This window comes from Pogoniulus pusillus, chromosome Z (assembly GCF_015220805.1).
Source record: "Pogoniulus pusillus isolate bPogPus1 chromosome Z, bPogPus1.pri, whole genome shotgun sequence".
NCBI classification, from domain to species: domain Eukaryota; kingdom Metazoa; phylum Chordata; class Aves; order Piciformes; family Lybiidae; genus Pogoniulus; species Pogoniulus pusillus.
This window is the reverse complement of record NC_087309.1, coordinates 78,638,718-78,782,896: the sequence shown is the minus strand read 5'-3', so window position 1 is coordinate 78,782,896 and position 144,179 is coordinate 78,638,718.

Sequence of the window (144,179 nt, the reverse complement as noted above, 5' to 3'; positions counted from 1 at the left end):
AGCCAAAATGGCAGCAGGCGTGGCACCCGGCAGGGATTTAAACTTCCCGTGGCTGACGTCACGAGCCCTCATCACAGCCCCGCTCAATCCCATGAGACAACAGCCCTGCTGTCCCCCCTGCCTAGCTGAAGGTCCCCCGGAACCACGGAGCAGCAGAACAGAGCAGAAAATCTGAGCTCAGCAGCAGTGCCTGCAGTGCTCTCTCGATCGGCTCTGCAGCCAAAATGGCGGTGGGCAGGCACCCGGCGGGGATTTAAATTTCCCGCAGCTGATGTCACGAGCCCTCGTGACATAGAAATGGAAAAGTGGCCAAGAATCCTCAAAGGCATCTTTTGGAGGGTGACACAGACAGTAAGTTCTGAAGACATCATTAGAATCCCCTGCTGTGTTCATTTATTTATTTTTCAGGCTTAAGAGTTGTTTCTGGGATTTTTTGAGTTTCTGGGTTTTGGTGAGGGTTGGGGTTCTTTTTTGTTTTGTTTTGGGTTTGGTGGTGTTGTTGTTTTGTTTTTTCTCAGTTTTGCATCAAATTTGGTGATATTGTCCAACAACCAAGCAGTGAATATCTTTAGATTTCAAATTATGAGATACAGTGTTTAGGGAAAGTTATCAAGATGTTTGGGACAAGATAAATGCATGCATTCTAGCTACTAAGCAATCATTGCAATATTCTTTCAGAAATAAAATACATACCTGTTACAGAAAAACTCTGACTGTGTCACTAATGTGAAAGTCCTTAAAGCTGTTTCACAAAAAAAAAAAAAAAAAAAAAATTATATCTCATTATAACAGAAAATTATCATCTATCAAAGATAACTATAGCCAGTCTGACTCTCCACCAAATGGGCAGTAAGGATTTATTTTATCAGCACTGTTCTTGTTTCTTAGTCATTTCTTATCAAGAAGAAATTTTACCATAAGCAACTTGTGAAGGTAAGAATTTATTTCATCTTTCCTTAGGGAAGTTTCAATAGTTTAGCATGGCATAGAAACTTGTTAATGCAGCTTCTAAAGAAGCCAGCAGAACCCCAAGTACTGGATTCATTCATGTGTAAAGAGAAAACACCAGACCTCTTGTTTTTCACAAAGTAAACCAATGCACAATTGACCATGCAAATATTGCTCTCTAAACAGTTTTGCTAACATCTGTTTCACCAGGGACTGACACGGAACAGTGGTGATAGCTAGCCATTATATCTGAAAGAGACAGAGGCAGCTTAGAAATAAGTGTTCAATGTAAAAGCAACTTGTAAGGGAGTACAGGGAGACACAAACAGGTTTCTTATCCTCACTCATCAGGACTGCAGACTGTCAGTGTCCAGACAAGAAGAGTAAAACAGGTTTGGAGACATTAACCAGAGTCACTCATGAGTCCCACGCATGCAAGATGAAGCCATAGTGACAAAACACATCCAAGAATAAGATAGAGAGGTCTTATAGGTTAGTGAGTAGTTGTAAAACCATAGACAAAAAAACTCCTTCAAGAGAATAGAGAGTACCAGAGGGAAGGTACAGTATATCATAATTTGTTACCCTATCCCTCACTCTGTATTTTTCCTATTTAAGAAGCTGTCTTTCTGGTCAGGGCTCTTTCTCTTTTCCCTCACTTCTTGCTCTGCGCTCTTAACTTTGGGTTTGTTGTGTGAGAGGTATGCCTAGATGGTGAGAGAGGTAATTTTTGTTGCACAACACAGCTTGTCTGGGTTTTGGGCTGTGGGGGATTGGCCCTTTGCCAAGTTGTGTATATCCTTAGAATGTCCACAACTAGATGGAGGTGTAACTACAAGATAGCTTAATAACAACATAGTAAGGAGCAAGAGCAACCATCTTGATGAATATGGAGATCCCAAACCAAATGGAGACTTCATGTGTGGTTTTCCTAGCCCTTTCTCATTAAAGTCTTTTGTCATATAGCTCTTCTACAAGCAGTTTGACCCCAGGTTTCACAACTACACAGTAGCAGTGCTTGAGTGCAAGTGCTGACAGGTGGGCAGAAGTTGCTGGGATTCTCATTGTATTCTGCCATAAACAAAGGAAAACACACAATTTGTCCTAACTTACTAGCTTGTTTGTTGGGCTACAAAGCCTGTGGTAAATTCTTTTCAACAGAAATATTCCACAGGTTTGTGGGCAATTTCTTTGGTAAATTAATGATAATTATAATTTAGGAAGTACCGGTGGAGCACCTGGGTAAAATGAGTCTTTGTTCACCAATATGGTTAGATGGTCATAGTCTGCTTTATTTCTGTGATGCAGAGACTTATATGCTTTCTTGCAAGAGGTGTGCACAACTAAGATTGGTTACATATAGAGGGTACAGGGTTACATGTAAGGCATGGATAGGGTAATATACCATAACAATCTGAAGGTCAGCCTCTGGGGCTGGCTAACTCTGCCCACATGCAGCTGGCACTCCACCCCCTGTAGCTGCATATGGGGGGTGCTCCCCAGCGCCTGGTGTCTTAACTCCCAAGATGGACTCAAGGACACTTCCCAGCACAGGTTGCGCATGTTTATCATTTCATGTCCTGTTAGCAAGAAATTCTCCAACAAGGAAGCCTCCTGTTTCTTTTTTCATGACTTCCTGTGATAATAAGTCTGCCTCAGAACAAAACTCTCAGTTTCTTTTTCACTTTTACCAATACATTTATTCACTGAGTATTCAGAAGTTTAACATGTTTTCTAAAAAACAGATTGAACTATTGTAACATAAATGCTTCCATTCTGCATGTACTATAATGGCATTGTCCTGGAGGGGATTTCTCTTATTCCTCCTCTGTTAGGGGGAGGTGAGAAATTAATTTGAGGTGGTATTAAATTTTTATAAAATTATTTATTAAAATTACTATTTACAAATTTGTACCACCCCCAACCACTATGTAATTAATTTCTTTGTGCAAAGTTATGAAAACAGCTTGAGATATATTTACAGAGATTTGATTATTAAATGGAAATATCAAATTATCAACAACTACAGACAGAGAGAAAGATTCCCTTAGGCTTAATGCCTCTTAACAACTATACTGTTTGCCCAGTAAGGGCTGAAACTGTGTCTGCTCTTAAGACAGAGGTAACTTATTTTACAAAGGAATTAAAGCTTGCTTAAATGTGTTCCTCTTAAGTATTAATCATTAATCACCACCCCGGGATTGTGCCACAGCGTGTGCCCAGTATTCGGGTCTTGGTGAAGCTGGAATCTGTCCCAGCTTGCAGGAGAATGATAAGTGCTCCCAGTCTCTGGGGTAAACAGGATTTCTCTGACCTTCTCTCCTGGTGTGAAGTGGTCTCTGCCTTGGTGCTGCTGGTTCTGGATGCCGTGTGTCCAGGGATGATCAGCTGGCAGGATTTCCAGGTGCAGGAGGAGGATTTGTCCGTGCAGCTTCTGACATGGTCATCTATACAGCTAGCAGGCTGTGTTTGTAGGTTAGCAGACAGTCTGGAAGGGACTGCTGAGTCTGGATCTTTCCAGGCTTACAGGACAGCTGGCAAGTAGGATCTGCCAGGCTGCAGGGAGGCTTGAGCTCTGTAGATAAATGCAACACAGCAAGCCAGTATGTACGGCTGCTCTAGGCTTAGCAAGGGGCTCTCGGCTCCCCATACATGTATCAAATGCAGGCATGCATGCGCTCTGCTTCTCAAAGGGTTCGCAGACAGCTTAACTGTGCCTTGAGATCAATGCAAGAGGGCTGAGCCTCAGTAATGTTTGCAAGAGAGTAAGGGCCTGACTCTGTGTCTAGGCCATGCAAGCAAGTCAGGGCAGCAGGGTGCTGCTATATGGATCAGAGAGCTGATCTTGAACCTCTAAGTCTGGCCCTCTGAACGCTCTGAACACTCTGAACACGTGGTGCTCCTTTGCACTCCTCTTTATAGACTCTGAACCGAGATCCATGGCTCATTTGGCCATCTAAAGTGACCAATCAGGCTGGCAGTACACCAAAACCTTACCTTAATAGGCAGTAGCTGTTTGCCTGGATCCTCCCAATTAGGGGATCACCTGGGCAGACCCTAGGGGTACACGAACTGGGTGTGCATGTGTTACACAACCTGTTTACTGCCATGGGTCGAGGCAGAAAAAACATGTCCAGGCATGTAGAGGCATAGAGAGGCCTCTGTTTTGGGGCTGCGGCCCCTCCACCACAGGCATGTGACAAACACAGAACTTTTAATTTTAAAACTCTTTATACAAAATACTTGAGAAACAATAAAACCTACGCCAGTCCTTGTGCTAAGGAAAGCAATAAAATCTGGAGGTTGTCTAGTCTGTTTTTCAAAGCCAGCAAGTCAGATTAGTTTGTTCAGGGAGTCTTCTGGGCAGTTTCTGAAATTCTAAAAGGAGCATCATTCCAGAAGTGCATTGTACAAAGTTTTCCAATGCTCAACAACACATTATGAAAAATCTTGGTTTTCTCCTCTCCTTCTCCTTGTCTTCTACTTAGAACTGCCTTTTTTTTTTTTCCAGTTTGCGACAACTGCATCTTTTCCATTTGCTAAACACCTCCAAAAAGACTCTATCTTATCCACGCTTTTTTTCCATTGAAAATCAACATTGCAGAAAGTCTAGACAGCTTCCCACGGAAAGTCCACTTGGATGTGCTGCTGTGGAATCTTCATCAACTAATTCACATCTGTAAGTGTTGTCAGTTCTCCATTTCTGCATGTGTGATGGTTTGGGTGTTACCTGCCCTCCCACTCTTATGAAATCACCCAGACTAGATTCAGTCAGCTGGAAATTAAGAAATTAAGATTTATATTTACAGCTTAGCACAATATACAAGTAGATATTTACAATATATACAGCTATATACAGAAATATACAAGTGAAAGGTGATACAGAATCACAACAACTCTCTCAGAAAACAGAATCCCAGGAGGGGCTCCCAACCACCTTTCCACCTTCTTTCCACCCTTCTACCTTATCCCAGAGTTTGCCTTACATGCAAGGTGACCTTGGAGTGTCAGCAAGGGAGGGTTAGAAAGCAGAAGGATTAGTTACACAGAAAACAGCCCCAGGGAAAAAGCAGAGGCTAGCATAGAGACCCACACCAACTGTCTTATCTATGTTTTTGTTCTGTTTTTTATCCATCTCAGCCACTCCATGAGCAAACATCATTATTGTTTCCTGTTCAGAAACTATAATCTAATTTCTCTCACTAAAATGTTTCAATTTGTCTCAAACCAGCACAGGATGGTAAGCAATTGAAAATTGGTTCACAAAGCAAGAGAAATTTTGATTCACTGTCATTCTGGACTCTGGTTCTGTATTGTGCTTCCTAATCTGTTGGAGAATGCTTGTTAGCAGAGGACACAAAAATGATAAACATGAGCAACTGTGCTAGGAATGTCCTTGAGTCCATCCTGGGAGCTAGGTATCAGACACAGGGAGCTTCCCCCAACATGCAGCTGCAGGGGGTGGAGTGCAGCTGCAGGTGGGCAGAGTTTAGCCAGCCCCAGAGACTGACCCTCAGATTGTTATGGTATGCTGACCTATCTATGCCTTACAAGTAACCCTGGACCCTCTGACTGTAACCAATCTTGGTGGAGCAAGCCTCTTGCTAGAATGCATATAAGTCACTGTATCACGGAAATAAAGGGGATTTGACCATCTAACCATATTGGTGAACAAAGAGTCATTTTCCCATAGCGCTCCACCGACTTAAACTCCAACAATAAACCATCACAGTAGTCTTCATGGGAATGGAATTAACTACACAAAAATATGGTGATTTTCCATAAGCCCATAAGCTAATAACATGTGGGTGTTTTGGTTTTCTTTCCTTACTTCATCTACCCATTGTAAACTATTACTAAAACTGTACATTTATTTGTATATTTACCAATAGAATGATCTTCCTTTGGAACTGTATTTTAATTACAAATACTATCTTGTATTGCTATTAGTTCTTCTGCTACTTTTCTAAATTAATAGTCATCAGACAGCTTGTTTTTCATATTTGTTTAGTTTTTTTTTTTTTTTAAATAGGAACATCACTATTCTTTCTAACTATTTTTTCTATCCACTAAACCATAAAATTTTATTTAAATTGTGTCTCTCTCTGCTCCCTTGGCTATGATAATATAAATCAGATAAAGGGCTGTAGTGTCGAAAAACATGTGTTTACCGCATTTGTTTTGTATGTTTGCTTTTTCTCTCTAGCACACCTGTGCTGGTTTGAAGCTAGCTGGAATATTTTTGCAAGAAGAATTAGATTACAGGGTGTGACAAGGAAACAATGGTGACATCTACTTCACTCATAGACTTGCTGAGATGTATAAAAACAAGAACATAAACATAGATAACACAGTTGCTCTCTGGCCCTAGCTGCCTGCACTTTTCTCCCTAAACTGCTGTCTGTGTAACTAATCCTTCTGCTTTCTAACTCCCCTGGCCAACTCTCCAAACTCACTTTGAATGTAAGGCAAAGTCTGGGATAAGGTAGAGAGGTGGAAAGCAGGTGGAAGTGTGGTTGGGAGTCCCTCCTGGGGTCTCTGGTTTCAGGGAGGGGTGTTGTGTTTTTTTATTACTTTTTTAAACTTGTATATTTCTGTATATAGCTGTATAGATTGTAAATATCTGCTTGTGCTAAACTGTAAACATAAAGCTTCATCTTAATTTGCAGCTCGGTTGAGTCTAGTCTGGGTAATTTCATCAGAGTCGGGGGATGGTTGACATCCAAACCACCACACTACCTGTGTCAGATTATTCTTGACCAGCTAAAGATTCTTTCCTTGTTTAAATTTTTTTTTTTAATGTAAATAAAAAGTTCTATAAAATGCCAAAAACAGCTTTCAGATACACAACAGGATTAACTCAAGGACTAACCCACCTGCTCCCCAAACACAAAATTCAGTGGCAAAATAACACAAAAAAATCAGAGCTGAGATAAAGAGATAAGAGTTTAATATAACATAACATAATCACAATGCATAATTATATTGATTAATTATTGAATTATTCTAATAATACTATGTATGATTACCTTAGCTTAGCTTATTTGCAGAAGTGCAGTGAAATACTGGAGGAAACACAGCATAAAACAAAAAGCAAAAAACAGCAGTTTCCTGACTCCCACTCATTCCACTGCCATGCCTGCAGAAAGGAGCCCACACCAAAGACCCAGAATCCAGTAGCAACCAGAACGATAAGTCATATCACAATCTGAGCTTCAAGCCCCATAATACTTTGCCTTAGTTAGTACTTTTATTTTTTGAAGCTTGCATGACTGGATCTTGGTGTGAATAACAGTAGCAGATTCAACATATGACAGTGTGTTTGTTAATAATTGTTTAGTAAATATCAGTAACATTTATATACACCATGTGATCCAAGCTACTCAGTCAATATTATTGAAAGATTAGAATTTACTCAGATGAAGACAATTCTTATTTTCAGGAAGAGACCAATGTTTAATATTCTTATTTTCTTGAAGATTTATGAATTGTGTATGTGGAACACCTAACTCAATTAATGAAGCACTCCCTTCTATTTTTGGACACATGTTGGGAGAACTCTTAGTTGAACTATACTGCATATAAGGATGTGAATCTGATTTTGCTTTGGGTATGGGGAAGATTTAAAGGGGTTATTATGATGTGCTGTGCATTTTTTGTAATTTCTCTGTATTTTTTCCTTTCCAAATAGAATTCTGCTTTCTCTTCCAATTCATCTTCTCTTTAAAAACAACAACAACTCTGTATAACAAAATAAGACTCTTATGTGACTCACAAAAGCTCTGTATAAGGCTGAAGTCCCACTTATGGTAAGATTTTTGTCAATTAATTTGTATCTCTTTCAGAAAAACACAGTCCTGTCTCAGATTTTACACAATAGTTTAAAGCAGAATTAAAATTTTAAAAGCAATGAACTATGACAGGAAAGGGTAGATGCAGAAGGATTACTATATGAGAAATGTGCCTCCAAAGATTTCATTTGCAGCTGGATGATTTCCATCTTCAATATTTGGCATACAGCCATATTCAGATGGAAAGAGCCCATGAACTGCAGAAAGCTTCAAGACAACTTTTCTTTCAAGAGGCTAGATTGCAGAAATTACCAAATCCTTTTAATATATTCTTTTCCACCTTTAGTCATGAAAATAACCATCACTGTTGTTCATATATTCAAATATAACAGCATTAAGATTTGTACTGAGGTCAGCAACAATTCATTTACCACAGTTTCAGAGATAATTCCCTGCAATAAATGCAACACACAACAGGAAGCATCAAATATGGACAGAAGGCCTTACATTGCATTTATTAGAGTATTCTTCCAGAATGATCTTCTGACCCTGGTCACTCCAATGTACAACTCCTATATTTACATTTATAGAATTGTTTCAGACCTAAGAAAGTTTTCTCTCATTAAGGCAAGAAACATATAAAAACATGATTTCTAAATGCTGCTTAAACTTTGCATTAAGAAACCATCCACCTTGTAAGTGATCTTAGTGAATTGTAGTCTACAATAATGTTCCACTTAGACTCTGTAGCTGAGACAATCTTTCGTAGGTTGACTTTCTCTTTCCTTTTTCTCTATTTTCTTCATGATTAACTCCTGCAATTGTGAATTGGCATTACCCTAGAGTGACTGAGGACTTTAGGGATTGAATACAAATTCATTATAATACTGCTTTGGCTTGAGCCATGTCTGATTTATGGATAACAGAAAAAGAAATACATAAAATAAGTGAGCTTTTTGTATTCACTTGGTAAAAATATGATATTACAGTCATTAAAACAAGTTTGAGTAGAAATACATTTAAATGCATTAGAATATTAAATGAACCACTGCAAAATGGATTAAAATATTAAAATAATTAGTTCTGGATTTGTTTTTTTTTTTTTTTTGTATTATTGCACTGAGGCTTATAGTAAGGCTCAGTTTTGTCTCACCTTATAACTATGCTCACTTCGTGTTTAAGACTAATGTTGTAGATATGTCAGTGACTATAATGTATCTTGGAATAACTATTCAGCTAATACACAGCAGAAGACTGCCTTCTCAAGTATCTAATAATGATTTCCAAAGTTTGTATTAGAGTTTCTCAATGCTCTAGTATTCATCATCATTTTACACTAGACTTTAAAGTCCTGCCCTTGACTAATTTCACATAGTTTAAATTTTCAAAGCACAGAAGTAATGCAGTGATCTCATTTGGGATCCATTGAGTTGACACTTGATAAACTGAGATTTCAAAAGCAAGCTTAAAACCCAGTCCGCTTTCTGAGTACAAACTGTACTGACTATTTTTGCTACTAATACAGATACAAAGTCTTTAACAAGAAAAAAGTGCCCTGTGTTCCCTATCTGAAACACTTTATATGTAAATGCATTTTCCCTTCAAAAATCCTTGAATGTATCGTTATTCTTTCAATAAGAAGGCACAATGCAAAGTCTTACTTTTCCCTCATTATATTTCTTTCATTTCTTCTCCCTATCTTCATACTCTTCTACATTAAATTGCATTAAATGCATATTTTAAACCATCCTTTCTTTCATAGTAAGTTTACAGGTGTAATTACAATTAACCTCCTTAGATGTTGTCTCAGATAAGTTACAGAATACCAATCAAATTCTTGACTATCAGTATCCAATATAACCTAGGTATCATTTAAGCATCATTAATTTTTTTAAGTAATGCTAATGGTTGCGGAGTGCTCCTTTAACAGAAAACTTTCATTGATGCCTTAAGCACTGTATCTGACCACAAACTATCACAGAAGTTCTCCTAACATCAGCTCCATAATTTTGTTTTTAAGTTTTCCATCTCTCTTACTCATTGCCATTGACTATCACTTTCTCCAGCAAGTCTTGTGATGAAGGACAAAAGGAAAGGGGAAATGTAACAGAGTAAGTGCATAGCTTGATTTAGATGCCTTTTATAGTTTTAAAAAACACAGAGATGGTGCCAGTGCTTCTGCAATTGTAACCAGCTCATTTGCTAGGATTTTTAATATTTTTGCTCTCTGATAAATATATCAATATTGACAATTAGTGATCTGATAAACATTTCATATAGAAAGCCTTTAGTATCTTTGATTTCCTGAGCTCTATTTCATTGTAATTTTGAAGCAAAACATTCCTCATATCTGATTAGTCACATGCTTCTAATTGTCATGACTGGTCCATGTATTTTATGTACTATGCTGGAACCAGCACTATGTTTTATGTGGGTTTTTTTTCAAAATAATTAATTCTGTCAGATATGAGATTAAATGCCTTATTATGTCTCAGTGTAAGCTATGTTTTGAAAATAAATAATACAATATTCTTTGCTCCTATCCCAGCTAACACCAGTTTTTTTTCCTCATGCTTAAAATATCCCAAAAGGATTGGAATTCCTTATTCTCTGGCCAAAATTCTGCCTTCATCTTTGTACATCAATAATCCTTCCAGGTAGACTCCAATAAAACACAGCTGTTATGTTTATATTCCAATATTGGTACAACTTTGTGCTCTGAACTTGTACTGTGTTTTATTCAATGCACTATTAAGCAACTTTTGTGTTCTCTAATAAAGGAAGCTATATACCATTGAATGATTTAGCAAGCCACTCATAAATAGCATTAATATCAGCATTAGCTCTTTGACTGTGGCCTGTATTGACCTTGTATCTCTAGTTAATTTCCTCCTTTGCTTAACTGATTTATGTTTTTTGATAAATAGCAAGTTAAATCAAAACACTGACAAACTATACCCAGACAGAACTATGATGTTTCATAATTGTGATCAGAAGGTTGAAAAGTAGGGTCAACACTTGAGAAATTATACAGAAGCCAAATATTATTGTTTTCCTTTAGCAAACATTACATTTTATGCCTTTTGTCAAAACATATATACTTGTTTCCGGGCATAGCTTTCAAGCTTCCTAAATATGGAGATTTATTATTCTTTATGTTACAGGTCTGCCACTACTTTTCCTTCCTAATTGGACCAGTTCTTCTTCTATCAAATACATTAGTGCTTCCTGTGAGAAAATATGTGAATGTATTCATGGGATCTATCATAGTTGGCTTCACTGATATATTAAAGCAAGTTCTAAAAAGTTGAAATGTAATGACTTAACATGGAACAAGTAAGTCAAGAACACTGTCCATTACATTTCATTGCATGTGTTGTGTTTTGACACTGAGCACCACACTGTCACTCAATCAATCCCTCTAGCACTGGGATGGAAAAGAAAATCAGACAGAAAAAAGTAAGAAAACTTCTTAATTTAAACAAACATATTTCAATAGATAGAGCAAAAGCTTCACACACAATTAAGCAATTTCGTCACCACTCCCCATCAACTGGTAACTGGTCAGCCTTTTTTAGAAAGAAAAGCACTCCATGACACATAATTATTACCTGGGAGGGCAAATGTCACAGCTTTGAATATGCTCTTCTCTTCCCTCCTTCCTTCCAGTTGCTATTTTTGAATATGACATGGTAAGGTATGGAGTATTCCTTTGGCAAGTTGTGGTCCACTGTCCTGTGTTCCCTCCTACCCTATTGTCCACTCCCACCATATTTATTGGTAGACTGGTGGCCTTGATGCTGTACAAGTACTGTTCAGCAATAACTAAAACTTTCCTGTATTACCACCCTGTTTTGATCATGATTAAAAAACATAACACCATAGGACTACTATGAAGAAAATTAACTCTTTCCCAGACAAAACTATTATTCTGAGCATTACAAGAAATCAAAATCTGTTTCTGTGAAATAGAATGCATCTACTTATAATTTCTGCTGTTTGCCTATGTCAGATACAGAAATAAAATTTAAATCAGTCTGTGGATGCAGAAAAGATCTTCTATAGAGAGGTTTTCTATAGACATTATACAGAAATCAGATCTGTAAATATAACCATGTGATGGTTTGGGTGGTCTCCAGCCCCCCACACATTTTAGTAATCGCTCAGACTAGACTCAGACGGCTCTGGAAATATGAATGAAGCTATTTATTTACAGCTAGCACAATATACAAGCAGATATTTACAGTATATACAGTTATAGACAGAAATAGACAAGGTAAAAGGTAATACAGAAGCACAACTCCCCTCCCAGAAACTTAAGTTCCCAGGAGGGGCTCTCAACCACCCCTGCACCTTCCCCTTACCCCTCTCAACCTTACCCCAGTCCCAAGGAAGAATAGAGGTTCGGCCAGAGGTTAAGAAGCAAGGTGTGTTAGGTCAAATGGAGGGTGGTGTTACATGCAGTTCAGTTAGCAGCCCAAGTGAGAGACAGAAAAATGGCGAGAGTGTTATCTAATGTTTTCATTTCTTCTTCCCATACTTCTTAGGGAGACTGAGGGAAGTAGACATCACCATTGTTTTCCCTTCACAGCCTGTAATCTAGTTCTTCTCACCAAAACATTCTAGCCTGTTTCAAACTAGCACAAACCAGAAGTTGTATTATAATCAAAGATAATCAGTCAAGGTTTAATTTTTTCCTGTGCACACAGGCCTGAATAAGGCTAGACACTTTACATATGAATAAGGGCTCAGTGAACGACCCATAGGGCTTATAATTGAATCTTAGATCTTGAATTGTGAAGAGAATAGTAAACAGAATATAGAGAATGATAATAAACTTAAAGAGTTCTTTCCATTCATTAAACCAAAATCATTATGTTGATATTTCCTTCATCACCCACCTTTCTTTAGATGAGTATATTACATTCATTTGTGTATCTTTAACAAAGATCTAAAAAAAAAAAAAAGGAAAAAAACACACAAGACAAAAGAAAACACTTTTCATGAAGAATGTCTGTTATTGCTCCAGAAATTGCACTGTGTGATCAACAGACATAAAGTTGGGTGTTTTTAACTGAATTATTTTATTACAGAATTACAGAATCACCAAAATATCCAAGTTGGAAAAAACCCTCAGGATCACCAAGTCCAAATGAGAACCCTACTCTACAAGATTCACCTTAAGCCATATCCCTAAGCACCACATCCAGATGACCCTTAAACACATCCAGGGCCAATGACTCAACCACCTCCTTGGGCAGCTCATTCCAGTGCCTGACCACTCTCTTCAAAAAAAGCTTCATCCTAATGTCCCATCAAAACCTACCCAGTCTCAGCTTGAGGCCATTCCCCCTTGTTCTGTCTCCAATTACCTGTGAGAAAAGACCATTGGCAGCCTCTCCACAGCATCCCTTCAGGTAGTTGTAGATAGCAGTGAAGTTCCCCTCAGCCTGCTCTTCCTCAAACTAAACAACCTCAGCTCCTTCAGTCACTTCTCATAGGATTTATTCTCTAGGACCTTCAACAGCTTTGTTCTCCTCCTTTGGACTCCTTCCATCATCTCCACAATTGTCATGTATTTCAGTACCCAAAAGTGAACACAATACTCAAGGTGTGGCCTCAACAAAGCTGAGTACAAGGGGACAATCACCTCCCTACTCCCACTGGCCAGAGCATTTGTAACACAAGCCAGGATGCCAATGGCCTTCTTGGCCACCTGGGCACACTCCTGGCTCATATTCAGCTGCCTATTACAATCTCGAGATCCCTTTCTGCCAGGCAGCTCTCCAGCCACACTGCCCCAAGCCTGTAACATTGCTGGGGGTTGTTTTGAACAAAGTGCAGGTCCTGGCATTTGGCCTTGTTGAAACTCATCTCATTAATGTTGGCTCACTGATCTAGCCTATCCAGGTATCTCTGAAGAGCCTCTCTACCCTCATTCAAATCAACACTGCCACCTAACTTGGTGTCATCTGGAAACTTATTGATGACACTCTCTATGTTTAAACCAAGGTCATCAATCAAGATGTTAAAAATAAGCGGTCCCAACACAGATCCCTAAGGAACACCACCAGTAATCCTCCGCCAACTGGATATAACTCCACTGACCACCACTCTCTGGGCCCTCCTGTCCAGCCAGTGCTTTACCCAGGAGACAGTGTGATCATCCCAGCCATAAGTAATCAATTCATCTACAAGAATTTTGTAGGGAATAGTATCAAAGACTTTTTAAAAATCTAGGAATATACCATCTACAGTCTTTCCCTCATCCAGCAGTCATGATATCTTGCCATAGAAGGAGATCAGTTTGGGCAGGCAGGACCTGCCCTTCATAAACCCATGCTGACTTGGCTTGATCCCCTGGTTGTTGTCTACATGACCTATGATGGCATTTGAGATGACCTGGCTCAAGACCTTCCCTGTTATCAAGGTCAGACTGACAGATGTAGTTTCCCAGATCTTTCTTTCCTTTAATGTAATTCCAGGATAAGGTTTTCAAATTAAAAGACATTCAGATTAGAACAGTCTCTTCTTCATTGTAAAATCTCTTCACAGAGAAGACTCTCAATCAAAATGTCCTCTGATCATAATCTGTCTGGAGACATTTGATGACTCAGAGAAAACAGACACACTTGAATGGTACCCTGCTCATTAATCATGTTTGGAACATGCTATAACCAGAAGTAATGAATTTAAATTATTCCATCATTGACCATTTGTCAGTATTGTTAATTCCAGTGTGTACTGTAGACCCATGCAAAGGTGACAAAAACAGATGGAAATATTTATCATTATTTTTTCTTTATTATTTTCTAGATTCTAACACAGCTTCTTTTTACTGAGTAATCAGCAATCAGCTATAATTCAAAGCATGTAGAAGGATGTCTAAGTGACTGCAGTGTCATTTCAGAAAGAAGCTTCCTCTGTTATGCATCCAGAAAGTTATTTTTTGTCTCAGTAGAGTTACTCTGTTCTCAATGACACCACAATAATAATCCCCATCCTATTTTATGAAGCATTTATTCAAAATGAGCAGAAGTCTGCAATAAGTAAATGAAGTAATTACTCATGAAGGTAAGTACTACTTAAGCCTATTCCAAGTAATACAAGCATAAAAGTAAAAGGAAAAGTCATGCTATCTTGTGTATTACATAGCTTTCTGCTAGTCAGAATTGCTGAGTATGTCTAGGAACGGTTGGTTGCCTAGAGCAACAAAACAGCAAGGCTGTCAAATATTTGCCAGCTGCTTGCATGTTTATTTAGACACCAGCCTGCAGAGATATTTTCCTGTTTGCCTAGAGAATTAGGGCTGTACTAGGCAATAAATAAACCTGCTTTTATTTGCAATTAATTCCTCTTTAAGGATCATAATCAGCACCTCTTTCAATGTCCTTTCTCTACTCAACTACACTCATTGTCTGTGACATACGTGTTCTTGGATGATGATAATGTGTAACTCATCAACATGCCTATGATTAGTGATGCCATATGTGAAAACATCACTTTCAAAAGCACTCAGGTGGAGTTGCAGCAAATACCATGGACCTCAGACAATACTGGGCCATCACTAGTTCAAACTTGTGTAGCAGTTGACTCCACACAGAGACAATCTGCAATATTTCTACCTGTGATGCCATCTATCTCAGAGGAAAAATAGGGTCAGAACCTGCATTAAGTGCACATTTAAATTAAAATGCAAATACAGATAAAGGTGTTCTCACTTATCAAATCTAAAAAAATCAAAGTTTTGGTCTCTATAAATGATTACATCTATATAAGCAGCAAGTTTTCAGTATTACGGACCAGCAAAATGTCCTCATTGTGTGAAAAATAACTTTCCTGCACACACTCAGGTATGTTCATCTGCACGCTCATTTACTGATCTCATGGACAATTCATTTTTAGCCTGTATAAGTATGTTGGATCAGTTTTGATTGGTAAATGCCAATTTTTCCAGAATGCTGAGGGCAGTTCCTTTCAGAACTGTCATGTTTAAAGAATACTCATTGCATCATTCTCATTTTGTTAAAAATGTCTTACTTAAAGTGTGCAAAAGGATGGTTCTGCTTGCAGATATTTTCATATCATATACCAGTTCTGATCTGGATATTTCAATTTTAAAAAGTTTACTTATATACACATACACTTTGGCAAAAGAAAGAGAAGAGTGAAATCTAAATAAAAGAATCATGAACAATCCATTCCATACTTTAGAAAGATGACACTTTAACATGAAGACAAAATTTTGGACATAGTCACTTGCTGCAAATGCTTAGCTGCAAATATATGTACATGAATGTTTAACATGTATGTTTACAATGTAAGATTCTGTTTTTAATTAATAGTACCAAATAACAGAGACTACAATTTTATCCAAACGACTAAAACATGGAGAATATTCATCCATTTTCGCTAGTAAATTGCTGCTTCCAAAATATAGCTACCCTTTTGCTGAATCACTCAGTGCAGTATTATGAAGAGTCAGTAATTACCAAACTTTATATTTCAATTTTTCTTAAAGGAAAAATAGCAGTAAAAGAAAGCAAATATATCATCTGTTTGAAATCAAAGCTTTCTCAAAATAGCCTAAGGCTATACTTTGCTTCCAATTAATGTTTGCCTTCTTGCAGTCACATATAAATGGATTTTATGTTCTGCATGCATAGCAAATCTGTCTAATGACTTTTTGTTACCATGTTCTAGTCCAGATAAAAGTACTTAATTGCTGTAACAACATTAACTCCACAAGTTTATCATTCATGACTAATAGGTTGCTGTTTCTTAAATGGTACTATCAAAGAGGAAAATGCACGCAATCTAGTAAAAATGACATTGCTAAGAAAATGTTCCCTTTTAAGCTCTTTATTATATTCTATTGAAATTTGTAGAGGAAAAAAAATGCAATACAGCATGACCTGATTTTGCAAATATGACTTTTTATGAAGGATTTTTGTTTTTAATACATGTATATCAAATGTAACTAAGCATAACAGAATCCCAAAATCACAGATTGTTAGAGGTTGGAAGGGACTTTCAAAGATCATCTAGTCCAACCCCACTGCCAGAAGATGATCATCTAGGGCAGGCCTCACAGGAAAACATCCAGGTGCGTTTTGAGTATCTTCAAAGAAAGAGACTCCACAGTGTCTCTGGGCAGCCTGTTGTCACCTTCACAGTGAAAAAGGTTTTCTTTATGTTTACTTTAGTTATGTGTATTAGCAGCTACATAATTCCTTATTGTTCTCTTTTCAGAATTGTGTAAAAATTCACACATAAAGCATATGTAAAGATTAATCAGAACAAACATCCTGCATCGATGATCCCTATTCTTACAGCAAAAACTCTGGAACTACATCACCTATAGAAACCAGATCAGACTTTTAACTCATCCACAGGAAATATGATGAGGTTTCTGTCACTGAAATTAAACTTCATTAGATATTATGGCACTGGAAGCACATGGAATATTCACAAATACCAAGCAAGGAATAGAGAGATAAGTTTTATTTGCCTGGCAAATCTTCTAAAGTAGAAAAACCAAAGCAGATAGTTTCAGATGTTCATGTTATTTTAACTCCACCTACATATAAAACCAATGTATTTCACCTGCAGGAGAAAGAAACAGTAATGAAAGCTTTACAGAGTTTAAAAATAAGACATGAAAGTCATGACATCTCCGAAGTGTCTTATACTACTAATGCTTGAAGTCAGATGTCTTGTAGTCTCATTAATTGCTTTAAAGGAATGGCATTACTGAAGATTTCACAAAACAGTTTTAACACTGTTTACGTTAAGAATGAAAATGGGAGAGGGGAGTTAAAACTCTGCACACAATGTCGCACAGAAAAGCTATTCCAGCTCAACTTCATGTATCCCTAAGAGATGAACTGGTTTTCTATCAGCATTCTATTTAAGACTATATACTTTAGCATACCCCTTTTCTTCAGTTCGGTGGAAATAATTTAACTCTACTATTACTGAAGAATCTAAAATCTCGTTCTATACAAAGTACCTAATTAATACTCAGAATATACTGTTGTTACTTTCACTGTTTAGAATTTGCTCCATTCATCCCACCAACAAGCTGCAGTGTATACAGAAGTTTAAATGTATTCTCTGAAAATCTGATTGATTCCTTCTGTATATCAGATGTCACACTGTCAACTTTCTGAATTTAATGATTTGTTTGTTTTTCAAATTTAGCATTAGTATCTTCCTTTTATTATTCTGAACATCCACATTTAATTAGATAAAAGTTAATTTTAAATCACACATAGTGTAGCTTTCACAAAGGTCTTGTAAGCTACAGGTTATTTTAATAACATATAAGTTCGTCAGAGCCTATGTACGTGACCAAGTAGAGCAGAAAGAACTTCTTAAGTACAATATCTCCTGCAAGCCTTCCAATACAGAAGGTTCTCCAGATTTCAAAATAAAAGGCAACTCATCAGTTCTAAAATAGGAAAGCCATCAACAAATTCATCAGTTTAAATATCTGTTACTTGATGACTTTTGTTAAGGGACTGGGAGTCAGAACCTGTGTGAAAAGAATTTTAAATAATTTAAGTTGTCTTGGTTTTGTATTTCTTTTAATTCTGTATAGCTCCAGAAACATTACCAGATGCTGACATTTCATTTTCTTAGGTAGAAGTATACAGATAAAAAATACGCTAAATCAGAATTAATTATACCATGTGTATCATCATATTCTAAAATCATACAATCCTTCTCAAAAATTCCATACTTACTACAGAAAGGATGCCAGTATTTTAACATGAGTAATACTGATTTTGTTCACAAAGTTAGCCTCTGAAATCTCTTTGAGGAAAAAAATAGATGTAATCCAGTTCTAAATTCTTTTTTTTTTTTTTTTAATAAAATCTTGTTTCTGGGCAAACATGAGAAGAAGTTGTATTTTTTACTCATTTGATAATCTGCATTTTATATTTGTCCTGCAGCTGAAATCAGGGGAAAGCAGAGAAAAAGAAAAGGGGCATAAACAAAGTGTAATAAGATTGTAAAGTTGTCTGATTTTTTTCTTTCATATTTAAAAGGGAAAAAAAGCTAAACAATCTTAAACACAGGCTATCATCAATACTAAAGTAGATCAGAATTATTCCTCAGATAAATTATGTTTGTTCAAAATTTGTAATGCTGAAAGTTAGTGAACTGCAACCAAGCAGTGAGAATCAGAAAATTTTAGAATACTATTGTTTAGAAGAGTCATGGTCAAATATTTCATCTCATCATGGGTTAAAATTATAAACATATTCAAGATCAATAATGTCTAATAGCATTGTTCAGCTCCTGCTTTTGAAATATTTCCCAGTTTTAAAAATATAATTGTATATGTTATTGTCTCAGTAAAGAAATCTATGCTAGTATAACTCATTGAAATACAAAAAAAGAAGACATTATTACACAGAGCTGAAGTTCAGAAAACAGGGTTATGTCGAGAATCCTACATTGCTGAAAGAAATTAAAGCAGAAGTAATGGAAGACACTCTCAAGCCTGTTCTAGGGAGTCATCACCCTTGGGTGCCTAGAGCAGGTTGCAGAGGAGGGCATCCAGTTGGGCTTCGAATGAATCCAGAGGTGAATATTTTACCACCTCTCTGGGCAGCCCGTTCCAATGCTCCACTATCCTAAATGTAGAGAAGTTCCTACTTGTGTTCATATTGAACTTTCTATGTTCAAGTTTGTGTCCATTGCCTCTCATCCTGTCTCTGGACACCAATGGAAAAAGACTGGTACGACCCTCCTGACACACACTCGTCAAGTATTTATAAGCATTTGTAAGACCTCTTCTCAGTTTATTCTTCTGCAAGTTAAAATGACCCAAATCCCTCAGCCTTTCTTCATAAGAGAGATGTTCTAGTCAATCTTCATAGCCCTTTGCTGTGTCCCCTTAAGCAGTTTCCTGTCATTCTTTAACTGGGGAGCTGTGGTGGTTTGGCTTCTATCCCACCCCCCCACACTTTTTAGAAACACCCAGCTAACTCAGACGGGCTCTGGGAATATAAACGAAGCTGTTTATTTACAGCTAGCACAATATACAAGCAGCTATTTACAATATATACAGTTATATACAGAAATATACAAAGTAAAAATAATACAGAAGCCCAACTCCCCTCCCAGAAACCTGAGTCCTCAACAGGGGCTCTCAACCACCCCTGCACCTCCCCCCTGCCCCTCTCAACCTTACCCCAGTTCTCAGGAAGAGAAGAAGTACAGCCAAGAGGTTAAGAAGCAAGGTTAGTGGCAGCAAGGTTAAGGAGATGTGGCTCGGTCTGAAGCCAAAAGCAGAGAAAAATGGTGAATGTTATCTAATGTTTACCCTTCTTGTTCCCATAGCTCTCAGCGAGACTGTGAGGGAAGGAGACACAACCATTGTTTTCCTTTTTCAGCCAATTATCTAGTTCTTTTCACCAAAACATTCTAGCCTGCTTCAAACTAGCACAGGAGCCCAGAACTGGGCACAGTACTCCAGACAAACCTTCACCGGGGCAGTGTAGGTGGGGAGGAAAACTTCACTCAACATGCTTTTCACATTCTTTCTGATTCATCTCAGTACATTACTGTCTCATTTACCCACAAGGACATGTTGCTGCCTCATGTCATCCTATTGTCCATTAGGACTCCTAAGTCTTTCTCAACAGCACTGCTTTCCAGAAGGTCAGCAAGCAGCCAGGCACAGTACCCTACACTTGCCTTTGTTGAAATTCATAAAATTACCTTCTGCACAACTCTCATGCCTATACAGGCCACTGCTACTGGATGGCAACACAGCCTTCTGGCGTGTCTTAGCCCTCCAAGTTTTGTGTCATAGGTGACTTTGTTGATTATATACTCTATCCCTTCATCCAGGTCATTGATGAAGATATTGTACAGAGCTGAAATCATTACTGACCACTAGTGTCCCCACTTGTTACAGAGTTCCAACTAGACTTTGTACCACTGACCACAACCTTCAGAACTGTATGTTTCATGCAATTTTCTATCCACCTCACTGTCTATTCATCTAACCCACGCTTCCTAATCTTGCCTATGAGGATACTGTAGGAGATGGTACCAAAAGCCTTTTTGAAACCAGAGTAGATAAAGTCCCTCTCATCTATCCATCCTGTCATGCCCTCATAGAGCACTATCAAATTGGTCAGACACAAGTTCCCCTTACTGAGTCCATGTTGACTACTGATTTTTTTTTTCTTCCACATGCTTTGACATGATGCCCGAAAGCTGTTTGTAATGGCTTTAAAGAGTGGACAGCTATAATTTTACTCTCCCATGAGAGTGAAATAAAATGCTCTCAATTAATTGGAAAGAAATACATAATTATATTTCAAAAAGATACAGAGAAATAGAGAGCATATAAATCTTTAATGTCTAATACATATACCAGATACATGAAAATCCCATTAAACCTTCCCCCAGCCTGACTAAACTACATTCCCCAATGATCTTCTCTCCACCAGTGCCTCTGCCACCCTTAGGCCTAAACAGGCATCTACAAGCCATAAGCAGGCCTACTTCCCAACATTACCAGATAAGGAGCTCCTGTTGGAGAGAAAAGGCAGGAGGGAGAAAAGGAGGACAAGTTGGCCTTGCTGCCAACTTATAAAGAGACAACAGAATTATGGGATTGAATAATATTACAATTTCCTGGGTCCACCTCCTGGACTATCTAGTCCCTGAAGGATTTTTCAACTCTAATGGTTCTTAAACCTATAATGCTGTCCAGTCATCTTTTCAGAGCTGGAGTTGGGGCTTACTGGGCTGTAGTTTCCTGGGTCTTCCTTCTTGCCCATTTTGAATACTGGAGTGACATCTTCCAGTGTCCAGGCACCTGCACTGTTCTCTGTGTTTTTTCAGAGATGATGGGGAGCTGCTCATCAATGACTTCTGGCACCTCTCTCAACACCCACAGGTATATACCATCAGGACACATGGACTTGCAGATACTTAATTGATTTAGCTGATTTCTAACTTGATCCTCCTCAACCAAGGAAGTCTTCTTTCTTCCAGATTTTTTCTGTTATCTCCAAGGTTAGGGAGTCCTGAGGGCTCATATGAGCAGCAATGACTGAAGCAGAGAAGGCATTCAGTAACTTCCCTTCTTTGCATTCTCATCACCTTGGCACCACTCAGCAGTGGATCATATTTTCTCTAGTTTTCTTTTTGCCTCTGATATACTTGAAGAAACTCTTCCTGTTGACCTTGAAGTCTATAGCCAAGTTCAGTTCCAAGGAGGCCTTGGCTTCTTTCATTTCAATACCTGTGCATACTTTGACAGTATTCACAACAACATATGATGGTTCTGAAATGTACCAATAGCAACTTCCTGACACAGGTTAACAAGAAGACAACAATGAAAAGTTGAACTTATAAACAATGGAAAACTGTCTGTGTGTATGAAAGTTGTAAGCAGCCTTGGCTGTAGTGATCACGTAGTGGTGGAGTCCAGGAGCCTGAGAGAAGACAGCAGCAGAAAATTTTTAATCACATCCTTGATTTCAGACAAGAAGACACTAATTTCTTCAGAAATCTGCTTGGAATAATCCAATGGGTTATGATACTAGAGAGAAAAGTCCAGAAATACTGATTAACCTACTCCAAGATCAATGAAAGTCTATCTCAACAAGCGGGAAATCAAGCAGAGGTAGCAGGAGGCCTATATGAAGGGTCAAGGAAATCCTGATAGAGCTCCTATATAAAAAGAAGTATACAAGAAGTAGAAGGAGGGACAGATGACCCAAGACAAGCATAGGGATGCTTTTTAATCTTGCAGACATGGGGTTAGGAAGGCCAAAGCCCACCTGCAATTGAATCTGACAAGGGATACGAAAGGCAATAAGAAAGCATACCACAAGCACAAAAGCAGGAAAGAAGACTAGAAAAAACATGTCTCTGTTTCTGAATGAAGCTGGAGACCATGTGACAAGGGACATGAAGAGGTACAACACAAATTGGAAAGAGTTGCAAATACACCAGAGGGCTGTGGTCTTCAAAGGAAATTGGACAGGCTAGAGAACTGGGCAGAGAGTAATCTAGCAAAATCTTACACCTGGAAGGAATAATCTTAGGTAATAGTGTATGCTGTGGACCAATCAGTTGGAAAGCAGCTTTGCTTTACTTTCTTTGCAGAGACAGACCTAGGTGTCCGAGTGAGAAAAAAAGTTGATCCTGAGCCAACCATGCACTCTCACAATTAAAGCAGCCAACAGCCTCCTGTGATGCATTAGAAAGAGAGCCATTAGCAGGTCATGTGAAGTGATCATTACCATTTTTCAGTACTGGTGAGGCCACAGTACTGTGTCCATTTTTAAGTTGTCATTCACATGGATGTGTTGTTGAAACTCCAATGAAGGGCCATGAAAATCATTAAAGAATTGGAGCATTTGCTGTACAGTAACAGATTGAGAGAGCTAAGGCTGTTCATCCTGAACAACATCTTGACTAAGAGGATATCATCACTGTGCATGAATACTTGATAAAAAGCAATGAAGAAGAGATAGCTAGACTCTTCTCACTGGGGCCCACTGACAGGATAAGATGACACTTTCAGAAAGTCAACTCCACCTAAACACAAGAAAATACTTTTATACAGTAATGGTGGTCTATCAGTGGAATAGTCTTCTGAAACAGGTTGGAAATTCTCAATCTGGGGAGATATTCACAACTTAGCTGGACATACAGACCTGTGAGCCTGACCTCAGTGCCAGGCAAGGTCATGGAACAGGTAATCTTGGGTGCCATCACAAAGCACCTACAGGATGGCCAAGGGATCAGGCCCAGCCAGCATGGGTTTAGGAAGGGCAGGTCCTGCCTCACCAAACTGATCTCCTTTTATGATCAGGTTACCCACTTGGTGAATGTGGGGAAGGCTGTGGATGTAGTCTACTTGGACTTCAGCAAAGCCTTTGACACTGTCTGCCACAAGAAGCTCCTAGCCAAGCTGGCAGCTCATGTCTTGGACAGATTCACTCTGTGCTGGGTCAAGAACTGGCTGGATGGCAGAGCCCAGAAAGTGGTGGTGAATGGTGCCTCATCCAGTTGGCAGCCAGTCACTAGTGGTGTTCCCCAAGAATCAGTACTGGGCCCAGTCCTGTTCAATATCTTTATTGATGACCTGGATGAGGGGATTGAGTCCAGCATCAGCAAGTTTGCAGATGACACCAAGCTAGGAGCAGGTGTTGATCTGTTGGAAGGTAGGAGAGCCCTGCAGAGGGACCTGGACAGGCTGGATGGGTGGGCAGAGGCCAATGGGATGAGATTGAACAAGGCCAAGTGCAAGTTTCTACACTTCGGCCACAACAACCCCAAGCAGCGCTATAGGCTGGGGACTGAGTGGCTGGAAAGCAGCCAGGAGGAAAGGGACCTGGGGGTACTGATAGATAGTAAGCTGAAGATGAGCCAGCAGCGTGCCCAGGTGGCCAAGAGAGCCAATGGCATCCTGGCCTGCATCAGGAACAGTGTGGCCAGTAGGACAAGGGAGGTTATTCTTCCCCTATACTCAGCACTGGTCAGGCCACACCTTGAGTGCTGTGTCCAGTTCTGGGCCCCTCAATTCAAGAGAGAGGTTGAGGTGCTGGAACGTGTCCAGAGAAGGGCAACAAAGCTGGTGAGGGGCCTGGAGCACAAATCCTATGAGGAGAGGTTGAGGGAGCTGGGCCTGTTTAGCCTGGAGAAGAGGAGGCTCAGAGGTGATCTTATTACTGTCTACAACTACCTGAAGGGGCATTGTAGCCAGGTGGGGGGGTGGCCTCTTCTCCCAGGCAACCAGCAATAGAACAAGGGGACACAGTCTCAAGTTGTGCCAGGGTAGGTATAGGCTGGATATTAGGAAGAAGTTCTTCCCAGAGAGAGTGATTTCCCATTGGAATGGGCTGCCCAGGGAGGTGGTGGAGGCACCGTCCCTGGGGGTCTTCAAGAAAAGACTGGATGAGGCACTTAGTGCCGTGGTCTAGTTTACTGGCTAGGGCTGGGTGCTAGGTTGGACTGGATGACCTTGGAGGTCTCTTCCAACCTGGTTGATTCTATGATTCTATGATAATCCTATGAAACCTGTTCCAATTCATTCTACTTGAGCAAGAGCACTAGAATAAAGGATCTCAATTTCAGTTCTTCTAAAAGCAAATCTTTGTTCTCACTTATCTTTTGGGGTGTTATTATCTTACAAAAAGAACGTAACTTCCAGGTTTATTTTTTCAGTGGTTTCAACTGACATATATAAGAAACAATAGACTAAGGAGTGGATTTTCACATTGCTAAGAACGCAGTAATAATATGAAATAATGTAATGCATATATTCTCAAATCAAATGCAAGCTTTACTGCCTGAGGAAAACTATGTAGTAATAAGACCATTCTATGCGAAGTGGCTTATTAAGAAAACTGGTTATTATTCAGTCCAATAAAACTAATTACAATTAATTTACTTTCTGTGCCCATCAACATAACAAGTACTGGATTTTTGCACAAGTTAATAAATATGTAAATTAGAAGTTAACAAAGCACACACACAAAAAAAAAATAAAAAAGGATGTTAACAGCACTCCATCTCCTTTGTTATTTTGCTACTTTTGTGTTTTGGAAACTTCATCACCTTCCTGTTCCATAATGACTTGTCCTTGTTTGCTGGTCTCATTAGCATGTCCAGACATACATACGCAGGGATTGTAGACCAAATCAATACATCTATATTACAAGAAACAGAAAAATCTTAAAGAACACTTTCATTGTCCTCCCTGTGTGAGTTACAGAAATACCTTAACTTGGAGAACTGATCTGTCATAATAAACCAAAAATGCCACAAGATCTCTGGTTACATAAATATAACTATTCTTACAAATATTGAAAGACTAACTTCAGTGTTGGACTTAAAGCTTGATAAATTACAGACACAGTATTCTAGAAAAATACTGGTTATATTTCAAAGATAAGGAAAAAATATTGGTACTTTTAAACAGGATTTTTATCATCCAGAGAACCTGTCATGTAAAAGGAAGTAAGAGAATAGAGATATTTACCATCTCAGAGCAGGAAGTTTGAAGAAATTAATAGTAATTGAAAGGAGGTTAGTAGTAATTTAAAGACTTGCACAAGTGCATTGTGTAAAGTGAATTCTGAAAACAAAAGCATAGAAAACATTCCAATGTGATAGTGATTTCAGAAAACTCAAAAATTACACAGAAAAGCTACTCTAGGAAAAAAGTTCACTCAAATCTGTGGCATAGTCAAAAGTCATGAAATTAAAGGAATTTGTCCAACATTTTCTTTGATTGCAAGTATACATCCACAATAGCACATCGTGAGATATTAAGAATCCCATTTCTGTTTTTACAAAATTTCTTTTCTATTAATTTTTATTTGTTTTGTTTGGCAGAATATAATTAGTGGAAAACATTCTTCCTCTTTCATGTTGGTTATAAAATCTATCACTTGTGCCAAATATAAATAGCAATGTAGTAGAATCACTTTTACAAACCGTACTTTTCATATTGATCTTCCTCTTGTGAGCTTTTGATCTCAATTCAAATGTATGTCTTGAAAGAATTTCATCCACCCTTAAAGTTATCCATTTTGAACTCCTCCTAATAATTACCTCAGCTTCCTCTCATAGCTATAAATTTCTCAGAGCCTTCTAAGACTGTATGCAACAAACTAGCTCTAATTTTGTTTTTGTTTTTTTTTTTTTTAATCTAACACAGATATAATACAAAGGTATTTGATTTGATACACAACATTGAAATATTAGGCATTGCTCACAGCTTGGAAATGTTGGGAACTCTAACACAGGAGATGTAGAGCAATGCTTTATAGCAGGAAGAGAGAAAGAGAGAGAAAGAGGGAAAGAGAGAGAGAAAGAGAGAGGGAAAGAGAGAGAGAGAGAGAGAGAGAGAAAGACAGAGAAAGAGAGAAAGAGAGAGAGAAAGAGAGAAAGAGAGGAAGAGAGGAAGAGAGGAAGAGAGGAAGGAAGAAAAGAAGAAAAGGAAGAAAGGAAGAAAGGAAGAAAGGAAGAAGGGAAGAAAGGAAGAAAGGAAGAAAGAAAGAAACTATTTTAGTTATGTGATTTCCATTAGGCTAAGTCAAATTCCAGAACCTCAAGAATTACAAACAATGGATTTGTTGATAGAGATTTTAAGAAGAGAAAAATTGTTTTTTCTTTGAATTGTCTGGAGGTTAATCAATGAAACAAATTAAGATTCTGAAAAGGAAGGATCTCACCTTCATTAATTAAATATAATGCTGGACTGTTGTCAATATCCTATCCCTTGATTGCTTAGTCAAGTCAGATTTCAGACAGACCCTTTATAACATGAAGTGTGTTAAAAAGGAGTTACCAGAGTTACATGTGTCCAGTATCTCTAAGGAAATCAATTTGCTTTCTCTTAACTTGTCAATCTGACTTTTCTTCATCATAGGAAAATAATTCTAGTAATAAACATATACAACACACGCAGAGGAATTTTCTAACAGTTAATAATTTTAAAATTATGAAGTCAGAAAAATAAGACACACTAGACACTTTCTTATATATTTCCAAACAGATTTGAGAAGAAATTACAGAATTACAGAATTACAGATAAGGGAGGGGAGAAAAAAAAAAACACAGTGGTCTGTTTCTTTCTGGAGTAGTTCTGCTCTTTAAAATACTAAATATTAAGATTGCCTGACCGACCAAGTCTATCTTGGATATAATCACAAGGCCACTTAAGAAATGTTTGAGAAGTTTCATTAAACATCTGAATGAGACACATTTACTAAGTGATTGGTTCGTAATTTAGTATGGACTTCCCTTGAACCAAATTCCTCCTCATATGAAATTTTATTCTATGAAGAACTTTACTGTGCAAATATTTTCATAATATTTGGTATAGCATTAAAAAAAACAAAACAAACCACTCACAAATAAACAAACAAATTAAAGAAATAAAACACATGCACACACATAAAACAAAACAAAACAAACAAACACAACAATCAAAAAGCACATACAATTTTCAAAATATCTAGTGTAGTACTAACAAAAAACAAAATAAAACACCCAAAAATAAACAAACAAAAAAATCAAAATACATGCACACACACACGTGAAACAAAAAAAAACACCAAAACAAACTAAACAAACAAACAACAACAAAAAAAAAAACCCAACCAAAAAGCACTTAATTCAGGTAAGTGGCATTTTCCTACTAAAATAAAAAGTGATGAAAATTTACAAATTACCAAAAGGACTACTTGAAACAATAGACATTAAAAGTAAGCTACAACGCACATGGAAATTTGCCACTATCACTGTGTTACAGAGGGGAGTCGTCAGTACCTATGCCTATCTTGGAGGAGGGGAGAAATTAATTGGGGTGAGATGATTTTATATAAAAATATTTATTTATTAATCTCAATATTCTGAACTCTCACCATCCCCAACCACTGTATATTAATATTGAATTTCGATACACGGTTATGAAAACAATCTAGGATAAAATATGTACAGAAACTGGTTAATTAACTAGCAAACATTCAAACTATAAACAGAGAGAGTTTTCCCCACAGCTTAATGCTGTTTGGGATCTCTATGCTATTTGCCCAGCAGAGAGGGCTTAAACTGATTCTGCTCTATGGCAGGTACTAAAGCTTTTACTCATAATTCTTATTAATTATCAATCACCGTCCGGGGCTGCATCACAGCCTATGTCCAATGTCCAGACTTCAGGGGATCTCTGCCCATGGACATTGAGGCTGGAATCCTCCTGGCTTGAGGGGAGAGGATGAATCTTCCCATGTTCTGGGGAAATAGGTTTTCTGACCTTTTCTCCTGGTGAAGAGGCAATCTCTGTCTTTGGTGCTGCTGGCTCCTTTGGATGCTGTGTCCAGGAACTCTCAGCTGGCAGGATCTCAGGAGTAGGAGAATATCGTGCTGTCTCTGACACGATTGTTCACAGCTAGCAGGCCATGTGTGTGTACAGACAATCCAGAATCCACTTCCTGGTTATCTCAGCAGCAACGGTGCTTACCAGGCAATGATAGGGAGCGGGCATGCAAAGCGTGCGGCTGCTGGGATTCTGAGCTCTGTAGGTAAATGCAGTAATGCAGGATCTGGTCCTGATAATGCAATAGTGTGCAGATGTGCACAACTGGCTTAGGAGACTATAAGCTACTCATATATATATATATATATATATATATATGTGCAGGCTTAAATGAGCTCTGCATCTAAGGTACACAGGCAGGTGAGCTGTGAATGAATCAGAGCATGAGGTCTGGGCCTCTGAGCATCATAGCTATGCAATGACATCCGAGCATGGGGGTCTGAGTGGCTGAGTGCTGCAAGTGAGAGTTAGAGTGGATGAGCTATACAGAGTCTGTGCCTGAGGGTCTGAGCTGAGCTACGCAGGGGTCTGAGCTGAGCACTTAGTTTACCTGTGCACCCCTATTTATTGAATGTGGGCTGAGATTAATGGTCCCTTTGGCCACTAGAATGACCAATCAGGTTGGCAGTCAGCCAAACCTTACCGTAATAGACAAAAGCTGCTTGCCTGGACTATCCCAAATATGGGGATCACATGGGCTTACCCCAGGGAAACATGAGCTGGGTGTGTGGGGGCTTACACAACCTGTTTACAACAAGAAAAACATGTCCAGGCAACACAAGGCATAAGCAAACCTCTTTTCAGGCCTACAGGCCCTCCACGACACACTATTCATCACTAAAATGATTAAGGACACCTACATGAGTTCAGACTGTGCTAATACAGCACTACATGACTAGACTGCATCACTGAAGTTCTTCCTAAGCAGAATTTTAGGCAAAATCAAGGCTACACCAGGAAGCAAATGATGTTTTTATCATTACTCAGAGTTCACTTATACAAGATAAATATACAGATTGATTATTTGACAAGCAGAGGCACTGGAAATTTAGAGAAAGGCAGTGGCATTTGGACCAGATCTGGCACCAAAATCAGCTCCAGTGCTTAATGGTATTGCTTTCAGGCAAACAGGGGGCTTTCCGATGTGGAGGGACATGCAGAAAGGGGAGAAGGATCAGCATGATCAACCCTCTCACGCAACTGCACAAAGGGACTGATGAAGCTGGGGATGTCACTGTGGTTACACATGAGATACAAATGCAGGCAAGCCAGCAGCAGAGTGTCACTCAGAGAGAGTCATAGAATCATAGAATCAACCAGGTTGAAACAGACCTCCAAGATCATCCAGTCCAACCTAGCACCCAGCCCTACCCAGTCATCTGGACCATGGCACTAAGTGCCTCATCGAGTCTTTTCTTGAACATCCCCAGGGATGGCGACTCCACCACCTCCCTGGGCAGCCCATTCTGATGGCAAATCATTCTCTCTGCAAAGAACTTCCTCCTGACATCCAGCCTAGACTTCCTGTTGTGGAACAGAGTTTAGGGGAATTCCGGGGAATAACATACAAGGCCAATTTATATAAAAAAGTTTAAATGATTTATTACTAAAACACTAAAAATCCCCTTCCCCAAACTTATTTTTAACTGTCCCATGCAAGTTCTTGGTTCGCGGTTGCAAATTAAAATACAGAATGGCTAAAATAAAAGTGTGATTTTAAGAGAGTTCATTGGAGTCTTGAGAGATTATTCAGTCTTTAGATTAAGATTTTTGTCAGTTACTCACTGTCCAAATGCAGTTCAAAGAAGTCTTAGCGTATTGTGAATTTAAGGCGTATTGCCTGAGCCTCCATGGTTCCAGGCTGAGCTGAATGCTGGCTTCCAAGGATGATGAGGATCGGGGCGCTACCAAGTTCTGTGCCGTCCTGAGCTGGCTGTAATTTCGATGCTGCGGTGCGAATGCCGAGCGAGTGCCGATGCGTGTGTGTGAGCAGGGAATCAAGGGGGTATAAGGGCTACTCAATTAAGGCAAATGCAGCATTTTTATAGTGTCCAAAAGAGGTGTGTTTCAGGCAATTCAGGTGGTTTTACATGAACTTTACAGATTGGTACAAAGTTATAATTAATTCGTACAATTGGATAATTCTTACCAAAACCAACTTGTAGAACCACCCAGGGGTCAGCCCCAACAGGTGTTCATGGGGTGATGAGAACCAAGGTCCTTATTCCAAAACATAGCCTATGTTTATGCCTCTGCCCCCCTGGGGGAGAGATCTTCTCAGAGGGTGTACAGCTGCTGAGACAACGGCTGTTGCCATGCAGGCAGATAGAAAGCAATGTTTTGATTTTTCGATGAGAGGCCTATGTGAACCATGACCCTGAGTACAAATGGGCCTTCTGCAAAAGGGCTATGCTACCTTCCATGACACTTCCTCTGGCACAACTTGAGACTGTGTCCCCTTGTTCTATTGCTGGTTGTCTGGGAGAAGAGACCAAGCCCCACCTGGCTACAACCTCCCTTCAGGTAGTTGTAGACAGCAATGAGGTCACCCCTGAGCCTCCTCTTCTCCAGGTTGCACATCGCCAGCTCCCTCAGCCTCTCCTCATAGGGTTTGTGTTCCAGGCCCCTCACCAGCTTCGTTGCCCTTCTCTGGACATGTTCCAGCACCTCAACCTCTTTCTTGAATTGAGGGGCCCAGAACTGGACACAGCACTCAAGAGGTGGTTTGAGCAGTGTTGAGTACAGGGGCAGAATAACCTCCCTTGTCCTACTGGCCACACTGTTCCTGATGCAGGCCAGGGTGCCATTGGCTCTCTTGGCTACCTGGGCACACTGCTGGCTCATCTTCAGCTTACTATCTATCAGTACCCCCAGGTCCCTTTCCTCCTGGCTGCTCTCCAGCCACTCTGTCCCCAGCCTGTAGCGCTGCTTGGGGCTGTTGTGGCCAAAGTGCAGAACCCTGCACTTGGCCTTGTTCAATCTCATCCCATTGGCCTCTGCCCACCCATCCAGCCTGTCCAGGTCCCTCTGCAGGGCTCTCCTACCTTCCAACAGATCAACACCTGCTCCTAGCTTGGTGTCATCTGCAAACTTGCTGATGCTGGACTCAATCCCCTCATCCAGATCATCAATAAAGATGTTGAACAGGACTGGGCCCAGCACTGATCCTTGGGGAACACTGCTAATGACTGGCTGCCAACTGGATGAGACAACATTCACCATCACTCTCTGGGCTCTGCCTTCCAGCCAGTTCTTGACCCAGCACAGAGTGAATCTGTCCCAGTCACAGGCTGCCAGCTTGGCCAGGAGCTTGTTGTGGCAGATGGTGTCAAAGGCTTTGCTAAGTCCAGGTAGACTACATCCACAGCCTTCCTCACATTCACCAGGTGGGTAACCTGATCGTAAAAGGAGATCTGATTGGTGAGACGGGACCTGCCCTTCCTAACCCCATGCTGGCTAGGCCTGATCCCTTGGCCATCCTGTAGGTGCTTTGTGATGGCACTCAAGATGACCTGTTCCATGACCTTGCCTGGCACTGAGGTCAGGCTGACAGGTCTGTAGTTTTCCGATTCCTCCTTTCGATCCTTTTGTGGATGGGCATCACATTGGCCAGCTTCCAGTCTTCGGAGACCTCTCCAGTGAGCCAGGACTGTTGATAAATGATGGAGAGTGGCTTGGCCAGCTCATCTGCTAGCCCTCTCAGCACCCTAGGATGGATTTCATAAAGCTAACCAGCATCAAATGAGACAACACTACCAGGTTTTCCAGAAGCTGAATGCTGCAATAAAATGTACTAAGAATACATACCAAGTTGCCTTCTCACAAACTTGAGATACTGGGTTGAAAAATCTTCCTTATTAAGGCAGTACAGAGTTGAGTGTTTAGTCTTGACATGTTCGTTTTCATCAGTATTACATAAAGAATACTAAATAAGATGAGAAAAATCTCTCTTCATGACAAAAAATCCAAGCAAGTTAAGTAGAATTCAGAAGCTCGTCAGAAAAACATCCAAACCTGTGTCTTCTATGAGTGATTTCAATATACATCAAGAAAAACAAATTAGCAGGTTAGGGCAAAATAATAAACCTATTTTAATTACTTTTAAATCATACACACTTTTTAAGCCAAATGTTGACCACAAGAATCATTGAGCATAATAAGGAGAACTATAAACCAGGTATCTCCCATCATTCCAACAGTATTATTTATTCAGTAATATATTCAGGTAGAAATTGAATATTCAAAAACACCCAAGAGATTTAGGAGTACAAGCGTAATTTACTTTCAGTTCAATTGCTTCTCCTGCTTACTTTAGTGATTTTGAAAATCTTCCCAGTAGATAATTAATCACTTTATGTTTGCATTCAACAATATTCTGTACTGATGGGTTTTTTAAATCTGTTTTCATGAATGTGTCAGGTGTATATCATCAGAAGAAATATTTGTCCAGTTTAGTTCTTACTTCAGCATGCAAGTAATTTACCATTGAAGCATAATGGGAAACTTTTTTTTTTTCCACTCAAAATACCTCATAAATACTGTATGGTGAAAAAAAAAAACAGCTACCACACTTCTTTTTCTCATGTGAGTCTCTTCACCATGTCAAGTAAATATTTTGCCATGAAAATAACAGAATTATTTAAAAAAAAATAAAAAACTGTACAGGATAACATGAGGTTAGCCACTCTCTTAATAACCCAAAGACAAAGTTATTGTTATGAATACAGTTGAAAGAACTATTCCAAACATGTATGCTTTTGTTTATTTCAATGAAATGACTTTGTTTTGCATATTGCATAAATACTTTGCTGAAAATGGTAGAGCTTTATAACATTTTTTTCACACCAATATCATATCTAAGCACAAAAGCTGTTATCTACTAAAGACATGAAACAGTAACTCAAATTATAGTTACAGAAAAAATGGAAGATACAGGTAATTGATATGTGGTGGTAAACACAGTTATTCTTGGTATAGCCTTCAGGGCAAAAGCACAACTATTACTACAGCATGTTCAGTTATAAGAATCAGAGTTGTCTTTTATCTTATTCTTAATTTTAATTTCCTTTCACCCACTACAGTTACCCAATTTTGTTCAGGTTTTGTCTATTTAGCACTGAAATAATGAACTGTTTGAACCCAGACACATTTCTCATTTTTATTCCTTTGGAGGAATCACAGACTACTTTTCTCTTCCATATTTTGTAACATCATCTCTATGACACTGAAGAGCGAAAGACAGAATGGATTGATAAAAAGTGTGCATTGCTCTGAGAACCTTACTGGACTATAACTGTACCTGCAAAATAAAGATTGTACTGTGAAAATAGTTCTGCTTTCTACCAATCAAACTTCCCAAGAACCTTTCTAAATTATCTGAAAGATAAGGTGTTACAATGAAAGCAAAATGACTATTTAGAGATACAAAACAATGAAGATTAGTACCATGGCCTAGTTGATTGGCTAGGGCTGGGTGATTGATAGGTTAGACTGCATGATCTTGGAGGTCTCTTCCAACCTGGTTGATTCTGTGATTCTATGATTCTATGAAAAGAGACAGTTCTTGTGACTGTGCCTATTTAAAAAATAAGGGGTGTAGAGAGAGGAGGTGGTTGCCAGGGTTTTTTCCAGTTGTTTCAAAACAGATATTTTTGGGGTTTAAACTTCTGCACAATCAGGAAAATTGTATTCACACTTACAAGAACTGCAATCACTTTAGGTTTTCTGAATAAAGAACTTTTTAGAGTGCATGTTTAACTATGGCATATGAAAGAATTAAGAAAATGAATTTTGACAACTGTCCAAAAATTTTATTTATGTTCTGCTCTTTTTGTTCTGATAAATAGTCCCAGATGATACTTGATTGACAATAGTAAACAAACACATCTGGGTTTCTCCCATTTGCTGTTGCATTTTGAATTAAAAATTAAGTTAGCAGTGACAAGATTGGATGATTCTATAATTCTCAAAATTGAATCATGATTTGCAATCTTAGATAATGTACTGGTGCTGAGTTACAGTTGTTGCATAGACTCAACACTATGCAGCTGCTTCTGGGTTGCATCCAGCCAGACTTCTGTAGATATGCACACTTAAATAACACTTTTTTTTGTTTCTCTAGGGAGGTTTGGGTCTTGTTCATTTGTTTGTGGGTTTGTTTTGTCTTGTTGAGTTTTGGAGGAAGGGTATTAATCACTTGCTTCCATGTTGAAAAACAAAGACATTTTCAGAAAACCCATGAATAACATAGCCATAAAATATTCTAAATGAAGCAACTTGCCACTGTTAAAGCGATAGTAGAGACAAGTCTTTATTTTGGATATAACAACTTTGATGTTAATTTTAGAGGTTGCAGTGTCTTAGCTTCCACATTGTGATAGTTTGAGTGTTATCCACACCCCTCCCCCCACACATACTTTGGAAAATAAACCAGACTAGGCTTGGCAGCTCTGGAAATTGAATAAAGTTTTCTATTTGCAGCTTAGCACAGTATACAAGCAGGTATTTACAATGTATACAGAAATATGCAAGTTAAAAGTAATACAGAAACAAAATGGCCCTCCCAGAAACCTGAGTCCCCAGAAGGGGCTCTCAACCACCCTTCCACTTTACTCCCACACCTCTACCTTACCCAAGACTTGCCTTATATTCAAGGAAAATTTAGAGGGTTGGCCAGAGGGGTTAGGAAGCAATGGATTAGCCACACAGACAGCAAGTTAGGTTAGAGAGAGTTCAACCCAAAGCCCAGAGACTCTGTTATCTTATAAATCTCAGCAAGCCTATGAGTGAACTAGACATCACCATTGTTTTCTTTTCACAGCTTGTAATCTAGTTCTTCTCACCAAAACATACTAGCTAGGCTGAAACTAGCACAATCCACCCCTGTCTATTTCACTCAGAGTATTGTTGAGAACTATCATGTCTAATCTCAAACAATATTTACAATAATTAATATCACAAGTTCAGTTAACACTTCATTCCAGCTATCTCAGATGTAGGTGTTTCAAAAGCTCAGAAAACAGCAAACAATTTGTCTCCTCACAGATGAAATGAGAACAGGGACTTCCAGGTGACATTGGGTTCGTGCTCATGTACTGTAGATTCTCTCATAGATTCTTTCAGTGTTGGACGCCGATGTACCTACAACAAAAAACTCCTAACAGCTTGTATTACACACTCTGAATTTAAACTCTCTCAGCTAAGGTTAGATTTCTCTGTGGAATACACTGGATTTCACCATTCTCCTGCATTACCCAATATGTATGACCAGGACTTTCAGCAGACACCACCCCTCGGACAGGTTTCCCTTCGCCTGAAGGAGAAAATGCCCAAACAGTTTTCCCTAACAGATTCTTTTCACGTACAACAGGAACTTTATCACCGTCTACTGTTTGGACCAAATCTGATTGTGCAGGTCCCGCTCTATTTACTGAACCTCTACTATTTACCAACCAGGTAGCTTGTGCTAAATGTTTGTCCCAGTTTTTCAGAGTTCCACCCCCCATGGCTTTTAGGGTTGTTTTCAGCAAACCATTGTAGCGTTCAATGTTCCCTGAAGCTGGTGTATAGTAGGGTACGTGGTAGATCCACTCAATACAGTGCTCTTTGGCCCAGTTTGTCACAACATTGTTCTTGAAATGAGTACCACTGTCTGACTCGATTCTCTCTGGAGTTCCATGTCTCCACGTGATTTGTCTTTGCAATCCAAGAATGGTGTTATGTGCAGTAGCATGTGGAAATGGGTAGGTTTCCAGCCTTTCAGTGTTTATCTTTACCATCATTAGTACACACTACTTGCCAGAATGAGATAGAGGTACAGTGATGTAGTCAATCTGCTAGGCTTCACCACACTTGTACTTTGACCATCGCTCACCATACCATAAGGGCTTGATTTGCTTAGCCTGATTAATAGCAGCACAAATGTCACAGTCATGGATGTCTTGGGTGATAGCGTTTATGCATAAGTCAATTGACCTGTCATGTGCCCATCAGTCTGTTGCATCTCTGCCTTGAAGTCCAGATGAATCATGGTCCCACCAAGCAAAGAATAGTTTACCTCAGTGTTTCCAGCCAAGGAAATTTTAGCAGCTTGGTGTGCCTGCTGGTTGTGTTGGTGTTCCTCGGTGGCTCTGCTCTTAGGCATGTGTGTGTCTACATGCCACACCTTCACTGGAAAAAAACCTGTGCTGAAGAAGCTCCTCCCTATGGTGATCTCTCTGATCTTGAAAATAACTACTCGTGGTTCACAGGTGGTTCCTGGTGTCTGGTTGGGAACAAACAAAGATGGAAGTCAGCAGTCTGAAGTGCTACCAGGAGAATTGCTGAAGCAAGAGATGGAGAAGGAGAATCCAGTCAGCTGTCCAACTTTCTCTTGGTGCAGCTGAACATGAAAATTAGCCTATCCTTTACCTCTACACTGACTCATGGATAGTAGCCAATGCTCTATTGCGTTGGCTAAAGGACTTGAAAAGGAATGGTTGGCAGAGGAAAGGAAAGCCCTCCATGCAGAGGTTTGACAATTTGAGTGAAACCAGGAATGTGCAGTGTCCAAAATCCCACTGCACCCAAGAAAGATAGAGTGTCCTTCTTATTGGTGGGAACGGCCATGGTAGAGACTTTGTTGATCACATCCTGAGGAATGTGACAGCAACCAGCCTGCCACCACACTGAATTTCTCTGGCAGATCCCTTGAATTTCTCTCTCTTAATGGCAAAACCTGCTTGCAACAGAATGTCAATGATTTTGTTACTTTCTCATCTGTTTGGCCCTACACAATGATGTTGTCAATGAACTGTATGTGCTCTGGAGTTTTACCTTTCTCCAGTGCATTGTGGATGACTGAGTGACAGATTGTTGAGTTGTGTTTCCACCCCTGAGGCAAACGATTGAACTGGTACTGGATTACTCTCCAGGTGAATGCAAACTGAGGCCTGCACTGCTTTGTTATGAGAATAGAGAAGAAAGCATTAGCAATGTCTATGGTTGCATACTATTTAGCCTCCTTCGATTCCAGCTCGTACTGGAGTTCCAGAATATCCGACACAGCTGCGCTCATGGGTGGTGTCACCTCGTTGAGGGCACCAAAATCTACTGTCAGCCTCCAGTCTCCGTTAGGTTTACACACAGGCCAGATGGGACTGTTGAAAGGTGAATTAGCTTTCTCAATGACAGCCTGACTCTCCAGCTGATGAATCAGCTGATGAATGGGCAACAAAGAGTCACGGTTAGTTCTGTACTGCCTGTGATGAACAGTTTGAGTTGCAATTGGCACTTCCAGGTCCTCTATGTCATGATGTCCCACAACTGCAGATTCATCTGAAAGTTCAGGTCTAATAGACAATTTCAATTTACCATCCTCAGTCTCTACAGATGCTATTCCAAAAGCCCATTTGTGACCCTTAGGATCTTTGAAACAACCTTGTCTCAAAAAGTCAATTCCCAGAATGTAAGGTGCATCAGGACCAGTTACAACAGTATGTGTCTTCCACTCTTTACCAGTTAAACTGATCTCAGCCTGCAACTTAGTCAACTCCTGAGATCCACCACTGATTCCAAAAATAGACATGGACTCTGTCCCTTTGGAATTGGATGGCAACAAAGTACACTGAGCACCTGTGTCAACTAAAGCCCTGTATTTCCAAACTTTTGAACTGCCAGGCCACCTAATGAATGCATTCCAATAGATTTGGTTCTCTCTACTATCCCTTTCCTCCTGCTGGCTGGAGGCAGGGCATCCCTGTTTCTGAGATCTTCCTTCAGTTCTTTCATGCCATTTCTAATGCCATTCTCAATGCTATCTTTGATACCTTCCTTGATGCTATCTTTAATGTCATCTTTCATCCCCTTAATCTCTGTTGTCATAGTTTGTATGGCACAGATTATGCCAGAATGTGACAAGCTGTCCTCTATCTGCCTGAGCTGGTCAGTGAATTCACCAACAGTGAAAGACCTTCCATTATCACTCCTTGATACAAACTTGCTAGCCAAGATGTTAGCATAGAATGAATGATTAAGCTTAATAAGCTTCTTCATGAGGCCTGTTCCAAGAGGAATATCATCAGGCTCATGGGTGCCATGATCTCCATAAAGCACTTCCTTCACAGCAAACTCCTTCAGAAGCTTAATTCCCTGCTCAATGGTGTTCCACTTCTTGGCAGCCCATGGCAGATCATCTTAGGAAGAATATCTCATAGCCACAGCCAAAAAAGAAGGCGTGTCCACAAGCTAATCTTACCAAGAGGCCTTGCTAGGGATTTATCTACTCCACTTTCCTTGGTGAGTGGTCCTAGCTGCTTGGCAGACTTGTCTCCTACCTGCAGGGCATTAGCATCTATGCTACAGCATCTCACTAGCCAGATTAGGATTAGCTCTCCTGAATCCCTTGAGTACTCCTTCCTAACTTCCCTGACCTCTCTGAGGGGATCATTGGAGTCCCGGATGTCATTCTACTCCTCTTTCTCTTGTTGGTCTGGATGTCCCTGTCCTAGAAACAGAACCTTCCTCATAGCACTCTTAAACTCATTGGAACCATCCTCTTTCTTGGCAGCCAACCTCACAGCGCTCCTCTCATCAGAATACTGGGATCTGAGCATGTTCGCCAAATCACGAAGACTATATGTCTCCTCTTCCTCCTCTTGCTCACCAGAGGTCCCCTCTATTACACCCTCTTTTGAATCACACTTTGTCAAATGTGTTGTCTTAGTTTTCACCTTAGCAGGTGCCACAAAGGCTTGCTGCGCAGTGACAGACTTTGACGTGTCTGCTGGAGGGTTTGAATCACTGGGGGTCTGGCCTGAGGCCTGTGAGTTCAGATCTGCCTTAGAGCTAGGAGGGTTCTGGTTGTCTGCTGACTGGGGATTCAAACTGGCTGAGTTAGTGTTACTAGTGTTATTAATAGAGGGAACATCCTGGCTTTGAGTAGTCACCTGTGTTCCTGGGAATCCTGCCAATCCTGCTGTGTTATCATTCCCACTAGGAACATTGGTAGCTTTCCCAGCATCTGGAGAGGGAGGTGTAATATTGGCTGTCCCCTGCTGTGCCCTGAGTTATCTTTGTTTTGGTTTCCACTGATACATTTTTTATCTTTCATTTTGGACACAGAGGCCGTCCTAGTTCTTACAGGCATTGCACTCGAATTTTTCTTACATAATACCAGAATTAATTTGAAAATCAAAATTACAACACCTGAAATCACACTCAACAGAAATGCCACAATCTGACATGCACAAAATCCTGAACAAGAGTCTGACATCTCAGTTTGGGTCTGAATAACTCTCATGAGAACAGTGGATAAAGCAGTGTTTTGATTGCCTGTAATATTATTGGTAAATAACCCTGTAACATTACTACTAAAATTTTCAGTTGCATTAAAACCATCATACCCAAGAATGAAATCATCCCAGGTCCAGAAAAGGGTTGTGAGTTTAGCTTTGACCTTCTTAAAAACTACATTAAGCAAGAAATAAGCAATGTGGGCTTTGATCCAATTATACACAAGAAAACAGAAAATAGGCCACACAGAAGCCCCCACTAAGTAAAATAGCTGCTTCATTAGCTTCATTCTGATTCCCAGAGTTCATTAACTATCACTCAAAATTGAATTGCCCCATGTTGGTGTGCCAAATAAAAATATGTGATGGCTTGGGTGTTTCCTGCCCCCCTCACACACTTTAGAAATCACTCAGACTAGACTCAGCCAGCTCTGGAAATATGAATGAAGCTATTTGTTTACAGCTAGCACAATACACAAGCAGATATTTACAGTATATACAGTTATAGACAGAAATATACAAGGTAAAAAGGTAATACAGAAACACAACTCCCCTCCCAGAAACCTGAATCCCCAGGAGGGGCTCTCAACCACCCCTTCACCTTCCCCCTGCCCCTCTCAACCTTACCCCAGTCCCAAGGAAGAATACAGGTTCAGGCAAGAGGTTAAGAAGCAAAGTGGGTTAGGCCAAATGGAAGGTGAGGTTAGGGAGTAAGATGTTGCTCAGCCAGCAGCCCAAGCGAGAGTGAGAGAAAATGGCAAGAGTATTATCTAATGTTTTCATTTCACCTTCCCAAACTCCTCAGCAAGACTCTGAGGGAAGTGGACATCACCATTGTTTTCCTTTCACAGCCTATGATCTAGTTCTCACCAAAACATTCTAGCTTGCTTCAAACTAGCACAAGGATGAAGGAGCAAGCTTAATAAGCTTCTTCATGAGACTGATTCTTAGAGGAATGTCATCAGGCTCATGTGTGCCATGATCTCCATAAAGTACTTCCTTCACAGCAAACTCCTTCAGAAGCTCAATGCCCTGCCCAGTTGTGTTCCACTTCTTAGCCACCCATGGCAGATCATCTTAGGAAGGGTATCTCATAGCCACAGCCAACAGGAGGTGTGTTCACAAGCTAAACTTACCAAGAGGACTTGCTAGGTATTTATCCACTCCACTCTCCCTTGTGAGTGCCCCTAGCTTCTTTGCAGACTTGTCTCCTACCTGCAGGGCATTTGCACCAGTAGTACAGCATCTCACCAGCCAGCTTAGGATTGATTCTCCTGACTCCCTTGAGTATTCCTTCCTAACTTCCCTGACCTCTCTGAGTGGATCATTGGAATCCTGGATGTCATCTTTCTTGTCTTCCTCTTGTTGACCTGGACGTCCCTGGCCTGGAAACAGAACTTTCTTAAGAGCACTCTTAAGCTCCTCAGAACCATCCTCTTTCTTGGCAGCCAATCCCACAAAGCTCTTTTCATCAGAATACTGAGATCAAAGTATGTTGGCCAAATCTTGAAGACTGTACTTATCCTCTTCCTCCTCTTGCTCACCAGAGGTCCCCTTCCCTAAATCCTCTTTTGAATCACTCTTTCTCAAATGTTTTGCTTTAGTCTGGGCTTTAGATGGGGCCAAAAACATTGAACTAAAGTGCCTTCTAGCAGATATGAGTTATTGGCAAGTCTGACCTGAGGCCTGTGAGTTTGAATCTGGCTTAGGGTTAGGGATTTCTGCTGCCTGGGGATTTGAACTAGGTGAGAGAACATCAGAAGCTTGAGCAGATATATTTTTTCCTTGGCTGCCTGCCATGTTAGTGTCATCAATAGGGACTTCAGAACTCATCTCAGAATTCGCAGGAGGAGGTGTAACAGTGCCCTGCCCCTTGCTCTCCCTCCTAGCCAACATTGTTTATATTCTCTGTACTGCTTATTTTGGACTCTCTAGGCAAGGACACTCACCTTTTATTTTCTGCTTAGAAATCATATTTGATTTTTTTGTACATAATGCCAGAATCAGAGCTAAAATCAAAATTATAAGAGCTATATTCATACACAACAAAAACATGACTGTATCACATGTAAAATATTCAGCACAAGGACTGGATAATTGTGTTTTAGGCAAAATTACTCATATTAAAACTGTTGAATAAATTCCAGCAGATGTATTATTTGCTGACTTAATAACACATTTTGTAATAAAATTTGTGATGTTGAACCTGATGCATCCAAGAATGTAGTCCCCAAAATCAAAGAACATTCCTTTAATCTTTCTCCAGCTTAGATTAAACAAAAGATAACCAATTCGGGCTTTCAGCCAACGGTAAAAGAAAAAGCCCCAAATTTGCCACTCAACAGCCCACTAAGTAAAATAGCTTCATTCTGATTCCCAGAGTTAATTTACGATCAATCAAATTTAACTTGCCCCACGTTGGGTGTTAAAATAATGGATGTGATGGTTTGGGTGTTACCTGACCCACACACTTTGGAAAATCATCCAGACTAGACTCATCATCTCTGGAAATTGAATTAAGCTTTGCTTTTTATTTACATCTTAACACAATATACAAGCAGATACTTACAACATATACAGAAATATAGAAGTTAAAAAGTAAGACAGAAACACAACACTCCTCCCAGAAACCTGAGTCCCCAGGAGGGGCTCTCAACCATCCTTCCACCTTCCTCCCACCCCTATACCTTACCCAAGACTTGCCTTATAGTCAAGGAAAGTTTGGAGGATCAGCCAGGGAGGTTAGAAAGCAGATGGATTAGTTACACAAATGGCAGGTTAGTTTAGATAGAGAAGTTCAGCCCAAAGCCCAGAGAGACAGAGAGCAACCCTTATCTATGTTTGTGTTCTTGTTCTTATATATCCACTAGACATCTCCATTGTTTTCTTTTCACAGCCTGTAATCTAGTTCTTCTCACAAAAACATTCCAGATAGGCTCCAACTAGCACACACATAGACATCACTGAATTGCCTAACAGTCATCAGTGGTTAAATGCCTTTTCTGAAAGCGCTTCATCACATGAAGATGGCACATGTTTAGGACAAAGGTAACCATTTCAAAGGCAAAGTTTCAAAAATAGCAATACCAAAAAGATGGTATAATATCACAACCTCCAGTCCTTATTAGATAGAGAGGGGAACATAGTGACAAAGGATGAGGAAAAGGCAGAGGTGCTTAACACCTTCTTTGCCTCAATCTTCAATAGTGGGACAGGTTGTCTCCAGGACAGATGGACTCTTGAAGTGGTGGATGGAGTTAGGGACCAGTATAGTCCCCCTCTAATCCATGAGGGAGCAGTAAGGGACCTGCTGCATCATTTGGATCCTCACAAGTCCATGGGACCAGATGGGATCCACCCTAGGGTGCTGAGAGAGCTGGCAGATGAGCTGGCCAAGCCACTCTCCATCATTTATCAGCAGCAGTCCTGGCTCACTGCAGAGGTCCCTGAAGACTGGAAGCTGGCCAATGTGATGTCCATTCACAAGAAGGGTCGTAAGGAGGAGCCAGAAAACTACAGACCTGTGAGCCTGACCTCAGTGCCAGGCAAGGTGATGGAACAGGTCATCCTGAGTGCCATCACAAAGCACCTACAGGATGGCCAAGAGATCAGGCCCAGCCAGCATGGGGTTAGGAAGGGCAGGTCCTGCCTCACCAAACTGATCTCCTTTTATGATCAGGTTACCCACCTGATGAATGTGGGGAAGGCTGTGGATGTAGTCTACCTGGAGTTCAGCAAAGCCTTTGACACTGTCTGCCACAAGAAGCTCCTAGCCAAGCTGGCAGCTCATGGTTTGGACAGATGCACTCTGTGCTGGATCAAGAACTGGCTGGATGGCAGAGCCCAGAGAGTGCTGGTGAATGGTGCCACATCCGGTTGGCACACAGTCACAAGTGGTGTTCCCCAAGGATCAGTGCTGGGCCCAGTCCTGTTCAATATCTTTATTGATGACCTGGATGAGGGGATTGAGTCCAGCATCAGCAAGTTTGCAGATGACACCAAGCTAGGAGCAGGTGTTGATCTGTTGGAAGGTAGGAGAGCCCTGCAGAGGGACCTGGACAGGCTGGATGGGTGGGCAGAGGCCAGTGGGATGAGATTGAACAAGGCCAAGTGCAGGTTTCTACACTTTGGCCACAACAGCCCCAAGCAGTGCTACAGGCTGGGGACTGAGTGGCTGGAGAGCAGCCAGGAGGAAAGGGACTTGGGGGTACTGATAGACAGTAGACTAAAGATGAGCCAGCAGTGTGCCCAGGTGGCCAAGAGAGCCAATGGCATCCTGGCCTGCATCAGGAACAGTGTGGCCAGTAGGATAAGGGAGGTTATTCTTCCCCTATACTCAGCACTGGTCAGGCCACACCTGTGGCTGTGTCCAGTTCTGGGCCCCTCAATTCAAGAGAGAGGTTGAGGTGCTGGAACATGTCCAGAGAAGGGCAATAAAGCTGGTGAAGGGCCTGGAACACAAACCCTATGAGGAGAGGCTGAGGGAGCTGGGCCTGTTTAGCCTGGAGAAGAGGAGGCTCAGAGGTGATCTTATTACTGTCTACAACCACCTGAAGGGGCATTGTAGCCAGGTGGGGGGTGGCCTCTTCTCCCAGGCAACCAGCAATAGAACAAGGGGACACAGTCTCACGTTGTGCCAGGGTAGGTATAGGCTGGATATTAGGAGGAAGTTCTTGACAGAGAGAGTGATTTGCCATTGGAATGGGCTGCCCAGGGAGGTGATGGAGGCACCGTCCCTGGGGGTCTTCAAGAAAAGACTGGATGAGGCACTTAGTGCCATGGTCTAGTTTACTGGATAGGGCTGGGGGATAGGTTGGACTGGATGCTCTTGGAGGTCTCTTTCAACCTGGTTGATTCTGTGATTCTATGATGAATTGAAAGGTGGTGGAGGAACCTCATTGTAAGCCCACAAGTTTTCTTATTCATCTCCTTAGTGTTAAGAGGTGATGAAGAAGGTAAAAAAATATAGCTCTCCATTTGTAATTGATTTTTAAAAGGAGACATACTAATATTTTGGAAATATCCCTTTGACCTCACTGAAAATTTATTCAATGTTAGTAACCAATACTTGGTGGTTTTTTCCACATTATTTAAGATTAGTGCTGTGAAAATTAGCTTTTTTGTTTCATTCCAAATACTTCCCTGTTAAAGCCATAAAAACATTTTCAGGTTTCCTGTTTATAGTTTAGCAGACATAGGCAGTTGTGTTATATAATTCTATTCATTCAACAACAGTGACTAATTCCACTAATAAGGCAGTTTTATTTAGCTTCTTTCTTTTCTTCTGAAGAACAGGCATACACATTACATACGCTCATGTACCAAGGTCATCAGTGTAAATGCTGCCTTATATGTGTTCACAGTCACAAAGATAGGAGATATATGTTAGGTTTAATGCTTATTGATTTTACTGATGCAAAAAGTCTGAGGTCTTCCTTTAATATGTGTGCTATGGCAGCTTAAGTCATCGAGTATTTAAAATAAACTTTTCATGAAGTATTTCTAGCTTGATGAAATCTCTGAAGTTGGAAAATTTTCTCCTCCATAATCGCCAAACCTTTCCCATTCAATCCTAAATGATATTTGGTTTTCAGAAATTTTCTCCTGTCCCCCAACCATGAAATCTATAGTGTTTTTCACAAAAGAGCCTGTCAAGTTCTAATTTGTTTACCTACTTATTCTTCCAATACATTGTAGTGGTGGTTTAAAACTAACCCTCTAACATGATTCTAAATTATAAACAAGAATCAGGAAAATTCCAAAGACTTCTAATAGAATAAAACAGTTAAAAGTAAATAAAATAGGAGACTGGATGCAAAAGAAAATTAATAGATATATTTATATCATGCCACTCACTTGATGGTCTAGTATGTAGCCTACTGCACAAACTATTTTCCCTTCCTTTTCTCTTCTGCTCTGGCTGCTGGCTACTTCCTATGCACTGACCTTGTTTGAGATTCTTGTTATGACTAATTAGATAGCAGCAGAGGAGCCTGATTTTACTCATGGGGGAGAGGTATTCTCTTATTCCCTTATCCAGAGAGGTGGAATAAAAATTAGAGTGTTTTCTATTATTATCATTTCTGAATTGTAAATAATTGTAAATCTATGTCATACACATTGCATTTTATGCTTTTAGATTTCAGCTTGCTTGCAAATATATAGCTTAATTTTGCAAGCCTTCTGAGATAGTCTGGTGATTTTATTTTGAGGGTAATTTCAACTCACCAGGATTATTTTCAACTATGGCATAATAAACTGGAAATGTTACATTACCTAAGAAAAAAACAATCAGGTAGATGTCTTTCTGTTAGGTAATCTGCTGATTTGCTTCCATAAAGCTGATATGCTGTAGGTGAGAGTAAAGGTGGTATCACTCACATGGACAGGAAGGAGAGACAATCAGGGGTTGTTGCCACCTGTGTCAGTTATCAACTAGAGTGCATGGAACCCCATCTGGTAAGTGATGAAGACCAAGTGCCTGTGGTTCAAGATGAAAGGAAGGGTAGAGGCCACTACAGTGCAAGTACGCTACAAACCATGTGACCAGGAAGACCAAATGGACACGACCATTCATAGGCAGGAGTCACTGACCTTCAAGCCCTGGTCTTCATAGGATACCCCATCTGTGTTCAGTTCTGGTATCTTCATCATAAGAATGGCACAGAACTGTTGGAATAAGGCCAGAGAAGGGTGACAAGGATTACTGAAGGACTGGAGCAACTCCGCTATGAGGATAGACCGAGGACCCTATGGTTGTTCAGCCTGAAGAAAAGACTTCAGGAAAACCTTATAGCTGCCCTCCACTACGTGAAGGGAAGCTACAGAAAGGCTACAAAGTGACTTTTCATATGTATGTCATGCAATAGGACAAGGGGTAATGATTTAGCCTGAGGAAGAGCAGGTTTAGACTACATCTTAGGATGAAATGCTTCAGTACCAGAATGGTGACACTCTGGAACAGGTTGCCTGGAAAGACTGTGGATGCATCCTCCCTGGAAGTGTTAAAGGTCAGGTTAGATGAGGCCTTGAGCAGCCAAGTCTAGATGAGAGGAGTCCCTGGTCATAGCAAGGATGTTGGAGTAAATGATCTCTGAGGTCCTTTCCAACCCAAGCCATTCTATGATTTATGATTCGTGTCTACATGAACAGTTTATATTGCATTATTGCAGATGAATTTGTACATGTGTTGTATATATGATGGTGTTTTACAGGTGACTAAATGTAACAAAAATTTCCTTTAAGTTCTCTAAGGTGTTTAAAATTTTTGAAGGAGACCATTTAGTGTTGTACAACAGATGTAGATCTATACTCATTGCTTTCATCTAACCTGTGTTTACTTTCGACATATAGAAAAGAAAAAAGCCCAAAAAATTTTAAAAAATCTCCCAAGTTCCCAAAATCTCCCAGCAAAACAAAGAAAGAATCAATCAAAGAAATCAATAAAACAAGCAAAATCAAAATAGAACAAAAACACACACACATACACAACCCCAAAAAGCCCACACACACAAAAAAGAAACAAACAAAAGAATCATGAAGCACAAACTGCCAAAATGTTAAACCTTAAAAAACATATTTTAAAGTAAATTAGAAATTTACATTCTAATATATACACATGTTAAAGAGACACATATACTTAAACCAGCTGAAATATTTGATTTTGCAATTAAACAGCAGAAGAGTCCTCAATTGCAAATTGAATGAATACGATGAATTTAAATTGAAGGAGAATAGGTTTAGACTGGGTCTTAGGAAGAAGTTCTTCACTACATGGATGGAAAGATTCTGGAATAGTTTGTCCAGAGAGGCTGTGGATGCCCCCTTCCTGCAGATGTTGAAGACCAGTCTGAATGGGGCCATAAGTAATTTAATCTAGTTGAGAGGTGTCCCTGCCCATGGCAAGGATGTTGGATTAGATGATCTCTAAGGTCTCTGTGCTAGTTTGAAGCAAGCTAGAATGTTTTGGTAAAAGAACTAGATAATGGGCAGTGAAATGAAAAACAATTGTGTCTCTTCGCTCACAGTCACGCTGAGACCTCTGGGAAGAAGAAGGAAACATTCTCCATTTTGTTTTTTCATTCTGCCTTTGCCTTCAGACCTAGTCACATCTCATTAACCCTGCTCCTACTAACCTTGCTCCCTAACCTCTTGGCTGCACCTCTCTCCTTTCTGAGAACTGGGGTAAGGTTGAGAGGGCAAGAGGAGGTGTTGGGGTGGTTTGAGAGCCCCTCCTGGGGACTCAGGTTTCTGGGAGGGGAGTTGTGCTTCTGTATTGTTTATCCTTTGTATATTTCTGTATATAACTGTATATACTGTAAATAGCTGCCTGTATATTTGCTGCTGTAAAATATATAGCTTAATTTATATTCCCAGAGGCCGTCTGAGTTAGCTGGGGCAATTCCAAAAGTGGGGGGGGGGGGGCCGATAAGGGCCCAAACCATCACAATCTCTTTCAGCCTAAGCTGTTCTATGATTCTCTGAAGTATTTTAAAATATTTTGTAGTCAAAAGATCACCTGGATATATGGCTTCCCATGTGATATGCTTGAGGTATGATCAAGTTGTACTTGAATTTTCTGAATTGGTGTAATTGAAAATTACATATTCAAAAATTGATTTTGCAGGTCATAAAACAAAACCAAATATTTATTGTAAAAGGTAAAAATGGTAGAAATTCCTACCACCCAGCAATAATGCACAGGTTTGTTTAATTAAACTCTACAGGACTCAAGAATATTTAGAAAAGATTCAGTTCTCAAGAGGAATTTAAGCATCTTTTTGTATCATCACACAGGTCCTTTTCTTCTTTATTAGACTATATATTCATGTGACAAGCTAAGTAGCATTTCTTTTATAGCAAAAAAATCTGTTTCATTTGCATATAAATAAGTAAGGACAGTGTAGTTAATTTCCTTAATTCCAGTGGCACTTGCATTCAAGTGCATACTGAGCAGAGAAGAACAACTTCAATCTGCTAAAAAATAGTAAACAGGGCTTCAGTGATTGATAGCACAAAAGTGTTGAATGTCAGATATTATACAAATGATCTCACTATATATGGTGTAATTTCAGTTCAGGGTTATTTTACAGGACATTTTCTTGGGGTGTTTTGATACTTGGATAAGACAACCAATATTACTAATACTAACAGTGCATACTGAATATTCTAAAGCTGTTGGAATTACTTTTTTCCGAGTTCCATTTTTTTCCAAGTTCCATTTTTTTCCCACTTATATAAGCACATTAAATGCAGCTAATGTAAATTACTGTGACTCTAAGGAGGTTAGTAAATATGCTGGAGTTTAAGACAATAGTCTCTGGAATACTTCATAATCCTAGTGATTTAGTATTCAGAAATGCACACATACACAAATCCAAAACACTACCCAGTTTCACAATGTCAGGTGGAATACTCCAAACATTATTATGAAAAAAAAAATAAAGAACAATTATCTGATTTTCTCAAGTGAAGAATTTTTTTTTTCATTTGCTTTTTAAGTTCCATGTGTGCTCCATGGAGTCCGTAACTCAGAAATTCTCTTTACTTGTAACAACCAGAAATGACACATTTAGTGACTCAAATTATTCATACAGATGGTTTCATGTTTTGTTAGCATAACTCATATTAATTTCTACAGCCATATTGCTCATAGATGAAGCACATAGTGAAGTGTAGATGTGTTAGTTTGAAACTAATTGGATTATTTTGGTGAGAAGAATTAGATTATAGGCTGTGAAAAGGAAACAATGGTGATGTCTACTTCACTCATAGTCTTACTGAGATGTATAAAAACAACATAAACATAGATAACACAGTTGGTCTCTGGCTCTGGCTGCCTGCGCTTTTCTCCCTAACCTGCTCTCTGTATAACTATCCTTCTGTTTCCTAACACCCATTTTCTAACACCCGTGGCCAATCCTCCAAACTCACTTTGAACATAAGGCCTGGGGTAAAATAGAGGGGTGGAAGGGTGGTTGGGCATCCTTCCTGGGGACTCTGGTTATTGGGAGGGGTGTTGTGTTTCTGTATTACTTTTTTAACTTGTATGTTTCTGTATATAGCTGTATATATTGTACATATCTGCTTGTATTTTGTGTTAAGCTATAAATATAAAGCTTAATTCTTAATTTCCTGCTCATCTGAGTCTAGTCTGGGTGATTTCATTAAGAGTGAGGGGGTGGGTAATATCCAAACCATCACATCCTTATTTTGGTGCTTCCAAGTGGGGCTAATTAAATCTGATTGATTGTTAATTAAGTCTGAAAATTAAGATTAAGCTATTGAAGCTATTTTATGCCTTTTCCACAGTTGCATGGCAAATTTTTCTATGGTGGTTGCATCGGTATATTGTTGCCAAGCTAGCTTCTCTTCTATGTAATTTACTGTGGAGAAAGATTAAAGGAGTGTTTGTTTTTTTGTTTGTTTGTTTGTTTGTTTTGGAGAGTATCTTCTTGGCTATGTTGGCTTTAGTATTACTGATACTGTTACCAAAACTGTTTTTAACAAGTCAGGAAATGTTACAACAGCTGAAAAATATTCTCTGGTGTGAATAATTTTGCCTAAAACTGACCTTAGAAATCCCTTTAGTGAATTTCACACATAACGTATTTATCATGTATGAATGTAGCCCTAATAATTCTGGGTTTAGCCTTATTGATGGCATTGTGGAACAGAAATTCAAATGTGGCTCCTTTAACAAAACAGAAAGAGACAAGTATCCTTTCAAAGAGAGTTAGAGATAAGCCATACAGAAAATGAAAACAATGTCAGTTTGAGGGGAGAGCAAGGCGGGGGCACCACGTCCACTGCAGCACCTCCTCCTGCAGGTTCTGGGAGAACTGCCAAAGTCTTAGTTGTTGACAATAACATGACAGGCAACCAAAGAACATATCCACCTGTTCAAGTCTCTGCTGTTTCCTCACCTAGTTCAAATCCTCAGGCAGCAGAAACCTCTAGCCCTAACCCAGATTTAAACTCACAGGCCTCAGACCACATGCTCAATAATTCAGACCTGCTAGGGCACTTCCAAATGCTGGTTTTTGCTCCAATTTTCCTTGCTCCCATGAAAGGTAAGTCTAAGATGAAATATTTGACAGAGAGTGATTCAAGAGAGGATTTAGGACAGTGTGTTCCTCCAGTACACAAGAGGAGGAAGAGGAGAAATACAGCCTTAGAAATTTAGCCAATATACTCAAGTCACAATACTCTGACAAGAGGTGCTTTGTGAGATTGGCTGCCAAGAAAGAGGATGGTTCTGAGGAGCTTAAGAGTGCTCTTAGGAAAGTTCTGTTTCCAGGCCAGGGACAACCAGTACAACAAGAGGAAGACAAGAAAGATGACATCCAGGATTACAATAATCCCCTCAAAGAGGTCAGAGAAGTTAGAAAGGAATACTCAAGGGAATCAGGAGAGCAAATCCTAAACTGGCTGGTGAGATGCTGTAATACTGGTGCAAATGCCCTGCAGGTAGGAGACAAGTCTGCAAAGAAGCTAGGGGCACTCACAAAGGAGAGTGGAGTGGACAAATACCTAGCAAGTCCTCTTGGTAAGTTTAGCTTGTGGACACACCTCCTGTTGGCTGTGGCGATGAGATATCCCTCCTAAGATGAACTGCCATGGGTGGCTAAGAAGTGGAACACAACTGGGCAGGGCATTGAGCTTCTGAAGGAGTTTGCTGTGAAGGAAGTGCTTTATGGAGATCATGGCACACATGAGCCTGATGACTTTCCTCTTGGAATTGGTCTCACAAAGGTTATTAAACTCTGCAGCTGTGTCTCCTTATCAGAATGACCTAAGTCTGTTCAATTACTCAGCCCTGCTCAAACTCCAGCATCTTCCCCTTTCTTTTAAATATTGCAGGTATACTGCTGATCATAGCTCGTACACGTTGTGGTACATATGGTAAAAATGCAATGATATATACAATCATATCAACCAGGCTTTTAAGCCACCCTGTTAGGCCCCAGACTCTAAAGATCTTGTCCAGCCAATTCAGTCTACTTTCTCGAGTCTTGATACACCATCTTTCAGGCACTAGATGCTGGCGTGAGTGAATTCTGGGTACTCAGACAGGTTCCTCAAAATCTTCACACCTGTGGCCTTGTGCTAGAGGCATAAGGTCAATGGTAGCCCTGTTTTGCAAAGTAGCATGTCTAATAATAAACCAAATAAAGCTCCACTAGTAGCATTAGTTTGTTAAACAAGCCAACAACCCAAGCTTATCTAACAACCCCAAAACTTTTCTCACTGCTACCCTGGTGCTAAGAAAACAGCAGTGAATTGCTATTCAAAAAACTAAAAATCTAGACGATCATCACAATCACAGGAGAATGCATGTGCACTACATTTTTGAACAGGCTCTGTGTGGTAATCTACGCTGTAGGATCATTAGATATAATTTGGAGTTAACAGAGAAAGATGTCCTAAATTACATAGTCTTCCCTTTATATGTGAAGGAATAGCAGGCCAAGCTCTATCCCCACAGATGAAAAAATGAGAGCCCTGATGCATCCTTGCTTTCCATTATGCTCACCTAGTTGCTCAATATTCTTTCTCAGACTCCCATTGTTCTGGATTCCAGCAATATTGATGTTTTTACTGCACTCCCTTGATATTACCTGCGTCTGCTGTCTATTATGCTTAAGAGCTACTAATTTCTGAGTGTGATAAAAAAGATGTGCTCTATATCTACTTCTAGATTTTCTAGGAAGCTTAGGTCATTTGTGAAATGCTGTTGTGCTGCATATAGCCTTAAAACCTTAGGATTATTTACTGTTCCTGGCAGTTCTGATAAAAGTCTTACCAGGAACGCCTCAAAATGCTGTCCCACTGTCCAACTTCAAAGATCCTAAGGGTAACAAATGGGTTCTTGGAATAGCATCTGTAAAGATTGAGGGTGGTAAATTGAAACTGTCTATTAGACCTGAACTTTCAGATGAATCTGCAATTGTGGGACTATAGTGGAGGGCCACATAGGCCCAAATAGGCTTACATATGCCGTGCCTTGCCTGGACATGTGTTTCTGCCCAAACATGTTTTTCTGCCCAAACCAGTGTTGTGGAGGGCCTGTAGGCATACTCACTTGCAGAGCTCACTTAAGCCTGCCTATATATATGTGGAGCCCATAGTCTCCCAGCCAGCTGTGCACATTTGCACGCCACTGCAGTGAGTTATCAGGACCAGATCCTGTATTGCCTGTCTTTACCTACAGAGTGAAGACTCCTGAGCAGCCTTGCACCCTATTGTATGCCCACTGCCTTATCATTGCCTGGTAAGCACCATTGCCACTGAGATACCAGGAAGCATTCTCTGAACTGTCTGCACACATGGCCTGAGTAGCCAGCATTACACCGTGCTGAGACAGCATAGCATCCTGCCTTTGCACCTGAGATCCTGCCTAAGAATCCCTGGACAGAGCATCCAGAAGAAGCCAGCAGCACAAGGTCAGAGACACTCATTTCCCCAGAAGCCAGGAAGAATCTCCTTCCCCTCAAGCTGGGAGGATTCCAGCCTCAAAATCCACGGGCAAAGACTCCTCTGAAGTTTGGACACTAGTAATAGGCGGTGATGTAGCCCCGGAGGGTGATTGATAATTATTGATAATTGATCTGAATTGTAAGTAAATGCTTTAATGCCTCTGTAATATTTGTTGCCTCTGCCATAGAGCAGAAATAGTTTTCAGCCCACTCTGCTGGGCGAATAGCATACAGACCCCAAGCAGCATTAAGCCGCGAGGAAAAACTCTCTCTCTTTATAGTTTGAACTGTTTGCTAGTTATTAGTAAGTTACTGTAGATATTAATCCTAGAATGTTTTCATGACAGTGTAGAATCATTTTAATATTAAATACAGTGGTTGTGGGGGGCTAGAGTTCAGAATATTGAGTTTAATATATATATATTTTTATAAACCATTATCTCGCACCAATAAATTTCTCCCCTTCGCCAAAATCGGCGTAGCTGGCAGAATACCCCTCCACGACAACCAGAGGCATTAAACAGACAAAAGGGACACAATAGGCCTTGTGACACAAAGTCTGGCCTACCCAGGACCCAGGTTGTATAACACGGTTGCATGAACCCACACACTTAGCGTACAGCCCACTGGGTGTAGGGCCCATGCTCTTCCCATATTTGGGGGTACCAGACTTGTGGACCCTTCCTAATTTGGTGTGTTTTTGCTGACTGCCAGAAGCTTATTGGATGATATTGTGTCCAAAGGACCTTCACATATGATAAATAGAGCAATCCAAGTAAACAAGGTGCCCTTGCCACTGTCTCCGCTCACCTCTCCCAGCCTGCCCACTGCTTGTGGCCACTACCTTTGTTCAATTTACATGATCCTTTGCTCCACGGCATTCTGCACCAATCCAGTGGATGATCAAATGAGGCATTCCAAGCCAGCCACCGCTCCAGCCCAACACATCAGCCCGATAGTATCCGTGGAATCTTCTCAGAATTGAACTTTTAGCTCCACATGAAATTAACCATGGGGCTGTCAATATATATATTTTGGGCCCATAGATACTGAGACTTCCAAGCAGTGAGTATTTGAATTCTCTTGATTAAAGTTGCTAAGGAATTTTATTAACGTTACCAGTGGCACTTTATGCCGCAAGACTCTCTGACCAGAACATTTCTAAAACCTCTACCAAGCTGTTTAATTCAACTGTAAATAGACATTCTGTAAAATAGTTTCACCAACCATATACAAAGGATTTGTGTGGGTTAGCTGTACATAAGTTTGGGGAAAATTCTCTTTGTATATATAAATAAATTATTCAATAACCTTCAAATTGGCCTCATATCTGACCCCAAACTCAGACTCAAAACCCTCAATAACCGGGACATCATAACATAGAGGATCTGGAGCTGCCAATTGCTATTCGAACTGTACACCACAGGCAGTACAGAACTAACCGTGACTCTTTGCTGCTCATTCATCAGCTGATTCATCAACTGGAAAGTCAGGCTGTCATCGACAAAGCTCATTCACCTTTCAACAGTCCCATCTGGCCTGTGTGCAGGCTTAAAGGATGAAGAGGCTGAGCTGAAGGACGAAGTATCCAGGCTAAGGTACATAAGGGAGAATGAAAGGGAGATGGATCTGTGGGAGCAGGCACTGCAGATCGCCCCTGCTAAGGGAACTGCCCCTGGAAACAGTGAGGGATGGGTACAGATCCCTGTCAGAGGTAGTAAGGGAAATCCACCCCAGCCCTCTCCTCCTCTTCCTCTGCCCTTGCACAACAAGTATGAGGCCCTGCATGCAGAGGGCACAGAGGATGAGAGCGCTGAGGAGCATCCAACTGTGATGATGCCTAGGGTGGGGAAGTCCCCACCAACTGTGGTGACTAGCTGCACAAAAAGCAAAAAAAAAGAGAAGGGTCATAGTTGTTGGGGACTCGGTCTTGAGGGGGACAGAGGGACCCATTTGTTGTCCCAACCTGTCTCACAGGGACGTCTGCTCCCTTCCTGGTGCCCGGGTTAGGGACATTGCCAGGAGACTCCCTAATGTAATCCAGCCCTCTGATTATCACCCTTTACTGGTAATACAGGCTGGCAGGGATGAGATTGAGAAGAAGGGCATCAGGGCAATTAACAAGGAATTTAAGGCCCTGAGGAAACTAATAGATGGGGTGGGAGCACAGGTGGTGTTCTGCTCAGTTACCTCTGTGGCAAGGGACTTCCAGAGAGGAACAACAGAACCCATGCCATCAACAAATGGCTCAAGGGATGGTGCCAGCGGCAACACTTTGGGTTCTTTGACCATGAGGGAACTTTTACTGATCCAGACCTGATGATCATGATGGGGTGCAGTCGTCTAGGAGGGACAGGAGAGTCCTGGCACTGGAGTTGGCAGGGCTCATTAGGCGGGCTTTAAACTAGATCTGAAGGGGATGGGTGAGGCAATTACTCTCTCTGAGAAGGAGAGAGTGGGAAGGAAACTAGAGTCAGTTGAGGAATCGAGAGCCCAGCTGAAGTGCATCTACACCAATGCACGCAGCTTGGGTAACAAGCAGGAGGAACTGGAAGTCCTGGTCCACCAGGGTGACTATGGTGTAGTCGCCATTTCAGAAACTTGGTGGGACGACAGGCATGACTGGAGTGCTATACTGGAGGGATACAGCCTCTTTAGGAGATAGGCAAGGGAGAAGAGGAGGAGGGGTGGCCCTGTATATTAGGGAGTCACTCCTTGCCACTGAGCTTGAGGTGAGGGATGAAGGGATTGGAAGTTTGTGGGTTAAAATCAGAGGGAGGACTAACAAATCTGACATCCTGGTTGGAGTCTGTTATAGACCACCCAAGCAGCATGAGGAAACAGATGAGGTATTTTACAAACAATTGAAGGCTGTCTCAAGATCATCACATCTTGTCCTTGTGGGTGACTTTAACCTGCCAGATATCTTCTGGGAACTTAATTCAGCAGAGAGGAGGCAGTCCAGGAGATTTCTAGAGCGCATGTAGGACAGCTTCATGACCCAGCTGTTAAGTGGTGGGAGATGTGACAGTGGGAGGCTGCCTGGGGTATAGTGATCATGAGATAGTGGAGCTTTCAATATGCAGGGAGGTAGGGAGGAACTATAACAGAACCCACATCTTGGACTTCCAGAGGGCAAAGTTCAGTTTGCTCAAGAAACTTATTTCCAAAGTCCCCTGGGCAGCAGTCCTTGAGAACAGAAGGGTCCAGGATGGCTGGACCTACTTTAAACAGGAGCTCTTGAAGGATCAGGAACTGGCAGTTCCCATGTGCCAAAAGATGAGCCAGCGGGGAAGGCGACCAGCCTGAATGGGCAAACAGCTCCTGAAGGAAGTGGGGGAAAAAAAGAGGGTGTATCACCTTTGGAAGGAGGGGAAGGCTTCTCCTGACGTGTTTAAGGAGGTAGCCAGATTATGTAGGAGAAAAATTAGAGAGGCTAAGGCTCAGCTAGAACTTAGGCTGGCCACTTCCGTGAAGGATAATAAAAAGCACTTTTATAAATTTATCAATGCTAAAAAGAAGGGCAAGAAGAGCCTCCACTCCTTACTGGACCAGGAGGGGAATACTATAACTGACGATGAGGAAAAGGCTGAGATCCTGAATGCCTTCTTCGTCTCAGTTTTCAACAGTAAGGAGGGAGGAGTTCAGGGCAAGTGGCCTCTTAAACTGGGGGATGGGGTCAGGGTGTGTTGCCCTGGAAATTCATGAGGAATTAGTTCAGGACCTGCTGAGCCATCTGGACACCCACAAGTCCATGGGACCAGATGGGATCCATCCCAGGGTGCTGAGAGAGCTGGCAGATGAGCTGGCCAAGTCACTCTCCATCATTTTCCACCAGTCCTGGCCTACTGGAAAAGTCCCAGGAGACTGGAAAATGGCCAACGTGATCCCCATCCACAAGAAGGGTCGGATGGAGGAACCTGGGAACTACAGACCTGTCAGCCTGACCTCAATGCCAGGGAAACTGATGGAGCAGGTTATCATGGGGGCAATAACTGTGCACATGAGGGATGGCAAAGAGCTTCAGGTCCAGCCAGCATGGGTTTAGGAAGGGCAGGTCCTGCCTCTCCAACCTGATCTTCTTCTTGGTGACCCACTTGGTGGATGTAGGGAGGATTGTGGGTGTGGTCTATCTGGACTTCAGCAAGGCCTTTGACACTGTCCCCCACAGCAAACTGTTGGCTAAGCTGTCAGCCCGCGGCTTGGATGGCAACACTCTGTGCTAGGTTAGGAACTGCCTGGAGGGCCGGACCCAGATAGTGGTGGTGAATGGTGCCACATCCAGCTGGCGGCCAGTCACTAGCGGTGTCCCTCAAGGATCAGCGCTGGGCCCCATCCTCTTTAACATCTTCATAGATGATCTGGATGAGGGCATTGAGTCAGTCATCAGCAAGTTTGCAGATAGAGAAGAGGAGGCTCAGGGGTGATCTTATTACTGTCTACAACCACCTGAAGGGGCATTGTAGCCAGGTGGGGGGTGGCCTCTTCTGCCAGGCAACCAGCAATAGAACATAGAACAAGGGGACACAGTCTCAAGTTGTGCCAGGGTAGGTATAGGCTGGATATTAGGAAGAAGTTCTTCCCAGAGAGAGTGATTTGCCATTGGAATGGGCTGCCCAGGGAGGTGGTGGAGTCACCATCCCTGGAGGTGTTCAAGAAAAGACTGGATGAGGCTCTTAGTGCCATGGTCTACTTGATTGGTTAGGGCTGGGTGATAGGTTGGACTAGATGATCTTGGAGGTCTCTTCCAACCTGGTTGATTCTATGATTTTATGATTCTATGACACCAAGCTGGGGGCAGATGTGGCTGGGTTGGAGGGCATAAGGGCTCTGCAGCGGGACCTTGACCGCCTGGACAGATGGGCAGAGTCCAAGGGGATGGCGTTCAATAGCTCCAAGTGCCGGGTGCTGCACTTTGGCCACAACAACCCCATGCAGAGATACAAGCTGGGGTCGGAGTGGCTGGAGAGTAGCCAAACAGAGAGGGATCTGGGGGTGCTGAACATGAGTCAGCAGTGTGCCCAGGTGGCCAAGAGAGCCAGGGGCATCCTGGCCTGCACCAGGAATGGTGTGGTCAGCAGGAGCAGGGAAGGCATTCTGCCCCTGTACTCTGCACTGGTTAGACCACACCTTGAGTACTGTGTTCAGTTCTGGGCCCCCCAGTTTAGGAGGGACATTGAGATGCTTGAGTGTGTCCAGAGAAGGGCAATGAGGCTGGTGAGAGGCCTTGAGCACAAGCCCTATGAGGAGAGGCTGAGGGAGCTGGGATTGTTTAGCCGGGAGAAGAGGAGGCTCAGGGGTGACCTTATTGTTGTCTACAACTACCTGAGGGGTGGTTGTGGCCAGGAGGAGGTTGCTCTCTTCTCTCAGGTGGCCAGCGCCAGAACAAGAGGACACAGCCTCAAACTACTACACCAGGGAAAATTTAGGCTCGAGGTGAGGAGAAAGTTCTTCACTGAGAGAGTCATTGGACACTGGAATGGGCTGCCCGGGGAGGTGGTGGAGTCCCCATCCCTGGAGCTGTTCAAGGCAAGATTGGACGTGGCACTTGATGCCATGGTCTAGCCTTGAGAATTGTGGTAAAGGATTGGACTTGATGATCTATGAGGTCCATTCCAACCTTGGTGATACTGTGATACTGTGACCTGACAGAGGAATTCAGTTTCTGGGAGTGCAGTGGCAGGATTGTCGCCATGACATTCCACAGAATGTGATAATTAGGACCCGTTTGTCAGGTCTGGACATTAAAAACATTCTGTACACAGCTGACAGTGACAATGGTCCAACTTGGAGTCTTTGGCAGAGAGCTCCATATGAGACACGTGGTCATCCACTTGGTTTCTGGGGTCATAGCCACAGAGGGTCAGAGGCAAATTACACCCCAACAGAGAAAAAGACAAAAGCAGCCTATGAAGGAGTGAAAGCAGCTTCTGAAGTGATTGGAACTGAGTGATTGGAACAATTGCTTTTGGCTCCCAGATTGCCAGTTCTAAGCTGGTTGTTCAAAGGCAAAGATTCATCACCGACCATGCCACAGATGCAACCTGGTCTATGTGAATGGCTTTGATAACCCAATGAGCATGAATGGGTAATCTCAATCAACCTGGTCTGGTGGAGGTGATCACCAACTGGCCGGAAGGCAGTCTGTGCCAAACCTCCAGAGGAGAGAAGAGAAAATAACTCATGCTGAAGAAGCTCCTCCCCATGGTGATCTCTCTGATCAGGAAAAGAACTGTGCTTTTTCACAGGTGGTTCCTGTCATCTGGTTGGGAACAAGCGAAGATGAAAGTCAGCAGTTTGGAGTTACTGAAGCAAGAGATGGAGAAGGAGAATCCAGTATATTTGCCAAGGTAAAAGCTGTTCAGCTTGCTCTTGATGTAGCTGAACATGAAAATTGGCCTATCCTTTACCTCTACACTGACTCAAGTATGGTAGCCAATGCTCTATGTGGTTGGAAAAAGCATGGTTGGCAGAGGAAAGGAAAGCCTATTTGGTGTGCTGATCTATGGCAGGACATTGATGCATGACTGGAGAGAATTCCAGTGAAGGTGCGGCACGTAGACACACACATGCCTAAGAACAGAGCCACTGAGGAACACCAACACAACCAGCAGGCAGACCAAGCTGCTAAGATTTCTCAGGTCAATACAAACTCTGGTCTTGACCTTGATTGGAAACACCGAGGTGAACTGTTCTTAGCTCGGTGGGCCCATGATTCATCTGGACATCAAGGCAGAGATGCAAGATACCAATAGGCAGGTGATAGGTCACTTGACTTGTCCATGGACGCTATCACCGAAGTCGTCCATGAGTGTGGCATTTGTGCTGCTATTAAGCAAGCTAAGCGAAATCAAGCCCTTATGGTATAGTGAGTGATGGTCAAAGTACAAGTGTGGTGAAGCCTAGCAGATTGACTACACTCTATGATTCTATGATTCTATGATCACTTTACCTTGTTCTTGTTCTGGCAAGCAGTATGTGCTAACTATGGTAGAGGCTAGCACCAGATGGCTGGAAACCTATCCAGTTCCACATGCTACTGCATGTAACACCATTCTTGTCTTGGAAAGACAAATCATGTGGAGACGTGGAACTCCAGAGAGAATCCAGTCAGAAAATGGCACTCATTCCAAGGACAAAATCTTGTGAAAAACTGGGCCAAAGAGCACGGTATTGATTGGATCTACCGTGTACCCTACTATGCTCCAGCTTCAGGGAAGATTGAGCGCACAACAGTTTGCTGTGTTTCTGTATTACCTATTACCTTGTGTATTTCTGAATATAAATGTATATATTTTAATTATCTGCTTGTGTATTTTGCTAAGCTGTAAACATAAGCTTCATTCAAAATTTCCAGAGCTGGCCAAGTCTAGTCTGGGTGCTTTCCAAAGTGTGGGGGAGTGGGTAACACCCAAACTATCACATCTTTTTATTTTGGAATACAGAAACACAACACCCCTCCCAGAAACCTGAGTCCCCAGGAGGGGCTCCCAACTGCCCTTCCACCTTCTCTCCCCATTCTCAACCTTACCCCATTCCCAAGGAAGAATGGAGGTTTGGCCAGAGGGTTAGGAAGCAAAATGGTTTAATCAGAGAGATGGCAGAGAGGCTAGAGAGAAAATAAAAAAGCAGCTCTGAGCTTCCCAACAGAAGAAGAATGAGTCCAGCATCAGTAAGTTTGCAGATGACACCAAGCTAGGAGCAGGTGTTGATCTGTTGGAGGGTAGGAGAGCCCTGCAGAGGGACCTGGACAGGCTGGATGGGTAGGCAAAGGCCAATGGGATGAGACTTAAGAAGGCCAAGTGCAGGGTTCCACACTTTAGCCACAACAACCCCAAGCAGCACTACAGGCTGGGATAGAGTGCCTGGAGAGCAGTCAAGAAGAAAACAACCTGGGGGTACTTGTGGATAGTAGGCTGAAGATGAGCCAGCAGTGTGCCCAGGTGGCCAAGAGAGCCAATGGCATCCTGGTCTATATCAGGACTAGTGTGGCCAGTAGGACAAGGGAGGTTATTCTTCCCCTGTACTCAGCACTGGTCAGGCCACACCTTTTTGGACACCTTTTGGTGTCCAGTTTTGGGGTTCTCAATTCAAGAGAGATGTTGAGGTGCTGGAATGTGTCCAGAGAAGGACGACAAGGCTCGTGAAAGGTCTGGAACACAAACTGTATGAGTAGAGGGTGAGGGAGCTGGGGGTGTTTAGCCTGGAGGAGGCTCAGGGTTGACCTCATTGCTGTCTACAACTACCTAAAAGGAGGTTGTAGACAGATAGAGGTCAGTCTCTTCTGCCAGGCAACCAGCAATAGAACAAGGGGACACAGTCTCAAGTTGTGCCAGGGAAAGTCTAGGCTGGATGTTAGGAGGAAGTTCTTCCCAGAGAGAGTGATTTGCCATTGGAATGGGCTGCCCAGGGAGGTGGTGGAGTCACCATCCCTGGAGGTGTTCAAGAAAAGACTGGATGTGGCTCTTAGTGCCATGGTTTAATTGATTGAGTAGGGCTGGCTGATAGGTTGGACTGGATGATCTTGGGATTCTCTCCCCATGTGCTTGATTTTATGATTCTATGATTATAGGTTGGACTGGGTGATCTTGGAGGTCTCTTCCAACCTGGTTGATTCTATGATTCTTTTATGCTTCCATATAACCAGTCAAATTTATCAGTGCAGTGCCAGTGGCTTGCAGAGTTTTGCATGAAGAATTACTTAGGGGCTCTCTGACATGTAATGTCATTAATAGCACTTCAACTATTGGTTGAGGTTAACTATTGGTTAAAATAAGAAGAAAACTACAGTCACTGTAGATGGTAACACAAATAATACTTAGAAATAACTATTACCAGTGCAATTGTCTACTGACCACAAAAATCATTCTTGAATAACTATTTCATGATTTCTAATGGAAAACAAAACTCCTCTTCCTTCATGTATTTTCCTCATTGTAGTAGTAGTCTTTTCAACTGAAAAGCAACATTATTTTTCCTTTTGCAGATAGTAGAGGAATACTTTTTTTGAATTCTTATTAGAATCTTGTTATGACTATCTGTTTGTGAATATTTATCCATTTTTAAAGATCATCTAATGAAAATTGCCTATCAGCTTGATTAAAAAGATCTTTCAGTATCTAAACTTACACTAATAAATATTAATCTGTGTCCCAACAGGAAATTAAAACTGTCTCTTGATGTTTAATATGTGTTTCCTTTTTTTTTCTCTAACTGTTATTTCTTAAGGTAATCTATAATTTATTTACTCTTTATCAGCAGAGTGATACCACAGCCATCAAGCAGACAACTAGACTTCTTCCTGGCAAAACTTTGTAAACAACTCAAATATCACTTATAACTTCTCAATTGATTCGATTTGTAGGCTGTAAATGTTGTTTGCATGTTGCTTCAAAAAAAGGAAAATGTAAACATAGTGACAGAAATACACTCAACACTTTGCCAGCCCAGTTCCTTCCTGCTTCCTAGATAGCTTTGCTTAAAAATCTGATTCTTTCCTGTGTTCTTTTGAAGTGCATATTCAATTTATAAGAAAATAAACACTTTTGCAGAGGGCCTAGAGGAAAGATTCAACATTGTGCAATGCTTCTCATGGAAGTAGTACCATACATATGCTAGATCTTCATGGAGAAGCTGCTCACTCAGTAATTATCACATATGATAGAACAGACTGAAAATCATTAAAATGTAATAAACCTTTTTTTTTTTCACATTTGCAATCTTCTTCCTCTTCTTCTAGGATGTAATTTAAAATACTTAGAAATTAAGAACAGACATTTAAATTATTAAAAACATTTAAAATGTAAATGACCATGTAGAGAAAAAAAATCTTAACTTTTCATAAGTACATAGAGACCAAAATGTAACAGTAGTGAATGGCAAGTAAGTCAGAAAAAAATAATCCATACTCAAGACAATAAAAGTAGCTAGAGAATTAAGGAGAGTTCAGGAAGAATAGAGCTCAAAACTCCATCCTCAGACTTTCAAAGGGTAGACTTTGACTTGTTTAGATTGGTTGATGGCATCCCCTGGAACGTAATCCTGAAGTATGAAGGATGGTTGGACACTTTCCAAGAAGGAAATCTTCAGGGCACAGGAACAAGCTGTCAGGGTGCACTGAAAAACAAACCATCAGACAGCCTTGGGCAGAACTCAGGAAGAAAAGGAAAGTCTAATGTCTATGGAAGGAAGCGCAGGCTACTCAGGGAGGGTACAAGGCTGCTGCAAGAATATGTAGGGAGAAAATTAGAAAGGCCAAGGTCCAACTAGAAATCACTCTGTGTCATTAGAGATAGTAAAAGGTACTTTCATGAGTTTGTTAACAGTAGAAGAGCTTAGGGGAATCTTTGCCTGATACTGGATGCAGGAAGGAACCTGGTAACCAATGACAAGGAAAAGACAGAACTGCTGTGTCATGGTTTCGGTGTTACCTTCCCCCCATGAACTTTGGAAATCACCCAGACTAGACTCAGACAGCTCTGAACATTGAATGAAGCTTATATTTACAGCTAGCACAATATACAAACAGATATTTACAATATTGTGATGGTTTGGGGGTTACCCCGCCCCCCCACACTTTTGTATTTGTCCCAGCTAACTCAGATGGACCCTGGGAATATAGATGAAGCAATTTATTTACAGCTAGCAAAATTTACAAGCAGCTATTTACAATATATACAGTTATATACAATTATATACAGAAATATACAAAAGCATAAACAATACAAAAGCACAACTTCCCTCCCAGAAACCTAAGTCCCCAGGAGGGGCTTTCAAATCACCCCTACACCTCCCCCGCCCCTCTCAACCTTACCCCAGTTCTCAGGAAGAAGAGAGGTGCAGCCAAGAGGTTAGGGAGCAGGGTTAGAAAGCAGTGATGTTAGAAAGATGTGTCTCGGTCTAAGGCAAAAGCAAGAGTGAAAAAAACAAAATGGAGAAAATTTACTTCTTCTTCCCAGAGTTCTCAGCGAGACTGTGAGAGAAGTTGACATCAATTGTTTTCATTCCATTGCCTGTTATCTAGTTCTTCTACCAAAACATTCTAGCTTGCCTCAAACTAGCACAAATATATACATTTATATACAGAACTATACAAGGCAAGAGGTAATACAGAAACACAACACTCATCCCTGAAACCTGAGTCCCCAGGAGGGGCTCCCAAACACCCTTCCACCTTCTCCCACACTTTTAAAACTTATCCCAGTCCCAAGGAAGAATGGAGGTTTGGCCAGGGGTTTAGGAAGCAAAGTGGATTAATCAGAGAAATGGCAGAGAGACTAGAAAGACATGTAGCTCAGAGCTCCCAAGCAGAAGAGCCTTCTCTATGTTTGGATTCTTGTACTTATGTATTTCAGCAAGCCTATGAGTAATCATCACCATTGTTTGTCTTTAGAAGCCTGTAATCTAATTCTTCGCACAAAACTGTTGTGCACTCAATCTTCCCTGAAGCTGGAGCATAGTAGGGTACATGGTACATCCAATCAATACCGTGCTCTTTGGCCCAGTTTTTCACAAGATTTTGTCCTTGGAATGAGTGCCATTTTCTGACTGGATTCTCTCTGGAGTTCCACGTCTCCACATGATTTGTCTTTCCAAGACAAGAATGGTGTTACATGCAGTAGCATGTGGAACTGGATAGGTTTCCAGCCATCTGGTGCTAGCCTCTACCATCGTTAGCACATACTGCTTGCCAGAACAAGAACAAGGTAAAGTGATGTAGTCAATCTGCCAGGCTTCACTACATTTGTAATTTGACCATCACTCACCATACCATAAGGGCTTGATTTCGCTTAGCCTGCTTAATAGCAGCACAAATGTCACACTCATGGATGACTTCGGTGATACCGTCCATGGACAAGTCAATTGACCTATCGTGTGCCCATCGGTATCTTGCATCTCTGCCTTGATGTCCAGATGAATCATGGGCCCACCAAGCTAAGAGCAGTTCACCTCGGTGTTTCCAATCAAGGTCAAGACCAGGGTTTGTATCGACCTGAGAAATCTTAGCAGCTTGGTCTGCCTGCTGGTTGTGTTGGTGTTCCTCAGTGGCTCTGTTCTTAGGCATATGTGTGTCTACGTGCCGCACCTTCACTGGAATTCTCTCCAGTCATGCATCAATGTCCTGCCATAGATCAGCACACCAAATAGGCTTTCCTTTCCTCTGCCAACCATGCTTTTTCCAGTACTTTAGCCAACCACATAGAGCATTGGCTACCATGCTTGAGTCAGTGTAGAGGTAAAGGATAGGCCAATTTTTATGTTCTGTATGTTCTGCAAATTGCAGTGGTGTTCTCTACCCCATCGTTCAGGTCATTAATAAACATACACAGCCTATACTGTATATATAGATTTGCAGTATGCATTGTTTTTTATTTTCATTCAGACAATCTTGGCCACATTAATACGTAATTAAAGGACAACAACTAAAGACATTAAGCATTGAAGGGGAAATCAGCATGTAAGTACAGCCAAGATACTCAGGTGGTGGCACAGCCATTAGAAAATCTTCCCTCTGAATGAGTCTTAAAGATCAAGAGAACACAATTTTTTAAGGCAGAGGCACCTCTAGCCATCTCCTGGTGAAGAGAACAGATAATAATTGATGTGTGACAGAGAGCATGTGCAAACAGACTGATTTATTAATGTTGTGGAGGCAGGGAATTAACATGGCCAAGTTGGGAAATATAAAAAATAGAATTATTTTATTTTCCTGGAACCCTGCCCCCAAAACTATATACAAAATTAGTTTAGTTTATTAACAGGCTCAGTTTGATCAGGAATATCTTATAAAAGGATATTATAGATAAATTTAGATATTTAGAAAGTCAGGAAATGGAAAAGGCTAAGCTATAAATACAGCTTTGCCCCACTATCAATCAGACTGAGCAGAAGATTAAGGGAAAAGCTACTCACGAAAGTGAGATAGGCATTCGGCAGTAATCTCTTACTGGATTTTTCTGCAGGAGCAGCCTTCTGATGTTGCCAGCAATATCCAGTAATAGAGATCCACACCACAGAAGTCTGAGATGAGTCACAAAGCCACCAAATTCAGAAATGTCTCGAGCACTTCCTCCCGAGTGGGATGGTCACAGGACAATGCTGCCCTCACAACAGCAGGGGAGAGCCAAACTGCTAGGGTCCCCAGTCCAGGGGGCAGCCATGAAGTTAGCTACTGATAGGGTCTGAGAGAGGTGGTCCAGATGCTGCTGGCTCTCTCTCTCTCTGTCTAGGGACCCAAGGTTCACCAAGCCTGCCGGCTTGCACACAAAGTGCAAAAAGTGGGGAGAACCATCCTGTGCTAGTTTGAAGCAAGCTGGAATGTTTTGGTAACAGAACTAGATAACGGGCAGTGAAATGAAAAACAATTGTGTCTACTTCTCTCACAGTCACGCTGAGAACTCTGGGAAGAAGAAGAAAACATTCTCCATTTTGTCTCTCACTCTTGCTTTTGCCTTAGACCGAGACACATCTCATTAACCCTGCTCCTACTAACCTTGCTCCCTAACCTCTTGGCTGCACCTCTTTTCTTCCTGAGAACTGGGGTAAGGTTGAGAGGGCCGGGGGGAGGTGTTGGGGTGGTTTGAGAGCCCCTCCTGGGGACTCAGGTTTCTGGGAGGGGAGTTGTGCTTTTGTATTGTTTATCCTTTGTATATTTCTGTATATAACTGTATATAACTGTATATAACTGTATATATTGTAAATAGCTGCTTGTAAATTCTGCTAGCTGTAAATAAATTGCTTCATCTATATTCCCAGGGTCCGTCTGAGTTAGCTGGGGCAAATTCAAAAGTGTGGGGGGGCGGGGTAACCCCCAAACCATCACACATCCAAAAGCAGGGATGAGATAAAACCATGAGCCATACAAAGGTAGGAGTCACCCAAAAGCAGGGATGGTCCAGTCATGGCAGGAACTTGTCTTTACTATCTTGAAAGAATGAAAGGCCATTTGATATTTTAGAAGTAAATTAAATTGCATTAATTTAGAAAGCAGCAGTTATACAACTGATCAGATGCTGATAATTTAAAGATTTACTTCTTTGCTGAATAACCCAGTTCATGATGGGACTTAAAATAACCCTTTCCCTAATTTACCAAAAAAAGTTGTAAAAGCAGTGACAGGCTTATAATGAAATCAATTAATATCCAAGCAACAGGAGGGTACTGAGAAAACTCAGTAGTCTTTACAAAGTAAAAATAAAAGCATAGTTTTTTCCAAAGGCAACCAAAACTTGAACATTTTGGGAGGGAAATGGAGTGTTTCAGGTGTACAATGTGAATGTATAAAGAGATAGTGTTATGGCAGACTTCCAACTCACTAAAATCATGGAACTGAACGAAATTTCTGCTCTTTGATTATACATACTTGGTTTCAACAATAGAAAGGACAATGAGATTATTACTTCAGCTATACCAAAAATCTGTTTTATCAGAAGTAGCCACTCTCTTTCCCACATCACCTTCTCCTTCTACTTTCCTATTTTGTACATCATCCTTCAAAATTCATTAAACACAACAAACTTCTGTTGAAACTGTATTTGTCTATTAGACCAAAGTGCAATTACAGTAAGTGTTGGTAGACAGCACTCTTCTGCTAAAGCATTTTTGCACATAGACCAACACAACAAAGCAGCTACAGAAGATTTTTCTGCAAATTCAAAATTTTACATAATTTCACACTGCTGAATTTATGTCTAGAGCTTCTGAACTCACTCTGACCAGTTAACTATTGATTGTTACTCCTCTGCTTGCCAATGCACTTTTCAATCATGTATTAAGTCTTCAGAAGCCTTCTTCTCACACCCAGCCAAGTATTGAACTGTCTGACAATATTCATATTCATGTTACTACTTGTTCATAGATTTTTCATGTATACATACTCTCTTTCCACTATGTCACAATGAGGATCTTTGCTGTAAATTCTGTCTTTCCTTAAGTTTGAATATTAGCCATATACTTCATGCAAGTGCATCTTGCCATATTGAACACTTCTTGAAAGGAGGCATGAAAGGTCACAGAAGAAAGAATTGCTCAATGCTGGCTCACTTCAAATGATTCTCATTTTGAGACATTTCTTGGCACTAGCAAAGGCCAAATGCAGCTAAGGTCTGGAGATTAATTTGATTCAGAATACAAGAACAAAAAACCCTGCATCAATTGCAATTGCTTCTAGGCAGATAATTTAACTTTTTTTTAAGATCTGTGGGATTTGTATACAGTAAATAGTAAAGTGGAATACAGCAGCCCCAGATATCAATTTCAAAGTGAAACAATAGGATTCCACATTTTATTTTCTTACAGATTTTTATGTGTTTCCTTTAGTGAGAGTTATACACCTTATTTAGCATAATCAATAACAAATGACTTTTTACATACTAATAAAATTTTGTGACTGCTGCACTTACTATACTGAACAGAAAGTGGAAAAATAAAATTTCAACCACTGGTACTCAACCAATGTTTCTCTTCAAGAGATACAAAGACTGTTATGAGAGTCATTAGTTACATCTAAGATCAAAGTTTGGATTCAGTTCTAAGATATCACAAATCTTTTAATCTGTATCTCCCCTTTTACTCTACTCTTGTGAAACTTCATGTAGAATATTGTGTCCAGCACCTCAGTACAGGAAAGACATAGACCCATTAGAACAGATCCAGAGGAGAGCCACAAAAATATTTAGAGGGCCAGAACTCTCTGTTCCTATGAACAAAGCTGGAGAGAGTTGTGGTTGTTCATCCCAGATAGGGTCCAAGACCTTATTACAACTTTTCAGTACTTAAACGGAGCCTGTTAGAAAGACAATAACAATCTTTTTAGCAGGGTCTGTTGCAACAGGACAAAAAGTAGTGCCTTTCATCTAAAGGAGGGTAGAGCTAGATGGGATATAAGGAATAAATTTTTTACAATTTGGTTGGCTAGACACTGGAACATGCTGCCCAGAGAGGTGGTTCAACTCCATCCCTGGAAACACTGAAGATCATTGTGGATAGGGTTCTAAACAACCTGATCTAGGTGAAGTGTTCCCGTTTGTTGCAGAGGGGTTGAACTATATGACCTTTAAAAGCTTCTTCCAGTCCAAAACATTCTGTGGTTCTATGAAATTCACAACACTGGTGAAATAAGAATTTAGTAAGTAAAACTAAGAATCAAGTCTAAGAATTAAAAAATATCTAAGATGCAAATTATAGGACACTTTGGAGCTCAAATTGTGTGTTTAATTTAAGTCTGCCTATTTAATGATAAATATGAGACTCACTGCCCCATAAGAGTGGCAAGTAGCTATTACCCAAATGCAGAAAATTTTTGTCTCAATTCATTGTGGTGGAGGTGCAGCAGCCCCATGTGATGGAGGAGCAGCAGCCCCAAAACTGAGGCTTCACCATGTCTCTACATGCCCAGACATGTTCTTCTGCCAGGACCCACGAGGCAGCAAACAAATTGTGTAACACACACACCCCTAGCCCGTGTGCCCCTGAGGTCCAGGCAGGTAATCCCCTATTGGGAGGTCCAGGCATATTTCTACTGCCTATTGGGGCAAGGTTTGGCTTATGGCCAGTCTGACTGGTCATTTTAGATGACCAACGAGCCACGAATCTCATCCCAGAACCTTTAAAGAGGGGTGCATAGCAGCACCACGTGTTCAGTCTGTTCAGATGGTCCAGACTGTTTACCAGTTCAGAAGTTTAGAGCATCTAGACTCAGCTCTGATCCACAGCAGCACCCTGCTGCCCTGACCCTGCTTGCATTGGCCTAGACAAAGGATCAGGCCTCACTCACCTGCAAGCATTACCGAGGCCCAGACCTCATGCATTGATCTCAAAGCGCAGTCATGCTACCTGCGAGCCCTTTGAGAAGCAGAGCACATTCATACCTGCACTGTACATATATGGGGAGCCGAGACCCCCTGCCTAAAGCCTAGAGCTATCTTGATTCATCTACGGAGTTAAATCTCCATGCAGCACAGCATAGACCCTGCTTGCCTGACATAAATACTACTTGCCAGCTATCCTGTAACTCTGGAAAGACCCAAAGCCCAGCAGACCCTCAGACTGTCGGCAAACCTGCAAACGCAGCCTGTTAGCTGCCAGACCGTGTCAGAGGCCACACGGACAAATCCTTCTCCTGCACCTGGAATTCCTGCCAGCTGATCATCCCTGGACATGGCATCCAGAAGAAGCAACAGCTCTGAGGCAGAGGTCACCCCAGAAGAGAAGGTTAGAGAAAACTCTATTTACCCCAGAAACTGGGAAGACTGGGAAAACCCTTATCATTCCCCTGCAAGCTGGGACAGACTCCAGCTTCAAGACCCCAATACTGGGCACACGCTGAGACAGATTCACAGGAGGGTGATTAATGATTAATACTCAAGAGCATCACACCTAAGTAAGCTTTAATACCTTTGTAATATAAGTTATCTCTATCTAAAGAACACACATAGTTTCAGCCCTTGCTGGGCAGACACTAGAGTTGTTAAGAGGTATTAAGCCTAAGAAATATTTCTCTCTGTCAATAATTGTTAATAATTTTATATTCCCAGTTAATAATCAATCTCTGTAAATATATCCCAAAGCTATTTTCATAACTTTGCAAACGAACTTGGATTTCATAGTGGTTGGGAGTGGTATAAGTTTGTAAATATTAATTTTAATAAATAATTTTATAAAAAATCAAAACCACCTCAAATTAATTTCTCACCTCCCCCCAAAAGAGGAGGAACAGAGAAATCCCCTCCACGACACCCCAAAACTGAGGCTTCTCTATGCTTCTACATGCCTGGACATGTTTTTCTGCCAGGGACCTATGGCAGTAAACAGGTTGTGTAACATACAAACGCCCAGTCCATGTACCCCTGGGGTCCGCCCAGGTAATCCCCTATTGGGAGGGTCCAGGCAAATAGCTACTGCCTATTAAGGTAAGGTTTGGGCTTACTGCCAGCCTGATTGGTCACTTTAGAAGGCCAAATGAGCCACAAATCTTGGCTCAGTCTATGAAGAGCAGTGCAAAGGAGCACCACGTGTTCAGAAAGTTCAGAGCGTTCAGAGGATCAAGCTCAGCTCTCTGATCCACATAGCAGCACAGACCTGCTTTCATGACCTAGACACGGAGTCAGGCCTTACTCACTTGCAAACATTACTGAGGCTCAGCCCTCTTGCATTGATCTCAAGGCGCATTTATCCTGTCTGCGAACCCTTTGAGAAGCAGAGCGCATGCATGCCTGCATTTCATACATATATGGGGAGCCGAGACCCCCCTGCCTAAGTCTAGAGCAGCCGTACATACGGTTTGCTATCTTGATTTATCTACGGAGCTCAAGTCTCCCTGCAGCCGGGCATAGACCCTGCTTGTCCAGCATATATTGCTTATCAGCTGTCCTGTAAGTCTGGAAAGATCCAGGCCCAGCAGACCTTCAGATAGTCTGCAAACCTACAAACACAGCCTGCTAGCTGTACAGATGACAAATCATCCTCCTGCATCTGGAAATCCTGCCAGTTGATCATCCCTGAACACACGGCATCCAGAAGCAGCAGCACCAAGGCAGAGACCACTTCACACCAGGAGAGAAGGTTAGAGAAATCCTGTTTACTCCAGAGACTGGGAATCCTTATCATCCTCTGCAAGCCAGGACAGATTCCAGCTTCACCAAGACCTGAATACTGGGCACACGCTGTGGCACAATCCCGGGAGGGTGATTAATAATTAATACTTAAGAGCAACACATCTAAGCAAGCTTTAATTCCTTTGTAATATAAGTTATCTCTGTCTTAAGAGCAGACACAGTTTCAGCCCCTACTGGGCAGACAACATAGTTGTTAAGAGGCATTAAGCCTAAGGGAATCTTTCTCTCTGCCAATAGTTGTTGATAATTTGATATTTCCATTTAATAATCAAATCCTTATAAATATATCCCAGCTGTTTTCATAAACTTGCACTACGAACCTAAATTACATAGTAGTTGGGGGTGGTACAAATTTTTAAATATTAATTTTAATAAATAATTTTATAAAGAATTAATACCACCTCAGATTAATTTCTCTCCTCCTCCTAACAGAGGAGGAATAGAGAAATCCCCTCCATGACATTCATGAATGAAGGCATCACATTATACATAGACAGTTTTTTTCAAATTTTTTTTTTCAACATCTTTCCTCTTGTTGGATGTACAGGGTTCCTCTGACCTGTAATTAATGGACAAAATTTTAATTAATAATTTTAGATGGTGCTACAGAGTGAAGTAAAGAGAACAACACAAACATGAATAGTAATCTTTACTCCAAGAAAAGTGAAACTAAAAAGGAAGCGAAAACCTTTTTTCTTATTTGAGAAGCGAAGAAAATGGTAAGAAAGCTTTCTTAAAATCCATAAAATACACTTATGTTACTAATATTCTTTTCCTTCTGAAAGTAATTTTCACCTAAATATTGTAAAAAATTAGGATTTTTCAAGTGACTTTTTATTAAATATTCCTGAACAATAATTTTGTAGTTTTTATCACAGAAAAATACATGAAATCTGTTAATAGACAGATTCATGCCACTCACACAAACCAGGAAGTTAAGGTCCTGATTAGCTAATTCACCATCTTGACTTCTGACATGAAAGTATATTTAAGTTATTTCCTTGTGTTCCTCTAATTATTAAATTCTTCACTTAAATAATTACAAAAGTACAGTTGGCCAAGTGATTTTTTTCCTAATTGAGAAATTTTATCCATTTACATGTTTCTATCAAGGTTTCCTCTCTGCTGAAGATCTTGTTCATACTTGTGTCTTATCCATTTAATTAATGGTTAGTTATGATTTATCCACGAGATTGTAAAAGACTCAGAAAATGCAATCAGAAGTTAGATTATGTATCAACCACAAGATTAAGATTATTCATCATCATGATTATACAAAAATACATAAATTTCTCATGAAATTAATACTGATGATTGAAATCCATTGTGATATAATTCAGCAATGGACATACATTCCTTTCAATGAAAGAGTTTCAAGCCACAAATTTATTGAATAAACACTGTGTAAAAGGCTATTGAATCTTTCCTATTCTTAAATCGTATCTAATGCAGATACAGTTTATACTCTCTTCTTAAAGTAGATGAAAATAGAATCACTTAAAAATTACTCTTGAAAAACAGATGGTTTCAATGAAAATGTGATGCTTTTTGCAATTTATGTAGTAGAAATTAAAAATTTGTTTTAAGGTTTCCTTATGTGGTTATGCTTACAATTTAAAATCAAGGGTAAAAAAATATAACCATGCTTATTGTCATGAAGATATTCTAGATTCTGAAGTCATTTCTTATATTTACAAGCTTCTTTAGCAACACTGTTAGCCGTATTTTGGTGCCCAGAATATTTTTCAGCATATTTTAATCTCCTCTGCCTATGTATCCATATGTGTACAAATTAAATAGATAGTATTGTACCTCAGAAGCATATATAGGAGGGCACCCATAAAACAGAGTAATACCAGGCCTCATATTACATTGGAGGATGCTAAATGGCTAATTTAAAATCCAGAGCTAAGAGTCGTTGCATTAAATTCAGAAATAAATTGAGATTACATGCGGTGGATGAGTTACAGTTTGGATTGAATCTGAAAGTGCAAACATGTGTTGTTCTGGTCTGAGAATCGAGTTGTCATACTTAGAAATTGGGCTTTCACATAAAAGGTTCAGCTGAGAGAGCTGACAAAAGTATGAGCACTTCAGGGACACAGAGGGATTAAGAATTAATCTAGAGGAGATCAGTAGTTAAAAGTCTACTAGATTTATAACTCTTGCCAAGATAAACCCCCAAGGTACACCCACAGGGTCATGTTGATGGGACAGAGAGGATGAGAGAAGCTCCAGGGTCAAAGTTATTAATCTAGGCACAAAATCTAACAGCTCACTGGGATCAACAATAAAACTGAATAAATGGAATGAGAGCACAGGAGTCATCAGCTACCTTCGCTCTGGAGACTAAGGAGTGTTGAATAGCAAGGCCATAGTTGGGGACAAAGTCGAAATTACAGTGGCACTGATAGAGAAATAAGATAGAGCAGGTACCAGGATATGTTTCAAACATTGCATAAATTCAGCCCATTCATATTTGTTGCTCAAATCTGATTTGCCACAGTATTAAAATAAACTGTAAATTTAGAAGAGAGAAGTTGACGCTATAGGAACAGATCCTAGGAATACTACCAAAATAGTCAGCTTGAGTGTTTGCTTGTAGAGTATAGAGTGAGATGAGTCCAGATGGATAGGATATAAAATAAAGGTAAACCTAGGCCTGACCAGTTATGTCGCAAAAAGCAGAAATACTGATTCAGATTTTCTAACAGTACTACAATGTCCCCTGACCCAAAAGCTTCACATCACAGCTGTTAAGTGAGCCTACTAGGGGTCAAGCTCAGCTTGACCTGCTGCTGTCCAACAGAGAAGGGCTGGTAGGAGATGTGGCAATGGGAGGCTGCCTGGGGTGTAGTGATCACGAGTTAGTGGAATTTTCAATATACAGGGAGGTAGGGAGTCACTGCAACAAAACCTACACCTTGGACTTTCGGAGGGCAAACTTCAATTTGCTTAGGAAACTTATTTCCAAAGTCCCCTGGGCAGCAGTCCTCGAGAACAAAAGGGTCCAGGATAGTTGGACCTACTTTAAACAGGAGCTCTTGAAGGCACAGGAGCTGGCAGTTCCCATGTGCCGAAAGATGAGCCGGCGGGGAAGGCGACCAGCCTGGATGAGCAAACAGCTCCTGAAGGAAGTGGGGAAAAAAAAGAGGGTGTATCACCTCTGGAAGGAGGGGAAGGCTTCTCCTGACGTGTTTAAGGAGGTAGCCAGATTATGCAGGAGAAAAATTAGAGAGGCTAAGGCCCAGCTAGAACTTAGGCTGGCCACTTTCGTGAAGGATAACAAAAAACACTTTTATAAATTTATCAGCGCTAAAACGAAGGGCAAGAAGAGCCTCCACTGCTTACTGGACCAGGAGGGGAATACTATAACTCATGACATAGAAAAGGCTGAGGTCTTCAATGCCTTCTTCGTCTCAGTTTTCAACAGTAAGGAAGGAGGAGGAGAAGAATGGCCTCTTGAACTGGGGGATGGGGTTGGGGAGCGGTGTGTTCCCCTGGAAATTCATGAGGAATTAGTTCAGGACCTGCTGAGCCATCTGGACACCCACAAGTCCATGGGACCAGATGGGATCCATCCCAGGGTGCTGAGAGAGCTGGCAGCTGAGCTGGCCAAGCCGCTCTCCATCATTTTCCAGCAGTCCTGGCTCACCGGAGAGGTCCCAGGAGACTGGAAAATGGCCAACGTGGTCCCCATCCACAAGAAGGGTCGGATGGAGGAACCTGGGAACTATAGACCCATCAGCCTGACCTCAGTGCCAGGGAAACTGATGGAGCAGGTTATCTTGGGGGTGAAAAGAGCGCACCTAAGGGATGGCAAAGGGCTCAGGTCCAGCCAGCATGGGTTTAGGAAGGGCAGATCCTGCCTTTCTAACCTGATCTCCTTCTATGATCAGGTGACCCGCTTGGTGGATGTGGGGAGGCCTGTGGATGTGGTCTATCTGGACTTCAGCAAGACCTTTGACACTGTCCCCCACAGCAAACTGTTGGCTAAGCTGCAGGCCATGGCTTGGATGGCAACACTTTGTGCTGGATTAGGAACTGGCTGGAGGGCCGGACCCAGAGAGTGGTGGTGAATGGTGCCACATCCAGCTGGCGGCCAGTCACTAGTGGTGTCCCTCAGGGATCTGTGCTGGGCCCCATCCTCTTTAACATCTTCATAGATGATCTGGATGAGGGCATCGAGTCAGTCATCAGCAAGTTTGCAGATGACACCAAGCTGGGGGCAGATGTGACTGAGTTGGAAGGCAGAAGGGCTCTGCAGTGGGACCTTGACTGCCTGGACAGATGGGCAGAGTCCAATGGGATGGCATTCAATAGCTCTAAGTACAGGGTGCTGCACTTTGGCTACAACAACCCCATGCAGAGATACAGGCTAGGGTCGGAGTGGCTGGAGAGCAGCCAGACAGAGAGGGATCTGGGGGTACTGATTGATACCCGCCTGAACATGAGCCAGCAGTGTGCCCATGTGGCCAAGAGAGCCAGTGGCATCTTGGCCTGCATCAAGAATGGTGTGGTCAGCAGGAGCAGGGAGGTCATTCTGCCCCTGTACTCTGCACTGGTTAGACCACACCTTGAGTATTGTGTTCAGTTCTGGGCTCCCCAGTTTAAAAGGGATGTTGAGATGCTTGAGCGTGTCCAGAGAAGGGCAATGAGGCTGGTGAGAGGCCTTGAGCACAAGCCCTATGAGGAGATGTTGGAAAACACGTTCGGTGGAGCGCTATGGGAAGATGACTCTTTGTTCACCAATATGGTTAGATGGTCAAATCCACTTTATTTCCGTGATACAGTGACTTATATGCATTCTAGCAAGAGGCGTGCTCAGCTTAAGATTGGTTACAGTCAGAGGGTCCAGAGTTACATGTAAGGTGTGCATAGGTTAACTTATCACAACATTCTAAGGGTCAGCCTTCCAGACCACCCACTCCAGCCCCCTTGGTTATCTAGTCTCTGCCCAGTGCAGCTGTGTGTGGGGTGCTCAGTTGTTTACATCTCGATTTCCTAGCCTCGCTGGGAACCAAGGATGTTCTCAGCGCCAGTTACCCATGTTTATGACTTTATGTCCTCGACTGGTGAGAAATTCTTCCACAATTCCCTCTTTTTCTTTTTGAGCAACCCACACCTGGCTAACTACCTTAGTTAAGCTCTTCTTAATGCAAGCAAAGACAATACAAGCGCATAGCAGAATTATTATGAAAATAACAAATAACCCTAAGCCTTCTCCTAATAAGCTGCTTAACCACCCCGGGATTGTCCCAAACAGGTTCTGCGACCAGTCATCAAAAGTCGATGTTTCCTTTTCGATCTTGTCAATATGACCTTTCAACCAGGTTATACTCTTGTGAATGGACTCACCATGATCTGATAAATTCAAACAACACATCCCTTCGAAGTCCTGGCAGCCGTGTCCTTGGGCTAGCAAATGAAAATCAACAGCTGCTCGATTTTGCAACAGGGCATGACGAAGGCTATTTTGATCAACCAATAGTTGTCCTAAAACCTTTGTGGTGACATTGGCTTGTTTTGCTGACCAACACGCAAGTCTCTCTAGCTGTACTAATGCTTTTCCAGCTGCTCCTCCTGGTAGAAATACAGCTAAGGCAACACGAGCAGCTGTAGATAATAGTTGAACGTTGTCATTGCAATTAGGACTCAATTTTAAAGATCGCTTAGGCCGGCGTCAGGCTAGGTTCCTAAGTTGACTAAGATGAGGGGCAAACATTGTCAATTTACCCAGATAACATGGACCTCCATAAACGTTCTTTGGTATGCCTTGCCAGGCTCTATCACCACAAATAAGGAACACACCAGTGGGAAGTGCCTTGGCGGTTCTGTTGTTTCACAACAGATGACCTCGGCCCTTTCTTGATGCTTTAACACCATAATGCCAATTGTTTGCTCCAAAAGCACCTAAGGGTCTAACATGGGCCTTGTCACTGTCATTAGAACCGCAGTGTCCACCCTCATTGCTAAGGAAGTTATTATAGGCTGTTTAACACAGGGGTGAATGGTGCAGCTACAAATCAACAGTGCTAAAATCAAAGGAATAAACCTGTTAGAGCTTTCATCAGTAGCATTAGTCTGGCAAGCTAACAACCCAAGCTTAGCTAACAATCCCAAAAGCTATTTGTGCAAGCGATAGTAAGAAACCCAAAAGTGCAGACGAACATCACAGTCACAGGAGAGTGCAGGTGTGCAACGTCTTCGCTGGCTCTGTGTGGCAGTCGACATTGCAGATTTGTAGGTCACTCAGCTGTCAAGTATTCTTCTCAGACTCCCATAATTCTGGGTTCACTTGATGTTCTCATTACACTCCTTAGCTATGAGCTGTGTCTGACTATTGTGCTTAAGAACTACTAACCTCTAAATACAATACAAAGATATGCCCTTGATGTTACTATGAGTCTATTCTACTTAGGCCTTTTCCCACAGTTCTTCATCTGCTTTCAGAATTTAGGGCAGTATTTTTTTATCTCTTGCAGGGCCCTTGCAAGAGAAAAAAGTCACATTGCCATCTTATGCCAATTTGAGTGGGCTTTGGCCTTTACAAAGCTGTTAAACCGAACCTATTCCATTAAACCACATCACTGAAAACTCATAAAAATACACAAATTCATTAGCCATGGTCCAAACCTTTAAGATCCATACAAATACAATCATCATGTCAGTGCTTCTTTCAAGTCCTTTCACAGTTCTGCCATCTGAGCAAGACTTCTGCTCACTTTAGGAAAAAACAAGTTGGTCATAATCAGGTTGGTCTTCATCAAGGCCTGTGAAGATAAATGGTCAAACACAAGCAGATACAAGAACAAATGCAGACATATCCATTGCCTAGGCTAGCAGATCCACTGGCCTAGTCTGTATGCTGTGATTGGAAAGATCTCGAGAAAAGAAAATATTTCTTCTGCTATCCTACTGTCCTCTAACCCATATTCCCCTTTTCAATAATGCCTAGATATACCCAAGAAAAGCGTCCCATAATATCCTTATGTCCTAAGTTCCCAAAACTACAAACCCTTAGTCTTATCTTACTCTAAGAATCTATCAGGTACAGGAAATTCAAGAAAAGCAAAGAAAATTCAAGAAGATAACAATTCCATGGTATTCTCAGAAAAAGGAAAAGTCAGAATTGTCACAAGGCTCATTTCATTGCAATTAGCAGCTGTTCCAGTAAGCTTCTATACTAGTCCTTTCTTTATCTGTTATTGGGGGAAGGAGCTGACTGGCATTAGCCTACAAGCTCTATCATTCCCTGTTCCTAGTCCAGAATCTGGTTAGTGACTTGCAATGTGGATCTCAGTGCCTACACCCTCGCTGTGAGAGGCAATGCATCTGAGTTCTAATCTGTCCTGCTTGGTGCCTTCCATGTCTGTATAAGTTTCCACCCATGGTCAGTGGCACTGGCATCTCTGCTATGGCCTAGCAATCTCCCTCTTTTTCTTTTTGCCACTGAGCAGGGGGTGCAAAAGTCACTGCTGCCTAATCTGTAGAAGGAATTAACCAGCAAGGCGATGGTGAATACCCCAGCCAGGAACTATCAGCCATCATCCGGAATGCAAACTGTTATCATCAGGTGACTAAAAAATACACCTGTGCGTGTCCATGCCTGTAACAGGGGCAAAAATGGTCCTAAGTCATCCTCGTCATTCTTGCTACCATTTCTATAAACTTTCTGACATCTGTCTGCAGTAGCACAGTATCACAGTACCATCAGGGTTGGAAGAGACCTCATAGGTCACCAAGTCCAACCCTTCACCACGGGGCTCAAGGTCAGACCATGGCACCAAGTGCCACGTCCAACCTTGCCTTGAACAGCTCCAGGGCTCCAGGGACGGCAACTCTACCACCTCCCCGGGGAGCCCATTCCAGTATCCAATCAGTCTCTCAGTGAAGAGCTCTCTCCTCACATCTGGCATTGTCTAAACAGCTTCGAGGCTTCGCTGTCTCCTAGCAAAGAAAAAAAAATCCGTAAAAGAAACAATGGGCAGGGGGGGAACGGGTCCCCGCGGGCCCTCCACAGGTGGCTAGAGGGGGGAGGGAGGAGGAGGGGGAGGAGGCCAGCAGCCGCAGCGCCGCTCTTGTCCTTGGCCCTCTATCTCGCCCAACCCCCAGCTGTTTCAGGTCAGCCACCACTTGGTGTTTCCGTCCGTCTCCCATCCCACTACCAATCCTTAGTACACAACATGAAATCTACCCTGAAAACTTCCAAACTGCCGTCTTCCCTCTCAGGCTCTTCAAGACAGAGAGAGGAAAAAAAAGGCAGAGGCTACTGTGTGAGCTATCGAACAGCTAATCTCCCTGTAGCCATACAAACGCAAATTGACGAAACTCTGAAACGACTCAAGGAAACCCACAGACTCTTCCCACCCCACCGACCCCCTCAGCATCCCCCTCAGTCCCCCAGCTGTTGAAGACTCGCGGGAGACCCCTCGGCTTTGTGATGCGGTCCGTTGGAGATGGGCGGGCGTGCGGCAGTGAAGGGGGCGGGTCTGAAGACTGTTCCGCTGAGCCACGGGAAAGGGAGGGTCCCAAGCCGTCCGGTGCGGTCGCGTCTGCCGTCGGTCCATTCTCTCTTTACCATCCGTTCCTCTGTACCTTCAGTAACATCTTTTACCGGCTGAAAACTAAAAGTCCGTGTCTCGTATCGCATGCAGTCATCCACGGGGACGCGCAGGCTACAGCGGCAGATTCGACACAGTACACACAGCGGCAGGCAGCCGCCCTCCGCGCGGCAGGTCCGAAAACTTTTCCAAGCTGAGAAGCGATTGTAACTGGCTGCCGGCGGGTCGCTACGGGCAGCCGCCATTATGGGTGTGTCAGTGAGTCGCTATGGGCAGCCGCCATTATGGGTGTGTCAGTGAGTCGCTACGGGCAGCAGCAACTCAGTCCCAAGCGCGTCTCTCCCAGCGCTCTGGCTAGACCGATCAAAAAGTCCTTAGCTTCCTACGCGCAGCCCACAGAGCTGAAACACGACGAGATGTCTCTCGGAGACTAAGACTCGTCAGCAGGGACAGAAAACAAAGTCATTCACATAGTGATAAACAATTGCACACGCCCAGTTCTTTTCGGGGGTCTTGCAATGCTTTGCAACGAACAATCAGCAGAGAGTTGGTGTGGTCTGCATGCCTCGCGGCAAAGTTGTGTACTCAGAGCGGCTCGCAGGCTCTGCTTCAGTCACAGATGGTACCATAAAGGCAAATCGCCGGCAACCTTGTTGCGAACCGCATATTGCTCCTGCGGTCAACGTGGCTACAATCGGGTTACCGGGTGCGGAGGCGGGGCGGGCGACATGGGTGCCCGCTGGGATCGTACGGCACGCTCATTTTCAACTCCGCCACAGAGCTGGCAACCTTCCCAGCCACGCCTTTAACGGAAGCAGCTCTGCTGAGACCGAAAAACCGAAGCACGGAGCTTTCTTTCTTCGGGACGCTCGGGGTGGGGGAGAAACCTGGTGCCGCGCACGCCTCAGAGCTGTTTGTAACGGCCGGCAGGGCAAGAAGTAACAGGAAAACCACCACCGCCGCCTTGCATTCGGCTTTCATCCTTAGTAACGCGCGGAGCACCTCCCGCCAGGCGGGACTTAGCTGTCGGGTCGACTCAGAGTCTGTTCCGTTGCTAAGAACCGCGTCCCACAGTGCGTCTCCGACCTCCCGCTGCACTTTCGATCTTAAAATCACGGGAGGCTCTTTACTCACATGACCCTGCGCATACGCCCGGGCCAGCAGCTCTCAGAGCTCAGTGTCCGGCGAACTTCTCTCACGAGATAAACACGCCAGCAAACGCAGTGCCCCAGCAAATCCACTGTGGGCCTTACCTGCCTTACACACAGGCTGTTCACTCCGGAAATGAACGTCCAGACTACTGCCACCTCGGGGCAGCGCTACCCAGCCCAGCGGCACCGAATGACGCTTACTCTCTCCGATACGGAGAACGTCCCACAAGTTGATCAGACCCCTCTGTCTTCGGGCCAACCCTCTGGCCCCCAACGCAGTCTCACCTGCGGCCGGCTTGTGTCCTGACTCCTCTGTTCGAGCGCCAGATGTTGGGAAACACGTTCGGTGGAGCGCTATGGGAAGATGACTCTTTGTTCACCAATATGGTTAGATGGTCAAATCCACTTTATTTCCGTGATACAGTGACTTATATGCATTCTAGCAAGAGGCGTGCTCAGCTTAAGATTGGTTACAGTCAGAGGGTCCAGAGTTACATGTAAGGTGTGCATAGGTTAACTTATCACAACATTCTAAGGGTCAGCCTTCCAGACCACCCACTCCAGCCCCCTTGGTTACCTAGTCTCTGCCCAGAGCAGCTGTGTGTGGGGTGCTCAGTTGTTTACATCTCGATTTCCTAGCCTCGCTGGGAACCAAGGACGTTCTCAGCGCCAGTTACCCATGTTTATGACTTTATGTCCTCAACTGGTGAGAAATTCTTCCACAAGGAGAGGCTGAGGGAGCTGGGACTGTTTAGCCTGGAGAAGAGGAGGCTCAGGGGTGACCTTATTGTTGTCTACAACTACCTGAGGGGTGGTTGTGGCCAGGAGGAGGTTGCTCTCTTCTCTCAGGTGGCCAGCACCAGAACAAGAGGACACAGCCTCAGGCTGCACCAGGGGAGGTTTAGGCTTGAGGTGAGGAGAAAGTTCTTCACTGAGAGAGTCATTGGACACTGGAATGGGCTGCCCGGGGAGGTGGTGGAGTCGCCATCCCTGGGGCTGTTCAAGGCAAGATTGGACGTGGCACTTGGTGCGATGGTCTAGCCTTGAGCTCTGTGGTAAAGGGTTGGACTTGATGATCTGTGAGGTCTCTTCCAACCCTGATGATACTATGATATGATACTATGATATGATACTAAAAATCTGTACCAGTCCCACACAGAGTAAGTTAGAATATTTAGACACTGTTGCCTCATCCTTTGCAAGCTATAATCCTAGTGTAAATATTTATTAAAGGTGCTCCAAAATTTGATCTGAAAATAGTATTCTGTCCTGGCCAATACCGATTCATCTTGATATCATTCTGCCCTGGAGTCATTACGGACAAAAACTTCCACAACTTCCTTTACGTGTGCTGTGACAATAACAACTCAAATGTGAAATGCAAAGATGAACAAAATAATCAAGAATAAAAATTCAATCTACTAACACTCCCACTGTAGCACCCACTCAGTTTCCTACACAGTATCATTGGCTATGTTATTCTCCGTTTCTGTGTAAGAATACAGGAAGCAAAATACTGGCAAATTTCTACTAAAATCTTGAAATTCATGTCTTCTAACCTACCATTAATTAAGTCTGTAGAAATAGTATTTCTTCCTTTCCTCCCTTCTTTTTCATGGCATAGATATGTGCATATGTCTGTGGCTTTGATTGATCTGCATTTGAATTTTCCTTCTAAGCACTTCCTGTCACTATCTATACTATTTTTGCACGCCACATTTATAATTGCTGACTGCAACATAATTCCATTAATATAACATACAAATTACTCTTCTTTAAGACATTTAAACATATTATTCTTTACACCTTAATAAAGGATAAGAGTATCATACCAATAAATAATAGTAGTGGAAAGAAATTAACAAAACTGTTATCATTTAAATGCAGGAAAACAAATCCCACTTTCTGTGATAGAGAAGTGGGGTGCAAAAGCAGTTTCAGCCTTCAGGATTGCAATGGGGATGGAGAAGAAAGCATTAGCAATGTCGATCGTGGCATACCATTTGGCCTCCTTCGTTTCCAGTTCATACTGCAGCTCCAACATATCAGGCACGGCTGCGCTGATTGGAGGAGTCACTTCGTTCAGGCCTCGTAAGTCCACAGTCAGTCTCCATTCCCCCTTCTCCTTCCGCACTGGCCATATTGGGCTGTTGAAGGGTGAGTGGCTCTTGCTGATAACAAGCTGCTGCTCCAGGCGGTGAATCAGCTGCTGTATGGGTAGCAGGGAGTCTCTGTTGGTGCGGTATTGCCTGCGATGAACTACATGAGAAGCAATAGGTAACTTAACATCTTCCACCTTGTGGGTACCAACCACGGAAGGGTCATCTGACAGGCCAGGCATGATAGACAGCTGCTCTTTGTCTGCAGTCTCTACAGCTGCTATGCCAAAAGCCCACTTGTTCCCCTTCGGATCTTTAAAGTACCCTTCCCAGAGAAAGTCGATTCCCAGGATGCAAGGTGCATCAGGGCCAGTTACTATGGAGTGCTTCTCCCACACATTCCCGGTGAGGCTTATCTCAGCCTGCAGCACAGTCAACTCCTGAGACCCCCCTGTGACTCCTGCAATTGTAATAGTTTCTGTCCCCCTGTGGCTGGAGGGGATCAGAGTGCATTGGGCACCGGTGTCTACCAACACTCTGTACTTCTCGGCTTCAGAAGTGCCAGGCCATTTCACAAACACGTCCCAATATACTCTGTTATCCCTGGCCTCCGCCTGGCTGGAGACAGGGCACCTCTAATGCTGAGCACTGTGACCGCATGAGGCACATGGACCTGAGTTACTGGCTTCACCACCCCTTGAGCGAGAGGGCTGCCTGCGGGACACTGGGGCAACCCCTCTTCTGGAGGAGTTATTCCCTGTGTTTGTCCCCTGCAGTTCCCTTACTCTGGCTGATAGAGCTGAGGTGGGCTGGCCATGCCATCTGTCCATGTTTTCCCCAAGCTCACACAGTGTTCTCCAAAGTGAACTTCTGTGTGTACCCTGTCTTCTCTGGGCTGGTCTCCTGCGGGGAGGAGGAGGAGTATGGCGGCATGTGTTCCGGACAGCTGAGACTTACACCCATTCTGAAGGTGAAGAGCAGTCGTCCTCTGCCTTCTGCATTTCAGAGAAAGAGGCTTTTAGCTCGTTCACTTCTTAGGTGAGGGTCTCTACAGTGGCAATTAAGGTTTTCCTCAACAAACTGTCTTCAAACTGTCTCAGGTCATTCACAAACTCCCTGATTGTGGGAAGGTTGTTGGGGTCTCTGCCCAGCAGCAGTGCTCCCAGTGTAGGGGCATATGTGGAAGGGGCACACTGGGTCAGTTTCTTTAAGAGGGCTGGCTTCATGCAGACATCATCAGAGTCCGAGGGCATCTGGCCATCTCCATAGATTATCTCCTGTACAGCCATTTGCCTCAGGTATGAGATACCCTGTTCCATATCTGTCCATTTAAGGGGATGGAAAATCATGTCATCCTTAGTCGGGTACCTGTACCTCACAGCTATCAGAAGCCTGGCCCAAAGTGAGTGGGTACCATCGAGCCTCCCCAGCTCTTTATCCACACCTCCATCCCTCGACAAGGATCCCAGCTGCTTTGCCTCCCTCTGATCTAGGTCCACGGTTTCTGCTCCTGCATCCCAACATTTCAAAAGCCAGGCTAAAAGGGACTGTCCGTTTGCCCTTGCATAGTCCTTCCTTGTGTGCCTGATTTCCTTTCTGGGTGTGGAGCTGATAAAGATAACTCCATTATCAGGTCCATTTCCAGCTGGTTGCTGTTTCTGGGGGATGCTGGTTCCCGATGAGGTACCTTGCCCTGGATCTGCGTCTGTGGGAGGGTTCGGGTTTGATCTCACTTGCCACGTGGTAATGGGGGCGAGGTGAATGGGGCTGGGCTGTGGTGGCAGGGTCTGGGGGGCTGCCCTGGGTGGGACCAGGGGCGGAGTTTGGGGCAGAGCCGTGCTAGGGGCGGTGCCTGTGCTCAGGGCTGCCTAACCGGTCAGACAGGTCTGACCTGTCGCCCACCCCCCTTAGCTGCAGCCAGGGCAGTGAGAGCCACCCCTTCCCCTAAGCATCCTAATGGCAGCGCCCACGCGAGGTCTCCACGTGTTCCAGCTCAGAGCTACATTGTAAATTCCCAAAACCACATTTAAACACAGGGAAATAACTGCTATCCAGTACCATTTCTCCCCCAAAATATCTGGAGCTTCTGTGTCCCAACACATATATTCAGATTGATTCCATGTTCCAGAAACATTTCTAAACACAGTTAGATTACTAACAGAATTCAGGAAATAGGCATAGACTCGGACAGGCAAATGCTTAGAATATTCCCAGACCATATCAATGACAATCCAGAAGACATGGTAACTTACAAACTTTAACAGCCAGCCCCAAAACAGCCATGCAAAAGCGTGAATGATTAAGACTCTCAGAATATCCATTTTTTAACTTCCAATTCCTCTCTGAAAGAATTCTTTCTACTTAGCCCCACGTTGAGACACCAAATAAGTTGTCTTGGGTTCAAATGCAAGTTCCCAGAGAATCTAATAAATTTAATAGACCCAATGACAATTTATAGAATTTATAGAGTGCCCTCCCCTCTTCCCCCTCCTTTTCCCAAAGATAGGGAGAGAGAGAGAGAGAGGTAAGCACACCCCAATAAATCAATCTCACTCGGTTTGGAAGTTAAAAAGGAAATGTTTAACAATAACTTAGAAAACGTATTGGAGGTAGGGAAGTTTACAAAGGATAAGGAAAGGGAAACAGCAAAGATACAAAAATGGATGGATACAACCCGAGCAATGTGATGGTGTCTCTGCCTCGTGGCTGCCACATGGTGTGCTGGTATGCAGTGTGTGTGTGTGTGTGTTGAGAGGGAGCAAAGAAAAGAGAGCTAGGAGCAGGAAGCTCCTCTGTTTTATAGGACAGTGTGATGGTTTGGGGGTTACCCCGCCCCCCACACACTTTTGAATTTGCCCCAGCTAACTCAGACGGACCCTGGGAATATAGATGAAGCAATTTATTTACAGCTAGCAGAATTTACAAGCAGCTATTTACAATATTTACAGTTATATACAGTTATATACAGAAATATACAAAGGATAAACAATACAAAAGCACAACTCCCCTCCCAGAAACCAAGGTCCCCAGGAGGTGCTCTCAAACCATCCCAACACCTCCCCCGGCCCTCTCAACCTTACCCCAGTTCTCAGGAAGAAAAGAGGTGCAGCCAAGAGGTTAGGGAGCAAGGTTAGTAGGAGTAGGGTTAATGAGATGTGACCAGGTCTAAGGCAAAAGCAAGAGTGAGAGACAAAATGGAGAAAAAAAGTCTTTCTTCTTCCCAGAGTTCTCAGCGAGACTGTGAGAGAAGTTGACATCAATTGTTTTCATTTCACTGCCCGTTATCTAGTTCTTGTACCAAAACATTCTAGCTTGCTTCAAACTAGCACAATCCACCCCTGTCTACTTCGCTCAAAGTATCGCTGAGAATTATCCAATCTAATCTAAACTAATATTTACACTAAAACAATATATACAAGTTCAGTTCACACTTCAATCAGATGTAGGTGATTCAAAAGCTCAGAACAGGGACTCCCAGATGATGTTGGGTTCGTGCTCACGTACTGTAGATTCTATCGTAGATTCTCTCAGTGTTGGGCGCCGATGTTACCTAGAACAGAAAACTCCTAACAGCTTGAATTTAAACTCTCTCAGCTAAGGTTAAATTTCTCTGTGGAATACACTGGATTTCACCATTCTCCTGCATTACCCAGTATGTATGACCAGGACCTTCAGCAGAAACCACCCCTCGGACAGGTTTCCCTTCGCCCGAAGGAGAAAATACCCAAACACTTTTACCTAACAGATTCTTTTCACGCACAACAGGAACTTTATCACCGTCTACTGTTTGGACCAAATCTGATTGTGCAGGTCCTGCTCTGTTTACTGAACCTCTACTATTTACCAACCAAGTAGCTTGTGCTAAATGTTTGTCCCAGTTTTTCAGAGTTCCACCCCCCCATGGCTTTTAGGGTTGTTTTCAGCAAACCATTGTAGCGTTCAATCTTCCCTGAAGCTGGTGCATAGTAGGGTATGTGATAGATCCATTCAATACCATGCTCTTTGGCCCAGTTTTTCACAAGATTGTTCTTGAAATGAGTACCATTGTCTGACTCAATTCTTTCTGGAGTTCCATGTCTCCACAAGATCTGTCTCTCCAAACCAACAATGGTGTTACGTGCAGTTGCATGTGGAACTGGATAGGTTTCCAACCATCCAGTGCTGGCTTCTACCATCGTTAGCACATACTGCTTGCCAGAACGAGATCGAGGTAAAGTGATGTAGTCAATCTGCCAGGCTTCACCATACTTGTAATTTGACCATCACTCACCATACCATAAGGGCTTGATTCGCTTAGCCTGCTTAATAGCAGCACAAATGTCACAGTCATAGATGACTTGGGTGATAGCGTCCATGGACAAGTCAATTGACCTATCGTGTGCCCATCGGTATGTTCCATCTCTGCCTTGATGTCCAGATGAGTCATGGGCCCACCGAGCTAAGAACAGTTCACCTCGGTGTTTCCAGTCAAGGTCAATGTCAAGATCAGAGTTGGTATCAACTTGAGCAATCTTAGCAGCTTGGTCTGCCTTCTGGTTATGTTGATGTTCCTCAGTGGCTCTGCTCTTAGGCATGTGTGCATCTACGTGCCGCACCTTCACTGGAGTTCTCTCCAGCCGTGCATCAATGTCCTGCCACAGATCAGCACACCAAATAGGCTTTCCTTTCCTCTGCCAACCATTCTTCTTCCTGTCCTTTAGCCAACCCCATAGAGCATTGGCTACCATCCACGAGTCGGTGTAGAGGTAAAGGATAGGCCAATTCTCATGTTCAGCCACATCAAGAGCAAGTTGAACAGCTTTTACCTCAGCAAACTGACTGGATTCTCCTTCGCCATTTTTCGTTTCGGTAACTCTCCTGGTTGGACTCCAAACTGCTGACTTCCATATTCGCTTGTTCCCAACAAGACGACAGGAACCGTCTGTGAACAAAGCATAGTTCTTTTCCTGATCAGAGAGATCACCATAGGGAGAAGCTTCCTCAGCACGAGTTATTTTCTCCTCTGGAGGTTTGGAACAGTCTGTGCCTTCCGGCCAGTTGGTGATCACCTCCACCAGACCAGGTCGGTCAAGATTACCCATTCGTGCTCATTGGGTTATCAAAGCCATCCATTTAGACCAGGTTGCATCTGTGGCATGATGTGGTGATGAACCTTTGCCTTTGAACATCCAGTTTAGAACTGGCAGTCTAGGAGCTAAAAGCAATTGTGACTCAGTTCCAATCACTTCAGAAGCTGCTTTCACTCCCTCATAGGCTGCTAGAATCTCTTTCTCAGTTGCAGTGTAATTTGTCTCTGAACCTCTGTAACAACGTCCCCAGAAACCAAGAGGACGACCACGTGTCTCATTTGGAGCTCTCTGCCAAAGACTCCAAGTTGGACCATTGTCACTGGCAGCCGTGTACAGAATATTCTTAATGTCCAGACCAGATCTCACAGGTCCCAAGCCCACTGCATGGACTACTTCTCACTTGATCTGATCAAAGGCTGCTTGTTGTTCAGGTCCCCACTCGAAATTGTTTCTCTTACGAGTCACATCATGCAGAGGTTTGACAATCTGACTGAAACCAGGAATGTGTAGTCTCCAAAATCCCACCACACCAAGAAAAGAAAGTTTGTCCTTCTTACTGGTGGGAACTGCCATGGTAGAGACTTTGTTGATCACATCCTGAGGAATGTAACGGCGACCATCCTGCCACCGCACTCCCAGAAACTGAATTTCTCAGGCAGGTCCTTTGACCTTGTCTCTCTTAATGGCAAAACCTGCTTGCAACAGAATGTCAATGATTTTGTTACCTTCTCGAAGACTTCCTCAGCAGTTTGGCCCCACACAGTGATGTTGTCGATGTACTGGATGTGCTCTGGAGCTTTACCTTTCTCCAGTGCATTGTGGATGACTGAGTGACAGATGGTTGAGCTGTGTTTCCACCCCTTAGGCAAACGATTGAACTGGTACTGGATTCCTCTCCAGGTGAATGCAAACTGAGGCCTGCACTCCTTTGCTATGAGAATAGAGAAGAAAGCATTAGCAATGTCTATGGTTGCATACCACTTAGCCTCCTTCGATTCCAGCTCGTACTGGAGCTCCAGCGTATCTGGCACAGCTGCACTCATGGGTGACGTCACCTCGTTGAGGGCACGGAAGTCAACTGTCAGTCTCCAGTCGCCCATAGGTTTATGCACAGGCCAGATGGGACTGTTGAAAGGTGAATGAGCTTTCTCGATGACAGCCTGACTCTCCAATTGACAAATCAGCTGATGAATGGGCAACAAAGAGTCACGGTTAGTTCTGTACTGCCTATGATGAACAGTTTGAGTTGCAATTGGCACTTCCAGGTCCTCTATGTCATGATGTCCCACAACTGCAGATTCATCTGAAAGTTCAGGTCTAATGGACAATTTCAGTTTATCATCCTCAATCTCTACAGATGCTATTCCAAAAGCCCATTTATGACCCTTAGGATCTTTGAAACAACCTTGTCTCAAAAAGTCAATTCCCAGAATGCAAGGCGCATCAGGACCAGTTACAATAGTATGTGTCTTCCACTCTTTACCAGTTAAACTGATCTCAGCCTGCACCTTAGTTAACTCTTGAGATCCACCAGTGATTCCAAAAATAGATATGGACTCTGTCCCTTTACAATTAGATGGCAATAAAGTACACTGAGCACCTGTATCAACTAAAGCCCTGTATTTCCGAACTCTTGAACTGCCAGGCCACCTAATGAATACATTCCAATAGATTCGGTTCTCTCCATTATCCCTTTCCTCCTCCTGGCTGGAGGCAGGGCACCCCTAATGCTGAACATGGCATGTAGGGTGTACACAATGATTGGTGGTGTTGTTGTGAGAGGAACTGCAACTGTTGGAACAATTGCAGTTGCCCTCAGGAGCTGAAGAAGTGACAGCTACTTTTCTGGCATTATTACCTCTGTTTCTGCCACTCTGCAGATCCCTGACCCTCTTTGAAAGAGCTGAAGTAGGTTTACCATCCCATTTGTTCATGTTCTCACCATATGTGTCACACAGCAGTATCCACAGTGACGCACGTGATTGCTGATGTCTGGGTGGAATTTGTCTCCTCCTGGGCTGGAATTGCCTTGCAGGAGGTGGGCGTCTGTTCCTGACTGCAGAAACATGTACCCATTCAGATGATGCAGGAATGGTATCCTTTACCAGATTTTTGAGATCCTCCTTCAGTTCTTTCATGCTCTCTTTAATGCCATCTCTAATACCATCTTTAAGCTCTGTAGTCATAGTCTTTATGGCACAGAATATACCAGAATGTGACAAGCTGTCCTCAATCTGCCTGAGCTGATCAGTGAATTCACCAACAGTGAAAGACCTTCCATTATCACTCCTTGCTAGAAACTTACTGGCCAAGATGTTAGCATAGGATGAAGGAGCAAGCTTAATAAGCTTCTTCATGAGACCTGTTCCCAAAGGAATATCGTCAGGCTCATGTGTGCCATGATCTCCATAAAGCACTTCCTTCACAGCAAACTCCTTCAGAAGCTTAATTCCCTGCTCAACGGTGTTCCACTTCTTGGCAGCCCATGGCAAATCATCTCGGGAAGGATATCTCATAGCCACAGCCAATAGAAGGCATGTCCACAAGCTAACCCTACCAAGAGGACTTGCCAGGTGTTTGTCCACTCCACTCTCCTTAGTGAGTGGTCCCAGCTGCTTGGCAGACTTGTCTCCTACCTGCAGAGCATTAGCACCAATGCCACACCATCTCACTAGCCAGGTTAGGATTGGCTCACCTGATTCCCTTGTGTATTCCTTTCTAACTTCCCTGACCTCTCTGAGTGGATCCTTGGAGCCCTGGATATCATCTTCCACCTCCTCTTCCTGTTGATCTGGTGGTACTGGGCCTAACAGAACCTTCCTCATAGCACTCCTAAACTCATTGGAACCATCCTCTCTCTTGGCAGCTAACCTCACAGCACTCCTCTCACTTGAGTATTGTTGTCTCAGCACATCTACAAGGTCTTGCAGACTAACTATCTCCTCCTCCTCTTGCTGCTGATCACCAGAGGTCCCCTCTCTTACATCCTCCTGTGAACCACTCTTTGTCTTAGCTTTTGCCTTAGCAGGTGCCAGAAGGGCCTGAGCAGCAACAGACTTGGATGTGTCTGCTGGAGGATTTGTATTATTGGGGGTCTGACCTGGAGGGTTTGAATTATTGGAGGTCTGACTTGGAGCATTTGAGTTCAGATCTGCCTTGCTTTTAACAGGAGGATTTTGGTTCTGGTCTGCTGGCTGGGGTTTCAAATTGGCTGAGCTGGTGTCATTAGGATTTGGACTGACTGGGCTAGCGTTACTAGCACTAGTAGTATTATTAACATTAGTGGGATTATTTGCCTGTCCTGTGGTTCCTGCCAATCCTGACGTGTTTTCATTTTTGCTAGGAACATTCTGATTTTGGGTACCTGGCTGTGCTCCTGAGGCTCCTGCCGAACTCTGCCCATTATTGTTTTTGTTTTTGCTATCATTGTTTGCGTTAGTGGCGGGAACACTGGCTGTGTTCCCAGCACTTGGAGAAGGAGGGGCAGAGGCTGGCAAGGGGGAAGCCGATAACTGTGTTCCCTTGTTTTGCTGTGAAAGAGACTGCTTCTGAGACACAGAATTTTTCCTAGCTCTTACGGAAGCTGGTTTAGAATTTTTCACCAATAATGCCAAAATTAATATGAATATTAAAATCATGAGGCAAATATTAAAAACTGTGAGAAGAAAAACAGTTTTACATGAGCATGTACCTATGCAAACAGTTGGAATTCCTGTCTTAGGCTGAATAACTCTCATTAGAGCCATATTTAAAGCAGAATTTCCATTGATTGTCACATTATTGACCAGAGCTCCTGTAATGTCCTTGGTAATATTCTCAGAGATATTAAAACCAGCATAACCAAGAATCAAATCATCCCAGCTCCAGAACATATCTGAAACCTTAGCTTTAGCCTTATTATAAGCCAGATCAATGAAATAAGCAACAATTTGACCTTTTAACCAACTAAATGCCAAGAAAACAAAACCAGACCAGAGCAATGCACCAACCAAATACAATAGCTGCTTGATTAGCTTCATCTTAATTCCCAGAGCTAATTTTCCAATCACTCAAAAATCTCTAGCCCCACGTTGGGCGCCAATTGAAAAATATGATGGTTTGGGGGTTACCCCGCCCCCCCACACTTTTGTATTTGCCCCAGCTAACTCAGACGGCCTCTGGGAATATAGATGAAGCAATTTATTTACAGCTAGCAGAATTTACAAGCAGCTATTTACAATATTTACAGTTATATACAGTTATATACAGAAATATACAAAGGATAAACAATACAAAAGCACAACTCCCCTCCCAGAAACCTGAGTCCCCAGGAGGGGCTCTCAAACCACCCCAACACCTCCCCCCGGCCCTCACAACCTTACCCCAGTTCTCAGGAAGAAAAGAGGTGCAGCCAAGAGGTTAGGGAGCAAGGTTAGTAGGAGTAGGGTTAATGAGATGTGACCAGGTCTAAGGCAAAAGCAAGAGTGAGAAACAAAATGGAGAAAAAGTCTTTCTTCTTCCCAGAGTTCTCAGTGAGACTGTGAGAGAAGTTGACATCAATTGTTTTCATTTCACTGCCTGTTATCTAGTTCTTGTACCAAAACATTCTAGCTTGCTTCAAACTAGCACAGACAGGAAGTGGGCAGAGTGGGCTAACCATCACCTGGAGTGTGGACCACCCCTGGGGAGGGGCCAAGACCCCTAGCGTCAGGTTCAGGGTTACGCCCCCCTGGAGTGTTAACCCTATACAAGGATATATTCCTGAATATTTATATGTTATTTGTATTTTGACTTATATTTGGAGATGACAGTGAATATCTGAGAAAAAAATCTGTCAAATTGCATAAGGAGATTTGATCCCACAAAATTTTGGAAGGAAAATTTATTAACTACTACAAAAAAATCATGTCCATTACTTCAAAAATTCAAAATTGTCAATCACTGCTGGTTAATTAACATTACAATTCCTTTTATAGTGTAATCCTTTCATCCTGTTTTGTATGTTACTACAGTACCTTTTTTTTACTGTTCTGTTACCATAGTGAAAAAAAAATCAAAGGACATTAACGTTAATTAACAGCAATAACTCTTAATATGACTTGCTTATGCAAGAACAATTTCAATCGGTTTTTATAAATCCATGTCTGATACATACAGATTTTCTTGGTTTTGCTTATCCTCCTGTGTGAAGACTCCTCAATCATTCATATTCATATATTCATGTGCACTGAGGAAATAAACCTTTACCAAAAAAGAAAAAGAAACCAAACAACTATGATAGTGCCTGAGCTAAAGAAATTAAATCAATTGTTTTTGCTTTTCAATTCTATTTCACTACTTCAGTCAAACAGAAATAAATGACAATCACTGTCCACTGAAGAGTGAAGCAGGCAAAAACACTGCTTTTGACAGCTACAATTATATTCAGTGTAAATCCCTTGCTATTTTTCCTGATGTGTGCTAGTTTGAGGCTAGCTGGAGTGTTTTGGTGAGAGGAACTAGATTGCAGGCTGTGAGGGGGAAACAGTGGTGATGTCTACTTCACTCATAGGCTTGCTGTCATGTATAAGAATAAGAATGTAAATACAGATGAGACAGTCATTGCCTGGGCTTTGAGCTACATTTCTCTCTCTGACCTAACCTGCTATTTCTTTGATTAATCCACTTGCTTCCTAACTCCCCTGGCCAACCCTTCAATCTTCCTTGGGTACAAGGCAACATCTGGGGTAAGGTAGAGAGGGGTGGGAGAAAGGTGGAAGGGTGATTGAGAGCCCTCCTGGGGACTCACGTTTCTGGAAGGGGTGCTTTGTTCCTGTATTATATTTTAACTTCTGTATTTCTGCATATAACTATATATATATTGTAAATATCTGCTTGTACATTGTGCTAAGCCGTAAATATAAAGCTGCATTCAATTTCCAGAGCCAGCTGAGTCTAGTCTGGATGATTTCTAAATTGGGGGGGAGGGCAGGTAACACCCAAACTATCACAGGATGTCTCAGGAGTTCTTTAACATACTGGTGGTTTACTTCTCTTGTTCACAGAGCCTGTCTTTAAATTAGGGCTTCTTTATTATCAGTGGGGACAGTAGTAGCAGCAGAAGCAGTAGTAGTGTGGCAAGATGGATGAATTACCAGGTGAAAATCTAAACTGACAAATTCAGAAATAATTGTTTTAAATAGAACTTTGTTATAATTAGAATTAATTTTAAAAGATCTAATCTACTTAGAAGGTGAGGCTTTTACAGCTTTTGAAAGACATTTATATGCTCAAAATGTAGTAACCTTTGCTATTAAAATTTCCTGCAACCAATCTTTTCACATTTTCCTGCCTCTGAGATTAATCTTGTTTTCCCCTTTGCTTTATTGTAATTTTATAGCATCATTCAACCTCTTCAGGACTTTTTCTTTGTATTTGCTACCTATCTCCTACAGACCATAGCTTTACTTATTTGGTTGCTGGGTTGGGGATTTTTGTTTGGTTGGTTTATTAGGTTGTGATTTTTTTCTTTTTTTAATTATTTTTAAGTATTATTAGAAAGAAACATTCAATCAATAAATCCAGATTTAAACTATTTTAATCTAGATATGTGAAGAAACACTTTAACAATAAGTAGGTATTTGGTCTTGAATAATTTTTTATATATCACCCATCATTTATTTGAAAAAACTAAACACTGCTCAGCCACTGTGATAGAGAGAAGAATGAGGACAAAACCATAAAAGAAACAGCCCTGAATACACCAGTGTCGGTGAAAGAGGGGAAGGAGGAGGTCCAGGCACATAGCAAACACCATAGTGTAGCAGATTTTCCTCCTACAGCCCTTGGAGGACCACAGTGCAGCACGTATCCACCGTGTGGCCTGTGGAGGATCCCCTACTGCAGCAAGCAAACAAAGCCTTAAAGAAAGATGCAGCCCATGGAGAGTCCACACTAGAGCAGATTTTATGGTAGGAAGTGTGGCCTCTACAAGACCCATGATGGAATAGGAGAGGAATGTAAGGAGGAAGGTGCAGTAGAGAGAAGCTGTTAAGGATTCTATTTGTCTTTCTTCCTTTATGCTCAGTGGTTGAGTTAGAGGAATGGAGAACGAAGAAACAAAGTTTAATACGTGAAAAAGAGTGAGACATGAGGGGAGGATGATTTAGTTTTTGTCTTTTTCTCTTGATGTCTGTGTCTATTTTTAAATGGCAGTAAATTATATTAATATGTTCAAGTTTAGACTATTTTTTATGGGACAGTAATTGATGAGCAACCTTCTTGTCTTCATCTAAACACAGAAGCTTTTTCTGCATTTTTTTTCTTCCCTTTCCTATGGAATGAGGGAGTGTCTGGTCAAAGTCTGGTACCCAGCCAAGCTCACCCCAAAACAGATAGCTACTAAACTAAGCTAAATGAGTCGTACTGAAAATTATCGCAGTAATGGAGTTATGAGCTTGCCCCATCAACCTTGTGACTTGTTAGTTCCTTGTGACATGCACCTATGATATTTGTAGATGATGAAAGTACACCCTCTGTTGAAGAGGTGGCTCTGCAACCTGGAGTTACAGAGTTGGATTGACATGTAGACATCAATGGTAAAGACCAATGACAAAGTATGCATCATTTGGTTCTGTTACCTTATTTTCTGCTATTTTCTTGATCTTCTCTCTGCATGCCTCTTTTCTTTCTCTGTGATTAATTTCCTTCTCCTATTCTACTTGGCAGAAAGATTCCTGCTAAAGGAAAGCACTTTGTTGGAAGTCTGAATTTCCATCACTGAATGGAAAATCTGGGCTTCTGAGTTATCCTAATAGCAGTTGCTATGGTGACAAGCCGTTCACAACAGTAGCTCTGATTCTCCTTCATGATTTCTAGCTCCATCATATTGCAGTTGTTACATTTATGAATGGTTTCTGATGAGCTTTCTATAGGGAAAACACTGTGAAGTCTTATGTCTTCTTTTTCACCTACCCAATTATATGGATAGGTTATGATAGTTCCCATGTTCAAACTAACAAGGCATGGGGCAGAAGAACTTAACTAATTCCTTTGAGGTGACTGCTATTGTTATTTTTGACTGCAGTAAAACCAAGGAAAGAAAATAAGTTCCAAAGTAAGTGTAAGTAGTCTCCAAACTAAGCTTTATTATAATTCTAAGATAATCATATGCTGTTTGCATTTTACTGAAGTTCTACCTTCAAGCAGTGGTAGCTTCTACACTTCCCAGCCTGGCACTGTGTATATGAAAAGGCATCTCAGCTTTCCAATATTCAAGACAGGGTAGTATCTTCCCTAGCTGGCTTTTAACTTAGATACTTAGGGAGATTCATTCAAGTCTTTCAAAACTCAACACAAAGGATATCTGTCTAACACCTATTAGAACAGAATAAACAGTTACATGAAATTACTTACTCTTGTTACTTACATATCCTTTAAAGACAGGTAGTAATTTATTTTGTCTGAAAACTGAAATATCCAGTCTATAATTCATAATCCTACTCTTCTTTTAAAACAGATGTTTACACTTGCCATTTTCTTAGTCTTTTGTTTTTGGTCTTATAGGTCTCATAGCTCCTACGTGTGTTTGCAAAGACAACATTTCTTAAAGATAAATGCTTCCAAATTATCTGAACCTGATGAATATAATTTTGGATTTTAAAGAATAAGTTTATACATATCTAAATACTTCCTAAATTGCATTTTCTAGACAAAACTAAAATCTTATTCCTGCCTTTCTTGTATGATTTGTGGTAGTGTGACTAGCTGACCTTTTCAGCGAAGATTCAAATGAACAGAAAATGGAATTATGTACTTCAACTTTCACTCAATCATCCTCTGATAGTCTTTTCATTCTTCTGATTTACAAACTACTACTTCCCTCAAAAAAGTTCAAAGAATCTATTAGTTAGTCATATTTGTATCATATTATGTTGACTAGTCCTTTAATGGCTTTGGCATTGTTCATATTTCTGCCTTTCTTCAGAGGTAAATATTTTTACTTGGTCTAGTTCTCCTTAGTCATTTGTACTGACTGTTGAAATCTTCCTTTCAAAAATTCATAATCTTCTTGTAAATTTTTTAAATAATTATTTTGTCTGTTGTTATTCCCAGTAATTATGTGAATCGGACCAAATAGAACCCTCCACCATACTCCTTATGCATCATTTTGTTTCTCCAGCTTATATACTAAACCGTCAGCATGGCACTCTAAATATGTTTTGGAAATTACCTGTCCTGCTGTACTCCTTTACAGGTTACAGGCTAGGAGGAAGTCCTGTCTCTGAGGTCTGAGTTATTTTGTCCATTTTCAAAAGTCTCTGTCTATCATGGATGCCCAAATCTTGACTGTGAATGGGAAAAGCAGGTGAGATCTTCATAAAGATCCTTGATATTTCTCTGACTGATATACCTCTTTATTTTTTACATGTCTATATATGTGCTGTCCTTTTGTCTATCTGCTTCCCTATACAGTTCTCCCAACAGCTTTCAGTAATTATAGAGATGAGTAGATCTCTAAAATTCAACTTTATTTAAAATAAGAACAAGACAATTCAAGTGAAAGGAAAAAGGGAAGAAGCTGTTTTCTTGCTAAAGCATTTATTTTTTATCACACACGCACACAGTATCATCAGGGTTGGAAGAGACCTCACAGATCATCAAGTCCAACCCTTTACCACAGAGCTCAAGGCTGTTGTTGCTCTTTTTGTTTTGCTGTGGTTGCACAACAAAAATAGAAAAGATCAAGTTATAAATCACAGAATCACAAACTTACAAAATGTTATGGGTTTTAAGGAACTTCAAAAGATCATCTAGTCCAACTCCCCTGCCAGAGCAGGATCACCTAGACTAGGTCACCCGGGAAGACATCTAGGAGGGTTTTTTAGTGTCTCCATTTTTCTAACTGTGTCTTGATACTACATGTTCCTCCTACACCTGCTGCTGAAATAAAATAACCACTCTGGGGGACATTGCTTAATTATAATCTCACTTTTTTTTTCCTAATTTCAGGTCATAGTTTTATGTTAATCTGAATATTCTTGAAAAGAGCTTGAAACTGGAAAACATATAATTACTATATCATTTTTTTTCCTCCACCCATGTACTTGCATAGTGTCTTGGGTTCAAATGCAAGTTCCCAGAGACTCTTATAAATTTGGTAGACCCAATGACAATTTATAGAATTTATAGAGTTTATAGAGTGCCCTCCCCTCCTCCCCCTCCTTTCCCCAAAAGACAGGGAGAGAGATAAAAGGTAGGGACACCCCAATAAATCAATCTCACTCGATTTGGAAGTTAAAAAGGAAAAGTTTAACAATAACTTAGAAAAAGGGATTGGAGGTAGGGGAGTTTACAAAGGATAAGGAAGGGAAAACAGCAAAATACAAAACAGGGATGGATACAACCCGAGTAGTGTGATGGTGTCTCTGCCTCGTGGCTGGTATGCAGTATCAGTGTGTGTGTGCGATCATGAACGCAGGTAAAAGGAGAAAAAGAGCAAGAGAGCGAGGAGCAGGAAGTGCTCCTCTTTTATACCGCAGGAAGTGGGGGGACTGGGCTAACCATCACCTGGAGTGTGGCCCACCCCTGAGGAGGGGCCAAGACCCCTAGGGTCAGGCTCAGGGTCACTCCCCCAGGAGTGTTAACCCTATACACATAGCCTCTAGAGTGTTGATATGACAGTGTTTTTTTCAGTTCTACAGAGTCATTAGAGAGGGACGTTCATCACAATCTCCTACAACTTCAGGCTACCATTGAATAGAAATGTGGTAGTGTGTATAACATGCCCTGGAACAAATTGGATGTGACAAGCAGGGAGGATCAGTAGATTGCAGTTTCAAAATTGTAAGAAGAATGGCTATACTATATTCATGCTCATTACAGATTTTGCCTGGGCAATAGATGAGTCAAGTGTCATTTCCTATTCTCCTCACTGTATCTGTCCAGTAAAGGAAGCATTAAAAAAAAAAAAAAAAAAATTCTAACAATACCATGTCAAGTGAAACAGAATGTAATAATAGGAATCTACCTTGGCCATTTCACTTCTCACCAGTTTGGCTGGCTGGTCTTATACTCCTTCCTTCAGCCTGGTTCAGCAAGAGAGAGCAGGACCAAGGCTAGCTCAGCTGAAACGCGCTTTCTCAAAGCCTTTTTCTCCTCCATTTTGAGGCTCTCTCGATCCGAGGAGCCCAGAAGGGGGCAGGGAGCAGCAGGCGCTAAGTGCTCACCGGAAGGTGAGGCAGGGGGTGGTGCCTGACGAGCGGGTGATTTAAACGAGGAGCTAGCTGCTGTCTCTGCTGAGCCCAGCTGCAGCGTGCGCCAGGGGAAAAAAAAAACCTCCATACTAACTTAACTATCATCGGACCTTCAGGAAAGCCAGACATAGTTCAAACTAGGTCCAAGCTGTACAATACTTGTAAAACTGTGGGCACCCAAACAGAGCCCACCTGTAGGAATGCAGGTGTCCAGATGTCTGGATGTGAGGAGTGCTGGAGCCTGGCACTCGAAGTCGAGGGAGACACACGCATTGGCTGCATTAGGTGTGCGCAGATTAATAGTCTGCTTAACCTGGTGGCTGAACTCAAGGGAGAGGTGGAACGCCTGAAGGCTGAAAGGGAATGTAAAAGAGAGCAACATACTCTGCAGTCCCCCTTGCCAGAGGGAGACTAGCTAAGCAACCAAGGAGAATGGATGCAGGTGCCTGCCAGAAGGGGCAAGGGAAAACCCTTCCAGCCATCTTCACATCCCCAGCTGCCCTTACACAACAGATATAGGGCACTAGAGGTTGAGGATGAGGTGATCTTGGAGCAGGCAGAAGCATCACTGGCTGGGAGGGCAACTGAAACAAATCAGTTGCCCCCTCACATCAGAACAAGTACCCAGAAGAAAAAGAGAAGGGTAATTGTTATTGGTGACTCCCTTCTGCAGGGAACAGAGGGCTCCATATGCCGGCCAGACCCCTTCCACAGGGAGCTCTGCTGCCTCCCTGGAGCCCGGGTCAGGGATGTTACCAGGAGGCTGCCTACTGTAGTGCAGCCCTCTGATTACTATCCCTTATTAGTTATACAGGCAGGCAATGACGAGATTAATAACAAAGGGCTAAAAGCTATCAAAAGGGACTTTAAGACACTGGGAAAAGTAGTTGAGGGAGCAGGGGCACAAGTAGTCTTTTCATCTATACCCTTAGTCACAGATTGGAATACAGAGAGGAATAGGAAAGTGTATTTGATGAACAAGTGGCTCAGAGGTTGGTGCCTCCGACATAACTTTGGATTCTTTGATCTTGGGGAATTTCATTTTGCCACAGGTCTGCAAGCAACAGATGGGATACAACTGACACAGAAGGGGAGAAGGACCCTGGCACATAAGCTGTCTGGGCTTGTTGAGAGGGCTTTAAACTAGAGTGGAAGGGGGAGGGAGTTAAACATGACAGCACCAGAGACAAATCAAAAGCAATTGAGGGCAGTAGGCTAGAGCTAGGGATAAAAGCAGCAGCCCAGCTGAAGTGCATGTACACTAACACACAAAGTATGGGTAACAAACAAGAGGAGCTGGAAGCTCTGGTGCTGGAGGAAAACTATGATATTGTCACCATCATTGAAATGTGGTGGGATGGCTCACATGATTGGAGTGCTGTAATCAATGACTACAGACTCTTCAGGAGAGACAGGTGAGGGAGAAAGGGTGGGGGAGTGGCTCTGTATATTAGGGAGGCTCTGGATGTCATGGAGGTAGAAATCAAGGATGATCAAATTGAGTCATTATGGGTGAGAAACAAGGGGAAGGCAAACAAGACTGATATCCTGGTTGGAGTCTGTTATAGACCACCCAACCCAGAAGAAGAGGTTGATTTATTACTCTTTAAACAACTTTAGGCTGCCTCAAGATCACCTGCCCTTGTTCTGGTGGGCGACTTTAACCTGCCAGACATCTGCTGGGACTTAAACACTGCAGAGAAGAAGCAGTCTAGAAAGTTTCTAGAGTGTGTGGAAGACAACTTCTTATCCCAGCTGTTACGTGAGCCTACCAGAGGGGCAGCCCTGCTTGACCGCCTGCTCACAAATAGAGAGGGGCTGGTAGGGGATGTGGTGGTTGGAGGCTGCCTGGAGTCCAGTGACCATGAAATTATAGAGTTTTCAATACATGGAGAAACCAGGAGGGGCATCAACAGAACCTCCACACTGGACTTCCGAAGGGCAGACTTCAGCCTATTTAAGGAACTAATTCAGAAAGTTCCTTGGGAAATAGCCCTTAGAAACAAAGGGGTCCAGGAAGGTTGAACCTACTTCAAGAAAGAACTCCTGAGGGCACAGGAGCAGGAAGTGCCACTGAGCTGGAAGATGAGCCAAAGAGTGAGGCAGCCAGACTGGATGGGCAGGGAGCAGCTGAAGGAATTAAAGATTAAAAAGGAGTGTATCACCTTTGGAAAAGAGGGGAGGTGTCCCAGGAAAATTTCAAGGATGTTGCTAGGTCTTGTAAAGCAAAAATTAGAGAGGCAAAAGCCCACTTGGAGGTTAGGCTGGCCACGGCTGTCAAGGAAAATAAAAAATGTTTCTTTAAATATATGAATGGCAAGAGAAGGGCCAAGGACAACCTCCAGTCCTTATTAGATAGAGAGGGGAACATAGTGACAAAGGATGAGGAAAAGGCAGAGGTGCTTAACACCTTCTTTGCCTCAATCTTCAAGAGTGGGACAGGTTGTCTCCAGGACAGATGGACTCCTGAAGTGGTGGATGGAGTCAGGGATCAGTATAGTCCCCCTCTAATCCATGAGTAGGAAGTAAGGGACCTGCTGCGTCATTTGGATCCTCACAAGTCCATGGGACCAGATGGGATCCACCCTGGGGTGCTGAGAGAGATGGCAGATGAGCTGGCCAAGCCACTCTCCGTCATTTATCAGCAGCAGTCCTGGCTCACTGCAGAGGTCCCTGAAGACTGGAAGCTGGCCAATGTGATGTCCATTCACAAGAATGGTCGTAAGGAGGAGCCAGAAAACTACAGACCTGTCAGCCTGACCTCAGTGCCAGGCAAGGTCATGGAACAGGTCATCTTGGGTGCCATCACAAAGCACCTACAGGATGGCCAAGAGATCAGGCCCAGCCAGCATGGGTTTAGGAAGGGCAGGTCCTATCCCACCAACCTGATCTCCTTTTATGATCAGGTTACCTGCTTGGTGAATGTGGGGAAGGCTGTGGATGTAGTCTACTTGGACTTCAGCAAAGCCTTTGACACTGTCTGCCACAAGAAGCTCCTAGCCAAGCTGGCAGCTCATGGTTTGGACAGATGCACTCTGTGCTGGATCAAGAACTGGCTGGATGGCAGAGCTCAGAGAGTGGTGGTGAATGGTGCCTCATTCAGTTGGCAGTCAGTCACTAGTGGTGTGCCCCAAGGATCAATGCTGGGCCCAGTACTCTTCAATATCTTTATTGATGATCTGGATGAGGGGATTGAGTCCAGCATCAGTAAGTTTGCAGATGACACCAAGCTAGGAGCAGGTGTTGATCTGTTGGAGGGTAGGAGAGCCCTGCAGAGGGACCTGGACAGGCTGGATGGGTGGGCAGAGGCCAATGGGATGAGATTGAACAAGGCCAAGTGCAGGATTCTGCTCTTTGGCCACAACAGCCCCAAGCAGCACTATAGGCTGTGGACAGAGTGGCTGGAGAGCAGCCAGGAGGAAAGGGACCTGGGAGTACTGATAGATAGTAAGCTGAAGATGAGCCAGCAGTGTGCCCAGGTGGCCAAGAGAGCCAATGGCATCCTGGCCTGCATCAGGAACAGTGTGGCCAGTAGGACGAGGGAGTTTATTCTACCCCTGTACTCAACACTGGTCAGGCCACACCTTGAGTGCTGTGTCCAGTTCTGGGCCCCTCAATTCAAGAGAGATGTTGAGGTGCTGGAGCATGTCCAGAGAAGGGCAACAAGGCTGGTGAGGGGCCTGGAACACAAACCCTATGAGGAGAGGCTGAGGGAGCTGGGGTTGTTTAGCCTGGAGAAGAGGAGGCTCAGGGGTGATCTTATTACTGTCTACAACTACCTGGAGAGACATTGTAGTCAGGTGGGGGGTGGCCTCTTCTCCCAGGCAACCAGCAATAGAACAAGGGGACACAGTCTCAAGTTGTGCCGGGGTAGGTATAGGCTGGATGTTAGGAGGAAGTTCTTCCCAGAGAGAGTGATTGGCATTGGAATGGGCTGCCCAGGGAGGTGGTGGAGGCACCATCCCTGGAGGTGTTCAAGAAAAGTCTGGATGAGGCACTTAGTGCCATGGTCTAGTTGACTGGCTAGGGCTGGGTGATAGGTTGGACTGGATGACCTTGGAGGTCTCTTCCAACCTGGTTGATTCCATGATTCTATGATTCTGTGATTCCTAATATTCCAGTGCAGATGTAAATAGGTAAAGAACTACAGTGCCATCTTACTGTGTTACTGAACAGCAAAATGCATCATGACACACTTACATCCTCTTCATCTGATTTCCTTGCAGTATGAATGCTGGAGAAGAAATTATGGAAGACAGGTATTTTTTTCTTTCTCTGTCCTTAAATACATCATAGGTAAAAATGTATTTTGGCTTTCCTTCTGGTTCAGAACAGTTGATCTGCAATTTCTTTGCACCACAGAAATAGAACCAATGCAGCAAAACAAAATATTAATTTATTACTTTTTGTGATCAGAAGACAAATACACTAAGTGTAGTTAATATTTCCATAGAAATCACAGAATTGCTCAAGTTGGAATAGACCCTTGAGGTCATCAGGTCTAACAATTAACCCAACTCTACCAAGTTCATAATTAAATTATATCACTAAGCACCACATCCGACCTTTAAACACATCCATGGATGGTGGCTTAACCACCTCCTGGGGTACCATGTTGCAATCCGTGACTACATTTTCAGTGAAATTTATTTTCCTAATGTCTAGCCTAAAGCTACCCTGGTTCAGCTTGAGTCCATTCCCTCTTCTTCTGTCACTAATTAGCTGTGAGAATAGACCAGCATCTTCCTTTCTATATTGCACTTTCAAATAATTGTAGAGGATGATAGTGTCTCCTCTCAGATTCTGCTTCCTCAGACTAAACAGTCCTATTTACCTCAGCTGCTCCTCATAACACTTATTCCACTGTACCTAATATAACAGAGTATGTTATTACCCAAGCAATCATAGCTGGCAAACACCAAATCACAGTATCACAGAATGTTAAGGGTTGAAGGAGACTTTGAAAGATCTAGTCCAACCCCCTGCCAGACCAAGATCATCTAATGTAGGTCACACAGCAATGCATCCATCTGGGTTTTGAATGTCTTCAGAGAAAGATACTCCACAGCCTTTCTGAGCAGGGTCTTCCAGTGTTCTGTCACCCTCACAATTAAAAAGTTCATATGGAACCTCCTATGCTCTCATTTGCACCTGTTGCCCTTGTTCTGACACCAGACATCACTGAGAAGAGCCTGTCATAAAAGACAAGATCTTCCTCCCTCTCTGTTCAAGGTAATTTCAAGGTGCTTGCTGACCAAAACCAAAACAGAAATCGACACAGAAAAAGGAACAAGCTACAACTGTCTGGAAATAACAGTCACCCTCTGTTGAGAATTTATTTTGCTGTCTTATACTCTAGATCTGGTGGATTAGTCAACCAAGCTTCCTACATGAATTGATACAGACTAACACACTTCTATGAAAAATAAATAAATCTAAGTAACCAATGGCATTGCTATGAATTTCTTTTTAAAATATCACTCCTAGGCATAGTGCCAGGCTTAAATCTAGAGCAATCTTTTACCTTCTGCTAAATTATAACATCAAACATGTTTTAAGCAGAATTACTGACAGTCTTGATCAAAGCATGCTGAAATGCATGGCTCTAATATGCTGTGCAAACACTACTATTAGCATAAATATCAAAAAAAAATCAAAAAAAAGGGCAAAGTGAGTTTCTTAGTACACCAAACACAGCAGAGTTTTGTGTGTTCTTATTGTCTGTGACATAAGGAAAAAAAAACAAACAAGCAAGCAAAACAACCAACAAATAAACAAAAAACAACAACCAGGCTTTCCAAAAGAAAGTAAATATTTTCTTTTAAATATTTTAAAATATTGAAACCTCAGCTCAAGATCAGATCAGTAACTCCTGTCATGGTTTCTAGTCACAGATTTGAAAACACATTTAAGTTTCCCATGGCTGGTGATAAAACTCCAGCTTTACTACTATTATCTGTTTCTGTGAATGAGTGAAGAAATTTTATTCAGTTAAGTAGGAGATATAGATAAAAAATATTATCATAGAATCATAGAATCAACCAGGTTGGAAGAGACCTCCAAGGTCATCCAGTCCATCCTAGCACCCAGCCCTAGCCAGTCAACTAGACCATGGCACTAAGTGCCTCATCCAGTCTTTTCTTGAAGACCTCCAGGGACAGTGACTCCACCACCTCCCTGGGCAGCCCATTCCAATGGCAAATCACTCTCTCTGGGAAGAGCTTTCTCCTAACATCCAGCCTATAACTTCCCCTGGCACAACTTGAGACTGTGTCCCCTTGTTCTATTGCTGGTTGCCTGGGAGAAGAGGCCAACCTCCACCTGTCCCTTCAGGTAGTTGTAGACAGCAATGAGGTCAGCCCTGAGCCTCCTCTTCTCCAGGCTAAACAACCCCAGCTCCCTCAGCCTCTCCTCATAGGGTTTGTGTTCCACGCCTTTCACCAGCCTTGTTGCCCTTCTCTGGACATGCTCAAGCACCTCAATATCTCTCTTGAATTGAGGGGCCCAGAACTGGACACAGGACTCAAGGTGTGGCCTGACCAGTGTTGAGTACAGGGGTAGAATAAACTCCCTCATCCTACTGGCCATACTGTTCCTGATCCAGGCCAGGATGCCATTGGCTCTCTTGGCCACCTGGGCACACTGCTGCCTCATCTTCAGCTACTACCTATCGGTACCCCCAGGTCCCTTTCCTCCTGGCTGCTTTCCAGCCACTCTGTCCACAGCCTGTGGTGCTGCTTGGGGTTGTTGTGGCCAAAGTGCAGAACCCTGCACAACTTAAACTAACTGGGACTTCAAGTATCATAATAGTCATATGGAGGAAGCACGATAGGCATTAGTAAGAGAAGGTACCAAGGCACAAAGACAGCAAGGGTTGCTGCTGCAGGCTGTAATGCTAAGCCTCCCTTCCCAATGCCCAGGTTTGAGAGATAAGCAGGAAGCAAGAAGTCTGGGATTCTCTGAAGCACTGTTACTACCTGGACTCCTGGAAATTTATTTTTTCCAGATAGATTCATTCCTTGCTTTTCCACATATATCCAAGCTCACCAGCCTACTTCTCACCTGGGAAGCCAGAGCACAAACAGACTATGAGTGTGTTGATCTCACAGGCTTTTGCAAGGTGCCTTTGCACTTTTGGCAGCGTCTTTTTGTTTGTTTGGGGGTTTTTGTAGCTTCCTGTTTCTTTCCCATGAAGCAGCCTTGTTCCTGTCCTCTCTACCTGCCTGCATGCAGAGTGACCAGAATCTTTTGACCAGAAAAACAGTTTAAACAATATGCATCAAACATATTCTCTCTTCAAGGCTTTTCTGTTCATATTCTGGGTTTCTAAGAAGAGTAGCAGATTTATATTCTCCCCATGTGACACGAGGGATTACTGTGTTAGGTAGGATTAGAGAGCTAGGCAGGGTTTCAGAGTAAGGACCTAATTTTTTTTTTCCTCATGGAGTACTTACTAAATATTTTTCCCCTCAGAACATTATCTTAATCATTTTATGTCTCTTTCCAAGTCTGCCTCCTTTCTTCCAGTCTTTCTGTCCTTTCTTTCAAAAAAGAGGAAAAATCACTCTCATCTTGTGCCTTAAATCCAGGTACATCACTGTGTGAACTATTCCTACTAAACTGGTAGACAGCACCACAGCTGTTGCAGCATAGCTGCTGTTGCTGCTGTCACTATTACTGCAACAAAGGAAAACAAGTGGATAAAAAAATCACTCCACAAGACAGTAAAAGAAAATAAGGTCAGTACTTGTTTTGGGATTACTTAATCTGTAGAATATTTATATGCCAAAGACATTTTACTGAGCCCCTTAAAATTATGTTTCAAAGTTCCTGATCTTTTTCTTTACTGTGGAAGTTCTATGGATACTCACAGTGTTTTAAGAGGTTCTTTACTCCAAACTGCATTTAAAATACTCATCTTAGAATAACATTACAAAATAATAAAATAAAAATCTAGTTTATGCAATGCAGTTTAATTAGTTGGGTGCTTCTGGGGACAAAAAAAAAAAAAGGCAGTGTCTGCAATTTCTGCATGTGTTGCAGCCCAATTTAATATGCTGGAAAATTATATCCTTCCTCTATAAAAATGAACTATGTGATATATACAGCATCTTAGGTAACATGAAGGACAAAACCAACCAACGTCAAACATTTCTAATTGTACATTTTGTGGCATTGATTGCAGAAGGAACTACCTCAAGGCAGAAAATGATTACTAGGTTAGAGAGGCTTGACAGTCATTTTAAGTTTTGACCTTCAAGAAAATGTATGGATGAAAGCTGGCATGGTTCTAGGGTATAATAACAATGACTTTTAATAGAAATCAAGAGACTTGAGTTGAAAGTAACTGAGCAGCATGGTGTAAAAACATATTTTTAAAAAAAAATTTTGAATGGAAAAATATTCTGGTTTATGTTTCATTTATCTGATTTTTGAAGTTGTATCCCTCTAATCTTCCAGAAATGTTCTATATTTTCAGCAAGCAGTACAGCAAAATGAGGAAGGTGTCCTGGACTCTAAAAGCAGCAAATGAGAATCAGAGTTTGGAGACAGTGGACAAATTCATTATTACAATCTGAAAGAAAGATTAGCATAGCGTTGATAATAAAAATCTGTTCTTAGTTTTCATAGAAGTTTGTTCTTGCCAAACTGTTATTAATTGAGATGAAGTTTTTCTTGTCAGCTCAATTCTTAATTTTTTTTCTAAACATCATAAAAAAGAAAATCACTCTAGTTCTTTGGAGACTAAATCTGGAACTTCACAGTGTGCTAGCCTTAGTGGACAGAACTATGCTTTTAATCATCTTTGGGAAAAGCATATTTAGGCAAGTGGTAAATTACATAAAACAACTGTGCATAGTTTTTCATAATACTCTCTAGCTCAAATCTTCAATTCCATTTTTACTAACTGTGCTTTCTTTTGCATTCTAACAACCACAAAGAACCTGTTTGCAACAAATCTGGACAACTCAATGTGTCCTAATGCAAATCCAAAGATGATCTTCTCATGACTGTTTCAGAAAAAAACAAAACAAAACAAAACAAAACAAAACAGTTTAACTAGACTTCAGGATTACACGTGAAAGCTTCCCTTTCCTTGGCTAGTACAAAATACTTGTCTTTGGAAACTAGACTGAAACAGAAAGGTAAACCAATTGCAATGACTACATGGATGACAGCACAAAGAGCAAAAGACTGGTCCCAAAAGAAGAGGTCCAACCTTGGACTACAGGAAAGAGAGAATGTAGACAAAGAATGACCTGTGGTTCCTGGTGTGTTCCAGCTTCCAGAAATTGGAAGTCTGAGGACAAAAACCTGAAACTAGTTTCAGAGAGAAGAATCTGTTCTGAACAAACATTAAGTGGTTACTGGTGAAAGGCTGGATTTTGACTAAGAATCTAGCACTTATTTGACAAGCAGGATGCTGGTACTGAGGCTTGTCAGGCAAAGAAATTGGAACAATGTTGGGTGGGTAGGGATTAAATGGATTCTGACAGGGAGAATGAACAAGCAAATAAATTTAAAGAGCAGGTACAGATGACGGGAATTGTGTTGGCCTAAGAAGGATACTGGGATGAAAATGGGAAGAAAAATAACCTATTACGTAAGAGAAGACTGGGTCTTGTACAGCAGATAAGATGGTTGTAGTAAAGGTTTAGCCTGAATAACAGGAAGAGAGAAAATAAAGGCAGCATGACTGAGAGAAGGAAATTGTGTTAGTTGATGATTGAAACAGAGGAAGACAAAAGAACAGAAGTCAGGGTTTTTAGTAGCACATTATATCAGATACAGCAACTCAAGTGCATATTTCTTAATTTCATTAACTATCATACTCAAATACAGAAAGTACACTGGCAAACTGACAACTAGGTGCCAACTTCAGCTGTGTTATCAGTTCCAAATCTTCATTCCAATGTGACATATCTAGTGACACTGATAACCAATGCACATTATAGACTAATAAAATGTATGCAATTTACCACAACAAGCCTGACCTTACATTTAATGCTGCTTGGCTACTGTTGTCATGAGCATGAAAGGAAAGACCCCACTGAAATACTTTTTTTATATAAGGTGCAGTAAACAGGGCAAACATTGATGAGGTAACATAATGAATAACTGTTCAATAAAGGAACATTCTGTGCACTTGCTCCAATGCAGACTCAATAAACATACATGTTGCAGAGTCAGATTAAGCATCACAAAATTGCCCTCAGATCTGGTGCTTGCTAAGTTTTAACAGTTTTCCACCTTAACAAAATAATTTTAATGTAGCTCTCTAAGCAAAGTATTTTCTAAAACAATATTTTCTTTATGTTCTTGAGTCTTCTATTCCCCATCTCCAGCTGTTAGTAGGAAGCATCAGTAAGACAGTCATATTTTTCAGTGTCACAGAGTACTCTCAACTCCAAGCAAAATCAATGGGAATTGCAGTTGCTTCGATGTCCTGAAAACACATGCTATTAGTGCCTGAGTCCTATTAGAGATTTATCCTGTGAGAAATTATAAAAATCCTCAAATCCTGTTAGGTTTAGTGGGAGTTATGAGCACTCAGAATCTGCTGGATGAAAGAAGATACTGATTACAGCCAGCTGGAAAAAAAATTTGAATGTGACAAATTTTGACTGACAACAGTTTTCCTGAGAGAAAAAAAAATCCTTTTTTTTTTCTATTTATGAATGTATTTAAATAATCTTGTCATATACAAGATTTGTTTCTGACATACAGAAGCATCTAGAAGAAACTGGAGGAATAAAATATTCTTGGCACTTCTCAGCTTGCTGATACTAAGGAGCTGTAAATTGTTGGCAGATGCAGTAAAGGCTTTGAGAAGATGCAGCACTACACTGCTGCATCCCCTTTTCATCTGGATCCTACATATTGACCTTCTTTTGTCATATTTGAAAAGGAAACTCAAGTAATTATGAATTACATGCCTTATGGCATTTGTCATAACTGCCTTCCAGGGCAAAACTGCAGAGTGCAAAGAATCATCCTGAAAAATAAGGAGCTCAATAGAACAGAAAATAATATCCTAGAATGTTGTTTCATAACTTTAATTACTTGATGTCTAATTATAGTCACGCTGCAGAAGTGCTCAGATTAGAGAGCAGTGAAAGGCACCAATGCATAGACATACAGAGAGAGAATGTGTTTTACCACTTAAAAAGGTTCTACTATTTTTCATAAACTTTTATACATTCATTCTTCCAGGACATTTATACAAGATTCATTTACTTGTCCTGATTAACACTAGATCACACAGGCAACTGTCATTTAAACATTCTCTTTTATTTCCCAAATAAAAGGCATCACTACTATAAGCAAGAGAGTTTGGAACAATTATCGGCCAACCTAAAACAATTTTGTTACAGTAGCCCGATGCACAAAAATTGCAGAAAGATGCCTGCATATCCATTATAGGCTTACCATGACAGAAATCTATTGGGCAATGGAAGATTATTAAATAATTCATTGATTAGTTAATCCAAGAGGAGTCTGAAATGAGTAAAATATTAATGTTTTCTTTGTCTTCAGTCAGAATGATGAAGTGGCAGTAAGTCATTTTTGTGCATGGGACAGTAGGTCTTTTTGTGCATGTTTGTAAGGCCAGGTTACAATGGATTTCTCCTTGCAGATTAGAGCAAGAAAGTTAAGTTTCTGTATAGACACATTGCAGTGCATTCTTACATACATTTTTTTAAGCATCAGAAATACCACTCTAGAAAAATAAGATCAAGATGCCTGTTCTGGTGTGAGCAGGAAAACAACAAAAAAGACACCTTCCATCCTAACACAGTACATTAAAAAAGTAAAACATACATAAATAGGCAGGCAGGAAGCAACACATTCACAGTTTCACAGTTTAGCAACAGCTGATTTTTTTAACAGTATCAACACATTTCTATTTCTAAAACTAACAAAAATGAAAAAAGGCAATTCAATATTTCTATCCAAAATACTGGCTGCATTCCATTTCAGACTTTGCTCTTTCCACATTGTACACTGAAAGGCACTGATTATTTTTCATTTAAGAACTTGAACCAATACAGTCTCAAGATCTATCTGTCCACAGTACCTATATGGCCTCTGTAATGATAGAATTTAATCAGCTCACAACCTCCAAGTCTCCCAGTTAAGCAGCATAGTATTAGTTACCTACAAATATGTCTATTTAAGGAAACACTTCTGATCAGACCTTTCAAATGCACCTGGAAGTGTTAATATGGTGAATTGAAGAGCATGTAGGGATGCCAGCTGCTGAACTTTCCCAGGACTTGAATTCTGCTAACAGTAACTTAGCAGAATACATGCCAGTTCAAATAGGGAACGAAGAGAAGTTGCACTAGATTACCTTTGTTTTGTTAAACATAATCTGTTACGCGTAACTACCCAAAACTTTTCCTTCTGTGCCATTACAGAGGATATATGTATTTGCACTGCAAAATATTATGTCATTTTATTATGCTTCATTGGTTTTACTCTCAGTATCCTAATGGGTCAGTCTTCTGTTTCCTCAGTTCTGATTAATTTATTCTGAGCTGGCACAGTTTCAGACCATACTTTGCAAGTATCTCTAGCCATGAACTGTTTAAATTTTATTATTTCATTCTAATTTTTCTAACCATTTAGCAGTTAAACTTCTCTTTCATCCTATTGCAGTACAAAGGAAAGACATGCCTGTTAGAAATAGCAATCTTTTTTTCTGATTATTTCCAAAACTAAGATAATGCAACTGTCACATTTCTGATAATTGCCCTGATTCCAAGCAAGAACGTAGAGCAAAAGGTACAATTTCCACTGCATTTCCTCCTACCCACTGTTCAGTTTTCCAGCACAAGACTGGTCAGTCACAAATGACAGGATATGTGAATCCATAAAGTTCAAAATATATCTCAGTACTTTCAACAGAATGTAAATCCAGGTGGAATTATTAAAAAAAGAACTGCCACAGGAAAAAAGTCATTATGCAGAATTTCCTTTAAGTAAAGTACATTTTTCTTGCCTCTTTCATCTCAGTTTATCTGCAGTGATTTCTTGTTACATGAGTTTTTGTTCTCTATTTTTTGTAATCATATCTGGAAAATGTAGTTTGATATCTCATCAACTATTCCAGGCTAGAAGCATAACTTGACTCCCAAAATATATGTTAATGTTTTAGCACCCAAGATTCATGCACCAGCTCCAGACTAGAAATAACATCAGGTAATGGTTATGATGCAGTCAAAAGAAACAGACAGAGAGATATCTTTATACCAAGTGTTCAGTCATTCCCTGAGAGCAAAACTAGAGGTGTAAATCTTGTGAGTGTAGAGAGGATAGTTGCAAATCTTCATAACATGTCTCATTTTCAAAACTACCAAACCCCAGAAAACTTTGATTTCATAATCTACTGTGTTTGTCTTCCCCTCTCCTTTCTCGCATATTTTTTTAAAAACAGACAGTAGCTATACCAAAGTTTTGGATCCAAATGCAGTGATGTTTTAATGTGTTTTCAATAGTGGATCTTTCTCAAAGATCTCAAGCTACACTTAGTCTATATTTCACTACCCTAATATATTTATTTCTAATTTATTCCTTCCAGACTCATAGCCAGAAGTTTTACTGATACAGATATTGGCATGGAGCCATCTGTATCCTTTGCCAAGCTATCTTCAAAAGCTAAAATCCAGAAGAGCAAATTCAGCTAAATGAATAATACCCTTGTTGTACAAACAGAGGCTACATATTTTTTTCAACACTAAATGCTCAATGTATTATTTCATGGATGCATGTACACTTTTTGGCTGATGCATTTCAAGTTGCTGATGTAAAATATTGCTGAGATACTCATACACATTTTGATTTAGTGAAAAAAATTAATCTTTACTTCACAGGGTCACACCAGAGACTCTGAAGGCAAAATAGGTTCATCCAATGCTATCAATATGAATAAATATAAATTAACGTTTGTATTGAGATTCAATTACTAACTCTAGTCATGGTTGGGTGTCAATATTCACAAGCTCTTCACGTATATGGAAAATAATGAAATATTTATGTGCAGTGTATTTCCACTTGTTTGAAAACATTTATGGTCAGAAACATTGAAGACAAATTATTCTCTTCCTACACCATGTAACCACCTCTAGGTACAAAATATTTGCCTGGCTCAAAATAATGATGTTTGTTTCTTGGTCATTCCAAACTGAGTAGGAAGCAATATTTGGATTAGCATGAAATTGGATTTTGTAAATGGGAAGGAGATAGAAAAAGGAGATTGCTCTCTTTTCCATTCAAACATTGAATCTAACGGGTTGGCTACTTTTACAGCTCTACTTTATATTTAATGTGGCCTCTACCTGACCAGATTTCAAGCACTCTACTTCTGCAGCAGCACATAAAGCTGATGCTACTTTGCTTCACTTTGTTTCCTTGGAACAATTTAAAAATAATTAAAATGAAAGTGCATCAATTAGGAACATTTAAATTGAAAACAGCAACATTTTCAACTTTATAATTCCTCTCTGTTTAGTTTGTTTCCCAAATATGTAACAGAAAAAGAATATTTCATAGGCAAGGAAGAAGGAAAGAATAACAGCTGGGAATATCATTATGCCTCATCCTAGTAGAATAGAAAACCATTCTCTACAAACAGCCTGAGCTAACTTCTAATAAAAAAAACAATTAGGAGTTATAGGCTAGATGATAGGAGGAAGTTCTTGACAGAGAGAGTGATTTGCCATTGGAATGGGCTGCCCAGGGAGGTGGTGGAGTTGCCGTCCCTGGAGGTGTTGAAAAAAAAGACTGGCTGGGGCACTTAGTGCCGTGGTCTAGTTTATTGGACTAGATGACCTCCAACCTGGTTGATTCTATGAGTCTATGATTTAGTAAATAATTTTGGAAAATATAGTCTTTAATATCTTTATTTATGAAATGGGCAATATCAACATTTTTTCTTTGTAGGTATGTATTCAGCTCATCACAGACAAGTACAGAGTTAATAATATAAACAATCAATATAAAATTACATCTACCATCATTTGGTTCAAAGTTTTGGAAAAAAATTCTTATCTTGCACTAGCTTTCATAAAACCATCTTCAGTACCCTGAGTTTTCAGAAAAAAATAAAGGTACAAAGATGTTAGAAGCCTAGCATGCCTATGCTCCTTGAAGTAGTGTCTAAATCAATTACTCTTCCTCTACAAGGGAAAATCTTCTCCTTCATCATCTGTAATACTTATTGAAGTTTAATATACTTGTAATGATGCTGTAAGGAGTAAGTGAACTGATGCTCTTTACTTTCATAGCTCTATAGGAAATGGATAATGACTCTTGACACAAAAAATTACAGTAGGGTGTTGACAGCAGGCTCATGGGGCACTTCAGATTTTGGTCACTTGAAATTGATGAAAAATTATAAAACTGTAGGTACACTTTATTAATAAGTATATTTGTGAATGATATGTTCTTTATTTTTTCAACTGATTTGCATCCAGTTAAATGGTTTAAATTGGAGAATGCCTAGAAAAGGAAGTGGAAATTCAGCACAGTCTTCATCACCAGAAGTTATCCAAATGCAAAAAAAGAGAAAAGGGAAGTTTATACATATGGCAAAGTAAATTATCTACAGGTCAGAACTATAAAACTACAGGTATTTTATTCTCCTCTAATTGACAACCTGTGCTTGACTGGAAAAGTTGCTTAACCTTTGAGTGCCTCAATGTAGCTGCAATAATGCCAGTCAACTCACTTTTAGTTCAAGTCTATCATGACTATCTAGCAGAAGCCAGCAAAAAAGATAAAAGTCTGTCAGTAGAACTGCCAGTTAGGAACAGTAAAATATAAATTCATAATTTTTTTTTTTTGCTATATAGAAAGACCATTGGATAATAAGTTCATAGAGTGTTATTGAAACAGGGTCAGACAACTCTGCAGGTAAATATGTTCCATCCTCCACTCAAAACATGTAACTGCATAAGATTATTTCAATTTCAGTAAGAATCTTCAACAAAATAAGGAACACAGAACACAGACATGATACAAAAGTGCTGAAAGGAGTTGAACTCCATGACCCTGATCTAGAAAACTACTTCTGTACTTCTTGTATGTCAACTAAGCAAGTACTCTCATGGATTTGACTGGATTTATTAATACTTTACTGGATTAGATATAAGGAATTAAAAACTTGTGATTATTACCTTTTTAGAAAAAAATAAGTACACCCCCTTTCGATATTAGACAAAAAATGGTGCCAAACACAGTCACCGATCCCCTGAAGGCTAGAAAATGCAAGCCTGAAAAGATAATTCTAAAAGCAGACAGAGCAAGAGATGCTTTAGGTTTAGAATTATGTCCATCAGACATGGTAAATTCGGATAACTTTTTTCTGTTTCATTAAAAAGAAAGATAAGACACTTTTGAATGTAAGAATTTCTATGCTCAAAATTACTTTAGACAAAATGAGTTCTAAAGTTTACTTGAAAGCCTGAACTTTTCCAGTCTTCTTTTGCTTGCTTGAGTGACAGAATTATATTATTCTGAAGGTTCTATAGTGACTCTTTGATCTTAAAGCTTGTAAAGGCCGTCGCACATGTGCATGTTCTAATATTTGCAGATAATATGACTTGAACTTCAAGGCTATAAGACCTTGGATCAGTGATTTGCAATTCAAGTGCCTCAGGAAAAAAAAAAAAAAACCAGCCTAGACCTCCTAAGTGTTGTTCTAAATCTATTATAGGATTTTTTTTTTTTTAAAAGCAGCTTTGAAAGGACTGTCAGGAAAATTTGCCAACACAGATACACATAGAAAGTTACCACTATCACTGTGGGCTTCCTTGATTATCTTCTCCATCCACCATTCTGTAAGAAAACCACTCATGATTTTAAGTAAGAGGTAATTGAAAAAATACTCAAAGAAGTAACCTCAAGACAGAAGAATTTACTTTTCGGCTGCATCATGTAGCTTTGACCCTTTATTGCTCTATGTTGTTTTTACTGTAATAGGACTTAAGAACCCTCAGGCAAGGACTGTCATTATGCAGTGCACTGTGCAGAGAAATAAAAGGGAAAACAGTCCCGAAATCTTCAACTAAAGTGATAGAATGCTAACACCAAATTATGAACACAATGCAAATTGTAAAGAGATAGCCTCAAATGGTTTGATATTTGTGTGCCTCAGAAAGCCAGTCTGATCGATAAGAGATGCTCAAAGGCTTGGCAAGTTCAGTCTGGCACTAGAAGTGTCCTTAGTGGAAGGTGACAAGGCTGAAGCTAGTCACAAAAACAGTGTCCCTCTCTGAAGAAAATTGGAATGGCTGAGTATACAGTTTGTACTCTGTACAAATCCAGTTATGCCAAAAGTCACTCAGACCAAAATGCTGTACTGTATCTTTTTCACTTTTCCATCTCCTTGCTCTGTTTCCTTTGGCCTTCTTCACATTTTATATAGTTATGCCTTTTCAGTCACTGCGAAAAATAATCTTGTTACTATATCAGTTTCCATTTAATTACTGTTCCATATTTATTTTTAAATCTGGAATTTGCATCAGCAATTCTCTTAATTACTGTCACAGGTGTGAGATTATATATACTGGTTTCTTGCCATTCAAATTTGTGTTTTCTAAAGAGCAACAAAATGCATTTTTTAACATGATACTTGAAAATCCATAATGAAATATAGAAAACAGTAGCAGGTATACAGAAGGCAAATTAAAAATTATTGCTAACAGAGGATGTGAGACTTTTAACACATTTATTTTTATTCTCTTAAATACTCGTCATAACAGTGCACTGGATGTATATTGTTAAGCAAGCTGAAATAATTTGTCTGGGTTTGTAGTGATCAGTTTAAAGAAAGAACAGACTAACTCTTAGGATTATGTGTAACAGGAATCATTAACTTCTGAGATATCAAATAGTAGTCTGCTCTTACAACTTTCAGTGTCACCAAGACTGGATCAATGAACGCTAGAAGTGAAAGAGATATAATAATAATTTAATAACTAAATCCCTCTTACATTTCAATAACAGAGAATTAATCAGAAATTAAATTGTCAAAAACAGCAGTATGCAATAAAAAAAAAACCTCAATGAATAATATGATAAAACTAGAGTTGGGATTAAAATCAGATTATGACATCTTGAGGTCTGCATTTTCCCATGCAGAAAATCAGTATTTGACTCAAACTCACCTCAACCTATTAATCCAGAAATTCAGCACTGCAACTTGCCTAATGCTACAGCAGAGGTGGAAAGACAGTTTCTCTGTCAGTCTTGGCGAGTACTGCTCCACGTCTAATGGAATATGCACCAGCCATGTGCTCAGGTGGCCAAGAAGGCCAACAGAATCCTGACCTGTAACAGAAAGTAATGCCAGCAACAGGGAAGTGGTTGCAGTTGTGTGCTTGAACTCGCCAAGAGTGAGGTCAAACCTCAAGTACTGTGTTCTGGTTTGGGTCCCTCACTAAAGAAAAGGCATTGAGATGCTGTAGTGTGCCTATGGAAGGGCAACAAGGCTGGTGAGATGTTTTGGACATGAGTCCTATGATGGGCAGCTGAGGGGGATTTGCCCATTCAGCTTGGAGAAGAGGAGGATGAGGGGAGACCTCATTGTGTCTGGGTGATTTCATAAGTGTGGGGGGCCAGATAATTCCCAAACCATCACGCCCAATCACTGTATTCCATAACTTGTAGAAGTTACCACAACTTGTAGAAGAACATACAAGACTGCTGCTGTAGTAATAAATGGCTTCACCTTCAGCTTTGCCTATTATGTCCACATATTCATGTGTCGCTGTTGCTTTGTCTGTCACTAATATACACAGAGACAACTTCTAACCCCTAATATTCTCTGATTCTGTGATTCTTTCTCTGCTGAATGATAGCCCTTCATAAAAGATGGTGCTCTGAAATAACATGATAATGTACTATGATACTTCTTACCTCAGTATGAACTCTAACAAAATTCTTAAGAATTTTTTTTATATATTGGAGGCTAAATGTGATATTGTCATGGTTTAAGGCTTAGCTTAGTTTTTGTGTCTTACTGTAAACTAGAAATGGGAACTTTCAAGAGACATTTAATAAAGAAGGTAAATTGGCTATTGGACACAAAAAGAATAACAAATATAAGTCTATATGATCTATATGATTTGCTGTTTGAGATAGTAAGCCAGTGTGTAAATAATTCTTTTTTCTTTCTGTCCTTGGCTTTGATCTCAAAACTTTCTGCTTCACACTATCCCCCTTATCTCTGTCCCAGTCTTTTCTCTGGTACAAACCATCTGGGAGATAATGGAATAGGGAGAAGGGCTTATATCCAGGGCTTTTGAGGAAATATTCAGAGGACTTGCTGTGAGGATTCTTGTGTTATTTATGTAAATAATTGTAAATATTTCTAAATATATTTTTGTACCTATGTATTGTATTATATACTTGTAAATTTAGCTTGCTGTAAATACATAGCTTCCTTTGCTTCTAAGCCATCTGAGATGGTCTGAGAAATTTATTCAGGGATGATCTCAACCCACCACAAATATTCATCTGATAATAGCACAAGACAGAAGATTAACAAAACATGAAGGACATGCATTTTTGGAAGAAGACGTATAACTTACATGTCTTGATAGTGTGTGAAGTTCATATATGATGCAAGCTTACCTAAAATGTGTGTAATGAGTATCTACAACTATCTCACAGGTTTTTATAGTAAGATTTTGATTTAATGTATATTGATTTTTTTAGATGATCTTTGTTTATTAGGTGTAGAAAATTGTCATAACTCTGAATACACCACAGTGTTACCAATTTTAAAAAGTTTTATTTCTATATGCCAAGAACTGTGAGAATGAGGGTAAGATCTACAACATTTCTCAGTGTTGTGGAGGGCCTGTAGGCCTGAAAATAGGCTTATTTATGCCTGTGCATGCCTGGACATGTTTTTCTGCCAGGACCCCTGGTTGTAAACAGGTTGTGTAAGCCCCCACACACCCAGCTCCTGTCTCCCTGGGGTAAGCCCATGTGATCCCCATATTTGGGAAAGTCCAGACAAGTGCCTTCTGCCTATTATGGTAAGGTTTGGCTAACTGCCAACCTGATTGGTCATTCTAGTGGCCAAAGTAGCCATTAATCTCAGCCCACATTCAATAAATAGGTGTGCACAGGTAAACAATGTGCTCTGATCCTCACTTGCCGCTCGGACCCTGCTCAGCCACTCAGATGCTACCTTGATAGCTCAGCCACTCAGACCCCCATGCTCAGATGCCATTGCATAGCTCCAACACTCAGAGGCCCAGATCTCATGCTCTGATTCATTCGCAGCTCACCTGCCTGTGTACCTTAGATGCAGAGCTCTTTTAAGCCTGCCTATATATATGCAGAGCCTATAGTACCCTAGGCCAGCTGTGCACATCTGCACACCACTGCGTTATCAGGACCAGATCCTGTATTGCATTTACCTACAGAGCTCAGACTCCCAGCAGCCACACACATCCTGCATGCTCCCTGCCTATCATTGCCTGGTTAGATCTGTTGCCGCTGAGATAACCAGGAAGCAGACCCTGGATTGTCTGCACACACACACATGGCCTGAAGCCGTGAACAACTGTGCCAAAGACAGCACGATGTTCTCCTCCTGTACCAGAGATCCTGCCAGCTGAGAATTCCTGGACAGAAGCATTCAGAAGAAGCCAGCAGCACCAAAGGCAGATATCACATCTTCACCAAGGAGAACAAGGTCAGAAACCTATTTCCCCAAAAGCTGGGAAGATTTATCCTTTCCCCTCAAGCCAGGAGGATTCCAGCCTCAATGTCCACGGGCAGAGATCCCCTGAAGTTTTGACATTCATATAGACTGTGACGCAGCCCCGGAGGGTGATTAATAATTGATAAGAATTGTGAGTAAAAGCTTTAATATCTCTGTAAATATCTGTTGTTTCTGCCATAAAGCAGAATTAGTTTCATCCTGCTCCACTGGGCAAATAGCATAGAGACACCAAACAGCATTAAGCCACAGGGAAAACTCCTCTCTCTGTTTATAGTTTGAATGTTTGCTAGTTAATTAACTGTACATATTTTATCCTAGATTGTTTTCATAACCATGTATCGAATATCAATATACAGTGGTTGGGGGTGGCAAGAGTCCAGAATATTTAGATTAATAAATATATATTTTTATATAAAATTATATCGCCCCAATTAATTTCTTCCCTCCACCAAATAGGCGTAGGTATTGAGAATCCCCCTCTGAGACACTCAGATACATAAAAACCATAAAAACTCTGGAGCTTAAATTCACCATTCTTCATTTCCACATATCTCCAATCATCTAAAGAACAAAAAAACCCTGTAGTATCTTAGTATTTTGTTACAGTTTGGAGCTAGAGGCCTAAGTTAGTGTCTTAATTGTAAATAAGAATTAGTTTTTCTAGAGAATTCCACTCTAAAGTATTAAAAAAAAATATAGGTTTGAACATAGATTAACAGTAAGATATGTTTATGCAATTCCATTGGTCTGTTGAATACCTGCTGTACTGCTTTCTCTCTCTGGCTACCTTCTGCTTGACTTCTGCCTGCTTTCTATCTCTGCTCCTGACCCTACATGCAGGCGCACCATATTCTATTTTGACTTTGTAAGGTACAGGAAAAGAGAGAGGAGAGCAGGCTGCTGGATACTGCCTCTCTGGATTTTGTATTCAGGGGCAGAGAGGAAAGAGATGAAATGTTGTACAAGGGGATATTGCATTGTTTATTGAACTGTAAATATATGTGTGTTTGCCTTTCATATGTTTGTTATATTTTATACATTTATATGAAGTCTAATTTTGCAATTGTAATTTCATTTAACTTCCAAAATTCTGAGTAGGGTGATAAAGTCATTCTGAGGGGTAAATTTCCAATTTGCTGCAGTGCAAACTAAAACCACAACATGTTTATTTTGGGATTTTCCAAGTATTCAAAATTGTCACTGTAACCAGTATCCAGTCTATCTCAACCAGTCTTAATATCTAGCTTCCATAAGCAGAAAACATAAACTAGGCTATGAATCAATGACTACAAAATCCCCAAGGCTTGACAAGTTCCTAGTCATTAGCCAAGACACATAAGATATCATTTTCCAGATCGTCGCAGTTGCAACAGAAAACAACTTAATTTACAAGACACTTAATAACGTGAAGAGCATGTGTACAGAATTGCAGATAAAGTTAACAACTCAGTAGCTATATGCCTGGTCTGTTTTGGTCTCCTTCATTGTTTTCTTAATACAAGATTAAAGAATTCTTGCAATTATCAATCTATTCTGAATTGAAACCACTACAATTCAAACTTCCTTGAACGTGAAGGTATTGCCAATAACTGTTTATCTGTAATCAGATAAATGCTTCTAAAGTATTTATAAATTAAATGAGATGTGCTTAGGACTGCCATTCTAGTCTTATTTTGTAAAAAGCACATTATACTTCAGCCTCTGATTGTTGGGTATACACTTGATAATGTCCTTGAGAACAAATTGTAACTAGCATATTGGTTTGTACCCCTACTGTTAAGTGTCTAACTTTTAATATAGGAAAAAAATACCCTTGAATAATTCCTGCCTAAGTGAAAGCATAAAGAATGCTTGTATTTCCACACATTTTCCTTTCTCTATTGGTAACACAATGTGCTAGTTTGAAGTTAGCTGGAGTATTTCAGTGAAAAGAATTAGATTATAAACTGTGAAAAGGAAGCAATGGTGATGTCCACTTCACTCATAGGCTTGCTAAAATGTATAAAAACAAGAACATAAACATAAATAACACAGTTGCTCTCTGGCTCTGACTGCCAGCCCTTCTCTCCCTAACCTGCTGTCCGTTTAATCCTTCTGCTTTCTGGACGATCTTCTAAACTCACTTCACACGTAAGGCAAAATCTGGGATAAGGTAGAAGGTTGGAAAGGAAGTCAAAGGGTGGTTGGGAGCCCTTCCTGGGGACTCTGGGTTTTGGGAGGGCTGTTGTGTTTCTGTATTATTTTTTTTAACTTGTATATTTCTGTATATAGCTGCATATGTTGTAAATATCTGCTTGTATATTGTGCTAAGATGTAAATATACAGCTTCATTGCTTAATTTCCAACTCAGCTGAGTCTAGCCTGGGTGATTTCATAAGAGTGGGAGGGGTGGGTAACAACCAAACCATCACACACAAGAGTAGATGACTTAGAAGAGGAAGAAAAACAGAGAAAAACCTCATCTCGCTCATAGCCAGGACCTAATATTCAAGAAAAATGTAAGTTTTATTGCTGGAAGACAGAGTACACAGATATTTGCTGCTAGCACTGTGATAGAAGGCAAACTGTGGTGCAGAAATACCTGCCTGCAACACATTTGCTCCCCAAAAAATGGTTTGTGTATTCTTTACATGATCTGACACATGTAATCATGCTTCATTCATCATTGATCATGCCATCAGTATGTGGCATACGTAGAAAGTATATGAATTATTGACTAGTATACACAAATAATCAACAATATCTTACTCTAAGAAGCAATGGATTTCTACTGGTCTAAAGTCTGGTCTTTTATGTGTAAACTCTCATGAGATGGTGAAATGTGAATATTTGATGATTCTTGGTTAGGTTTGAGAATGTATATACAATTGTACTTCTAAAATATCCATGCAAATAAAACATCTCAGATATTTTAGAAAGACACTTTAGAACTATGTTTCTGTACTGCAAAACAATCTCTTCATGTGAAGACTGAAGCTCATTTTCTGAGCAATAACAATATCATTGTCTTGGAAGTCCTGTGTACCCCTAAATTCCTCTCTCTCCGTGGCTTGAATGGGAGGGGGAAAGCCACCTGGTTCCCACCCCCCCCTCCCTCCTGCCCTGCGGGCATGAAGGGGGTGAGCAAAGGGGTCCTGCCAGCACGAGGAGTGCCCTGTGCAGTGCCCACGCTGGGATCGAGCCGGGGTTAGCTGTGCGCTTTCGCGCCTAAGGTGTGGTAACTCTGCCCTTTGTCTAGCAAGGGTATAAATTGGGGGGCTTCCCGCCTTTGGGGGTTCCCACCTTGGACTTGGTTACTGCCTGGACGTTCGTGTCTGCCTGAGACTCCTCCTCCGCCCTCACTCGCCTAAGGTGAATACAGAAAGCTTCAAAAGGATTGCTTCCCCATTGACACCTTTGTAAGAGCTGAATACCTCTTAACGACTCTCCGACAGCTTCTGCAGGGGAACGAGAGAGACAAGCCTCACAGTCAGACAGCCTGATAGTGAGTTTTTTTGGCTCAACTTTATTAGTAAGAAACCCGCTATTAATTAATAGCTAAAGCCTTTTCCAACTTCTGACTTCCAAAATAGTCAGATTATTGATTGTATCCCTGTAGATAATTCTCATGCTACTGAATCTGCTAATTAAACTAAATTAATCTTTGTATATATAGTTTTGGGGGTGGGTTTTTGGGAAAATAAAATAACTATTTTTGTATAAATTCCCAACTCAGCCACACATTAATTCCTGCCTCCACAACAATCATGACCTTCTGAAATCAGAAGTGTCATTGCTGAAATATTTATTAGATCTCAAAAACATTAAAAGTCAAAAGCACTCACTACTAATTCCTACACTGAGTTGGCCTCAGCACTCTGAGTGGTATGTGGCTATAAGTGAATACCAATCTGAATGCAGTATCAGTGATTTATATTTGCCTATCCAGAATCTTATTGTTTATTTAAGTATATCTTAAGATCCAAGGCTAGTTCTGAAATTGTTTCTATTGTATTGATTGCTCTTACAGCTCCAAGTACTTCTTATCTATCTAACTCTGCTGTGATGTAATTAGCCACTCATCATGAGAAACCAGGCACTTCAATTTAATTAGCTCTGAAAAACATCTACATTAATCTGCTGGTATTTTACATTCAGAATGCCCACACATTCTCACAGACAATATTACAAAGATACATTGTTACTTTTCTTTCTTTCTTCCTTTCTTCCTTTCTTCCTTTCTTCCTTTCTTCCTTTCTTCCTTTCTTCCTTTCTTCCTTTCTTCCTTTCTTCCTTTCTTCCTTTCTTCCTTTCTTCCTTTCTTCCTTTCTTTCTTTCTTTCTTTCTTTCTTTCTTTCTTTCTTTCTTTCTTTCTTTCTTTCTTTCTTTCTTTCTTTCTTTCTTTCTCTCCCAGTGTCCCAATCTCCCTTTCTCCCTTTTGTGCTTCAAAAGTTAGTGCACAATCACAGCTGCTAAGAGGAAATGTTCATTGCAAAGGATTTTGTTCAATTATTTAATATTTTCCCCATTTAAGGATCTTGCATTACTTATTTAATTAGTATTATGTTATAATTAATTGAATGATTACAAATTAAAGAACTTTCTTAGTTCATTAACTTCAAATGAACCTTCTGAGAAAAGGCAAAACTTACCCACTACAGAAAATTGCATCTTCACTTCAAAAGTACTGTTGGAAACTAGGCAGTACAATAGCACAGCAAAAACATTTCTAGTGTGCTAAATTCATGGGTTCACCTTTGTGAAATCAGTAATCATGGTAAATTCATTTGGCATGCAGACAGATGCTATTCCATGGGTCTGCCATGATGATTGCTTCCACTAAAGAGCAGAGAGGACTCCAGCAATGGCAACTTATTCACAAAATTATTCTGATTGGAAAAGATCTTTAAGATCATCAACTATTGATGTACTACAAATTATAATGTCAAATTTCTTTTCTGTGTGCTTTTGCGTGCAGGTAATTTTCAGCAAACATCTAGTGCATCAAGCTTAAAAGCTAGCCAGGAACAATGTGGAGCAATTCAGCAGCATTTGAAGGACTTTTTCAAAGGCTGTACATGAAATCTCTTCCATCTGTTTGGGCTTTCATCAACTAGGCCAACAACACAATCATTCTCAAATTTATTTCAATTATTTTTTTTTATTCCATGAACTTCCTGGTAAAGAGTACATAGGACATGCCAAATCTGAGAAATATCTTGCCATTGCAGATGTGAAACAAGGAGAGGTGTCTTGGAACCCACTTTCCCACAAGCATTGTCTTTTGAGTTTGTTGGGATTGATCTTCAGAAAATGGCTGGTGACTTCAAGCTTTGTTTTGGAAAATAACAAATTGAAGATACAAAACTAAAATTGCCTACTTTCATAAATCTCCACTAAAGGGAAAGGTCTAGGATAAGGTGAAACACTGAGCAATACTGTTTGTAAAAACAAAATGGTTAATTATAACTACAAGATTACTCAGAGATTTCTGCACTTGAGTTCCTATGAGATCAGTGTAAAGAGAGAGCATTCACAATTTTTGTGCACTGATAAAACAGTGGGACAAGACACTGATTTCTGTAACAAAACACTGTACCTCTGTCATAGTAGGGCATAAATCCTGTCAGATAGGTTTAACCCTTGCTCTCCTCCTTCTGTTGTGGGGCCCAGGAGTGAGTAAGATGAGCAAACAATAAGGGTTTCACCCCAGCAAAGCCTTGAAAGCTAGTAGGCTTAGCACTTCATGTCAGGTGTCTTGTGCTACCCTCACCATGCCTGCATAGTCAAAAAGAGGCATGAAGCTTTGAATTCATTGGCCAGAGCAATGGTGCTAGTGCCTATTGGCCAGTTTGATTTTCAAATCAAGTATATAAAGGGAGATGATTTAGAAACCATGCCTTTCTGCACCCTGCTGTCTACATTCAGCCTTTGTCTGCTCGGAGCCATCCCATCTCTCCTTGTTTGCAGCTCATTAAAGGCAGCCACGTGTTGCAGCTCACACTAGTAGTTTAGCAGCATTTCTTCGCTCTGCCTGAAACATTTGTATTTTACCCGGGGATCATTGCAAGTTTCAAAATTTCTTTCACACAGGAGACTTATTCAGGGACCAAAAGAGTCGTGAGTACATATGCTAGAGTGAATGCTGAGACTCCACAAGCACATTTAGAATTTTTCCTGGTTTGTTATTTTTTTCCAAGTTCTGGTTGTTTAAACTGTTTAATTCTGTGCACTTGCTTCCTGTTGACAGAAAATCCAATGAACCTCAGGGAAATTTCCCAATTCAAAAACTATTAATAATGAAATTTGGTATTCATAATTAATAGTCATAATTAATAAATATTATTAATGTCTGCTACAACCTCCTAATATGATAATTTTGTCACATTTAGTATAAAATCACTATCATCAGCACTTGCCAAGGAAATGTCTTACACAGGTATAAACTCCTGTAACATTCTGAATCTGATCATTGTCCAGCTTTTTACTTCAGTATCATCCATACTTAGAAATGTTCTAACATCCAGAGAGAAATGCAGTCTCAAGCACTTTCTTCCATCAGCCTTTATTTGGTAGAAGCTTCACTTCATGGATTGAGTGTATCAATTTCCCCTAAGAGAAAGAAATAACTAGGCTATCACTCTTGCTTAGATCCTCTGAGTTAAAACTGGGACCCTTTGATAGAAAGAAATACAGTGAATGCAGTTGCTTAAACATCGCACAGCAGCCAACGTATTAAAACAGCACACAACAAACTGCCTTTCCCTTCCATGTATCTGTTATGTTCAGTGCCAATGAGAGACTATTACAACTGGAAAATAAATATCTCCTGCCAAATACAAGGGAACTCTTTAGCTCCTCAGTGCACTATTTCTACTCAAAGCAAGGTGAAGGAGAAATATATGATCTAGAAACATACTATTTGTCCATGTTTTTACCTTGTGTGCTATTTTGAGGTTAACTGGAATATTTTAGTGAGAAAAAATAGATTATAGACTGTGAAAAGAAAACAATGGTGAAGTCTACTTTACTCATTGGCTTGCTGAGATGTATAAAAACAAGAACACAAAACATACATAAGACAAAGCAAGACAGTGTCAGTGTGTGTTTCTGTCACAATTGGTGCCCTGGGCTGCTTCTGTGTAACTAATCCCTTGTGGTGAAGGGTCACATAGGCCCAAATAGGCTTACATATGCCTATGTTTGCCTGGACATGTTTTTTCTGCCAGGACCTCTGGTAGTAAACAGGTTGTGTAAGCCCCCCCACACCCAGCTCCTGTCTCCCTGAGGTAAATCCATGTGATCCCCATACTTGGGATAGTCCAGGCAAGTGCCTTTTGCCTATTATAGTAAGGTTTGGCTGATTGCCAGCCTGATTGGTCATTATAGTGGCCAAAGGACCCATTAATCTCAACCCACATTCAATAAATAGGGTGATTCAGGTAAACAAAGTGCCTCTCACCTCCTGCCACCATCATCCGCTCACTTCTCCCAGCTTCTTCCTTGCCTGGGGCCACTACCTTTATCCGCTATATATGACTCTTTGTCCCATGGTACTTTGCACCAATCCTTGGGCGATTGACCAAGGCGTTCCTGGCTGGCCACCACTCCAGCTCGCTGTATCAGCCCCATCGGACCTGTGGAATCTTCTCAGTGCACCCCAAAATTCGAACTGAATTATTTAGATCCATGAGGCTCAATTACGTGGCTTTCGCTACACATATTTGGGACCACAGAGACTGTGACTTCCAATTAGTGAGTAATTGAACTCTCTCGATTTGAGTAGCTAAGAAATTTCATTGACTTTACCAGTGTCACTTTATGCCACAAGACTCTCTAACCAGAACCTTTCCAAACCTCTACCAAATTGCTTAATCCTGCTGTAAATAAATATTCTGTAAAATAGTTTCACTAACCACGTACAAAGAATTTGTGTGGGTTAGCTGTATATAAGTTTTGGGGAAATTCTCTTTGTATATATTATTAAATTATTTTAAAAACCTTCAAAATTGGCCTCATATCTAAACCCAAACGCAGACTCAAACCCCTCCATAACATCCCTCTGCCTTCTAACCCCTCTTGCAGATGCTCCAACCTCACCTTGCACATAAGGCATACTCTGGAATAAGGTAGAGGGGTAGAAAGGTGGAAGAAAGTAGTTGGGAGCCCTTCCTAAGGCCTCTGATTTCTGAGAGGAGTGTTGTGTTTCTATATTACTCTTAACTTGTATATTTCTATATACAGCTGTAAATACTGTAAATATCTGATTATATATTGTGCTAAGCTGTAAATATAAAGTTTCATTCCTTCCAGATGGCTGAGTCTAGTCTGGGTGATTGTTGTGGAGGCAGGGAATTAATGTGGCTGAGTCAGGAATTTACATAAAAATAGAATTATTTTTATTTCCCTAAAACCCGCCCCCAAAACTATATACAGAAATTAATTTAGTTTTAATTACCAGATTCAGTTCGTTTGAGAAAATCTACAAGATACCATAGATAATTTGACTATTTGGAAGTCAGAAGTTGGAAAAGGCTTTTAGCTATTAAATTATAGTGTTTTTCTTAATAATAAAGCTGAGCCAAACAACTCACAGTCACGCTGACTTGGTCCAGTGGCCTGTGCTCTCGCTCTCTCCTGATGCTATCGTTAAGGGTCGTTAAGAGGTATGCAAGTCCGCACAAAAGGTGTTAATGGGTGAAGCAGTCCTTTGGAGTGCTGGGCTCTTTCTGTATCCAGGTCAGGGGAAGGCAGAGAGAAATCCCAGGCAGGAATGAACGCTCAGGCAGGCACGATCTCTAAGGTGGGAACCCCAAAGGTGGGAAGTCCCCCAATATTTATACCCTCTCTAGACAAAGAGCAGAGTTACTACTTCCTAGGCATGAAGACCACAGCCAATTTCAGCCCGATTCCAGAGTGGACACTGCACAGAGCACTCCTTGTGCCAGAAGAGCCCCTTGCTCTCCCCCCTTCACGCCTGCAGGTAGGAATAGGTCTGGTCATGACTTTTCCTCTCCCATTCAAACCACAGAGGGAGAGGAATTCAGGGGTATACAGGACACCAGGACAGTGATTTCATAAGAGTGTGTGGGAGGTAACTCCCAAACCATCACACCATGTATGGCTAATTTGTTACTCTTCAACTAAAAACTCATTCCCATTCTCAGGACAGTATATTTGGTTTAGAGCTGTTCATCCACTGCTAGGATGGTGTACTTTGGTCAAATATTTTGGAAGTTGATAAGCACAATCCTCTTGTAGGTTTAAGAAAATGGAATGTCTTAACCATAGAGTCCAGGGGCTAGATAGGTCCAGAGTGGACACCAGAAAATGTGGCTTTTTTTTTTCATTCTCATAATGTCTGAATTTTGCCTTTACAAACAAACAGCACAGTTGGTTCAATTATGTCAGTGGCATGGGCAAACTGATTTTCTTATATTTGCACCTGGTATGGAAGGGGATGGGGGAGGGGCCGGCACTTGCAGCCTAGGGGTTTGGCCTGATTTGAGGGAAAGTTGTGGAAAGCTTTGGCTGAATGAATGGTAAGCCCAAATTAGAGAAATGGGCCAAGGTTGGCTATGGTTTTCTGGGTTTTGGATGTTTTATGTAGTTGTGAAGTGTACTGTCATTTAAATTTCCAGTTCTTTCCAGTCCTATATGGAGCACTTTCTTGTACTCACCAGAGGCATAAAGAGCTTCTGTCTCACTCTCTAAACCTTTAAACAAAAGAGCATGCAGAATCTGTAGCAAGTTTTACTGATGGTTCAGATGTTAGTATGTCTGAGAGAAGAAATACTAGCAAAAATGGTATTGTTAGCAGAATGAGAAGCAATGCTGGAAATGCACTCTAAGGAGGGTAATACTATCAAAAGCAAAAAAAGTGTTAGGCACAGGGGAAAAACCCTTGGTACTTTTTTCTCACTTGGCTTAAGGAAATATACCCCTCCTATTTGCATGATACTGTCAAAAATACTAACACAAATTTATCGCTTTAATAGAGACTCCCTCGCATAACTTTAAAGGCTCTGATGATGTATTAAATGTGGCCTACATGTGGCTTATACATGTCCTGCCTTGCCTAGGCATGTTTTTCTGCTCCGCCAGAGAGGCAAGCACAGGAAACGGACACAGAAGAACCTGGAGCCACTGAGTCTGGCTTGCCCAGGGTCCTGTGGTAAACAAGGTACACACACTTAGCTTGTGCCTGCCTAGTGCAATTCCTGTGCTTTTCCCAAATGAGGTAAAAGCGAGCCTGTGGCTTTGCCTAATATGATAAGGTTTGGCTAACTGCCATCCTGATTGGCTATTCCGTGTCCAAAGGGCAATTACTCTCGGCCCACATTGATAAAAGGAGATACATAGGCAAACAACATGCTCACTCCCCTGCTTCTCTCTGCTGTGCTCAGCTGTGCTCTGCTGTTGCCTGTTGCAATTGCCTACTGCCTTAGTGTTTGCTGGTAAACTCCACTGCCGCAAGTAATCAGGAGCAGACCCTGGATGACACCATGTGATTGGTCTCTGTGGTCAGTGTGACATCATGTTGACTGCACAACATCCTGCCTCTACACCTGAAAGTCTGCTTAGATGAGCCAGGAGACAAGGTCAGAGATTAGATGCTTCTTTCCCCAGAAACTGGGAAGATTCGTCTCAACATATGACAAGACAGAATCCCCTGAAAGCATTTGGGCACTGTCTGGATTGTGGCTAACAGACCCCATGGGTCGGGTAATAATAATTTTTTAGTAAAAGCTTAAATGGCTCTTTGTAATTCTCTGCTGCCTTCTGCCATAGAGCAGAAAGAGCTTCTTGAGCCCATCTACTGGGCAAGCAGCATACTGACCGCAAGGGGCATTTGACTGTGGGAATCTTCTCTTCCAGTTCAATTAATGTTTAAATATTTTGCTGGTTAATACTAGATCTAGATATTATACATAGAATGTTTCCATGATTGTGTAAGAACTGAAATATTATTAAAATTAGTGGTCAGGAGTGGCGAGAGTTCTGATTATCAAAATTAATAAACAATATTAATCTTGGGAAAATATCATCTTGCATGAGTTAATTTCCCCTCTGCAACATTTTTGGCACAACGAGCATAAGGTGTGCACAGTGATGAAAACATTGCATAACTTGGGATATAACATCACAGGATACGGTCTAGAGTGGGCAGCTAAAAATTGCCACCAGCTCAAAATTTTCTTTGAAAAACTAGCAAAAAATGCTCAGGAAAAGAACGCTTTAATCCTGGCTACCTGTCTAGTGCAAACACTGATGGAGCTAAAAAATGCAGATGTGAAAAATTCTGAGCCTGGAAAGAGAACTTGAAAACTTAAAGTTTCAAAACCAGAGGCTTTTTGGTTTGGTTTCACTGCGCATTTTACAAGATGCAAAGGCAGACGATATTTCTCCATTCTCCCCAGTGGAGCGTGGGGGATGAAGGTATTTGCTTGCACATTATCGAATACAAAAGACGTGTCTCTCCCTTCAGGAGGCAATCTATCAGCGTCTACTCAGCTGAGGGTAGCCACAATTCAGCTAAGAGACAGGGCAGAGACAGCTCTCAAAGTCCTGCCGCTACTGCCAGAGACACTGTCTCCTCTGGGCCACGCGATTTAAAAGCAAAGTCAAGCTGCAAAGTTAAAAGCAGCACTTCGGCTAGCCAAAGCAAAGAGACGCACTGCCAGCCTTCACATTCGCAGTGCAATCACTCCCACTGACGTGACTGATCCAACCCATCCACCGAGTCCTACCGAGCCGTGGGAAACCAGCAAACCAGAAACCGCAGCCTTAAAGGCACAGTGCGCAAAAAATCTCACCACGATTCGACGCATGAATCCAGCCCACCTGCAAGTCGCAGATTTCAGGACAGCCACACGTGACTCTGTCCAGCGACAACACTTCACCGTGCCTCAAACCCCAGCCGTAGGAAGGTAAAAATCGTGAGGCATCCCAACATAATCCAAAAGGGAAATCCCAGGGAAAAATCATGAATTTCAAATAGCAAAGGATGCTAAACCTTCAGGCTTAGCTGAGAGCACAAATAGCAAGCAGCACAAGGAAAGCCATGGGGCAGTACCGCAAGGCAAAAAGGATTTAGTTTCTCACACTACGCAAACCAGAATCTCTGAATCTCCTACCATTGACAAGTTTTCCATTCCTCTTACCTGTCTTGTAGAGCTTTTCAGATAATATCCCAGCCCAAAATCCACCATTTCTGAATGTATTCTAGATTTAACTGTAACCAATGCCCTACAAGCCAACATTAACTTTCTCTTGCCTCTTCAAGAAGTACTTTTCCTGATCATTCCAAAGATGTACTATAGTTTTTACAGTCTCATGACAATGACAGAGATGATTCTGAACTATCTGGTCACTTTCATTTTTCTCTACAACAATTACTTCTAATTCTTATGTTACAGCTGAAATATCTGTGATTAGATTTTAAACACATAATTTTGCACTACTGCTTTTTATGTGTTATCTATTTATGGCACTCTTCCTCACTATAGATATGTTTCTTCTTTAAAATTATGTATCTGGAATGATAATTTCCTTCAACATAAATTGTTAAGGGTCAAATACTGCTGATAGCATGTCATCAGCTTTGCAGTCATCCAGATAACTGATTGCCTCCCCAGACTGCTAAATACAACCACTGTCTAGTATCATATACTGCTATCCCCTACTATGAATGAAATACCCACTCTTAATGAAAACAGGGCAACGCAGTCACTTTGAGACATCATCTGCAATTTTGTTCCTTTCCTCTTCATTTTCTTTTTTGTTTTAGAGCTAAACAACATTCTTCTACCAGTTTTAATAATTTGCAGTAATTCCATTGACCCATAACAGAACCCTATTTTAGACTTTATCCCTATGATTTGGATCTCTAAAAGCTACCTTTTAGGTGATTAATATTATCTTTATATATGTGCACTGAGTTTTTTTTCCTATTTCAGTATTTTATATGCTTCTTGAAAAGCCTCTTTTCTTAGATTTCGGCAAGCCCAATCCTACAGACTTTTTGCTTCTTGGTTTTGGAATATAGAGTTCCAGGAGTTTTTGCCTTGAAGTTCACAAACTCATTTATCAAGTGATTGGTTTTAATGAGAGGTAATTTTACATTTTTTTTACCATTTCATTTAAATGTTACCCCTCTCTGATGACTTTATCTAAATCTGTTATCCAAAATTTTTTGTCCTCTAATACACTAGTTTCATACCAAAAGCTGAACCTGGACTAATAACACTTGTTAATAGTTCAGCAGCTATTTGGTGAAGAATGTTGCTAGCAACCTCATCCCAAGCACTATTAATGTCAAATATTTTCTTTCTGATGTCCTTCTTGGAAGAAATAACATGAATGTAATAGTAACATTTTTCCTGGTAATAGTGCATATCATCATCTTCATCATCATCATCAATATCTTGTTCTAAGCACTATGGCATCAGAAAACTTCATTCCCCATAAATAGTGTTGTCACCCTTCCACAATCTTGACCATAACTGGTAGTATCCTCTACTGCATCTGTATTCATTTCATCACAATCTATTGAAACATGAACTTCCAATAAGTTCTATTATCTGAAATATACCCTAGTTCTTTTTCTCCTGGCAAATAACTACCTACCTCATTGCACGTAATACTGACACTATTAATGTATGACCATAACATAATTCTACTATTAATATTGTTACCAACTGTTGGCCTGAGTACATCTATGAACAAATATTTCCATTATTTCTAATTTTCTTAGCTGTTTAACCAATCATGTACTTTACTGTTCATAGCAGTATGCATACAATTTTCTTGCTCCTGGGAAGTTTAACTGATGACAAGTGCTTGTTCAATAGATTCTTCTCACAACAAGTACTGAGACAATCACACTAATATCTCATGACTTGTCAGACTAACATTCCAGATGACTACAGACAGCTGCAAGGCTCATCATTTAGGAAGAGTGCTTTCTTTGGGAATCTCTCCAACACCCCAACAGCACAATTTTCTTTAAAGCAATAATCAGTAGGATCAGCAATCAATGTTTTACAAGACAGCACCAACTATGCTGCAAGTTACTCTAACAATCAAATTCTGGAGAAATTTTGCCATTCTCATCAGAAATCGGAATGTTGTGGATTCACACATAGATCTTTCCCTTCAGCCAAACCAAAATAATATCCTTCAACTGTAGGTTTTCATTCTGTTAAAACTTCTTCTGTTGAACAGTAGAGTAGGAAAAAACATACAAATAGCTACATACCTGTAATAGTATTTATATAGATGGTACAGATATAAGTGCAGTGAGATGAATTTATCCCCAAAATAAATCACCAGACTAGCTCAGAAGATTTGGAAGCAAAATGAAGGTGTTTTTACAAGCAAGATAAAAATTTAAAAGCATAGAATGCAATGAAAATGTACCAAATATATTTACAGATATATACAATTATTTACAATTAAGAAACAACACAAAGATTACAATTAAGAAAAAAATCAAATTGTTTTACATACCTCTCTGAACAAAGGAAAAGTGAATAGCTCTTTCCCCAGAGAGAGAGAGAGGACAGAGAAAGGCCCACAATTAGTACTTAGCCATAACAAGAGTCTCAGCCAAGGCCAGCAAAATCATGCAAAAGCACCAGCCAGCAGCAGCCAGAGTGGAGAAGAGCAAAAGGAAGGAAGAACAGTTTGTGCAGCACACTGTATTCTAATCTGCAAGCAAGTGGAATTATAAAGACTTACCATTTTTCTTTTGTATCCAATCAATTTATTTATTTACCCTTTACTCAAAAATGTTCAGAAAGTTCCTGTTTCTTGTTTATAATTTAGAACCAAGCTAGAGTATGAGCTTTAAACTACAGCAAGAAGTATATTCCATATAACACAGGAGCTTTCCCAGCCCAGCAAATTCTCTATATGCTCAATATCCAGTTGTTACTAGTTGCTGTGAGGATCTCTACAAGTGTAATGATGGAACCATATTAGAAGAGAACTGATATAAAACAATAATCATTGTATACTTCAGTATCACCATACACTTTATATTTTTGATGTTCTAAAATACAGTCTTGCTTAATAAAACTGAAGGTAATCTATGTGCAGATTACAGTCAGTGGCAAAAGGCACTTGTATCTACAAAGTTCTAAAAGGTACAAAATTAAACTGAACAGTAGGTTTAGAACTCATTATATAGTAAATACATATCCATATATACCACTATATATACACACGCACATATATAGTAATGTGATTGTCTAAAACTTTTGATTAATTTTTCAAAGAAGCATTAAACTTAAAGGATTTATTATGAAAAGATCACATTCCAATCCTTTAGGAAAACTAAGATTTTGACATTTATGTACAGATGTCTTCCATTGTTCTTCAACTTTCTGAAATCACAAATTAATATATTCAAGGAACTGAAAAGCACAACAAACAAAAAAGCAGCCATCAATTCCTGTTCAATCTTACACTGTCTAATAATACTATACAACAGCCTAAGAACAAAAAAAAAAAACATATTTACTACATTTATAGTCAAAAATATATCATTGCTTAACTGAAATGGTCATTTTTATGTAGCCAACCCTCATCATTAAGAAGAAAGTTTCAAATAAAATTACTTATGTCAGCTTCCCAGAAGTACACATAATGTTAGAGTTTGTTTCTTTTTGAAAAGTCGTTCACACACTCTTCCTAAAGGAATTTTGTTTTCTTCCAATAGAACCTGGAAAGAATTATGTATTCATCATTTGTACCGTAATCATGAATGGTGACAGATAACACAAGGAAAAATTCCACTGTGCTAGACAATGAACAATGATATCATGAATTAACATCACCTCTGTGGCTTATAACTCAGGAAGAAATTCAACAGTTACATTTATTCTAAGAAGACAGGCTGAATGAATTAGGGGTGTTCAGACTGGAGAAGGCTCCAGGTACGCCTTTGAGCTACATTTCAATATCTGAAGAAGGCCTGCAAGAAGGCTGAGGAAGAAATGTTTAGAAGGCCTCATAGAAATAGGACAAGGGGCAATGTTTTTACACTGGAGCGGGGCAGATTCAGGTCAGACATAAGGAGGAAGTTCTTTACAATAAGAATGGTAAAATACTGGAAAAGATTGCCCAGGGATGTGGCTGACAGTACAGCCCTGGAAACATTCAGGACCAGACTAAACGTGACTGAACAACCTGATGTTGGAGGTGTCCCTACTCACTGCAGGAGGTGTTGGAGAACACGTCCTTTGAGAGTGCCTTGCAACCCAGTACAATCTGTGAACGTGTGAATTAGTTTCAAAACACAATATACAAAAGGGAGGCTACTTGACCAGAGAGATTGCTGTTCTAGTTTCTGCATATTGTATTATTTAGGTGGGCTGGAACAGAGGTTACTATCTGGATCACAAGGGAAAAATATTTTGAAATTAATCAAAAGATTCACATCCAAATCCAAGTCTAAACTCAAATTGTATACAGTAGTTATGTTTGGCTGTATTTATGTTAACTGTCAGCCTTGATGAACACTCTAAAATTGACAGTAGTTTCCAGTTCCATAATAGCTTGTGTGTTGGTTTGAGGCTAATTGGAATATTTTACTGAGAGAAATTAAATCCTCAGCTGCGAGAAAAAAAAAAAAAAAACAAAAAAAAAAACCCAAAAACAACCCACAGTAACCTCTATTGCTCATTCTTCTGCTGAGGAATGCTGCTAGTCAAAATATATATAAGACACTTCTCACACACTTCTCAGTTCTCATTTCTGCTCCTTCTCTCTGGCAGTCTGCATGTGTGGCTGTATCCGCCTTAACTCTAATCATACCTAACCCTTTATTTCCCCTAACCTAAGTTAACTGTGAAGTAACACAGTCAGAGGACTGACTAAATTGTCCTTTATCAAAGTAGTTTTATACATAACTACACAAAGCATAAACTCCACAAAGTACTTTTCTACTTGTTTCCATTGAGATAAGAGTGTGCTGTTTATATATTACTAGCAGTATCAGGTTCTGGTTTATAACAACATCAGAATAGCTGGCATTGCTATCCATTCACTTAGGCACTCAAGAATTGTAGAAGAACTGTTATAAAGTAATCAAATTAATTGCTAACAATCACACAGATAAATGCAGCCCATTTTATGCTGATAATAGTCTCCTGTCTGGTGAGGAAGGGTCAACAGGAAAATTTCCACAGCTATGCTATTTTTATTTCCACAGCACGCAGCTATTTTGAATTTCATTTGTTGATATCAAATGAATATAACTTTATTGTGACAAACCAGATGATGCCAAGCTTATAATAGGTGTCAGGGAAGATAAATGATGCCAGAAATTCCTAATGAGGAATCTCAGTGACACATAGATTTAGCATCATAGATGAGAACACAAAATAGCATGGAAAGTATATGAAATGCCATTATTCAGAGCATATTATAAACCCATGGTTACAATCTATGCACTTTTAAACTGCTGCATAACAGATCTTTGAGAGAAATTACATCATTCACTGGAGGTAAAGATAGGCTAAATAATTCATCAAAGCATAAACTGAACTGTTCTTTATGTCCTGTGCACTGTATGTTTTTAAATCCTCTGATAAACATTTTGCTCAGCTGCTATGTAAAAGCAGTCTGAAATGCTTATAGTCCCTGTCTTTTGTTAGGTAATTCTCTGTTCTTCTTCTCTTTTCTAATGAAACAACATAGTCAACTCTTTCGGAGCTTATTATTTTCACAACATCAAAAGGTAAATATTTCAAAACACAGAGCTTGCTGGAAAGTTATCACAGTTTTTGTTGTTGTTGTCATTTTTTTTTAGTCTCTTCATCTCCATGTGGTTTACTCTTGTTGCATTCCATAGGAGTCTAATACACACTGTGTTGTGTGTTACTGGAACTTGGGAAGTTTTGAGTTAGTTAACTTAGGCAGTTATCACTGAAAATATATCTAGCCTTTTAAAAAGTACACTGAAAAAGTCCTCATATGACTGAGCTAGAACAGTTTCTCTCATGTTTAAAATACGTATGTCTTAGACCATTTTCCATTTAGCCAGCTGCCATTGCAATGATTTGGTTAATGCATTGGAACTGTGTATAGTAGCTCAAGCTAATTCTGGGAGCACTTGGGCCAATGTCGATAAGTATAGCAAAGTATCTTTCAGTGGAATATTGCTGTTAAGTTATAAAATTAAAACATTATTTTGATGCAATGGTGGATAGCAAAGTGATGTGACTGGGGGGTGTTGCCAGGGAACCATGTGAAATTTAAATGCCAACTAATAGAAGACTCTCATTCCAGCATGAGGGCAGCAGCAGAAAAACTGCCCTTCTCACTGTAATGCAGTGAGCAGTGTATGAGGGGGGGGGGGGGGGGGGGGAACAAAATCTAACCTACTAACCTTCAAACCACAACACCATATCAGGTAAGCATAATGGTCTCCACCTGGCAGAAAGGCAAAATCCTGGTGCCAGCTAAGACGGAGATGGGAATACAGACAGAGGATGAAATGAAGCAGGCTATGACACAGGATCACTAGCTACAGTGAATGCCTGTCTCTCCTCAGTACCAGAGAGTTGTATATGCTGTAAGCAGGTAGATTTTCTACTCAAACAAGTAGCACAGCTAGAAGATGAGGTTGAAAGATTAAAGACTGAAGTTTACAGGCTTAGAAGAATCAGGGAAGCAGAAGATGAAATAGACAAGTGATACCAGGCTCTGACCACCCCAATTGAGAGACAGGATTACACATTAAAAGATATTGTCAGTTAAGTACCCCCTGTATCCACTCCCTGCCAGATTGAGGCCAGTAACGTAAAAGAAAATGGGGAGTGGAGGCAAGCCCATGGTCAAGGCAGTAAACAAACTCCTAAAACTCTTAAAGTCTTGCAGAGATGTACTACAGGGATCATGTAATAAGGAATCAGCACATGCAGAGCTTACTGCTAGGTTTGTGGCCATGGAATTGCCAGGAATCATCAAACTGCAAGAGTGAAAGCCAATAGATTAACTCCCTCCCTGAAATGAGTATTTACCAATGCACGGAGCATGGGAAATAAGCAGGAGGAACTGGAGATCTGCATTAGGCTGAATAACTGTGATATAATTGCCGTCACTGAGACATGATAGGACAGCTCCCATGACTGGAATGTTGTCATGGATGGCTATGTACTCTTCAGGAAGGATGGACCAGCAAGACAAGGTGGGGGAGTTGCTCTCTATGTGTGAGAGCAACTGAAATGTGCTAAGTTCTATCCAAGGGAGGAGGCAGAACAGATTGAAAGCTTGTGGGTAAGAATTATAGGATGTGGGAAAGGTCATGAAATTGTTGTAGGTGTCTGCTATAGACCACCGAACCAAGAGGAAGATGTTGATGAGGCCTTCTACAGACAATTGCAGTTAGCCTCTAGACCTAACTCACAGAATCACAGAAACGTCCAGGTTGAAAAAGACCGTCAGGATCACCAAGTCCAACCTGTAACCCTACTCTACAAGATTCACTTTAAACCATATCCCTAAGGTGACTTCAGTCAACCTGATATTTTCTGGGAAGATCACACAGCCAGGCACAGTGAGACCAAAAGGCTCTTGCACTGTATCAATGGTAACTTCTTAATGCAGGCAGTGGAGGAACCAACAAGGACAGGTGCACTGCTAGACATTGTATTAACTAATAAAGACAGACCGCTTGAGGACATTAAGGTCAGGAACAGCTTTGGGGACAGTGATTATGACATAGTTTAAGGTAGAAGCAGACCAACAAGTAGAAATACAACCCTGGACTTCTGCAGAGCTAACTTTGTGCTCTGGAGAGACTTGCTTGCAGAAGTAAAAGATAATAAGAAAGGCTTCTTTAAATATATCAGTATTAAAAGTAAGAATAGGGAAGGTGTGGAGCCACTGCTGAATGAGGAGACAGCCTTGACGACTGAGAATGCAGAGAAGACAGAGTTGAAGAATGCTTTCTTCTCTTTAGTCTTTGCACCTAAGCTGAACTACCCTATTGTGCTAGTTTGAAGCTAGCTAGAATGTTTTGGTGAGAAGAACTAGATTACAGGCTGTGAAAGGAAAACAATGGTGATGTCTATTTCCCTCACAGGCTTGCTGAGATGTATAGGAACAAGAAATAAAAACACAGATAACCACTCTCTCTTGGGCTGCTGGTTGAGCTGCATCTTACTCTCTAACCTCACCTTCCATTTTGAACTAATCCACTTTGCTTCCTACCCCCCTGGCCGAACCTCCATTCCTCCTTGGCACTGGGGTAAGGTTGAGAGGGGTAGGGGGAAGGTGAAGGAGTGGCTGAGATCCCCTCCTGGGGACTCAGGTTTCTGGGAGGGGAGCTGTGTTTCTGTATTACTTTTTTACCTTGTATATTTCTGTATATAACTGTATATACTGTAAATAGCTGCTTGTATATTGTGCTGGCTGTAAAAATAAGCTTCGTTCATACTTTCAGAGCTGGCTGAGTCTAGTCTGGGTGATTTCTAAAGTGTGGGAGTCCAAGTAGCACCCAAACCATCACACCTATGTACTCCAGACCCTGAATGAAGGAGAGGAAGCCTGGAGGAGGGAATGCTCCCCACTGTTCAGACTGGGTTAGGGATCAATTTTGCAACATCCACAGGTATTTGGACCCTAATGAGATGCATCCAAGCATGCTGAGAGAACTGTCTGAGGTTATAGCCCTGCCACTCTCCATCATTTTTTGCCAAATTGTGGTAGTCAGGAGAGGTGCCTGAGGATTGGAGGAGAGCCAATGTCACCCCAGTCTTCAAAAAGGGCGTCAAAGAGGTTCCAAGGAATTATCAGCCAGCCAGCCTCACTTCCATCCTTGTCTGGAGGGCATCTCAAGGCACTCAGAAGAGAAGGTTATCAGGAGTAGTCAGCATGGATTTACAAAGGGGAAGTCATGCTTGACTAACCTGATAACATTCCATGATGACATAACTGAATAGGTCGATTTAGTGAGACCAGTGGATGTAGTCTACCTTGACTTTAGCAAGGCCTTTGACACGATCTCCCATGACATCCTAATGAGCAAGCTCAGGAAGTGTGAGATGGAAGAACAGACAATGAGGTGGATTAGGAACTGCTTGCAAGACATAGATTAAAGAGTGGTAATCAATGGTGCCAGGTCTAGCTGGAGAACTGTAACTGTTGGAGTTTCCCTAGTGATCACTGCTGGATCTGGTGATGTTAAATATCTTCATCAATGACATTGATGAGGGGACAGGCAGACAGACAGACAGACAGAGTCTGCTCAGCAAATTTGCTGATGACGCCAAACTGGGAGGAATAATGAACTGCACCAGTACAGGCTGGGAGGTGATCTGCTGGAAAGCAGTCCTGTGGAGAGGGACCTGGGAGTCCTGGTGGTTAACAAGTTAACTATGGGACAGCAATGTGCCCTTGTAGCCAAGAAGGCCAATGGGATCCTGGGGTGTATTAAGAAGAGTGTGTCCAGCAGATCAAGGAAGGTTATCCTCCTCCTCTGCTCTGCCCTGGTGAGGCCTCATCTTGAGTACTACATTTAGTTTTGTGCTCCCCTGTTTAAGGGGGACAAGAATCTGCTGGAGAGGGTCCAGTGGAGGGCTGCAAGGATGATTAGGGGACTGGGGCACATGCCTTATGAGGAGAGGCTGAAGGACCTGGGACTTTTTAGTCTGGAGAAGAGAAAAGACTGAGAGGAGATTTAATAAATGTTTATAAATATCTGAGGGCTGGGTGTCAGGAGCAGGAGGACAGGCTCTTCTCACTTGCTCCCTGTGATAGGACAAGGAACAATTGATATGGCTTATGGAAAATAACACCTCACAACACACAGAGTGTTATCAGGAAAGATATATTTAATCAGCACTCAGTGACAAGGGAAGATCATCCTTCAAAGCCCTTGCACAACTTCACCTTGTTCAGTGAAATGCTTATACTACAAAATCATACATATTCAGTACAGGGGTAGAGTTATTACAATTAGTTCTGGGAATAAGTGAAGTTATTACAATCAGTTCCTGGAATTCGTTTCCCTAATGTCCCACCTCTTTATGCATGCTCATTGCCACCTGGTGGTCGCCTTTTGGGGTCTTTGGAAGGAGGGCCGACGTCTTCCTAGGTCTGACCTCTACCTTTTGTCCACCTGGCAACAGTTGTGGGTTACATTCCTGGCTGAAGTCTCCAATGTTCTCATCTTTGAATACAGTATTTTTCTTCTTCATGAGAGTGTGTCAAGACTCTCTCAAAATAAACCCACCTCCTTTGTGTTTATCTGATTGATGATGCTTTGTATCAGTGCTCATATAGTTAGTGATTTAACTAAGTTCCTGCACTCTATGTTCTCTATCTTTTTCCCATATCAGATGTAAGCTGCAGCACAAGAGGTAACTTTGAAATTCATTTCTCTTCTCTTTCTGTTTAGCAAACAAAAATCGCCATGAGATTGCAAAAGGTGCATTTATCTTGTCAAATACTAAATACATTAACTGTAAAAGTATATAAGTGTACATAATCCCCTAAGAGAAGAAGAAATTAAGGTAAGAAACTAATTGCCACAAAGTCTAAGTGGCATTTCAGTGGCATAGCCACATCTTAAGCAGTTATAGGAATGCTCAGACTGTACTCAAGAATGCAGATAGAGTCTGTTTTCCAGCCTTAATGTTTGCCACTCATCTTTTTCTTTTTTTTCTGCCTACTCAAAGTTTGCAGATATTTCTAAATTGTACTTTTTTTCCTTTATCTTCATTCTGTCATCGTTGTGCTTGAAATGAATCTGAAGCTTCCCCAACAGGAGTTTCAAATTCACTTATCACCTTATACCAAGAGCATCATTGGAGCAGTATCAATAATCATCACCTTTGAGTTAGAGCGCTCACTAAAGACTACCTTTTGAATTACTACATGTAAAGAAAAACTCATATTTATGTCACTCTAAAACAAAAATAATAGTAGATTTATTTTGCAGGAAATGGGTCTTTTTAAAAGTTTTTGAATGTTCTTTTTATTTTAAAAAGCCTTAAAAACAGAAGTGACTGTATTTATCCAGCCCGGTGACCTTGATCATGGGGACAAAATGAAGTACTTCACAATTAAAATGCATGTTAAACACAACTGCTCATTTATCATTCAAAGCATCCACTTGAATCATAGACGTTTTACCCCTTTGAGTTTGAATGACTATTTTGTGTGTACAAAAATAGGAATGAATATATATTTTTGGTTTTTCTTCAGTCATTTTAAGATAGGTGAGAAGAAAAAATATTTTTTTCTGTAAATAAAGAAGAGGCAAATTACTACTACTTATGTCCATCATTGGTGTCTATTTAGAATTATAATATGTGAAGAATATATTATTTGTGATCAGCAGAACTTTCCTATGTAAGCTTTATGACACAA